A 144179-nucleotide genomic window follows, 5' to 3' on the forward strand; every position below is an offset into this window, starting at 1 on the left:
TACATGATGTATTTGTACAGCAATGAAATGATGACATGAACCTCTTGTTTGACACTAAATGAGGTACAGCACAGTCTCAGTCCTTGGAGAATATATTAGATGCATATTTGTGTGCTGCCCCTGGGCTTAATGGAGCTTGATGATAGTAATACTTCATCTCAAGGTGGACCTGCATTTTTCAGTTGGTACAAACAGACTCGCTGTGCAGTGTGACCTTCTCTATTAACGACAACACAGTATTAAACAAGAGCTTTTACACACACACACACACACACACGGAGGCTGGGTATACATCACTGAGCATTGTTTGCAGTGACATTACCGGCATGACTAATACAAATAAATTGAACACAGAGGATCTAGAAGAAGGGGAAACAGGTTATCTGTTTGCATCAGGAACAAGGAGGCATTTATAATGATACAATTCATTTCCAATGAGACATCACCAGTGATCAATACCCCTTATTCCCATGAACCCAACTGCCCATCCTTCACCCCAGACTCACCTCTTCTCCTCTCTCTGTAGAGGGTGATCGATGCATAACCGTTCTCATTAACTGTGACATTTTATGTATCTGGTGAGTGGAGCTGGATGTTTGAAAGTGAACAACCACTGTTACAGTCATAGGGAGGGGTTGTTGTTGTTGTTGTTGTTGTTGTTGTTGTTGTTGTTGTTGTTGTTTGATTTCATCTTTCTAAAAACATGGATGACTGCGGATCCACTTCCTCTGAATGTGATTGTTATGATGGAGGGATTCTGTAAAGGGAAACACAGTGATGAGACACACATTGAAAACATGAGATAGCAGTGAGTATCATCATTAAAAGTACTGATTATTAAAATCTCGATACAGATACGACATCAACTTTGACCGGACTCTTTTCTCTCTAACATCTCCTGTTCATTCCAACCGTTCACCTGTGTACACTGGTATAACATGAGCATCAACTCATTTACTGATCTCTACTCCAATAGCATTCATTCATTCATTTGCCATACTGCTTATCCTTTGAGGGTTGCAGCCAACCCCAGCTGACGAGGTGGCGTACACCTCACCAGTTAACCTAACCTGCATGTCTTTGGACTGTGGGAGGAAGCTGTAGTACCCAGAGGAAACCAGGCACTGCACCAGCACGCCCCCCTTATATTATTCCAGTGGCATATTTTCTTCATTTTGTAAGTCCTGTGACAATCTGAAATGATCTTAAAAGAACTTCTTCGATTACTTATGAATTTGCATTTTGATGCGCAAAATGCTCCTTCAGTTTCCTGCTTTACATCAAAGTAATCCCTACAATTTCATGTTCATTTAAAAGCATAATCCTATACTACATGTACCAAGATCACAGAGCAGCAAAATCTCAAGTCGATTGGGAAACACAGTACAGCACTAGCTTTACAGATAGACTTTGTGGTGGATGCGACCTTCCCAACAATTAGCAGGTGCTGGAAAATCGGTTGACATGTTTAATTGCAATGATATTGCGAGAGGAGGAAACCCAGGTTAATTTGCATAGCATTACTCAGTGGAAACACAGAACATTCACAAATGTGTTTGTCGAAAACGCTTCTATTTTGCACAAATCTGCAATGGAAACGCAGCTACTGTCACGTTGTTTTCATGTTAATTGATGCTCTGTCAGTGTAAAATATGGGTTGTAGATACTTCGAGGATATGTTCAGGCAGTTAGTTAAAGTTACAAGTTAATTAAATCTAGCTTGAGCTGAAGCAAAACCATGTAAATGCCTTGTTAAACATTTAGCTCAACAATGAGCAAATGATTTGTCCAGACAGACCAGGCACAAGTGTCTGCTGTCAGAGCCAGTTCTACTATCTGGAGCCAAGAAACATGATCAAGAAAAACAATATCAAAGATGCCTCAGTAAAATGTTTTACTGCCTGATGTGTCGCAGGTACGCTGAGGCTGCTCCATCAAACATCCCGGAGAGAAAAGAGCAGAGCAGCAGTTTAAGAGAGCTTTGAGACAGTCGTGGCGAGTCCCGGAGGACGATTCAAAGTCAGAGAGCAGCCACGGAGCTTGTTCATTAAAAGTGGGACTTTTTACAAGACCGCTCCTGGTACTTATCAACAGTAAAACATCCCGCTGGGTATGTGGCTTTTATAGGAGAGGAGACAGTTGTATATCACCTCCCTTTAAACTCAAGCTCAGGGACATGCCTTTGGAAAGACTGCGTGTCCTGGTGATTTGTGTCCCTCTCCGCTGTATTGACACCAAGTGTTTGTTTTTTTTGTTTCATGCGTCTTTGTTCTTGTATTACACAACAGGTTGACACAGACGCTGGAGACAGATCCATAAATATCCTCAGTGCTGTTCTCCACCTCAGCAAATAAAGCACCTCAGTGTACTGGTGTATGGAAGAGTGTGTATAAAATAAATGGCAAACGTCTGCCTCGTGACCCCCGTCTGTTTATCAACTGACCCCACAGACGATCCCAACCCCAGACGGTGACCGAAAAAGTCTATTTGCCCAACAGTCTGCACCCTGCAGAGTTCCTAACTGCACTATTACTGTGAAGTTGCATCAGGGAACGACTCTTTGATGCTCCAAGTGTTGTATCATTTTACCAGAGATGAGTATGACAGGTCAGAAGAAGGGGGAGGGGGGGCCACTGGTTTATATGTACCAAAGAAAAGTCTATCTATCTATCTATAGGTCTTCCTTTCGAGGTTCTCCGGGCACATTCAACGGGGAGGAGACCCCGGGGTAGACTGGGATTACATATCCCATCTAGCCTGGGAACGCCTCGGGATCCCCCAGGAGGAGCTGGAAAGTGTGGAGAGAGGGACGTCTGGAGTACACTGCTTAGGATGCTAAGTGGAAGAAATTGGATGGATGGTTGGATGGATGGATGGATGGTTGGATGGATGAATGGATGGATGAATGGATGGATGGATGGATGGATGGATGGATGAATGGATGGATGGATGGATGGATGGATGGATGGATGGATGGATGGATGAATGGATGGATGGATGGATGGATGGATGGATGGATGGATGGATGGATGGATGGATGGATGGATGGATCTGAAGAGATAAAATGGCAACAGATTCAGACAGATAAAAGATAGTTGGAGCCATAAAATAGCTTCAAAAAGTTGCAATAAACTATTTTGGCCAATAGGGGGCAGAAGAACACAGAAACGAGACCGTCTGCGCTGCGGAGTTGGTTATAACTCTCTGTGGGTTCCTCACTATGTGAACTATGTGAAATCTAAGTCCAGATCTAAATATCTGGATCTTTTTGAAGACAGAAACGGGCTAGCTCGTTAGTGAACACGTCTTTCTTTCCAGTGACGCACCATTGGTTTGTGTTACATGTAGTTTTCAGATTTAAACATCTATTGGAATTTCAAAATTGATTCAATTCAATTCGACTGAAGACACACCAATGAGATTGGTCGTTAGTGCGTCACCTTTGTTTGGACCAATCTGAGCTTCAGACCTTCAGACTGGGGACATTTATGGAAAGTGATGACATTTTGTTGGGTCCTTATTTCCTCAAAATACAGGGAAAGTTAATGGTTTATGTAAATCAGGATCCTCACAGTCATTAAAGTGCAAAATTGAGAGTGTGTGTCTTCGTTCTGACTGACAAAACAAAGCCAGCTGATTGTGTCAAGCCCCTCAGATGGTTGTCTGTATGCCTGATTGGTGTGTGTGTGTGTGTGTGTGTGTGTGTGTGTGTGTGTGTGTGTGTGTGTGTGTGTGTGTGTGTGTGTGTGTATTTCTCTACTTGTTTCTATTGGAAACACATGACTATATGCCAAAGTTTACTTAATGAAGAACAAAATAAATAAGAGTAAAGGCAGTTTTTGTGTGTGTGTCAACGTCAGCTGTCGGAGCAGCTGCCCCACCGTGATATAAAGAGTAATGCCACTGTTAGACCAACACACACACACACACACACACACAGACCCAGCCATCCATTTTAATTACAGCTCCATTGTTGTGGTGAAGGTTTGGGAATGAAGTGCTTGTGATCAACAGGTTTTTTTCACCGTGTCCTGCTCTTTCTTATTCTCTGCACGTCGCTGCAGGGTGAAGGTGTCACAAACGGATGATTAAAGTAGAACCACACTGATAAACTCACGCCTACATTTTCATTTATGTTTAAGTCAAAAGTGAATCGATTGAAAGTAGCTTGATTTGATAAACCTCTTTATCATTTATCACCTCTGGTCCCCATCATTCAGTATTGATCCTTTGGTATGAGCACCTGCCAATTTCACAGATTCCTGATGTCAACACATCTGTTGTTGAACCAGCTAGTTTAGCATAGAATTAACCCATTCACTGACAGTTTCAAAAGCCATATGGAGATGCTGAGTAAAACAATATAAATATTAAATTATTGTTATTTACAAATGAAATATAAACATGATATAGCAGAATTAGGTTGTTTTACCACTAATAATAATAAATAACATAATCTAAAAATAATTTTTAGGTACAGTGTAATCTTATAGTACTTTGTTGCTTTTCTCTGATGTGTATAAACATGTTTATTTAAATTTCATTTTAATCAACAATTACCAAATTACCACATTATTGTCTTTAAAAAACAAACAAATATGTATATATATATATATATATATATATATAAAACATAAGATAGAAAACTAAAACAGATATGAAACAGAAAGCTGCAAGCTGTATTGCAAGATAACGCAAAATTTACTGGGGGTAAAAAAAAAATCATCAAAGTTAGTTGGTTTCATCCTCTGGGGACAATAAATGTCTGTACTAATGTTCACAGCAATGCATCAAATAGATATTTAAGTCTGGACCAAAGTGGTGCCATCCATACAGCCATGCTGCTAAAACCACATTCCACTTCACACTGATGTGAAGGAGTTTTTCTCACTTCTAGTGTTCATCTTTTTGTGTAGGCCTCACTCACACTCTAAGAGTTCATGTCATAACAACCTTCACAATGTTAGACAATGGCTCACTATTTAGCCTCTATTTTGACTGTTGATGTCTAGATGGAGCAGTTTTTATCCCCTGTATCTAGGGAAACCAAGGTCTTATAAATAAGGATGCAGGGAAAAGCATAACTTTGAGAGACCTGCCCAAACACAGTTCTAGTGATGGATTAGCTAAGTGGGGGAAAGGAAAAGGCACATATAATATTAATTAGGTAAGAACATGTGACAGTGACCAGGCTTAAGTGACCAATAGAGTTTTCACACATAAAGGTTTAGACTATAGTTTAGCCTTATTCGGGTAAGGTACGGAGGAATGTTGCAACCATGTGATACTTAGGAATATCCTGTATACGCCCTGTCAGACAAGACATCGTCAGAAATGGGTGGGGCACTACTCTGATTCACATGCTGAAGTGTACGGCTCATCTCCTTGGGACCAAGCTTACAATAAATACTTGAGACATCTGAACTCCTGGTCATCGTCTTTTTCTCGAGTTCACACAATTTCCACCACAACTCGGTATTTCCATAGAAATTGTTTTGTTGAGTGATAGTAGGTGTTAAATTTTACATGTGTGACATATTCCTTCATCACCATGAACACACACACTAATTTATTTTGACTCAGATTTATGTCTACAATTGGAACCAATGGGCTTCAACCTTAAAGTGTTGAGAGACGAACTGACACATTATTTTTTGGTCTTTTCATTGGATTTTTTTGAAAGTAACAAAAATATAGTATGACACCAGCTTTATCCTTTATATGATTGACATGTTGGTGTAAACTGCTAATGATAAATATGTTATAGGATGAGATTATTTATTGAATGAAATTAAAATTGTATTCGCACTTCATAAATGCCAGTTGGAAATCACAACAAACATAAAGAAGAATTGAAAACATCATTGAACCAAAACATCAGACCCAATTTGCCAAAAGCATGGAGCTTGGCTTTTGACTCATCCGAAAACACTGTTTACAAAATTTAAGAATTTATAAAACCTTGATGTATTTTTTAAAGCTGGTGCAACAGGAGGTCGACAGACAAGAGATACCGCTGGACTTTAAGCGAGATGTTGCCAACGTGCTGCAGCTGAACATTCATCAGATCAGCTCTGTATCAGGCTGTGAGGTCTCCTGAGGCTCTGTATGAAATGTCAGTTAAATATCAGGAACATCAGTTCCCACTGACCATAATACTCCCTCAGAGCTCCGTCTCTCATATGAGCAGTAATGAAGCGCAGCAAACTGAGCAAGCAACAGCTGGCGTACAGATATTACGGCGATGGTTTTCCACCCCGGAGAGAAGAAACTGCTGGGCTGAGATATCAGACACCGACACAGCCGGAGAGTCTCTGCATTTTACGGTGAATTATCAGTGTTAAGAAAAGTCAGGGTTTAGCTCAGGAGCACACAGAGACACCAGTTTATGAGGAAGGTAAACAACTTCAGCACACATGCACACACACACGCACGCACATGCATGCACACACACACACGCACGCACATGCGTGCACACACACACACGCACACACACACACACACACACACACACACACACACACACACACATATCCATAAATGAGCTTCTACTGACATCTTATGGCAAATTCTCATCATCACACCAACCACTACAAAAAAACTGAAACGCAGACCAGCACTGTGTGTGTTCTGCTCCTCTATGTTTATTGGCCTAAAGTGCATCAAGATCTTAAAGGGCATATATTGTATAAAGGCAATCCTTGTGTGCATGTGTTGTTTGATTATAAAGCAGGTCTAGGTTCTATATTAATACTGTGAAAGTATTAATGCGCTCATTCCACAGAGAAATGCACACAGCCTGTATTCAGACACTGAGCCTTAAAACGAGCAGTCAGGACTTCTGGAACTTTGTGATGTCACAACAAAGGAGTCACCGCTCTCAGCATTTATTTATTTAGATAGATAGATAGATAGATAGATAGATAGATATATAGATAGATGGCATCTGTGTTCAGGGACTAGTCCAGTTTACTGTCCAGGTGCACACCTAGGTATTTATAAGTTTGCACCCCCTCAATGTCCTTCCCTTGAATGTTGACTGGCTGACGGGTGGGCCTAGACCTCTGAAAGTCCATGACCATCTCCTTGGTCTTGGAGGTTTTGTTGCTCCATTCACTGAAGGCCGTCATCAGATACTTCCTGCCCGTTCCTGATACGCACCACAATAGCTGTGTCATCCGAGTATTTGTGGATGTGGCAGGACTCAGAGTTGTATTTAAAGTCGGCCGTATACAGGTTGAACAGGAATGTAGCCAGAACAGTCCCCTGTGGCCCCCCAGTGCTGCTCTTCACTGTCCCTGAGACACAGTTACCCAGCCTGACGTACTGTGGTCATCTGGTCAGATAATCCACAATCCAGGATGTGAAGCAGGTTTTGATCACTCAGAAAACAGTCAGCCAATCAGAAGAAAGGCTCAGAACCATTGAGATGTTTGCTGGTATTTAAAAGCACAAATATATCTTCTTGGATCAACACTTCAAATAAAACACCAGAAATGTGTAAAATACGGGACCTTAAAGAATTATATAATTTTTGCTGTTATTTTAAGAAATAAAACTAATTGCCATGCATAAATGTTCCAACATTTTAAGACTTGCTCTCAACCTCCAAATGCATGAAAAGAGCTTCAGTGCTCTGGAGATCCAGTTAGGAGTGTGTGTTTAATCCACATGTGGTGCACTAGTGTGTGTTTACAGCAGCAGGATGGTGTGTGTGGGACTGAGTCACAATAAACTACAGTGTGTGTGTGTGTGTGTGTTCATGGTAATGATGGGACATGTCACCCAGTGCAATAGTGTGGCTCATTCTGGGGATGGGAATATTAGCTGGTTGGTCCACGACTTTGGCCCAGAGTGAAATATCTCAAAAGGCTTAAAAAGGCTACAACCTATTACCTGCAAAACAGGGGTCAAGAGGTCAGGGGACCAATGGGCCAGAGCTTTTGTTTAAAGTAACTGTTAACATTTATTGTTGTTAATCAAACAACCACAAAATGACCACAAAGATGCAAAAGATGATTATGAAGAGACTTTCAGTCTGAGGGTCTGAAAATGTTTACATGCTAACATGCTAAACTGAGACGGCTAACATGATGAATACACCTGATAAACATCAGCATGTGAGCATGTTAGCATGATGGTGTTAGCATTTAGCTCTATACCACTGTGCCTAAGTACAACCTAAACATCAGCTTCTCAGCACTGTCATGGTGAGCGCGTTAGCATGATGATGTTAGGCACAGCGGTGCATTGAGCTAAAGGCTAATTACAGCCTCACATAGGTGCTGCAGGCTGTGGATTCTTGTGGTTTTTGGAAACGATGGAGCTCTATGCCCCAGAGTAAGAAGATATCAGGCTTTCATAAACACACAATACTTGTTAGTGGGAAAGAAAAATATAGAATATCACCAAATATATCCTTTAATGAAATGAAAACAATGACAAAAGGTCACTTCAGTGCTGAAAAAATCCTGAACAAGGATCAAATTAAAAAATGTGTGTGTTTGCTTTTCTCCATATTAGAACACGTTATTATAACGGATACCAATCTACACTGGAAAACTGTTCCTGTTTTATGCAGACTACAAACTTTGCTTTAAATGGGTCTATAAAAAATGTCCTCCTGAATCTATAATGATATCTTGCTCTAGCTAAACTTACAGCTGCTCCAATTAAAACTCCAGTTAAAGCTAAAGTTAATCATGCTGTCCGTCATCAGTGAGGAAACTATAAAGTCATTACAACCATCACAGAAGGAGGTTGTTGGTCCTGAAGGTAGATGTAAGATGGAGATCACTTTGAAGCTGCTTGAGTATGAATTACATAGAGGAATCATTTATAGACGTCAGGCTTCTGTGTGCTCCGTGTGCTTTGAAAACTTTAACCAAATTAGTTAAAGTCAACAGTCAGTAGGCCTCTTCTTATCCTATTATGGTTGGGCCTTCTCCACTGGATATTTGGAATTTGAATATCCACACAAGCTTCACTTCATGTTATGTAATGCTGTTTGAAGGAAACTGCTGCGTACTGACTGTTCAGGACCTGCAGTGCTGTAGGCTACCGTATGCATCCTGGTCTCATAGCTGACACCAGATCTTCAGGCTTGTGATATCATTAAAGAAGTCAGGTCGACATCTGTAATTTGAAAGTTAAAAATGTAATCTGCAGCAGAAAACTCATTGTAAAAGGGAAAACATTTTAACCAAAAAGTTTGTGCATCCTATTCAATCAGTTCTCATTTGGCAAATATCAGATAAGAGATGTTCTGTTCCTGACTGATGAATTTTCAGCCTCTCAGTTCACCTCAGGTTCTGATATATTCAAGTCGGTCCTGCACACACAGCAGGTTTAAGATACACACACAGATGTACAAAGATTTTGTGCAATAGCTGGTAAATGTGTGTTTAGGTGTGCCCAAAACTTTTTAAATTCACAAAATAAAAAAAAGCTTGTTTTTAATGTCTGTTTGCTGTAGGGGGTGAATTTATTTCTTTCACTTCAACTGTAAAAGTGACATAAGAAAATTCACTCCACATTACAGTTACAGTGTGTACAGTATTCAGTTTGGACAGTAGCTTCCTCAGGTGTTAAGGTGAAACCTCACAGAGTCAGTGGAATCAGATTATAAATCTCCATCACATGCAGATCATTAAAGCGTTCAACATTTAAAAACTGCTCTTTTATTTTGATATATTTGCTCCTCTGTAAATCCCCTGAGTGTTGCAGAAATAATAATGAATCAGCTGCTCCTACTGCAGCTGTTTGACCAGCTCCTCGTCCTCAGAGTCTGAAGGTTTTTGTAGATTCAGCACTTTTTCTCTGCCGAGCTTTACCTTTGGTTTAAAGTCCACAGACAGCAGCTCCCTCTGGATCCTCAACTCTCTCTGCCTCCTCAACAGAGCCAGGATCTCCCTCCTCTGGTCGGCCATGGCCACGTACCGCTGTCTCTCCTCCTGTCTCTGCCGGAGAGCGTGGACACTCGGCGGCTCCAGGGCGGAGGCGTTAGGTCCAGCAGCAGCGGTGCTGCTGCGCTGCGGCCGGGACACTGGCAGCCTCTGTCGGATATCTGCCGACACCAGCCGGGACTCCAGCGGCGGCAGGAGGGATAGGGACCTCCACAGCTGCCTGGCATGGGACACGTCCTCCGGAGAAGAGCCGTCAAACACGGTGAAGAATTTATCAAACTCGTCCTGCTCACGAGGCTCAGGACTGGAAGACATTTGACTTTTAGGACATAAAACTGTTCACAATGACATTAGGAGTAGAGCAAATTAAGAACAAGTGATGTTTGCTGTGGTAACCATGGAAACGAGACTACTACGACAAGCGAGCAGGAACAAACCCTTCGCGTAATCCTTTCAAAATAAATGTAGATCCACGCATGAATTAAAATTAAGTTATATTTGGTGGAAGATGCCCTCACGAAAAATGTGTATTTAGTGAAAAGATACAAAAATATTTGAATATGTTTTCAGTATACACACCATCATTAAATAGCAAAAATAAAATACATTACTTTTTGATTTTAGTCTTTTTCTATCAAGCATTTACACTGAATACACAAGTTAACTTAAAGAGGTTTAACTTTAAAGAGCTCACACATCAAACAAAAATACATTTCAAAATAAAATAACAAAAAATTCAGTTCTGTTCTGGTCAAAGGGTGAGAGGGTTTATTCTTTACTTGTATATTTTTAGATGTGAGTGGTTTTTGCAGGGATACAACAAACTTCATTAAAGTCCTGCATTCAAAAAACAAAAAGTAAAAGCACAGCAACATGTACTCAAAGTATGAAAAGTAAAAGTTTTCATAATGAAACTGAATGGCTTTTATATCGGGGTGATGTTATTATATATTATATATTAAGATATTATTATAGATGCATTAATGTGTGTGAAGTATTTTCATGTTGCTGGTAAGTGTAGAACTAATCTTCTTTATATACAGTTTCTAAAAATATATAATATTTTATAAGATAAATATTTTGTATGTATCTTAAAATCTTAATCTGAAACTAACAGTAACCACAGGTGTCAGATAAATGTTGTGCAGTGAAAAGTACAATACTGTATAATCACACTCATTCAGTAAAAGTAAAGCCACTCTACACAACCTATTTGCTTATAATTCAAGGCTTTTAATTTGAAGGCAGATGAAGTGAACCTCTTGATTGTTCGCTTTTGAGCTGCTGCCAATTTTGGAAACGCGGGTTGCTCCACCCCCAGGTGTTGCAGGCCGCTTTAAATAGTTGTGGAGGAGGAGGAGGGAGGAAGACATCCTCATCATCACCATCATCATCATCAACATCATCATCACTTCACTTACCTGACATGATATTCTCGTTTCCCTGGAGTTGAGCCTCCATCCATCAGCACTGAAGATTGAAGCTCTGCACAGTGAGTATAAAGAATATTTTATTTGACTCCAAACGGCAGAAATTAAACTCAACAGCATTAATGCAACACATAAGTGGAGGCTTTTACTACTTCTATGGAAATTACCTGTTAAATTAACTATAAAGTTTAATAATGACATTTAAACCTGCAAGATAACAACTCTGCATGTTGAGGAAAAACTGAAAAGTAAATTGTTAAAAGCTAAAACTCACGTTTCTAAAACATTTCTTTAAACCAAAACCCGTTAAAAGCAAAATATTGTGTTAACATTTGCTGTTAAAGAAATGGAAGACAATTTAGCCAGTGATATTCAAAACTAACATTCTCTATGATCCAAAATCTATTGGCAAAAGCTTAAACCTGTGGAATGGTATTTTAATCTGTTCAGTGACTTATTTTCACTTTGAACATTACATTTCCCAGTAAATATGGCAGAAATCTCAATGGGAGATGGTATATGTTGATTCCTGATCACATACCTGCTCCGTTTTGCCTGTGAGCCGGCAGCCACACATGGATGCACCTTGTGACATGTCACCATTTTGGTGTAAACGGTAAGCTTGGCTGGACACATGAGCTGCACCTTATAAGGTAGTATGCCTGCTAAGTCCCTAGCATCCCTCTTTGGGCTACCAAGCTACCAGGAGCAAAGGGTTAGCCAAACATGGGCATTCCAGCATGGCAGCTCACTTGTTTGATTGCAGGGGTTATCTGTCTGCTGCTTTTCATGTTTTATTACCTGCTGTTCAATGGGAGGTCAAAGCAGCCTTGTGACCTGCATGAAGAGACAAGGATAAGTGAGTAAGTAGCTCCATGCAAACCTATGGAAATGTGCCGTTATCAGCAGTAGTCTGTCAGGCAAGTTCACTGAAAACAAATGTTAATGATCCGTCTCATTAAGATTCAAAGGCAGTTTGAGTCATAGAAGGAGGAAGAAAGGGAGAGAAAATATGAGCTAATGCGCCTTTTTTATTGATGCTGGTTTGTCCTCATCACCTCTGAGTTGTCTGTGTGATGAGGCGGAAAGAAAGAGGCTGCTTAAGTATCTGCAGTTAGAAACTTTACAGATCTTAGAGAATGTGGCTGATGTGTGTTTTCTCTGCTTGGTGCTGTTTTGTTTTTTTCACCCAAAACTGTCGGCTGATTTAAAATGTGATGTATTTGAGTGTTAAGCTCTTACATTGAGTATGTTTTTAAACGGTATATTTGATTGTTGCTTATTTATGCATGAATACTCAATATTACAGAGAAACACTGAGGAATCTGGGGTTACAGTTTGTAACTTACTTTGAGTTGAAAGATTGAGCCTGTTTCACCTCACAGCCTGTAGTCAGCATCGCTGATGGCTGTGGTCAGAAATGTGCTTCGTTGCACCTGTAACCACACCCAACAGTGATGTCACAGGTTCCTGGAGTGCACCTGTACATCACTGTAGCAAAGAAGGAAGTTGAATATCTGTAGGTCAGCAAAAATTTTCAGGGGGTGTTGAGTTACTCTGTCAGATTTGAAACCAAGTTTTCTTCTTTAATATGTGTCAAATATACTCATTTAAGAAAAGTTTTACAATATCACTGAATCTTTCTATACTATTTCAGACATCCCTAAAGTGGACCATACCATTTCTTAACCTTGATGTTAGTTGAATGTCTCGTCTGCCTGCCTCACTCCCATCAGTGGCTCGCGTCCTCTGTTCTAGTGGTAGCAGTAGCTAACTATCTAGCCTGTTTAATACACTTTACTTTCTTACCCTCAGAGTATCTGACTTAGACTGTGTCAAGTATCTACAGATGAACGGTAATGTTAGCTAGCTGAGCCTTGAGTTACAGTTTAGCTAACTAATGTTAGCTAGCTGAGACAATGGAGTATTAGTTGTTGTAGATATGTTTTGACATCAATGTAGAGTTTATTATTTCATGTTAATAGTCTTTTGTGTGTCTGTGGTGGTTTAATTAGTCTTTAATACTAGTCTTTAAACTAGTCTATAATAGACACCTCATTTGTTTTCTCTCAGAACTTCAGGAGTTTTACCTGGTTGGATAAATGAACAATATCAAAATCCATGTGTGCTGAACGCTAAATAGTTGTATTAGCAGTGGTGGAAAGTTCTTTAAAAAAATGCTAGTTGTAGTTGTCTGTGAGTATACACTACATGCACAGATTTACTATGCAACAGGTGATTCTGGAAGCTTTTCATATCATTTCCAGAGTGTCAACCCACTGGTCCTCATTTTCTGTCTTTACCTCAGCTGTCTGTAATATTTGCCTGCATTAATTCAACATGGAGCCTCACTAGCACATGTAGGAATAGGTTGTGTACAGTGTCAGGCTTTGGACGACTCAACTTGTGCTGTACTTCCTATTTTCAGTGTGTGTGATTTCTTCCCTGTGTGTTGTGTCAGCAGGCCGGAGGTCGAAAAGAGGTCAGAGGTCAACTTGACTCCCATCACCACACCAGAGGCTGAACCAGTCGACAGTGACGATTCGGACATCAGTTCAACCACCTCTGAACTACCACAGATCGACTCTGCCACCACTGCCTCCTGCGAAGCACAGATCCAACCAGCTCCTAACAGTGACATTTCCAACATGGCTGACCCGGCTGCTGAGGACCAGAAGTACCTGTTTCTGGAAAACGATTTTCGCAACAGTGGCGTGGCACAAGCCGACTGGGCAGCCAAGAAGATGGTGTGGGTCCCGTCAGAGAGGGAGGGCTTCGAGCAGGCCAGCATCAAGGAGGAGAAGGGTGATGAGGTAATGTACTCCTGATGATGTCATTGTTAGTGCAGGTACTTTTAAACAAGTATTTAACCATTTAATATCCAGAACAGAAGAAGCTCTCCTTAATTTCTTTATTCACTAACAGGAAAAATCACATGAGCACACAGATTATGAGCTTCTGCTAAACGGTTAATGTGTCCATTTACACTAAAAGTACACTTGACATTGTGAATGTCATCATACTGTATACTGCCGCTGTGCTGCAGGTGCTGGTGGAGCTCTCCAACGGTCACAAAGTGACGGTGAACAAGGACGACATCCAGAAGATGAACCCACCCAAGTTCAGCAAAGTGGAGGACATGGCCGCCCTCACCTTCCTCAACGAAGCCTCCGTCCTCCACAACCTGCGAGAGAGATACTTCTCCAGCCTGATCTATGTGAGACACTCACTCATACATACATGTCTGTGGGGACCATGATCCCCTAAAGCTAACATAAGTCTAAACCCAGAGAAGGACCACACAAAGGGGGACTTTTATTGGGGATCTGTGGCCTGTTTAGGTTCTAAATAGTCAAACTGTGTTTGACATTATTGACTTAAGGATCTCAACAAGGTCTGAGCAAGTAAAATAGACGGAAACACTTTATGCAAACAATGGGAGGAGGGAGTGGAGGTGTATACAAGTCGTCACTACCATATATGTGTTTAAAGTGAAATTATTTAAAAGCAAGTCAACATCAAACAGAACTGACTAAAAATGATGAATTGTCCTTTTCTATCCTTTGAACATAGAGCTACAGAAAAATCCAGTTAGTGGATTCCAGTCCGAACAAATGAACCGTCAATTCAATGTCAGCAGTTCAAATACAAAGTGAATATTTCATGGTCAGGAAGCATTTTTAAAAGTGCACATTGATCGACTTTGTGTGTTCCTGTCTAAAGGTCTGCCTACCATTGGTTCTGGATAACTCACATGTAAAATAATGAGAGTTAAAGTCAAAGTGACACTGTGATGACCTCAGTGCTCCTCCTTAACAAGAAGAGAACATTTCAAATTGTCTGTGGAAAAAGAAAAACCGCAGCACTTTTACATCAACATGTCAGACTTAATATAAGAACAACTCTACTAAAAAGAAGCTACTTGATCCGAGGTCAGCAGGCCAACTCCACGTTCAGGTGGAAGAGTCCTTGTTTTAAGGACTGTGTTCAGACTCTGCTCTCTACTTAGACTTAGGATGTACTTGGAGGATCAACAGCTTATGTTTGTATTTGTTCAGTCAGTCTTTCAAAGTCTAATAAGGTACAGGATGTAAAAATTAAAATCCAAGATTATGCATCTAATACAGACGGCCATGAAGATCACTGCAAGTTAAGACCTCCAGTCCCTCCAGTCCATATATGAGCAGACGGTCTCAGAGCAGCCAAAAAAAAAAAAAAATCTCATACCCTGAACTTTGGACATGAGCTGTAACTCTGTGGAGTCCCACACTCTAAAGTTAATATGTTTAATAAGCTAAATCTAGATTTTAAAATCCTCACTCTAAATATTCAGAGTCTCCAAGATGACATGAGAAATGATTAATCATAGATCAGAGTGTCATGTGTCTTTTTTTATTCATAGTGATTAATAAAGGCTAAATGTTTCAGTGCAGGGGAACTGACTGATGACCTGACAGCTATCGTCATGTCCACAGAGTCTCAGTGTTAGACAGACAGACAGTGTTTCAATTTCATTCTGAGCTGAGGATGAATCCATCATGTGTAGCCTAATATTTGAAGGACAGAGAGCACTGTCTGTGAGTGACTGAGTTAAAGTGATCTCAGTTTAATGGTCCCATATTGTATAAAGGTAGATGTCCATGTGTTGTTTGATTATAAAGCAGGTCTAGGTTCTATATTAATACTGTGGAAGTATCATAGCGCTCAGTCCACAGAGAGATGCACACAGCCTGTATTCAGACACTGAGCCTTAAAACCAGCCGTGAGGACTTCTGTAACTATGTGATGTCACAACAAAGCAGCCACCACCAGGATTTGGTTTTTAGTATTTACCTGTAATCTGCTATGTTTTTATTAGATCACCCAGAATCAGCAGTCATCAACAGTCAACCAATCAGAACCTTTACGGAAATGAAAACTCAGAGTTTTCACTAAACCTGCTGTGTCGAATTGGCCCCAGACTTATAGTAGAGAGAGAGGGTCAGAGCCAAACTGAGAGCAACCTGGCTTATACCAAATAGGTGAGACCACTGTAGCAGACCTGAGGTTATCTGGATGAACCTAGATTACAAGATGATGATCTCTCACACGTGAGGTTTGTGCTAGTGTTGGGATTCCTGGAAAATCATGTGATTTAGACAACAGCATTCCAGGAGACAACAGTGAATCTGTGAGGTTATAAAATCACCACTGTACAGCAGTGTATTTAACTCCAACAAACCAGATAGATCCTAACTGTTCTAACTTGGTGATGTAAAGCGATGTGGATTCTCAGTGTCCTCTATCGCCCTCCCACAGACGTACTCTGGTCTCTTTTGTGTGGTGGTGAATCCCTACAAGATGCTGCCCATCTACTCTGAGAAGATCATCGAGATGTACAAGGGCAAGAAACGCCACGAGGTGCCGCCGCACATCTACTCCATCACAGACAACGCCTACAGGAACATGATGCAAGGTAACCGCACACATACAAGTGTGTGCGTGCGTGTGTGTGTGTGTTGGTGTGTGTGCGTGTGTGTGTGTGTGCGTGTGTGTGTGTGTGTGCGTGTGTGTGTGTGTGTGTGTGTGTGCGTGTGTGTGTGTGTGCGTGTGTGTGCGTGTGTGTGTGTGTGTGTGTGTGTGTTGTGCCTGCATGTTGTCAATATCAGGCTGTTGACAGAGGTTTTTCACACCTGATTTCTTTATAGAATTAATTAATATTCATGTTTGTTATGGACAGTGGACAGTCAGTTCACCCAAATTAAAAGAAAGAGAAAAGATATTCCTGCACTTTTCTGTAGTGTTGTTTTGCCATGTAGATACCTCTGATTTTATTTGATCCATACTGGATCATGGAGCTGAATGAAATTTAATTTGTGCTGCTCACAGTATTGAAAAATGACATTTAAAACTTTTATACTTAATTCTTTCATTCCTTCCTTCATTCATTCATTCATTCATTCAGTCAGTCAGTCAACTTGTATATATTCATGGTAGTCCCATGACAGCAGCTGCACTCTCTCTTGTGTGGATGTCCTGTGAACACAGGACAATAAAACAAAATATTACTGTGCGAAAAACTTTTAGACAAACGCTCTGCAGATAAGAAATAAAGATAAATCGGTAAAAGGATAGAAACAAGCCTTGAATAACAAAATGGAATCAAGCCAAGTCCCATTTAACATATAAACTACAAATCAGAGTTAAAGATAAAATGGTAAAAGAAGATGAGTTTGGACTGAACCAGTAACACATCCATTTGAACAGAAAATGGGATAATGTTAATCTCCGGATCATAGGTGTCAAAGAACTGAGTTCCTGTCGGTTCCTGTTGCAGTTCATTCATGTGAGAGGAGCAGAACATTGAAAGGCCTTTCACCTTCAGCTCTGCTCTAAATCTGGGAACTTTCAGACTGTTGCAGTCAGAAGAGGTTGTAACATTTACAGACTGCTTCCTGCAAGAGATTTGCAGATAAATATTCATATAAAGAATGTGAGAGGAGTGGGGTCAACCTATGCTCCTGTGATGAACCTCAGAGCTTTATGATACACAACATCTAATGACTGACGAGTAGATGGGGGATCATTTAAATAAAATCAGCACAGTCCAGCACAGACAGGAGGGTCGACTGACTGAATATCTGTGCAGAGAGTTCAGCTTCTGTTTAAATGAAATAAAGGGTCCAGTCACGACATAATGTCCTGTTCACAACAGGCTCCTTGTGGCTCCTCTGGGTAATGTAGTTTAGTCACAGCGATCATGAACCCCCCCCCCAGCGAGCCTGCACTTCACGCGCAAGAGTAAATATCAAAGTGGTACTGGCCCTGACTGTAGGTCAGGTATTTGTATGTAATCTGGGTGAATTAATGAGATGTTGATTATATTCCACACAAACAAACGGTTGTGTTGTGCCGTTGCGTAAATCTGTGGCTCAGTTTTTAGGAAACATAAGAAATTCAGTGAAGGAGACGTGAACCTGTTTGTTCTTTTTTCTCCTTCTCCACCATGACCTCTACTGTTGCCTTTTTGTTATCATTCATTAGTTTTATCTTTAACTACACATATTTCATGTGTTTAATGTGCCCTGCTGCTGCTATTATACAAATCAGGAGGGAGAAACAGTGGCATTACAGCAAAATGTGCCAACAAAGCATAACTGGTCAAAGCTCAGAGTTTTCAGTGCTTTATGAAACAGCAAACACATTGTTACTAACTGAGAGTTAAGCGGCGGCCTCCTGACTGAAGCCTCGGAGCGTGTTCTCTGGAGGCTCCAGTGCTGACCTCAGGACACCTCCATACTTTCCATTCAGCTCCAAAATGGCCATACATGGAGCAGCAAGGCAAGATTACCGCGATGGAGCCCCTGCATCCACCTGCTATTTTTAGACGATATTAGCGATGGAGGCTAATCTCCCTTTAGAGCAAGATCTCCGATTCGTTTGCTCCGGTGTCAGAGGGAAGCGGCCGGCTCCGCCTCAGAGTTCATGTTTGGTCCGTTCAGCTTCAAGTAACGAGTTCAGCTCAGTCAACAGCTCACATTATTTCCCCTATTTTAACATCCCTCTTTCTACCACTCTCTCTCTCTCTCTCTCTCTCTCTCTCTCTCTCTCTGTCTTTCTCTCCACAGACCGTGAGGATCAGTCTATTCTCTGCACGTGAGTCAAACTTTCAATACTTAACCTTTTTCCATCACACTGCACATGCATGTGAGCACACACAAACATGTTTCCATCACTTCTGACTCACACTAAGCCTAACTCTAACTACCCCAGGCCTCATGCTAAGTATTAAATTGAATTGAATTAAACCTCAAAGCCTCTCTTCTGATTGGCTGACTGTTTCCTGAGTGATCTAATAAAAATATAGCAGATTTCAGGTAAAACACTCAGTAAAACCAAAATCCTGCAAGGTTGGATGGTGGACCCACGTGGGCGGGGCTTGGGGCATGGCTGAGAGCACTGACTGCTTTGTTGTGACATCACAAAGTTAATTTTAAGGCTCAGTTTCTGAATACAGGCTTTGTGCATTTCTCTGTGGACTGAGGCTTTGATACTTTCACAGTATTAATATAGAACCTAGACCTGATCTATAATCAAACAACACATCGACATCTACCTTTATACTATATGGGACCTTTAAGTACCAAGCATTAACACTTTAATGATCTACATTGTGGGGAATTTTTTTGAGTCTCCAAAATGAAATCATGAAAAATATGTGGCACTATGAATTATGTATCAATATATCTTTTTTTTTTTTTTTAATAATTGATTAATCAATATGTCTATACAGTGTCATGATTTCCTGAATCCCAAGCTTACACACTGAAAAAGAGTTCAGTTTCACAAAATACTCAGTTCACTATCACAGAAGAAAACCAGCAAATATTCACATCTCAGAAGCTGGGCCTGAAACTTTTGCTATTTTTGCTGAAAAAACGACTTAAATGATTAATTATTAGAATTCCAGCCTTTTCCACTCTACATGAACTGAATGTTGTCACAGAACAGCAGCTTCAGTTGAAACAAATAATCTGAACAAGTTAACAAGTTATTTTTCCCGTCCCATCTCCATTTCGAACACCCTCTCTTCTCTCCTCACCCCTTTCCTTCTCTCACCTTCCACTGTGTCACCCAGTGGTGAGTCTGGAGCAGGGAAGACCGAAAACACCAAGAAGGTGATTCAGTACCTGGCCGTCGTCGCCTCCTCACACAAGGGCAAAAAAGATGTCAACCCAGTGAGTAGAAACATCGTCAGCTTTCAGACACTTCACCGAGATGTATAAAGACAGACTGGATCCTCACAGTCACAGCTAAATATAAAAGAAAAAAAAGAAAACAGGATTACTAATTCCATAAAAATGGCATCTCGCTCTAAACGAAGTCTGCTACGAGCCTGTGATAATTCTACCGTTCATCCATGACTGTTTATATTTCAAATCTATAAATATTGGACTTTTGTTCTCTGTCAATTAATTAAATCTCTACATGTGAAAATAATGAAGAACAAATCACAATTACAGCTGAGCTGAACTTTACCATCACTCTTCAGGTCAGGTGCATGATGAGGAAGAAAACTAATATTGATTTTTAGCAAACAGATATATTACATGTGTGTCAAGCTCAGTTTGAACCTGTACATGCTTTACTGGAAAAATTTACTGAGGTTCTGTTTGACGCCGTAATAAATGCTTTTTCACTACGATGGGGGTAGAACAGTGACAGTGACATTTTGACGTTGAAAATAAAATTTGGCATTGAAAACAAAACCTGAACTGAAAAAGGAAACAATGGCATTGAAATAGTTGTATTGGCATTGGGATAAATAATGAGACTGAAAAACGTTTCACTGGAAAATAAAACAACGGCATTAAAAACAAACTACAATCTTACAATATTATTTGATTTGATTTTGATATTTTTTGTATTATGATGTATTTCAATGTCAATCTTCAGACTTTTTCTTCATGTCTGTCTTTTTTCAGTGACAGTTATTCTTTATGCTGTCACTATTTTTTCAGTGTTACCATTTTGGTTTAGACAGTGGGGGGGGGCCTTGAGGGGAAGGGAGCAGGGAGCGCTTCATTTATTTACACTCAGACGCCTGACAGCACCGCATGTCTGGGCAATGGTTTACACAAGTTCAACCTTTTTCCAATAAAACTTTTTCAGTGCCATTGTTTCCTTTTGTCAGGGTTTGTTTTCAATGCCAAATGTTATTTTCAATATCAAAATGTCAGTTCTAGCCCCATATTCCACATTTTAAAGTGAAATGAACTGTTATAGATTTTACTGTGCGACTCTCCAAGGTTGTGAAGAGCAACAAAAATGTATAAATATTAAAGCACACATTCTACTGTACGTGACAGGAATCAGTCGCTGCAGCTGTGGCCAAGGTGAGGACGGATTCTTGTTGTCTGTGCTTCTCTTGCTGCTGCTGCTGCTGCTGGTTTGTGACTGAAAAAATGAAGAATCATACATTACAAACTTGAAACATGCTGTTAATAGAGAAGAGCTTTCTTCATATCTTTCCCATAAATCCTCTGTAACACTGATTAAAAGTTCCAGCTGCTTTTTTCTGAGCTGCATTAAATCAAGCGATGAACTATCTGTGGTGGATTTGTTGCTTGACCTCTGACCCCGCTGTTCTGCTGTGTTTTCAGCTGTCATGTGGGTATTCAGATTTTTTTTTTTCGGGCTTTTTGTTCCTTTATTAATAGTGCAGTAGAGAGAGACAGGAAGTGGGGAGGCAGAGAGAGGGGGAATGACATGCAGGTAAGGGCTTGTCCGATGCGGGACTCGAACCGGGGCCGACTGCAACGAGGACTGTAGCCTCTGCACATGGGAAATGCTAAATGCAGCAGTTTAAAAAAAATTAAGACAAAACAGTTTGAGTGTTTACTGGGTTTGTAACCAGTTTGTGTTCCGGTTTCTTTTTCTGCAGCAACAGCAGCAGCAGGCAGGATCTCTGGCCTATGTGAGTATAAGATATACATATATACAAAAAAGATGGATGGATGGATGGATGGATAAACAGATGTATAACCTTGTTGTGGGTTGCAGGGGGAGCTTGAGAAGCAGCTGCTACAGGCCAATCCGATCCTGGAGGCATTTGGAAACGCCAAAACCATCAAGAACGACAACTCCTCACGATTTGTAGGCGTTTTAATCTCACAAAAAACATTTAGACTTTTAGTTTCCACTGTTATAAACTGTGTCACTGAGCTGTTGTTGTCATTCTCTGTCCACAGGGCAAGTTCATCAAGCTCAACTTTGATGTGACTGGCTACATTGTTGGAGCAAATATTGACACCTGTATCCTTTACGGAGATCAAATGTTGAACTCTGATATATAAAGTAAAAAAATATAATAAACTATATGTCCAGATAATATGACATCAAAAGACATTTTTGCTTGAAATAATGAAGTGAGAACAGACCTGGTTTTCTGCTTAACCCTCTCCTGACCTGCTCAGACCTCCTGGAGAAGTCTCGCTGTATTCGTCAGGCCAACACTGAGAGAGCTTTTCACATCTTCTACTACATGGTGGCAGGAGCCAAAGACAAGACAAGAGGTGAGCAGCTTAGATATCAACAAGAACAAACGTAAACACTGCTCTTTCTTTAAGATTTAATGAGCTTATCTAGTTTAACAAGGCAGTCAGACAGAGCTCAAATATTTAGAGATGATGTGTCTCTACCAGTCGCCACATGGCATCAACAGTAACTGTTTCTATGTCTAAAACTTTTAAATAAAGAAATATATAGAAACACAGTGTAAAAAAACTGTGTGTGTGTGTGTGTGTGTGTAGAGGAGCTGCTGCTGGAGGACTTCAACAGCTACCGTTTCCTGAGGGCGGGTCACGTGGAGATCCCTGGTCAGGAGGACGATGAGATGTTTGTTGAGACTCTGGAGGCCATGGAGATCATGGGCTTCACCGAGGAGGAGAGACTGGGTACACACCGCATCACAACACTTACCTTAACAACACTTAATGTTTACTTCCTACTTTCATCTTCCTCTTCCTCCTCCGCAGGGATGCTGAAGGTGGTGTCCACTGTGCTCCAGCTGGGCAACATCAAATTTGAGAAGGAGAGGAACAGCGAGCAGGCGACCATGCCCGACAACACCGGTAACCATTTTAAAACGCACAGAAACCATTCCTGTAAATTCACCTCCAGCTCACGTCATCTGACCACTTCTGTCTCATTTTAATCCCGTCCCATCAACCCCAGCTGCTCAGAAGGTGTGTCACCTGCAGGGCATCAATGTGACCGACTTCACCCGCGCCATCCTCACCCCCCGGATCAAAGTGGGCCGGGAGGTGGTGCAGAAGGCTCAGACCAAGCAGCAGGTAAAACCAAACCAAACCTCTAAACACAGAAAAATAAAAGCCATTGTAGAATATTTTAATCTGAAATGTTCTGAACCTAAAGAATTGGTTGGTATAATGTCGATCCCTTCTGCTGCACCACTTTCCAAAACTTCCCAGAATGAATCATAAGGCTTTAACCTGTCGCCCTCAATCTCTCCATCCTTTACCTCTATCCGCCTCCCCCTCACCCGACCTCCCCCCACAGGCTGATTTCGCAATAGAGGCTTTGGCTAAAGCCATGTATGAGCGTCTGTTTCGCTGGATCCTGGCGAGGGTCAACAAGACCCTGGACAAGAGTAAGAGACAGTCGTCCTCCTTCCTGGGCATCCTGGACATCGCTGGCTTTGAGATTTTTGAGGTGAGCATTTACTCAAAACAAACATTTAAATACTAGACTGTTAGTTTCATCATATCCATGTAATTTTCTACTCGCTGATTGTGCCTCTTCATCAGGACAACTCCTTCGAGCAGCTCTGCATCAACTACACCAACGAGCGTCTGCAGCAGCTCTTCAACCACACCATGTTCGTCCTGGAGCAGGAGGAGTACAAGAGGGAGGGCATCGAGTGGAACTTCATCGACTTTGGCCTGGACCTGCAGCCCTGCATCGAGCTCATCGAGAGGCCGGTCAGGACGGGCTGCAACCGCACATACAGCACATGACATGTTTTACTTAAACCAGGAGTTTGATAAATAGATTAATAGATTTTTGATCCAACATACCTAACATCTTGTATCGTAACAAGACCCAGAACCTGATGCTAACCTGTACCTCTGCTAGTATCTGTCTAAACATCCAAACCTGACTGTGCTCAACAAACTCAACCTGTCAAGGGGAAGAAATTGGTGCTCTTGGACTGACCAGAGTGAGGCGTGGGGGGTAATTGCAACAGGAAACAATGATAATATATGATCTCAGACGGAGTCCCTGTGTCCTTCTGTGTCCTGCAGAACAACCCTCCAGGTATCCTGGCCCTGCTGGACGAGGAGTGCTGGTTCCCCAAAGCCACCGATGTTTCCTTCGTGGACAAGCTGCTGAACACGCACACCGGTCACGTTAAGTTCTCCAAACCCAAACAACACAAAGATAAACTGATGTTCAGTGTTCTGCACTACGCTGGAAAGGTGAGGACAAAAATCACATCTACAAACCTACTACAAACACATCGTTGGTTTTGGTCTTTTCATGGCATTTGTCGACAATAAAAACTTTTCTTAAGCCATGTCCTGTAAATGTTTTACTAACTTTTTAGTCATTATGATCAACAGAAATATGACTTCTCTTATATTTCCAGGTCGACTATAATGCAGCTAACTGGCTGACAAAGAACATGGATCCTCTGAATGACAATGTGACGGCTCTGCTCAACAACTCCTCCAGCAACTTCATCCAGGACCTGTGGAAAGACGGTCAGTCCTCCGTGAGGGGGCAACATGTTCTCATTCACTTTGTTTTATCACAATGTTTCACCTCATATCTGAAGTCGGGATAATAACATGAGCTGTAAATCTCATTTGATGCACTTGGCAGCTGATCGAGTGGTGGGTCTGGAGACCATGACCAAGATGTCAGAGAGTTCGATGCCCACCTCCACAAAATCCAAGAAGGGCATGTTCCGCACTGTGGGCCAGCTGTACAAAGAGTCGCTGGGCAAACTGATGACCACGCTGCACAACACCCAGCCCAACTTTGTCCGCTGCATCATCCCCAACCACGAGAAGAGGGTATGTTGTTTTACTTAAGCCAAGCTGCGGTCTGTAGGTGACTTGTGTCTGTATGTACGGTGCACTCAGTGATTGTTGGTTTGCTGCAGTCTGGGAAGATGGACTCAAACCTGGTGCTGGAGCAGCTGAGGTGTAACGGGGTGCTGGAGGGCATTCGAATCTGCAGACAGGGATTCCCCAACCGCATCGTGTTCCAGGAGTTCAGACAGAGGTGAGCGGCCGTCTGAGGCTTTGTACTGTTATAGAGGACTCGATAATAGTATTCATATCTCTGTACTAATGTTTGCAGTGTCTGATTTCTTCCAGTAAATTATAATATCAGCATTATACTTATACTATGTGTCAGCCATGAATTTAGTTGCAGTGTTGCAGTTCCTGATTGGGACCACCAGGGGGCAGCAAACACACTGAACTCTCTCAAAGTAAAATGGACTTAATTGGCTGGAAGAACAAAGCATTTCATAGAAGACTATGACTATAAGTAAAGAATCAAATATTAGTCTACAATCAAGTCTGCTTGATCTGCCCATCCCAGAAAAATATTAAATCCTGATGTTACTATTATTTGTAATAATCACATTAGCGATTGCCGTGTTGTACTTATTGATATTATTATTATTAAACTTGGCAGGGGAGCCTCCAGATATCACGCCCCATTTGTCTGGAATAACTTGCAGAACAGACGGAAACTCGACACACTGATACCAGTCCAAACGTTTGATTACAAGTCTTACTGACTTAGAGTGTAATTGTTTTACTTAATCTATTTTCTAATGTGCAGTTATGAGCGTTAATGTCATCATCTTACTGTTTACCTGGTTGTGCATCTTAAAAAGCATTTAAAAATACACTCTGAACACATGTCCACCTGTTTATATGAACACATGTCTGAATGTATATTTAAATCACTGGAAAATTGTATTTCTGCAATTAATATTTCTTTCTGTTGTTTATTTATTTTATTTTTCTTTTCTCAATGTGACTTCCTGATTAAATAAAATATAGATTACACTTGTTGTGGTTACCATTAAGTAGGAGAGTTCAAGCTCTCAAAGTCTGGTATAAATCATAGTTGTAACTCTTTCTAATCATCCCAACTCACCATTTTGGTAGTTTAGTGTTATGGCTTGTGTTATAAAGTATGTTGCATGTTTGTGCGACTCTGTATTTGATGACACTGTTGTTGTGTTGTTTGTAGATATGAGATTCTGGCTGCCAACGCCATCCCTAAGGGCTTCATGGACGGGAAACAGGCGTGTTGTCTGATGGTGAGCTGGATGCAAGAACACTTCCTGTGTTACACATCACTGCTGATCCAGTTCACGATCCCAGTGGTGGTCAGACATGATCCAAATCAGACCTGCAGACATTTAGTCGTAGAGTGAAAGCTGAGAGGATGAATTTGAATTTAATATAAAGGTGGATCATGAGAATGGAATTGTAAAAAGCAGAGGTTTAACTCCACTGCTTCTTCCTCTCTCCCCCTCCCTTTCAGGTAAAGCACCTGGATCTGGACCCTAACCTGTACCGTATTGGTCAGAGTAAGATGTTCTTCAGGACGGGAGTTTTGGCTCAGCTGGAGGAGGAGAGAGACCTCAAACTCACCGTCGTCATCATCGCCTTCCAGGCACAAGCACGAGGCTTCCTGGCCCGCAAGTAAGAGGAACAGCTCGACTGATATTTGAACCACGTGATAGTGGTAAAATGACCTTTAATAATTTATACACACACATGAATATATACACACACTGACATCTGGATCTTCTTATTTGTGTGTTTTTAGAGCTTTCAGTAAACGTCAGCAGCAGCTGAGCGCCATGAAGGTCATCCAGAGAAACTGCGCCTGTTACCTGAAACTCAAGAACTGGCAGTGGTGGAGGCTTTTTACTAAGGTTACACACATTCACACACACACACACACACACACACACACACACTCACCAATGTGCAGTTTGTTAGAGTTACTGATGCTACATGTTACAAAGAGTTTCTTCATTTCTCACTCATCCGACGGTTCATTCTAGTTTTGGTGTGTAATGACTTTTACTCTGAAAATCTTTGTATTGAATATTCAAAAGAAACCAAATCTGAGTTGTGGATGTGTGATGTGTCTGTCCGTGGATCAGGTGAAGCCCCTGCTGCAGGTTACCAGACAAGAGGAGGAAATGGGTCAGAAGGAGGAGGAGCTAAAGGCGGCGAAAGAAGTGGCAGCAAAGACTGAGGCCGAGCTGAAGGAAGTCAGCCAGAGACACACCCAGGTGAGACACGTGCAGGTGTTCATCTTGTTTTCTATGCGAAAACATATTTCCAGAAATGACTAAAGTGTGGGTTTGTAGCTGATGGAGGAGCGAGCCCAGCTGGAGTCAAAGCTGCAGGCGGAGACGGAGCTGTGCGCTGAGGCCGAGGAGATGAGGGTGAGACTGGAGGCCAAGAAGCAGGAGCTGGAGGAGGTGCTGCACGAGATGGAGGCCCGGCTGGAGGAGGAGGAGGACCGCAGCAGCTCCCTGCAGCAGGAGAAGAAGGACATGGAGCAGCAGCTACAGGTGGACACTTCTTCCACGCGTCTCTTGTATTTGCTGACTTTTAGTGTTTAACCACAGACACGTTGTTTGTCTGCAGCTGATGGAGGCCCACATAGCGGAGGAGGAGGACGCTCGGCAGAAGCTGCAGCTGGAGAAAGGGGCTGTGGAGGGAAAAGTCAAGAAGCTGGAGGAGGACATCCTGCTGATGGAGGACCAGAACAACAAACTGCTGAAGGTCTGAAGGGGAGCAGGGTTGTGTACTGGTGTGGTTCAGTGTTTCATTCACAGTTTAAACTAAACTCACACCCTCTGATGTTTGTAGGAGCGAAAGCTTCTGGAGGAGAGGATGGCTGACATGAGCTCCAACCTGGCCGAGGAGGAGGAGAAGTCCAAGAACCTGACCAAACTCAAGGCCAAGCACGAGTCCATGATCTCTGACCTGGAGGGTCAGTCAGCAGATGTCTCACTCCTGTCTTTATTGGCCTCCCTTCAGTTTTACTATCTTCCATTCACCTGTGTTTAGATGCAGAAGAACACAGCTGATAAATCAAAAATGTACTATTCGGAACTCAAACTCCATACTATACATGTTAACAAAATACACATCATAAGATCTATAATAGAAAAGTTAAAGCGCTAGCCCAGGGTTGGAGCTAAATTTAAATAAATATTTTTTTAAAAATCTTTATCATTTAACAGCCTTCAAATTTACTGGGTTGTAAAAGTGGATATTAATATTAATTACAGGGAAACCAAATGAGCTTAATCCTTTGTTTTCCCAAAATGCCTCTATAAAAACTGAAGATAAGCTTTTGTTTGAAGGGGTTTGTTCTTTATATCCTTTTTGTTTGACGTTTCCAGTTCGCTTAAAGAAGGAAGAGAAGGGTCGTCAGGACATGGAGAAGGCCAAGAGGAAGGTGGAGGCGGAGCTGGCCGACCTCCAGGAGCAGCACGCCGACCTCCTGGCCCAGCTAGCTGAGCTGCGAGCCCAGCTAGCCGCCAAGGAAGACGAGCTCCAGGCCACGCAGGCCCGGTAAGAGGGGTCACACCCCACAACACAACACAGTGTTCTACAGTATCACAGGTGTCATGAAAGCTGTTTCACACTCAGAGACATTTCCACACAGACAAGAATGAAACTCCTGAAATTAGATGTTAAAAGTTTAGAAAATTTATTTGCACTTTTGTGTGTGTGTGTGTGTGTGTGTGTGTGTGTGTGTGTGTGTCCACAGCTTGGAGGAGGAGAGCAATCACCACGGGGCAGCGGTGAAGCGGATTCGGGAGTTGGAGGCTCTGCTCTCAGAGCTGCAGGAGGACTTGGAGGCAGAGAGGACGGCCAGGGGGAAGACTGAGGCGGCGCGCCGGGACCTTGGGGAGGAGCTGAACGCTCTGCGCACTGAGCTGGAGGACAGTCTGGACACCACCGCCGCGCAGCAGGAGCTTAGGTCTGTATGATCTATAAGTATCCTGACGTGACGTCTGATGGATCCGCACACCGATGATCATGTTCATTTTCAGTTGTAACGATGACACCACTGTATGTTTGAAAAAGAAAAGGAGAAACCCAACGGAGGAGGAATCCCTCTTTCAGCACAGACAAATACAGTAGATGTTATGTTATACTGTATGTAAATGATGTATATAAATGTACATAACACAGAAGACATTAAGACAAGATGAAGAAACAAAAGGCAGCGTAAAGACAAACTGTATAAACAGGCCTTAAAAGGAGAAGATAACACTCATTTTAGGCCACAAAAGCCTGTGGAAAAGGTCACAAAAAGTTTTTTTTTATTTTTAGTCAGGATTTTTCCTGACTAAAAATGGAAATGGAAAATTTAGAAATCATCTGGGAAAAACATTAATGCTTTTAGTCCTATTTAGACTTGGGTAGTGATTTTTAATTTCTCCATGTACCTACTATTTCTTTACCACTGTACTCTACAGCCTTTTGTGGCCAAAATGAGTATTGCAAAAATAAACACTGGATCCTGACAAAGAAAACTTAAATTATGACAAACTAGAAAGCAGATTCAAACAGAAAATTGTATTTGAAAGGTTCATCTTCTGTATTTTCCTCAGCTGTATAATATGAGGCCTAAAAGACAATAACGGAAAAAGCAGCGGTGTGACAGTTGCTCAATCTCTGCCTCCGAACTGGAGGTGACAGGTGGAAGGTTTTGGGTTTTTTTCTACGAATTTCTAAACAACATAACTTATTTCATTTGCAACCAATCTTAAATGATCTAGTCTGTGTTGAACAATAATAAAAACCGCCTGTTAATCGCACTATGCTTCTTTCTGAGAAGACGTATCATCTGCATAACAGCAGAGTTTGTAAGCTGATCGCCAAAATCTGTAAGTCATGTTACTGATGGATGTGTTGTGGTGATCCGATGTCTGTGTGTGTGTGTGTGTATGTTGTTGTTGGTGTATGTGGTCAACAGGGCAAAGCGTGAGCAGGAGGTGGCCATGTTGAAGAAAGCCATGGAAGATGAGGGGCGGAGCCACGAGGCTCAAATCCAGGATCTGAGACAGAAACACAGTCAGGCTGTGGAGGAGCTTAGTGAGCAGCTGGAGCAGGCCAAGAGGGTACACAACACACAACACACACACACACACACACACACACACACACACACACACACACACACACACACATTTTCTGCATCAAACTAAACGCCATCAAATATATATTTTTTTTAAAAGTGTGTCATTCTCAGCCCCCCTCAACCAATTCAATTCAATTGGTTGACTCTCTCATACACACCTGTATGTACAGGTGAGGGCTGGTCTGGAGAAAGCCAAGCAGGCTCTGGAGAAGGAGTCGGCAGATCTGAGCGCTGACCTGCGATCCCTGGCCAGCGCCAAACAGGACGTGGAGCACAAGAAGAAGAAGGTGGAGGGTCAGCTGAACGACCTGCACTCACGCTTCAACGAGAGCGAACGACAGAGGACTGAGCTGGGAGAGAAAGTCTCCAAGATGACTGTGAGTCCTCAAAATATGAATGCATTGATACTGTCAGATACTGTTTGTATGTTTATTAAATTACTCAATGATTTACAAAGGCAAAGCAAAAAGAACTGTGACATAAAGCACAGTTATACAGAATGTTTCCAAAAGGTGGAGACTTTAAGAGCAGCAAGATGCAGCATCAGGGTTGAAATGAAAGACAGTTGTCAGATGTTTGGAACTGCTGAATGGAGCCAGATCAACAACTAAAATAAATCATTGGAGGAAATCTGAGGCAACAGGGTCTAAAGAGAGTGAAGGATAAAACTGTACATCTTACCTCTGTCTGTCCCTTTCTCTGAATATTTCTTTCAATCCCTCTCCTTCTCTTTCTCTTTCTCTCTGCTAGCTGGAGCTGGACAGCGTGACGGGTCTGCTGAATGAGGCGGAGGGAAAGAACATCAAGCTGAGTAAAGACGTCTCCAGTCTGTCCTCTCAGCTCCAGGATGCACAGGTGAGAGACACAGTAAAGTTACACCAGTTTATTAACCTGAAGTGCAGTGGATTATACAGTTCCTCCACAGGAACATTAGTCGGGTGTGTAACTTACTTTACCAACCTTCTGAAGTCAGTCCGGATTTAATCTTATGGGTTTTGGTCCAGTAGTGTCAGGGTAAACAGGACTAGAGTCTACAGCCATGCTAGCAACTCTTCATAGATCATAAAAGTCAACAGGATTCATCCTCTGGAGACTATGAATGTCTGTAGAAACTCTCACTCCTTTTTGAGATATAAGTGTTGGACCAACCGACTGACATCTCCTCCCGTCTCCCCGTCCTCTTCCTCCAGGAGGTGCTGTCAGAGGAGACCCGTCAGAAGCTGAATGTGTCGGGACGTCTCCGTCAGATGGAGGAGGACAGGAACAGCCTGATGGAGCAGCTGGAGGAGGAGACTGAGGCCAAACAGGCCGTGGAGAGGCAGGTCTCCAGCCTCAACATGCAGGTCAGTAACTTCAGACAAGGCTTCAAATAAATCAGCGGTATCACAACTGTGTAGCCTATAACCTTTTGGGACGCCCTGTAGAAACATGACAAACTTTAAGCCCTCACTGTCTCACCCTCTGCCAGCTGTCGGACTACAAGAAGAAGCTGGACGAGACGTCGGGGGCAGTGGAGCTGCTGGAGGAGGGGAAGAAGCGCTTGCAGCGCGAGCTGGAGGCGGTCAACGGCGAGTACGAGGAGAAGGCCTCGGCCTGCGACAAGCTGGAGAAGAGCCGGAGCCGGATGCAGCAGGAGCTGGAGGACGTCCTCATGGACCTGGACAGCCAGAGGCAACTCGTCTCCAACCTGGAGAAGAAGCAGAAGAAGTTTGATCAGGTCTGACAGATCCAGGCATATTTTAGTGTGTGTTTGGCTCTGTGTGCTTTCTTACAGTTCTTACAGAAGCAACACTTAAAGTGGTGTAAGTGTCCATCATCCAATCCACTCCAGGATTTACAATGACAATTCCCACCATAAATGAAATTTGATTTAACCCACATAACTTCAGAGAAGTAATGGTAAAATAGTGTGATACTTTTCTTTCATATTAATTACTTTATGTGGCAGTAGAGCAATAATTCCTTTTACAGGTACGCTACAGTCCGTCTAAGTGTTACAGAAAGGTTTTTTGTCATAATTGTCTTGATATTAAAGTTAGATTGCCATGTGTTGATTGATTATAAAGCAGGTCTAGGTTCTTTATTAATACTGTGAAAGTATCAAAGCCTCAGTCCAGAGAAATGCACACAGCCTGTATTCTGAGCCTTAAAACCAGCCGTCAGGACGCCCACCTGGACCCACCATCCAACCTTGCAGTTTTTTCTGAAATCTGCTACATTTCTATTGGATCACTCAGAAAACAGTGAGCCAATCAGAAGAGTGATTTAGAGCCTCCTCTCCTCTGATTGGCTCACCGACCTGTTGTTACTAGAGCCCCAGAGAGAAGCCTGAGAGAGGAGATGTAAAACTACACTGAGATGGTTTTTGGTTCTTAAAACCACAAATATATCTTCTTATGATCACCACTTAAAACACAGGAGAAGAGGAAAATATGGGACTTTTAATTGTTTAGGGCTGCAGAGATGTCCTTTCAGCAGCACATGATCACCCTCATGTTTGTCAGCTGGTCAAACTGTCTTCAGACTGATGAGAGAGAAAGCCAATAAATAGATTTATTCCTGTCCAAGAGCCACCAGAGCTACAGCAGCTCCAATGGATTAAAGATACAACTGACATTATACAGAAAGTCTGAGACGTATAATTAACTCTAGAAGTTCTTCGCTCTGTTCATTCGACCTGCACTCTGTGATAACCCCGTGATCTCCTTCGTCTTCATGTTGGTCAGATGCTGGCAGAGGAGCGAGCCGTGTCCTGTAAGTTTGCAGAGGAACGTGATCGAGCGGAGGCGGAGGCGAGGGAGAAGGACACTCGAGTGTTAGCTCTGTCCAGAGCTCTGGAGGAGAACCAGGACGCCCTGGAGGAGGCGGAGAAGACCATGAAGGGCCTCCGAGCCGAGATGGAGGACCTCATCAGCTCCAAGGACGACGTGGGAAAGAGTGTAAGAAACAAATTACAAATAGAAACAAATGATTTCCTGTTATTAGAGAGGATGACATGATGATCTGATCTGATCCTGCCCCCATCCTCCGTCAGGTCCACGACCTGGAGAAAGCGAAGCGTGGCCTGGAGTCCATTGTGGAGGAGATGAGGACACAGATGGAGGAGCTGGAGGACGAGCTGCAGGTCGCTGAAGACGCCAAGTTGCGTCTGGAGGTCAACAGTCAGGCCCTGAAAGCTCAGCATGAGAGGGAGCTGCAGGCCCGCGACGAGATGGGCGAGGAGAAGAGGAAGCAGCTCCTCAAACAGGTGGAGTACAACCTACAGCTGCTACGCCTTTATCTTTAAGGTCTGATCATCTGCAGGAGGCGATGTTTGGTGTTCGTTTCCTCATCACCTTACTGCCTCCCGCTCCCACCCTGGTGTCACATCAGAAACTATGACTCAGGCCTCATGTGTTCACTAAATGACGAACTGTTCCGTCAGGTGCGTGAGCTGGAGGGGGAGCTGGAGGAGGAGAAGAAGCAGCGAGGTCAGGCGTCGGCCGGGAAGAAGAAGCTGGAGGGGGAGCTGAAGGACATGGAGGACCAGGTGGAGGCCACCAGCAGGGGGCGCGACGAGGCGGTTAAGCAGCTCCGCAAGATCCAGGTCAGTGTCTTTGACAATTTGTGTCTTTTTAGTTTTCATCAACTTTTAGTTGAAGTTGAGAGGAAATCGAAGCTGTAAAGCAGCTAAAGCTGGACTGATGTTCTTGGAAACTGATGATCAGCATCTTGTGTCAGGTGGAGGCATTGTCTCTTAAAGCCTTCTCCTTTATCTTCTTTGTCCAAATAAATAAATGTATATTAAAATGTGGCAAAGTGCCGCCCGTATTGTGAGTCATATACTGTTAAAAACCAGTTGTAACCCGGCATGACCCCTCCCCTCTCTGTTCCTCACAGGGCCAGGTGAAGGATCTGGGGAGGGACCTGGAGGACTCTCGTGCAGCCCAGAAGGAGGTGCTCGCTTCAGCCAGAGAGTCTGAGCGCAGAACCAAAGTCCTGGAGGCCGACATCGTCCAGCTGCACGAGGTGAGGTCATGTGGTGCATCGCAGCACTTCAGCTCCAGAGTTGTTTCCACATCAGTCATGACCATGTGTCGTGTGTGTTTCCTCTGTGATGCCTGAAATGGTCTCTCACTCAACTGCTCTGATAACTGTTCATCTGTTTCTTACCGTCTTTATTTCACTTTTAACTTCCTGTCTGTCTGTCCAGATGTTGGCAGCAGCTGAGAGAGCTCGTAAGCAGGCAGAGACAGAGAGAGACGAGCTGCACGAAGAACTGGCCAGTAACTCCTCTGGGAAGTAGGTGTCGTTCTGCACAAAGGAAGTTTCCATGTTATATGGATCATGAAATAACTCTGTAGAGGAGATTTGTCAGCTGGTGGAAGGAGGCGCGAGCTGATTCGTGACACAACAGTCATGGTTCAGAGCTTTTACTTTACAGCTCTGATGTGAATTAGTGGTTTAGTTGTTAAGATGACTTGTCTTGGATCAAAGTGTGTGAAGAGATTGATTTGGCCTGATGGTGGCGCTGGAAGAAAAGTCAGTGGAATCATCGTTTAGAGATCATGAACATCCACTGAAAAATCTATGAGCTCTAGACAGAAACTGATTGAAGAATGTAAGAAGAATAAATAAATAATTGTAATTTGTATTTTTATCTGGTTGTTATGATGTTGACAGAGTTCAGTTCAACATGTTTTTCTAATCAAACTGTAAAAACTCTTTAGAAGGAATTTACTTTTAATTTAACCAGTTTTCAATTTTTTCCTGCAGTAATATAAATTCTTCTGAGTGGAAAAGTCTATAAAAAGGACTTAATGGGCATGTTTACTTTCCAACCTTCCCTTTACCCCATCCTCCTCCTCCTCCTCCTCCTCCTCAGGTCACTGATGTCTGATGAAAAGCGTCGCCTGGACATTAAGATCAGTCAGCTGGAGGAGGAGCTGGAGGAGGAGCAGGCCAACGTGGAGAGCCTCAACGACCGGCTGAGGAAGAGCCAGCAGCTGGTAGGTCTCGGGTGGAGCAGAGAGGGTGAAGACCGGACCGGAGAAGTCTAAGTAAGTGGTGTTAAGAGTCTGGTTCTGGTGCTGTGCAGGTGGAGCAGCTGGGGGCGGAGCTGGCGGCGGAGAGGTCCTCCTCTCAGAGCAGGGAGGGGTCCAGGCAGCAGCTAGAGAGGCAGAACCGAGAGCTGAAGGCCAAGCTGCAGGAGATCGAGGGCCAGGGCCGCTCCAAGCTCAAGTCCTCCATTGCCGCCCTCGAGGGCAAGCTGAGAGAGGCTGAAGAGCAGCTGGAGATAGAGAGCAGGTAATGATGCATTATGGGAAACGGAGTTCAGTTCCAAAGGTTTCATTCCAACTCACAATGTGACAAGTATGAACACTGGCAGAATAAATTCAAGCAAACCAAACAAAAAGAAGAAAGTTTAGTATGAGAATATGAAAATGATCTTGCATTAGACTCAATATGATGATGATGATGATGATGATGATGATGATGATTACTGTGCAGAGAGCGCCAGGCCAACGCCAAGAATCTGCGTCAGAGAGAGAAGAAGCTGAAGGATTTGACGATCCAGATGGAGGATGAGAGGAAGCTGGCGCAGCAATACAAAGACCAGGTACCACTGCTGCGTTCAGGCACCCGCCAAAACATCGTTTATCACACGCTCAGTCATTCACCTGTAAATACAACGGCTCGTCCACTCTGTTTCCGCGCTGCACAGGCGGAGAAGGGCAACGTGCGGGTGAAGCAGCTGAAGCATCAGCTGGAGGAGGCGGAGGAGGAGGCGCAGCGCATGGCGGCCGCTCGCAGGAAACTGCAGAGGGAGCTGGACGAGGCGAGCGAGGCCAACGACGCCATGAACAGAGAGGTGTCATCGCTCAGGAGCAAACTGAGGTAACAGTGGTCAGACTGAGGGGAGACAGGTGGAGACAGGTGGAGCAGAGATGAAACAAATAGTCCATCAATTGAGGAGTTGGTCTCTTTAAACTATTTGACAACAATATTTATAATTGATTAATTGATTCAATTGTTTTAAAGCTCCGTATTTTCCTCTGCTCCTGTGTTTTATTTGAAATGTGGATTTATAAGAAGATATACATGTATTTGTGGTTTTAAGAACCAAAAACCATCTCAAGTGTAGTTTTCCACCTCCTCTCTCAGGCTTCTCTGTGGAGCTCTAATAACAACAGGTCAGTGAGCCAATCAGAAGAGAGGAGGCTCTGAGCCTCTCTTCTGATTGGCTGACTGTTTTCTCAGTGATCCAATAAAAATATAGCAGATTTCAAGTAAAAAACTCAGAGAGACTAAATCCTGCAAGGTTGGATGCTGGGTCCAGGTGGGCGGAGCTTGGGGCATGGCTGAGGGCGGTGACTGCTTTGTTGTGACATCACAAAGTTACAGAAGTCCTGACAGCTGGTTTTAAGGCTCAGTTTCTGAATACAGGCTGTGTGCATTTCTCTGTGGACTGAGGGTTTGATACTTTCACAGTATTAATATAGAACCTAGACCTGATCTATAATCAAACAACACATGGACAGAGACCTTTAGACTATATGGACCTTTACGAAAAACATGTGGTTCTAGTTTCTCAAACATGATCACTGAGCGTGTTAACAGGAGAAAACTGAATGGGACTTTTGTTTTGAACATTTTTCATATTTTTGGCAACTTATAAAATGATCAATAGTATGTGAGTTTTGTTTGGGAACAATACAAACAGTAGTGCTCCGTTACTAGCATGGCTAACAAGATTCATTCATGTAAACGTCAAGAAGATCAAACTGGATCAAAATTTAACATCTAATTCATCTTGTAATGTTATTTCACTAAATTCCAGCTTATTGTTGCTTGTTTCTCCAATATTCATAATTTTGGAGAATTTTTTTCTGCCTCTAAAAGGAAACATTAAAAAAAAAAAAAATTGACAAGAGTTCATCAAATTAACAAATACAGTTACAGTTAAATACATTTTATCTTCTTAAAAAAGTAAAGAAGTCTTTCTTAAAAAAAGTTTAACACATTGTCTCTTTTAGTTGGTGCTTTACTTTATCCACTGATTAATGTTCAAATTCAAAATCGAGATGTAGTTGAATTCTTTAAAAACATTTGTTTGGACAATAAAGGTATTTTGAATACTTTGAAAACAGGACAGTGAGGCAGAGTTTTTCCGCTCTTTGTTTTTGAAGTAAAATGTCAAAGTATTTTACACTGATAAAAATCCCACTCAGCCCTGATTCTTTGTACTTACACTGTTAAACTTGAAGATCATTTGTGATTTGAAATTTCCTTTTCCTCCTTTCATGTCTGGCTCCTGTTCCTCTCTTGTCCTCAGACATCTGTGATCTGTCCTCAGAGCTTCTTCCTCAACAGGCTTCTTACTTTGTCTCCTCATCACTGTCCTGATCCTGCAGTTTACACCTCAAACATTTCAGGGGCTTAATTTTTTACTTTTAATTTTTTTTTTTTTTTTAATTCTCGCTTCGCAACCAGCCACCAAGTTCTCTCTGCTCTGTCTTCTTCCTCTGTCCTTCACCTCCCTCTGACCCTCCTCTTCCTCCTCTTTCTCTTCCTCCTGATGTGTCGGGTGTTCCCAGGCGTGGTGGCGGGGAGGCGGTGTTCAGCAGCCCCAGTCCTCGGAGCAGCGGCGGCGGCAGCATCAGGAGCTTCGGGATGGGAGGGAGCATCGGCCGGAGGAGCACCCTCAAGGAGAACTCAGTGGAGCTGCAGGAGGAGGAGCCTCGGTCCCCGTCTCCTCCGCCCTGCACCCCCCCACTGGATGCCCACGAGGAGGACTACACCTGCTCCCCCGATGAGTAAAGGGACCACACTTGACATTATGATTAGAATTCACTCAAGTAAAGAAAACTGAAATATTTTTACACTTTAGATTTAAAAATTCAAGTGTCCTTTCACAATAAAAGCCTCAATGTTCCTGAAAACCAAAACACAAGAAACAAACAGTAAAGATTTATGATTTACACAAACAATCTGAGGGAAAGAGACACACGACAAAAACAATCTCACATCACAACAGCACTGAAGGAAACAACACAACATAGTGTAAAGATCTGGAGGCCAAACAAAGTTTCCCACTGTCTCTACCACAATAAAGCCAACATGTCATTGACCATACATGTTTATATTTTAGGATTTGATGTTTTTTGTCATATGAAGGTGAACTGAACTTCACACTGTCGCTCAGTTAAAACCAGAAGTTTGAACACCTGACTCTGGGAAATTCCACGTCTCCCATCTTTCTCACATTTTATTGACAAAATAATCAATCAGGTTTATAGCAATTGATGAGGATATATAAGAAAAAAATTAGCAAGTTTGAATCATGGACAATAATTTTAAAAAGTAATTTAAAATATTTTTTTTCTTTAGGTTTGATTGCTGATCCTTTGTTTTTTTTTGTTTTTTTTTAAATATGCACTTTCCTCTTAGTCAGTGGTTCTCAAAGTGGGGTCCAGGAACCTCCAGGGGTCCTTGAGGAGGTCCCCAGCAAAAAGGGGAATCCTTTATTTTCACCGTAATTGGGTCCATAAGTAACACAATGACAGAATATATATTTTTTATTTTTGGGTCTTGGGTTTCAAACACTGTCTGTTATAAAACATCTAAAATCAAAAATCTTCTCAGATGGGGTCTGTGGTCTAATTTGTGTCACAATATGTTCTTGAAGTGAAAAAACTTTGAGAACCACTGAACTAAGTAAATGTTGCTGTTAAATTTAAAACAGCTTTTTGGTCCTTTATTAATGAGCATGCTTCAAAATTAGGATTCATTTAAGTTTTTATGTGAAATTGCTCCAGTACCCATGAGCCTCAGTGGCTGTTGCTGTGCAAACGTTTTAAACCGATTCTAATTTCTATATTTATCAATGTCTACAGAGCTCAGTGACTTCTGGGATTTTAAGTTTCAAAACAAAAGGTCACGTTTCAGTTTCATACCTGTCCAAGTGGAAGAAACGACCAGGCCTCGCTTCGTTTTCCTTCACTAAACCTGTCGCTGATGAACCAAACTTTTCTCTGTCCCATGATTTCTTCCCTTCTCTTTGTAGCTCCATTAAGTAACGAATCACTCACCTGTGTTTTTATCTGCACTTCTCAGATATAAATAAATATATATGTTATACAAAACACAGTTCAGGAGAACCGTTTGAACCTGATCAGTGCAAATATTTTAGTCATGGTGACGGAAGAATGAAAAAAGAAATGTCAAACAACAGTTAAAACGTCACAAGTTAGTCCAATAGTGGATTTACCAGCATTTGTTATTACACAGACTGATTCAAAATTGTTTAACTTGATTTCGGGAAATAAACCTGTAATTGAATGAGCACAATAGAGCAGGTGTGAACACTGTAGATTTCAACTCCTCAAAGTTTACAAAGTAAAAAAAGAAAATTATCTCCAACGTAAAGAAAGTGATTCTGATTTGAAGTGAGGCCAAGAACTTGTCACTAATATTTTCAATGTTTGTGGATTAACATATTATTTATATGATTATATTTATTTATATTCCAGGTAGTTTATCTAATTCCCACACAAAAAGTCAGTCTCTTGTTTATGACCCATGACAGCTGAGCTGATTCAGATTCTGTTTAACTACTTTGTTTTTTTCCAGAAACCTCAAAGACTCTTTTAACCGTCTGGGTGAAAAAAATATTTCCTCTCCAGGGAGCCTGAAATGTCGTCTCTCTCTTATTTTGGACAATATGAGAAAAACATACACATTTTATTGTATAAAAATATAAGAGACATCATCATATAACTGAAAATACAATCTGACATTTTGATTCAGGTTGCTCATATTGTGCAGAGACACTGTCATTTCCATCTAAGTCTTTGTTGGGATTGCAAAATAAGAGTTGCAACCTAAACCCTTTAACCTGTCTCTTGTGCATTGGATGAAATATCTTTTCTTCTAAATTGTGTGAAGAGACTTTAAGGATTCTGGACATGTTATATCTGTTAAATTAATTTATTAACAGGTATTTATGTTTCTGAAAATCAGCTGCTCAGTTCTGTGTCACACCACCTGGAGCTGACTTTACTCTTCATGCACATCCTCAGAGGGTTTTAATATTTAGAGATAAGCTCTTAGTTTGGAAACTGAATGTAAAACTATATTTGTAAACCAACTGTTGTATATTCATTCCTGATTAGGCAGTGTGATTAAAACCTCACAGATTCACAATTATATAATTATAATGAAGGTGATTTGTACAACAGACTTTCTGCTTTCTGTGAACCAGTGCTATTAAAACTGCTACTAAACTCATCTGGTGTCTCACTTCTTCCAGTTTCAAGTAAAATCAGTGACATTTAATTTTCATTTCAAGTTTTATTGCTTTTTGAGAAGCATCATAAGCAGCACTGAAGGTAAAAACAACAAACAACAGAACAGGTCTGAGCACTTCATATATGAGTAAGTACTTTGAGATCACATAAGGCAAAAAAATAAAAATAAAAATATCCAACCATTTTCCACCTGTTTCCACACACTGACCTTTACTTTGAAGGTCCTGTCTGTTACACCTGAGCATCTACTTGTCAGTCAGTCCTGTCCACAGACTCAAGTAACTGAACCACAACCTACAGATATTCAACCTACATTAGTAACCCTACAGCAGAGGTACATTTTATATCACTATGAGTCAATCTATTACATACTTTTCTCTTTTTAACATAAAACACACGTAGCCTTCACTGAAGTTTCATATCTCCTCATTAACAGGAGTTTAGCAGTTTCACTCCTGGAAAGACAGATGCAGAGCTCTGCAGGGTCTCCGGTCTGAAGCGGAGCTCTGCAGAGTCTCCGGTCTGAAGCGGAGCTCTGCAGGGTCTCCGGTCTGAAGCGGAGCTCTGAAGTGAAGTGTGCCGGTTACAAATTTAATCATCGCTGTTGATCTTCTCCTGATAACATTTGAATTGTTTTTACTATGTGCACTGAGCATCATTTTACTTTTGGGATAAATTAAGCTTCATCTTGTCTCATTTTCAGGTTGTAGCTTGAGTGAACTGAACACCTGTGTAATTTAGGTACATTTAAATATCAGTTTGGACTCAGTATCCAAAAATACTCAATATCAAAAAACTCGGATCACGATTGGGGCCAAATAACCCAAATGACAACTTCACTGCAAACTGGGAAAAAGCTAAAATGTTGACAATCTGTAGTAAAAATCCTGTTTCCATCAGGCACATGGAAGAAAACATGAACCATACACAGTTATAAAAACATTAAATACGGCAGCTTTAAGATGCAGAACCACTGATGACCACCAGGTTCAGAAAATCTTTCAACAGTTTCTCTTTTGAAAGGCAAAATAAAGGTTTTCCACACAACATTATTCCCATAAATAACCAACTGAACGTTTGCCACAGAGATAAAAACAGTGTTCCATTAAAACATTAAGGCTTACAGAGAGGTACAGTTAGTCTCGGCCAATCACATTCAGCCACGGTGTTTATTACTTTCTTATCCCAGGTGAGCTCAACACGTCTTTTTCCCTTAGATCATATTAGAGTTTTCTTCCCTCGGAAGCTGCGAGCAGTGAATCCAGACTCCACACTTCAAATCAGAAATTTAGGTGACAACACAGATTCAGAGTCTGCGTTCTTCTGCAGCCTACGGTTTGGAAACTAATTAATCTGTAAAAAAAACATTTGATTTATAATGTTTCCTGTACTAAAACATTAGCTTAAAAAGAGACTGTCATTCTCTTTTTCAGTCACTCAAGGACTCCTCACACTTTGTTGTTGGTGGAGTTTCATCAGCAACTCATTCAACAAATGTGACTGTGGAGGCATAACAGCATAAATTATATGGACAAAAAGTTTTAAAGTATTTAAACGACATCTGACGTAGATAAAAGTGCCGCTCCAGTATTTATTTCTCAAACGCCCTCAAGGTTGTTCAGACTGAACGAAAAGCTCATTTGTTTGTTTGTTTTAGCAAACTGAGTCTAACAATGAACAGACAACAGGACCAGTGTGTGTGTGTGTGTGTGTGTGTGTGTGTGTGTGTGTGTGTGTGTGTGTGTGTGTGTGTGTGTGTGTTGTGATGCGATGCGATGCTACAGCTCAGCTAGGAAGTCTGGAGGAAAATAAAAGAAACAATCAGACTCACTGACCCCATTTACATGTAAGACGCCTTCAGACTGTGTGATAACAAAGATGGTACAGGTTTACTGTCGGTCACACTGTTTGGGCTTGTATTAAAATCCAACTGAGGCATGTCACATTGTGCACTGAATGCCTCTTGAATCGTAGCGCTGCGGTGTTCATAGAAAAAAAAAAAAAAAGGGCACATCATCACCTGCTCCACTCTCACGTTTTGAAAATGAAGCAAACCCATAAACAAGATTTGTCCACTGTCCACCAACAGTCTCTCCATTCAGAGGGCATGAGGGGTCACTGATGGTTTGATTAGTGTGAGAATTATGTGACCTTCACAGTCACCACATCTCAACCAAGCTGAACACCTATGGGAGATTTTACACTGACGTGTCAGACAGCGCTCTACACCACCATCATCAAAACGCCACACGAGGGGAATATGTGATGAATGGTGTTCATCCTCCAGTAGAGCTCGGAGAGTTGGAAAATCAATTCCAAAATACCCTGAAGCTGTTCTGGTGGCTCAGGGTGGAACAACACCTTACTGAGATACTTTATGTAGATTTTTCCTTTAATCCGTCACCTGTCTGTGTGTGTGGCTACGTGTAAACAAGAGTATTAAAATCTCATGTTTCTTTCCTCCATGACGGGGGGGGGGGCGCTAAGCAGCACAGATTTACGATGACAAACCATGTTCAGTTTGAGTGGATGGATCTTTGTCTCTTTGCCAAGAGCAAACCTGCATCTGTTTGAGTCTTTTCATCAACTCTGTTTGTCTGTGAAACTCACTTTGCATTCAGTCTGAACACACCTTCAGAGGGACACAAAAAAAGCGCAAAGTACTTGTCAAATCCAAACAGGTGACATGCAGCACCAGTCCAGTGAGTTAGTTCAAGCTAAGTGCGAGTGCTGAAAAGATCTGAGCTGGTCACAGAAATCCCAGAGTATCCACATTAACATATCCATCCATTTCATCACTGCAGCTTCCTATCAGAGCGGTCCATGTCCTGAAGAGACGGCAGGTGGTGTGAAACCACCTGCCTGATGTGCAAAACACAGTACCGTTAAATGTTTAAGAGGTCCGGGCCGGATGGACAGGAAGGGGCCGAGCAGCTCAGAGGATTAAAGATCGAGGAGGACGATGGTTTTGCCTTCACAGCAGCAGCTTGGGTCCCGCTCCGAAGTCTAACCTCTTCACCAGCCTGTGAAAACACACACACACACACACACACACACACACACACACACACACACACACACAAAAAAAATCAGAGAGCTGCTTCTTCTTCTATAACCAAAAATTGGTTATATAACATTAATATTACTTCACTAGTCTCAACATGAGAGATGCTCATTGTAAACCTGCTGCCCCGTGCAGGACTGACCACCTCACCCCTTGTTGCAGAGGCCGTTGGTAGGATGGGTCTCTGAGGAGATGTTCTGGCCTGGCGGCGCCCCCTGTCCGCCAGCGTGACCTCTGCGATGAGCTGCCTGCTCGTTGACGTAGTCTCGACACGATGCCAGTTTGGACTCCAGGTTCTACGAGTGATGAGGAAAGACAAAAAAATTTAAATTCTTGTGTAAATATATTCAGCTTCAGATCATTGATCGACCACAGCAACAACACTATGTTTAATGTTCAGAGATCGATGTGTCTGTTATGATGAGAGAAATTTAATCTGGAACAGGACCCCCTAAAAAAAAAGGGGGAAAAAATTGAAGTGTAAATGCATAAAACTTGAGGTTAAAATCTTTAGCAGCTGTGAGGACGCAAATACAATGATCATAGAAGTTTATTATTATTTGTGTGAGGCTGGTGTGAGCAGAGAGATCAATATGTGAAGAGTTTCCACACAAGAAAAACAGTCTTTCGAGACATTTACACATAAACTAGTTACAGTCTGTCTGGAACTGCTTGTAACTGTTTCAGTCATTTGTTTTTGGTCATAAACCAAAATAGTGGACAAATTTTGACCTGATGATGGTGCTACATGAAATCTTCTGAGGACCATGAATGTCTGTATAAAATGGCGATCCATCCAGTGGTTGTAGAGATGTTTGATCAAATACCAAAAATGTGACTTTTTCTTTAGTGACACCAACAGTCAGTCAGTGGATCATTAGAGTAAGTGGGTTCCATCCTCTGGTGAACATGAATGTCTTTGCAGTATTTCCTGGCAGCAGTTGTCTGGATTAAATCGGTGGATAAAACGACCAACGATCAACATCATTAGCCACTAACACGTCCGTTCAATTGGTTCTGTGTTTATGGGAGGGTTTTGATTGTTTGTTTTTTTTGTTTTGTGAATATTTGGTTTAAGTTTATTAGGTGTATGTTGTTTGAAATAGGTATTGAAATATAAATACAATGACAGTGGATGAAGTGCAGATGTTTCAACCCCTGAAAATCATTATCAGTGAATGTTTCCCTACAGTCTGGGCACAGACCAAGTTTGTCCACACTCAAAAATCTCTATAATTATTGACTGTGCTTTCTATGCTGGTTCTAAAAAAAAATAAAATCAGTTAATTCTTGAGCTCAGGGGAAGCAGCTGTTTGTGTGCTGTTTACTAAGCCACAGTGAGTGTAAGCAGAAGCACCCTGCAGCGTCACATGATGATAAGTTACCATTTGATAAAGAACACAGAGGGTGAACAGGTTGATTCGTTACCAGTCATTAAACATTCTTAACAGAAACCATAAGAGAGGTTCTTACCCCGACTTTCCTCAGCAGCTCTCCGACGATGTTCAAAGCAGAGATTCTGGCCGAGGTGGTGAGAGGAGTCCCTGAGAGGCTTTCAGCTGCAGAGACAAACCCACTGATGAGTCCAGAGTTCAGTTACAATGATGTAACACAGAGAACAAATTATAACCTGCAAATCCCCAGTGAGAAGAAGCTGAAACCAGAGTGTTTGAGACTTACACAATTACTCAAAAATTCTGTCGAACAACAAATTGATTACATGCAACTCCCGTGCCTTCATCTTTTCTATGAATATCAAATCATTAAATTATTTGATTAGAGCCTATCATAAAATTCACTGTCCTTAAGTTTGGATTTAAAAAAAACTGGAAGATAAAAATACAAACAGCAGCTCAGTTCTACTGTTTGTTGTTTCTTATGACACTTCGAGGGATGCTGGTTTATCTGCAGCACAATCAGCAGCTCTTTGACTTGTTCCCTTTGCTTTAGATCAGGGGATCCAAAGGCAAAAAAGTCATGTTGACAAAGGTCCCAGAATTATGTTCTTTCAACATTCAAGATCATCTGAATCTGAGCGCATGGAGGACGAGAAAATGAAAAATCATATCTGAGAGGCGAAGTGAATGTTTATGTATGAGTAGGTTTTATATTGGGTTTTTAGATTGAAGTATTTCACTAATACCAGGAGGCCAAAAATAAATTTCATGTACTGCTAAACGCTAAGAGGTCATGGTGACTGGTTACCTCAGGTTTAGATCTATATTTTATATTGTACATTATTATTGGGGCATGACAGAGAGTAATGAGGAGAAATGCAGCACAGACTGCAACAGGTTCAAGGTTACTATTGTAAAAAAAATGCTCAATTAAGATCTATATTATTATTATCATTACTAACCCTGAAGGGATAGAATTAAGGCTCGAAAAAGTAATTTTCAAAAGGCCACGTCCCTCACACCTTTGGTCTGACTGACTTGAAATTTACCACACAAGTACAGCTCAAAAAACACTTGGACTTGGATTATGGATGATGGACTTTTAACTAAGTTATGTAATTAGCTAGAATTGGGCTGTTTCTCTTTGTTGAGTGCAAAGGGGTTAGAACCTGCTTGCAGCTATAATTATTATTATTATTATTATGATTATGATTCAGTTTTATTGGCTGAGTCACAGGTGGTCCTTGCATCCTGAGAGCAAGTGATCAAGGACCAGTACCAGTCCACGGCTCAGAGGGTGAGTGTGAAGATTTTATTCTGGTGTAGTAACAAACGCACATGAAGCACAAACTGGTTTCTGATCAGCTGATGAACTGACCTCTGCTGATGGAGGGGGGCGGGGTGGTGAGAGACTCAGCGGGGGCTGGAGGTCTGGACGGTGTGGTGGTGGAGGGGATGGGCTGGTTAGTGGACGAAGACGTGGTTTTCTCCTCGTTTCTTTTATCTGGAGGGGTGAGAGGTGGGGTGGGCAGCCCAGCCGAGGAGGAGGAGGAAGATGATGAAGGGTCTTTGACGACACTGCTGAGGGACGGCTTCCTGTCCTGTACCTGCTGTTTCTGCTGCACCGCCAGTTCCTGCCTCAAGTCTAACACACACACACACACACACACACACACACACACACACACACACACACTGATCAGCTGTCAGACACAAAACTAAACATTCCGTCAGACGTACTCTCAGATGATAAAATGACATTACCTCTTCTTCTCCCTTTTTTCTGACACATTAATTTATATCTACTGAGCATAAACAGCTCCCTACGCTCTATTTTCTTTCTATTTTGTCTGAGTTACTTTATAAATATTATATATATATATATATATATATATATATATATATATATATATATATCATATTCTTCCCCTGGAAACTATGGTTACTCATCTTTGCCTTTAATAGGTCACTATATGCCTGTTTATCAGACTGTTTTCAATATAAAAAATAAAAAACAAAACCCAAACATTAAATCAGCTGATTGAACATAAAATATCCGCTACACAAACCCTAATTTTCAGGACTGGATCCAAGGTCCAAGTCCCTGCTTTAACTGGAGGAAGGAAATATACAGTGATCTAACCAAAGAAAGCAGGTATATTGTTGTACTGTTATTTTATTTTATATAGAACTATATTCAATGTAGTTTTAACTAATTATCATTACCATTGCATATTTTTACCTTTGCATCATTCTCCTTTTCCCCACTGCCCAGCAGAAAATAATTTTTGTTTCTTTGCTGCCATGAAAGTTTTTTTGTTGTTGATATTTTACTAATTACACTGTCTTATTTTATTCTGCAGGGTCAACCCAGTGAAGCCCAGGTGGCCAGTTCATCTTCAACAGACCCAGAGACGTCATCTCCTCCCCAGAAAAGAAATCACACCACACAGGAGGACATCGCCTCATACAAGGCCACAGGCTGCATCACTGTGGATGCAGCTGGCACGTGGTTACCTACATCTGTACCAAGTGAGAGAGTTTTCTCTACAGCAGGACAGTGTTACTGCAGATAGATCACACAGACTCTACCTCTGGCTTCGTCCTTCAGTCTCTGGACGGACTCTAAGAGATTTTCCTTCTCGTCCAGCTCGCTCTCTAGGAAGGCATTTCTCTCTATGACCTGGTTCATCCTTTGCTCAAAGTCCTCCAGTGACATGATGGTCGCCCTGAAACATACGACACAAACAAAGGGAAACATCAGTGGATGTGTGGATGACATTTTCATACATATGAGAGCTGCAGTCTGCATGTGTTTAATGCCTGATTTATCAAGGCTGCAGCTCATTTCACTGTCCGCTCCTGAACTGAGCCTCCACACACATTGTGCAGCTGAAGGAAAGTTCATAGGTGCAGTTCAGCTGTCGGATTTCTGAGCTAATACGCAAATACAAATCTAAATAGAATCTTTTTTCTTTTTATTAAAAACTGAAGCAAATCTAAATAAAATGTTATCTGAAAAAAGGAAAATTAGAGGCAAATCTAAATAAAAGCTCATTTTAAAAAAAATGAAGCTAATCTAATTAAATTCTTATTTAAAAAAGGCTCAAAATAAACACAAGCCACCACACATGGTGGAAAGAGATTGAGGAGTCGGGTCGAGCAGCAAAATGCATCAAATTTAAAAACACTTTAGTTAATCCGACACTCACGGTTTCTGTTTTCTTGTTACGAGGCAAAAGCCTTTATTTACCTCATCTGAATCTACAGTGAGCACATTTTTTATTTATGGCAGTAAATACTGATCCATGTTGATCTCTTATTCATAAACACTTGATTGTATAATTATCTCTCAGAGCACCGTCTGCAGTCTTGTTGGCTGTGCTACTTGTACTGTGAACAGGCAGACGATGGTGGAGCAGATAGTGTCCCTCACAGTTAGAAATTACACAGTAAAATCTGTTCAGGCTCTTCATCACGGCTCATTCCTCTTTTTTTTTTTTGTTTTACAATCATGACTAAATGTTGGTTCATCTTGTGAAAGCCACATGGTTTTTGTTCAGTACATAAGAGAGTTAATTTGTTTTAGTACAGCTACACAATCACTGGTTTTTCTTCAAGTTCTCTAATGTGTTCAGTGGCCTTCAACCACCTCTGACCTCTTGGTTCTCTCCAGGTCATCGTTGGCTTGCTCCAGTTCTCTGATGTATTTGTGAAGATGGTCTCTGATGGCCGTGGTCTCAGCCAGGTCCCCCTCCAGGCTGGAGATCTGCCGGCAGGCCTCAGAGTGCTGCGTCTCATACTTGTCCTGGCAGGAGGCCGGCAGCAGTGTCAGGGGAAGGAAAAAAAAAAAGGCACAATATGAAGTGTGGAGGACAGCAGAGGAGGGAGAAAGTCACTGAGTAAATACTGAGCTACTGAGCTGAAACTGCCCCCAAAAAAAAGGATACATTTCAACTTCAAAGCATAACTCCTAAATGTCCCAAAACAATTTGTTAAACCAAAGGTCACAGAACATGATCTTTGATTAACAGAAGCTGATGAAAGCTGTTATATTAGCTCCTCTAAAGACTTGATGTCTGGTCGCTCCTTCACAGAAACAAAATCCTCTGGTGGAGGACAACAGAGCAAGAACTGAAGACAAGGATTAATACTTGAGAGAGTCAATGTCATAAGCAGAAACTATGGAATTAATACCAATTTCTTTTAACAAAAGCTGGAGCTCTGCACATTTGTCTTACAGTGGTAAATATTCTTTGTACTGAGCTTAAAGGAGACACTGAGACTCACAGGAGCATCTATCACACAACACAACGCTGTTTCAAGCTACAGCATGTTTGAACTAAATACCATGAAGTTCCTGCATACTGGACATAAATGCTGTCTGAGATAAAACCCTTTCACTGCTCTGACAGGGAGTACAGGCCCTGCCAGCTCCAGCTGTGAGTTTCTCATTCACTTTTTACATGTATCTGAACTGAATTTTAACATTAAGTATTTTTTCTTCTAATTTTTAGAACAGGCCTCCGTTAGACCTGAAGCCAAAACTAATGAGTAACTATATAAAATCTATTTACTTCTACTGTTGTGGAATCACTGAGGGGCTGTTAGATCTCAAGTACCAGGCTGTGTTTACTTTGGCTAACATGCTCCTCTACACCAATACAATTATTATTACTCATCATTATTATTATTAACCTCCTAAGACCCGAACTCTTGCATGGCCTGCATTTTTAATTTCTCTTTGCTATTTAGGCTGATTGGGACCTGAGAAAAATGATGTCCACATATGAGGACATTAGTTTTAAATTTCTATTACTGAGTGGCAGTATAATATCCTCATATGTGGTCACCAGGCCCTTGTTGAGAAAAAGTTAGTATTGTGGTCTAGAGAACCCAAAATGTGAGGTCCACATATGTGGACGCCAGGTCCTAGGAGGTTAATACTACTACACACTCAGTTGCCAGTTAAACCAAGCCATAAATAGGTCAGTCTGACACGACACTCCTGCAATAAATCCTACCATTATGAAGGTAATTAGGCTTTTCTTGAAGGTGTTTTATTTTATTTAAATACATGTAGCCTCCAAAATGACCATACAGTTGAATCAAAATCAGTATGAAGAAAAGCTGGACTGTTGTATTAGACCACATTAGTTTTAGCTAAGTGTACCTAATAAACTGGCAAATGAGTGTTATTATCATGAATGTCATTGTCGTTATTTTTATAATCATTATTGGGAGACAACCTTCCAAGCTCCCGTTGAATCCGTTTATTTATTTTCCCAATTACCAACCTGAGGAGGGAATTCCTTCACTTTCCTTCTTTTTCAAACAACACTGGTACATATGTGCTGCACACTGTCAGTGTGAGGTAAATACTATGACTGAAGCCTTGTAATGTGTATTAAAAGGTCTCATATTTTACACTTTTCTTGTGTTTTATATGAAGTGTTGATCCATAAGAAGATATATTTGTGTTTCATCTCAATATAGTTTCCTCTCTCAGGCTTCTCTCTGGAGCTCCAGTAACAACAGGTCTTTTCTGAGTGATCAAATAAAATATAGCAGATTTCAGGAAAATCTTTCCTGCGTTCCTCCAAGGAATTTCATCTGGCGTTGCCATCCCTGCACACAAGACAATCTCAGTCCAGACCGTTCTGGTCTGTGATTCCCCCAGTGGTGGAACAAGCTTCCAAATCAGAGGAGGGGCATCCCTCTATCTTCAAGAATGTCCTGAAAAATCATCTCTTCCGTGATCACCTCCTTTCCGAAAACCGTAACATGTCTAACTAGCACTTACTATGTACTTTTACTGCACTTCCTTATACAATCTCCTTGCATTTATTGAATAGGTGTAGTGCTTAATACTTACACCAAAGTTCCTACTGAACTGAAGCTTACCGATATCCTTCACTTGTAAGTCACTTTAGATAAAAGCATCTGCTGAATGAGTAAATGTAAATGTAAACACTCAGAGAAACAAAATCCTGCAAGGTTGGATGGTGGGTCCAGGTGGGCGGAGCTTGGAGCGGTGACTGCTTTGTTATGACCTCACAAAGTTCCAGAAGTCCTGAGGGCTGGTTTTAAATTCTGAATACAGGCTGTGTGCATTTCTCTGTGGACTGAGGCTCTGATACTTTATTATTAGTATCAATATAGAACCTAGACCTGCTTTATAATCAAACAACACATATATAGGTTTGGAAACGGTTTCAGTGCTTCTAAATACCACACAAACTACTACAAAACATCTGCCTTGACACTGCCTTGAGAATAAACAAGGCTCCAGGAGTGGAACACGTAGCGATCAGTTCTTCTATCGCCACTAGATATTTTAGTTTTAAGTACATTTCTTTTAAGCTTTGTTTTTATGTTTTTTTTTTACTGAGCCACCGTCCTTCAAAATGCATCCATATTCTCAGAAGAAGGATAAACATTTTCTTCAAAGAGAAAATGGGGCGAGTGAACTGTGACATTACTGGAATGAGTCTTATGGGAAGTACTGCCATCCCCTCCAGACACGGACCAGGCAGGAGGCATCAGCTGCCTGTTTCCATCCTGAATCAGTCCTCTGTGACAGTGTGCATGTGTGTGTGTTCAGACAAGAGCGCCAATGAAGCCTATTCACCACAGGCAAACAGGAGCCATAAAATGCAACTGCTTTTAGCTGATTATTATGGAAATCCCCAGTCAAATCCACTTTAGTGAGCGTTCAGTTTGTCGAGTGTTATTCAAAATAACCTTTCAACCCTGGACAAGCCTGACACAGCAGCTTTATGTTTCAGTGTAGGCTACAAAAGCATGTTGAGACAGTGACTTGTATTACAGATGCTTCTCAAAGCCTTCAGGGAGGGTCAGGAGGACATATTACATGAGTAGTACATCTAGTAGTACACTGCTTTATTTACCAACTATTCAACCATCCACAGTTCAAGTGCCTCATCGTAGAGTTTAAACTTTCTCTGAATATTATTTCTAAACCACCTTCAAGGGTAGTGTCTTTGTTTTCAGTGCCTTGGTGTTAGTTTGTAAAGCTGGGACGTGGGATATTAACATTTTTGATAGTGTATGAAAAGTAATGTAAGAACTGATAACATCCTCTGTACCTTGTAGTTTTCCAGTTCCATGCGAAGGCGGTTGTTTGCAGATAGGAGCTCACGATTTCGCGCCTCACATTGTTTCAGCTCCGTCTCCAGCTCCCCCTCGTAGTCCCGGCTCATCTGCTGAAATTCCTGCAGCTCCTCCTGAGCTTCCTCCGCACTGAACACACACATACACAAAGAATTAATGTCATATGTTACATTATTTTGAACAGTAATTCAGTTTGTCTGATGGAATTTCAATTGTCTGGTTTTAAAAGAACACAGTTCTCAATTAAATCTGGGGTAGAACAAGACACGGTCTAAGAAGAAAGTTCTAGTTCTAAGTTCTATGTAAGAATTGTTCTAAACCAGACCCATTTGGACAAACAACTTAACCTTATCATTTTCCCACCAAACCACAAGAAGTTCTGGGCATTATGGATTAAACACAAAAGTCTAAACATCACAGAAATGTGTTTAATAGGAAAACCCTAAAGGTTCACAATAGTTTTTCTTGCAGGAGTGCCTACAGACTCACATTTCTACAAAGTGAACTGGAGAGCAATGAAAAGTCATTGATTATTTTTGAGAATTTACAACAGAGCCCATGAAATCATGAAAGATTCAATGTTATGCCCACTATTTATTATCTTGTTGTCACAAGATGTTAACTTGTTCAAACGAAATGTTAAATTATATAACAGGATTAAAAAAATATCATCTTTCAGGGCTTTAAGGGCTCAATATTTTATTCATGGAGGTTATTAAAACATTTTCTGATTGAGTGCCTGGAAGGTAAAGAACACACATACAGAAATATGGGAAATAAGGTCATCTAAACGATACAAAAACTTGGACTGTCCTCAAAGCAAGGACAACACTGCAGGCAAATTAACCAAAAAGTGTATTCTCATATCACAATGTAATTTAAATATATACCCCAGCTTTATTAAGTGTACACAGTTAAACACTATTTTTTTTTTTTTTTTTTAATTCTTTTTTACATTTTTTAAGCGAGAAACCACGAAAAGAAGAACTTAAAACATTTTCTCGTCTGTCAAAAACAACATGAACAGGGGGGACACACCTCTGTTGGTGCTTGGCAGCCTGCTCCTTCCAGTACTCCAGCTCCTCCTTCAGGGACCCAAACTCTGGAGGCTCTGGATCCCCCATCTCCAGGACAGGTGGAGAGCTGACTCTCCTGCCACACACCAACACTCGTCTGTGGTGCCAATAAAACAAGACATTTAGACAAGTTCCGGTGGAGGGAAATTCCGTTTAGAAAACGGACAATTTATTGTCATCATCACACCCATTAATGGAACATTATTATTTATTACAGGACATGATTTCAAACGATTGATTGTGATTTTCAGATCAATTCGGCAGGTGAGTGAACCAACAAATAACTAATCTGTTTCAGATAAAATCTCGGTTTCTAGAGTTTGGTTGTTACTGCCACCGCCGTGTAACATTGAGCTTAGTTAGGAAAGATAACGGGGAAATCAGAAGAATAATTAACAACCTACGATAAATAATATATCTTTGAATATCGAGTTTATGCCGAATTGAAGAATAGATCATAAGGATTCATAAAACATCTTTAACGTTAATCACATTCAATAAAATGCAACTCAAGCCACCCCTGAAGTAAATTAGTTTCAAGACTTAAATGGAGTCTGGCCACAACAAGCTAAACTAAAAACGGGAACCTAACGCAAAGATAACGGGGAACTTGTACCTTCATGCGGTTTATAAGAAAAACACCTGCTTTTAAAAACATTAGCTCCGATTATTAACTACAAAACTTTAACAACTCCGTATAAAAAGTTAGAAGAATTTTCTTGGCTTGTAATTGCAAATAAATTAGCCGGTTCAGCTAACGGAGTTTAGCGTTAACCGTTTAAATCCCAGCTCAGATGAATATACTACAGCTGTAACTTACGTTCAGCAGTTAGCGTCTTTCGACGCAATGTTAACCAATTTTTTCTTTCTCTAAATCCTCTTCATGTGCTGATACAACAACGACAAACTTTATCGGTTAAATTTATGGTCGAAACGGTGAAAGAAAACTGTTTAAAGACTTGCCGGAGTTGGACACCACAAAGTTGCTGCTGCCTTGAGAAGACGTTGAACAATACATGTTGCCGTTCATATTGTCCAGACCAATTCACCAATCTCGAGTCAGATGACAGCCGTGTTCGCTGTTGTTATTAGTCAATTGTCTGTCAATCAAATGTTGATAGGCGGGATCAGGATTATTGTCCAATCAGAGGAGTGATATCAGTGTCAGAGGAGTATCTGCATAATCTGCACAGTCTAGACGTTTTGATGGATTACCAGAGTGATGCCTTCGGGTGGTGTCGGAAACATCAGCAGCATGAGGGCTGGAAGGCTTTTATCGTGAGATCCAGAGATCGAGCAACCGGGCACAGGCCCAGTGGCTTGAGAGATGATTTTTGTTTTATTTTGAAAGAGTCACATAAAAACACAAAGTTGTCACAAATACATGCAAAACAATTCCAAAGAGACACAAAACAACCATAAAGAGATGGAAAACAATTACAGAGATGCAAGACGACCACACAGGCACAAAACAACCACAATTAGACACAAAACAACAACAAAAAGTCTCGAAATGACTTGCAAATAAAAAATGACCAAAGAGAAACACAAAGCAACAACAAAGAGTCTCGAAATTACTCTGATAAGATACAAAATGACCAAAGAAAAACACAAAACAACTACAAAGAGACACCAAGCAACAAATTTGTCCCCTTTCCTGCCATAAATGGGCCTCATCCACATCCATAAATATGACATTTTTTTTTCTTTCTGTGTTGTGTTCTGGGACTCCTGGGAAAACCCAATTATCAACACTAAATACTAATAGTAAAAAAAATAGTCTTCTGAGTTTTACACTCATCAAAATACCAATTTCTTTATATAAAGCAGGTTTGTTAATGTTGCAATGTAAACATAAAAGTAAACTGTAAAATTTCTGAATTATGTTGCCATTGCTGACATTATTCATTTTTAATTTATTGCAAAGAATTTAATTAAAAATAAACTTAAAACTTTTAGTGATGTTCAAAGAAATTAATATATTTTTATTCATGTCATCTTACATGCACTTCTATTTAGTTTTAAATACTTTTTCTCATAAGCAATGATCCATTCATAACAGTTAACTGAATAAAAACTATATCTCCATGTAAAAAAAGAACTAGACTTAGACTACAGTTGTATTTAAAGAAGGTCAGAAACAACACAAAAACTGCCCTGCGGTGCATGGATTAACATTCAAACAACAGACAAGAGCTTAAACAAAACCACTGTTTTATTCACACCAAGTTATTAACAGCAGAAAGGAAACAAACAGGATATACATTGCATTAACTCATCTCTAACATTTTATTCCTGTTTTCTATCCAATTCTTATTAATAATTATTCTCAGTTATTAGACCTGAATGCATGAAAGTGCACTGAATTTTAAGTGCTTTGCTCCTCCTGCTCTGCATCTAGCCTCTTACATCATGCATAGTATGGTGGTTATGTTTCAGAGGTTAAAGAGAGTGTGTTAAATGGCACCTGACTCTTTCCTTGGCTCTGATTGGGGAATTTCACTTCCTGTTGGAGGGGTCAGAGGTCGCATTGGGTCAACTCTGTCCTTTTCAGAGGGATTAACCGGGCCTATCCGATCCTGGTTAATCCACACGCACCATCATTAGAGCATAAAGCTGTAACACACACATACACACACACACACACACACACACACACACACACACACACACACACACACACACACACACACACACACATATCTGCAGGCACACACACATACACACACAAACTCCAATCCACTCTGTCCTTGCTTCATATCTGGGCTACATGTTTTCAGATAGTCTTGTCCACCCTAACAGCAGATTACAAACGTGTGTCTGCGACCTTTAGTGACATTAGAGGGAATTAGTAAAAGGAATAGTTGACTATTTTGAGAAATGTGTTTATTTGCCTTCTTTTCAAGAGTGTGTTCTCCTTCGGATTAATTGAATAACTTGAGGGCCTTTTAATAACTTTCCATCTAGCGCCATCATGAGCTCAAAATGTAATTTTCCTAATACTTTGGTTTGGGACCAAATACCAGCACACTAATGACATTTTCATCATCAACATGGTAAATACACCTGCAAGCATTTAGCTATATGCAGCAGTGTGCCTGAGTACTGCCTCACAGAGCTGCTGGCACACTCTTATTCAAATTGCCTGATTTCACTTGTCTCATTGTTTCCATCAGTCTTAATCTGCTCCAGGAGCTGGTTCAACAAATTACCAGTGCTTAAGGCTGGATTAACCTCTTAGGGGGGCAAAAATGTTGTCTTGGGTCCCTATTGACCTCCTCTATACGTGGCAGTTTCATTGGGAGTCAGTTTCATTGGACTAACAGTCTCATTGTTCATGGCTTAACGCTGACACAATTTCCCTTCAAATCCCATTAAAATTAGTGTCTTAACATCACATCTACTCAACAGAACAGGAGAGAGCTGTTTGATTCTGGTTTATTCATGTCAGGTTTACTGTCCGAACCCTTGTCAACTGGACACACAAGTGTTCACACAACAAAGAAGCATCCCATTTCTGAAAATATCACAGTACTAATGCAACAAAATAATTGAGATGGACTTTCATACTCTGTTCTGAACAATATTTAACATTCTTTGAGGTTTTAGCTTTGTTCCATACATGGACAAACAGAATTTCTATCTTGTTATCCAGTTAATCTACAGAAGGGTTGTGTCAAACTGCTAAATATGTGATCCTCCCTAAAGGTAAATCCATATATTTTATCCGTAAAAGTCAAATATTATGTACAATGCAGACAGAGTTTTTCGCTGCTGGAAATTACTGTAAGCAACAAAATATCCAAATGTCTTGGATAAATAGTAATACAAGTCACATATCTTGTATATATATATAGTCTATAACTTCACTAAAATATCATTAAAATCTAAATAAGAGTAAATGATGGGTCTGTTTTAGGTAACTGGATGTGATGCATGATAAGGTATCTGGGCTGATGGCAACCTATGGGATGTTTCAAGTAAGAGGACAGGATTGAGATAGTTTAGTTTCACAGGTCAAACTAGGACATACGACACAAGTGGGATGCACTGATACATATCCTTTTGTAATAATGAGCTCCTTTGACGGGTAGAAGGCTAATAAGCTTTGCATCACTGTTATCCTTAAGGTTAAAATTCAACATTTTGGGAAATATGTCTACTCACTTTCTTACTTACAGCTATATAAATAAAGTTGAGTCTAATTAGAGAAGAAGATCAATACCACTCTCATGTTTGTATGCTAAAATTGATCTACAGCTAGCCCGCAGGTGGTTAGCTTAGCCTAGCATAAAGACCGGAAGCTGGGGGTAAAAACGAAGTCCGCCTCCCAACTAAAGCTCAGTAATTATACAGTACCTCTTTTACCAAAATGTAGAAACTAATGCTAATTTACTGGAGCTAGCTGCTGAATAGGTGAATTTCATACTTTTTGACAGAGCCCCACTGTTTGCAGAGTTTATGCTAAAGTAAGCTAATTGCCTGCTGACTAACTTCATATTTAGCATACAATGGTATTGAACTAGCAGCAAGGAAGCAAACAGGATAATTTCCCAATAAATCAAACTATTCCTTTAACATCTGTACGTCTATTATATTGATATTATCAAAATTATTTGTCAGATTGTCATTACATTGCTAAGAATCTTCATTGTCCCCATAGGATGCTTCTATGGGAACAATAACTCTCAAAATTATTTGAGTGACTTCCTGACTTTTCTGCTAGCACCAGCATCACTTCCAATTTTCTCTATGTCAGTCGAAAACTAATGACCATGCTTCCATAATAACTCCTCTAACTATTCACAATGCCCTAAATGTTTTCTGACCTTTCCTCTAACGCCACCACCAGATATCTTTAAAATGTACTGGACAGATTACTGTAACATTCACTGAGCACATTCTTGCCTCCCACATAAAGAACCTGTTTGATTTTGGACACTTGATGAGCTTTCAGACCTCATACTGCTGAAGCCTATTGTGTAATGTAAGCTATCAGCCTGATACATCAGTGCATCCCAAGATAAATGCAGAAATTTAAAAATGTATGGTAATGTGTATATATATATATATATATATATATATGTGTATATATATATATCTCAGTGCATTAATTATTATTAGTGACCATCACCAGTCAGCCAAACACTGCCAGCCTGTAGAACAGTAGTCAGGGCAGTCTTGTCACCAAGAGAAGGCACGACTGGTGTAGAGCAGGAATATCGAGCCCTTAAATCTGATCTCAGGAGCTTTCCTGCGCTGTAGGCTCACATCAAACCAGTGCCACCAACACAACAACCAGCCACGGTCCCTCATCACAGCACAACTGCCCTTTAAAGTAAAAAGTCCTTAGGTCCAGGCAGGTGAGGCAAGATCATCTGCAACTGTAAACAATGTGTGTCAGCCTTTAGCACTTAGACCTCATATCCTATAACTGAATTTCACTTTGTTCATATTTTTGCCACACAAGTGGCAGGTCTTGACGATGACATTATTTCATCCTTCACTTTGTCCAGAGAACTAGTGGCCAGATTTTTAAAAAATATACTGTGGATAGTCATGATCCCCTGAGAAGGAATCTTAATAATTTTGGTGACCCTCTGCCTTTTACTCTAGGGCCTCCACAAGGGCAGAACCTCCACCTGTATACAGGAAATATCCAGGTCTATCTTGCTATCAATTTATTGAGCACCTTCAAGCTCCCCTGAGGATGAGCCCTTTTGATTTTATTGACCCAATGACTCTTTTTCCAGCACTGGTACTGCTCTATCAGTGGAGGAACTGTCTGTCAATTTGTTGCTCATTTCAACACCTTAGTATTGTGGACTGTACTGAACACTGCAGCCACTTTATCTGGCAGCTTGAACCCGCCACACTTGTATTTCCACCCTTGTTGCTTAGAAATTATGTTTTTCATAGAACTAATTTGTTTAGAAGAAAACCTAATTGCTGCCTGGATTACATTCATTGGCAAAGTTTTCGATAAACAAAGAGTTTGCATCCTGAGTCCTATGTGTGGTGAGGATCAGGGAAGAAATCACCTCGGTCAGGAAAGGATTGTGGTTTTGAATAATTATTCAAAAGGTTAACACATTCTGTCAAATGCTTCAAGTCAGCATTGACTTTTCCAATATTTAACCAAGACTGGGATCTTTCCCTGACTTTACCAAATGCCCCATTTAACATGTTGCTCTTAAATCCAGTATGAACACTTTGGGACTTTGCAAATGTGTTCAAGAGAAACATTTACTCCTAATTACAGTTTCCCTATTTGCCATTGCAGATTAGTATATAAGCAGTTTTTTAGGAGACAGGGTTTGTTGTCTTACTCTCATGTTGCTATGCCAGTGCTTAAAGGGGCAAAAGCAATTTAGTACTGTGCTTCCAGGACAGTAGTATTATTACTACAACATTGGCCTTCAAAAATTCACATCAAACTGAATGTACTCAGTCACACTTTTCTTATAAACCAGATGCTCTTCATCTCGTCAGCTCCCCACGCTGCTTCCATTTCATGGATGCTGGTTTAGCAAAAGTGAAAACGCTCTCTGTCCTCTTGTCGAAGCCCAAAGGCCTGGGTGACAGACGTAGTGTCCCCGTCCTCCTCCCTTCAGTTTTCCCTCTGAGCCTTTTGCCTTTTCCGGGCGAGCCGGGCCTCACGCATCTCCTCCAGAGTTTTACGGGGGTCCATGACGAAGGCCAGAGCCACGCCGGCAGTGCCATCGCCGTTCTGCCGAGAGAAGCACAGGAAGGTGGCCCAGAGGAAGGCGCAGCAGCCCATGAAGGCCGTTCGCATGTACAGCGGCATCAGGACAAAGTTCAGAAACTAGGAAAGGGGCGGCGAGATGAGAGGATGGAGAATAGGACAGAGAAATGGTCAGCAGACGTTATTCAGCAGGAACAGAATTCTCTTCCAATATCAACTTAGGATCTTTCAAAGTTAAGAAGTTCACTATTGTGGGCTCACTTATGCTTCCTTTATGTATGAAAATAGTTGAGCAGTACATCCACTAGAGGGAAGCTCAGAGTCATAAGTTTCCGACAACAACAAACATGGCGACAGTGGAGGAGGTCGTAATAGAGTGCTGCAGGAATGAGTCCTAAAACCCAGATATCAGTTGCATTTTTGCACTTCCGATTCGCTTGTCCTGAAGTCTACGGGATATTTAATCGGGTTTTTGGTTAGATGCTTGAAATGAGGTCTGTGGTTAACAGAAGCTCACAACATTTTCACGCTTTATTCTACGACATCTAAGACATCAGTAACTATCTCACTGATGCTTTTGAAGCATCTTAAAAAAGGTGGTTGCAAACAATTCGCTTTATGACGCTGCAGAGGTTGTCTGGGGAGTTAAAAGTCACCATGAGTAAATGCACTTTGACCATGAGTGATGCTGAGTGCAGAACTGGTCACCTGCTTCACAATGTGCATGCAGATTGCAGATCAACTCAACTTTGAAACTGAGTTGGTTATTAATCCATGATATTAGAGTAAACCTGTCAATGAAAATGTGTAATAGTGAACTCTGACATGAGGTCACTTTAAGAAAAAGAAAATGACCAATTACAGATTAACCTAGAAAATGCGCTCATTAGAGTGCACAGCTCCACCAAGGCCAATGCCAAACAACATACACCGGACTTCAGAAGAAAAAATTCAAATTTATAGTAAGTGATCCGGGTCTGCACCAAAATTTAATGGGTTCTTCCCTGATCCACGTCCCATCCCTCCACCAAGTTCAGTGCAAACTGGTTCAGTGACAAACACACAAACCAACAGACAGGGGTGATTACATAACCTTCTTGGGGGAGGTAATAAATAGTTTCCTTGACTCCCTTTATATGATTTACCTTGGCTGAGGGGGAGACACCAGACACTATCAAATGTGACATGTACTCAGATTTGTCACAGGTATTCAGGAAAACCGTACTCTTACATCAAGTATCAGCATCAAGCATTTTGTTCTTCTAACTACCATCATCTTCTTTTTTTTTTATTTACAACAAAAACCAAAAGACAGATATCAATGTCCACAAAACTATGAAATTGTGTTCAACTTTACCTGCATGAACGGCCAGTACATGAGTCCGGTCTGAAAGAGAAAACAGCACATAATGAGTGTTTTGAATGGCTCAACAGAATCTCTGTTTTGGATCATCAACGTTGAGCTTTTAGATGCAGTGAAGATAATTACAGTTTAGATTGGAAGTGTTGAGCTTGGGAACTTTCTTATCCATCTAAAGTCCTACGTCCTAAAGACTGTGTGCTGCTTCTTTAAATAAAGGAGTATGACACAATATCATAACTGCTTGATGCCAGACCTCCAGCCTCTCATTAGTTGTATTTCATGTGTTTTTACATTGGATTGATAACATTGATTGCTAAACATGATTTTATTTGTTTATTTGATAGGGACAATGCATGTTAATGAACATCAGTACAAAATACATGATGTAAACATGCTGGATTGTAGCAAACATGCTAATGGCATGCAGGTAACACAAAACAAATAACATTACAAGTCACAATACACCAGTACAAATATAAAATACACAAATAATAAGACAAATAACTGTTAATAATGATCATATTTCTCATGTCAGTATCAGTGAACTGTAGAGTCATCTGTCTTAACAATCATTTCATCTCCAATTCAGACTTCAGACTCATTTTACATTAAAAGAAAAGAGATGTTTGTTCTCAGTTTCCTTGTCAGAAATGAGTAAAGAGCATCTAAAAACAAGACAGGATAAAAGAAAATGGAAATACTTGAATCTGAAATGATATGCACCTGCAGTATTTGAGTAAATGTACTTTCAGCTAACAACGAAATTCTTGAAACAAGATGGATTGCAATGGTGATCTCCTTTTCCAGCCCTGTTCCTGTCAGATGGCTGTAGGTTTACCAGGATAATGAAGCATTACACCACAGTTAAAGCTTGCATGACACTGTTCTTTACACTTGGCAGGATTTCAACTCGCAAACGTCCTGAAACTCACTGACTTTTTTATCCTCTGGCACTAGTCACGACTGAATTACCCCGCTTGCTTCCGGGAGTCGTGCCCACTGCGCTAAAGCAGCAGTGTCACAATCTAGGTTAATCTGGCTGTTAGCTCGCAGCAGCAGCAGCAGCGGCGGCGGCAGCAGCAGAGGAAGGGAAGGTGACTTTCCTTCGCCTGAAGCAGCCGAGGCCTTCCTTACCTTCCAGGTGTTGAAGAACTTCTCCCTCCAGTCTTCAAAGATATCCTCTTTACCCTCCAGGAAGCTCACTCCTGCAGGACAGCGGAGACATTTACGCAGTTTGAGGGGCGATAAGCATTTGTGCGCCATTACGCACTAATTTAGAAACGTGTAATTACTCCTCACCTTGGCCCACATGATGTTTGACCGAGAGAGAACCTTAATAGGAAGCCTCATGAAGCCTCACTGCTGAGTTTAATGCCTTTATATCGCAGCCATATCTTAACCCTGTCCTTCTGTGCTGTGAAGGTTTATTAACGATTTTCTCGGGGCCATGAATCTCAACACAGAAACAGTGCCTTGCATTCACCAAACACTAAAGTGTGTGTGTGCGTGTGCGTGTGTGTGTGTGTGTGTGTGTGTGTTTGCGTTAGACGTGAAGTCAGACCATCTCACCTGTGTAGAAGACACTGGTGGCCAAAGGCGACGCGAAGCTTTGGTCCAGCAGGAGTTTGCGGAAAACCATCCCGGCAGACTTTCCAGGGAACCGCCTCTCCAGGGCTCGTAGCCAGAAGTAATTAAAGTTTCCATGGAAACTGATTGCCACGATGGCCACGTTGCGAGTGTGCTTCCAGTCCATGCGCTCCTTTTGAGCCATGAGCTGATGGACCAGGTCACCGCCGGCGAATAAGCACCCGTACAAAGTGACATTGGCCAGCCAGGGGAAACGTTTGGCGGCTTCTTTCAACACAGCTCTCCTCATTCTGGCACCGGGAGGAGAGGCCGCTGACAATAAGATGAATATGATGAACTGCCTCAAGTGGCTTCAATTCAACAATCAAGACGCAAGCATAGCGGTTAAATGACTTTGACTAGGCCCTGATGTCAACCGGATGGCGGACACGACACAATCCATCTGTAAGCGGTAATCAGGAGGGGATTAGACGTTTTCACCGGCAGCAGGAATAACACACATTATCAGTTCTCAGATGACTATTGAGTAAAGTGACACCGCCAAAAAAGTTTCCCAAACACTCTAATCGCCATATTTGCCTCCTGCGTAAAATCTGCCATAGCTCCAATTTGGCCACTTGGAGAGGGCTCCTCTAAAAGTATTCCGTCCTGGAGTCATGTGCGCAAAATGCATCCGATGATGATGTAGGTGTAAAAGACGGGGATAGGGTTGTGGAACGGGCTCCACTGGAACCTCAAACCGAATCTAGATCATTCTGTCTGCTCTGCGTCGGCGTGTCGCTCCCGGTGAATCAGGTGCCTCTCCGGCAAATCCTGCGGGTCAAGCGCTAATCTGAGGGATTGTCCCGGGCAACTCAGACGTGCCTCCGCGTCGAACTGCGTCACTGACATCAACAACGGCGGTTAGCTGCGCAGAGCTCGGTCCTAACGCGCTCTCAGCCAGTCCATGCACTGTCAGATCAGTGGCGCACAAACCCGCAGTGCGCGCAGTCAATGCTCCGTCTCTCTCATTCAACTTTGCTTTAACATACACAATATTCAAAGCAGTTGTGAACATTTACAATGTAAGAATAATAATTATAGTTCATAGTCATTTTGTGTCTACTTTTTATTTCAGTCTTCCCTTTTGAGCTTTATTATAAAAGAGATAATTTCCCCAGGAAGATTTAATGTGCGCCACGGGTCTGAATCAGCGCCTCATTCCCCTCTTCACAATCAAACAGGTCCGGACCACAAGGACCACATGGATTCACTGCTTCATATTTATAAACAGTTAAATAAAACTTCAATATAGGTCTACAATCCAACAACAAGAATATTTAAAGAGGCTAATCGATAATAGAGCATATTAATAGACAAAGCATGATGATCATCTGACATAGATAGATAGATAGATAGATAGATAGATAGATAGATAGATAGATAGATAGATAGATAGATAGATAGATAGATAGATAGATAGATAGATAGATAGATAGATAGATAGATAGATAGATAGATAGATAGATAGATAGATAGATAGATAGATAGATAGATAGATAGATAGATAGATAGATAGATAGATAGATACTTTATTTATCCCTTATGGGAAATTCATGACATAGTTGCCAACACGTCCAGAGAAGGGAGAAGGTGGAGAACCACAAAAACCACAGAGCTCCAACTGGTCTGGACCACTATCTTCAGCGCCCCTAGTGGTAGTGACCAGCGGTCTGTTTTAGCGACCACGGCAAGTGGACAGACAGACCCTTTTAAAGAACAGAAGATTTGTAGTTCTCATGAGAGATTATGGGACACTGGGTGTTAAAAAAATACGTAATTTATGTAATTTAGTTTGAATGTTAATGTTATTGTTGGATATATATATGTATGATTTTCCATCAGGTGGTCACTATAATAATAATTGTCATAGAGTGGCTATTGCACGCTATTAAAGTTGAAGGCCTATAGAGGGCGCCCCTGTATTTTGCATCTGGGGATTATAGGAGAGTCACACATGATGGTACTGACAGGTTGTGTCGTGTTAGGATGTTGCCATGATGGGTCCTGCAAATAAAGTCAGCGCCCTAAAGATATGTTCTACTTCTATTAATTGATATGCGACGATATCACAATAATGACGTAATCAAATCAGACCTTCACATTACTCCTCACAGGAGAGCAGATAAAGTCTGTCCAGAAAGTCTCCAGATATGTCACTACCTGCTTTTATGAAGAAAAGTAGCCACAGGGTTTTAAAAGTCACCTGATCTCGCGAGAAAGTCACAAAATTGCCAACGCTGCTCAGTAGGAAACCTCCAGCCCCTTTTTTTTTTTTATCAACCCAAAGAAACCACTCTGAACAGGAGAGGACCCCAAGACCTGGAAACTGTGTGGGAGCCAGGACTCCAATCAGTCTCTTTCTACACTCACTGTCAGACCCCTACTGGCCTTAATAAATCTGCATGACAAATTCAAATATGCAAACTGTAAATACAACAAGATAATGACAAGACAATTCTGTGACAAACATGACTGTTTTGCAAAATCTATTCACACCTTTCACTCCCCCAAAAACATGTTCTTAAACACGTTCAGACCAGACACAAGTTTACATTAGACTTTTGACAATTAGAATTAAATCTCAGTAATGTTTTATGAAAACATTTTTTATGAAACAGTGAAGGGTTAAGGTGTGTGGAGGGAAAGGTCACATGAAATACCTGCTAGAGCAACATTATAGAGAGATAACAATTTTATTTCCCTCTGTTTTATTGAGAACCATAGACCTGTGAATCAAAAAATAAGGGCCACCATGTTGTCAGGGGGTAAAAAGAGAATAATCTAAAGAATAAAAAATAGGACCTGTAAGATCATTACTTCTTTTAAAGTAACAAACTCTTATCTAAACTGTTTAACAGCTTTCTGCTGGAAATGAAAACTGCAACGTTGGTGTCCATAAAAAAAAAAAAGCTGTCAGAAGAGGAGATAGAATAAATTGCTTCCCCTTACATAAAGATAACCATAAAAGAGCAGGAGTGGACAGTAAGTACATTTACTTGAAACCTGTACTTAAGTATTTGGAAACTGACTTTTACTCCACTACGCTCAAAAGACAAATATTGTCAGCTACTTTTGACTCCACGTACTATGAAGTAGCCCTACTCTTACTTTGAAGCAGCTTTTAGTCAGCTGAATGAACTTTCTTCTATTATGGATCTATTATCTGAGGTCTGTGTTTGAAGGTTTAGAAATAAAGAAAGACTCATTCAGTTTGAAATGTTTGCTGTGTACCACGCCCAGACTTCATTACTAACCAAAAGAAATACAAGAAACTAAGGCTCCTTTTGTTGATTCAGTTATGTCCATGTCTACAGTCTTTGTGTCGTATTCTACAAGCTTTTATTCTCCAGATTCTACAGTCAGTTCAGTCATTAGGTTCTATAAATGTAGAACAACATAAGTATTTTAAAATCAAGTACTCCAGTACTTTAAATCAAGTAAAACAACTTTCACTTGTATTGGAGTAATATTTGACCAGGAGGATCTAAACCCTGACTAAAGTAATGGAGCTGTGTACTTTGTTCACCTCTGTAAAGGAGGATCTGAAGTTATCAACTGACTGTTGCAGTGGTGTCAGTGAGTTTCACTCCCAGAGTGTGAGATGTGTGAGTGTAGTGCCAGTGTGCTGTGCTGGTGTGTGGCCCTTATTACAGGAATCTATTGTTTGTGTGTAACAGTGTGTGATTGTGTGTGACTGGTGCTGATTTCAGACTGAACCTGTTCGTGTTTAATTCTGCTTCTAACCGTAAAACAAGATGATAGATCAATGAACATCACACTGCTTTTTCTGTTTCATTCATTCTGCTTGATTCCCTTCCTCTCCTCATGTTACTTTATTTTTATTTTGTTTTTCATTTCTTTCTGTCTTTCTTTCTCAATAATTTCTTGCCTTCATTTAACTTTTTTAACTTTTAAGTTCTCACCTCTTCTGTTTTCATTTTTGGACAGATTTGATTCGACCCATTTTAAAGTTAAAATGTGGCACAGCCATACTGTGGATTTCATGAGGTACCATTTCCAGATGTTCAAATGAATCAAGGTGACACTAAATTAACATGGGACAGGAGTAAGTTATATGGGAACATTGAGACCACTCTCATGGCCGTCTGTTAAACATGAAGCTACTGTTAAACATGATGCTAGTTAGCTTAACACAAAGACTTGGGGCCACTGTTGGAAACATAATTTCAACAGGGACAACAGCTACAACAACAAATCTAATAAAACAATGATGATGACAACAATAATCATTTTGGTGACCTTGATATAAAGGCTGGCCCTTGGTAAAGCGCTCTTCCTTCCCCTGTAACTTGGCTTCCCTCTTCTACAATGATAAATACCTCAGATTGAATTCATGTCATAGTATTGCTGTGTAAAAATTAATACATGCATCCCTTTAAGTCTTTCATATTTTATTTTTTTAATGTCTATTTTCTGTGCACTTATATTGTTGTAGTGAAGCTTCTACTTGTGTCTATCAAACCTAACAATCGCCTCACTGATCGGACCAAGTTCTGGTCCAGTCTGGCTCAGTTCATGTCGACTGTCTGCAGATAAAATCAGTGTGTGGTATCTTAAGACTCTAAGTCTTCAGATCCAGTCGCTGTAAGTCGTTCTCATGAAGAGTCTTTTACTAAACTAAACTGAGCCCTTTTAAAAGAAAGCTCAAAACTTATTTCTTCACCTTAACCATATGCACTGCTCAGCATTTCTTTTAAATGTCTTCTTATTTAATGATTAATTATTTCATTTATTATTATATCTCATTTTACATTAATGTTTTTAATGTTTTTTCATTTTAAATCAATGCTTTTACATGTTTTTGACCTCTTTCCATGTGAAGCACTTGGTGCATGTCATTTCTTTGTTGTAAAGCACTTTGTGCTACATTTCTGGTATAAACATGCTATACAAGTAAAGTAGTAAAGTTATTATTATTATTGTTATAATTATTATTATGATTATTGTTTATTTATTTTTTAATTTTTTTTACAAATATCTTAAACATTTTGTCATTTCACTGTGACGAGTATGGAAATGTGATTGACAGTTGGCCCGATCGCAGTTTCTCACGGGGAGGAGCGACAGCACATGAAGGACTTTGAACCCTTTTTTACAGTCTCAGCCTCCTTAATAAGTATAGACCTCTGAGTCTGGAGCGAGTTTAGTGCAGGCACGTGACTCCACTCGCTGATGTGGAGAAAGGAAAACGAAACCACACACACCTGGTGAAGTTGCTTTCTGAGAGGTGACTTTGTTCTTTCAATATATTCAGTGTTCTTTGACACAGCGTCCAATCTCCTTCTTTTCTATTTTATCTGAAGCCCCAGAGAGCAGCTGAAGACTTCACACCAAGGAGAGAAAATGTCTGGTGCAAGGTAAAGTTTGAATCTTTTAAACAGAATAAGAGAAGAACCGAGTAATAGAAAAGGGTCAAATAAGGTGAAAGGAGGATGCTTACTGAAATATAGATATTTGATCCCGATATAAAAGAAAAATATTTTAGACAACAAAATTCATATCTTGTTTGGAAAAGTCTGAAAAATTTATGCAAATTTGTACATCAGACCTTTGTCTTTTCTTCTTTCCTCTCCCAATAATCATCTTGTGACCCCTCACATTTATCTTGTGACCCTCTGGAGGGTCACAAGATCACAAACCTAAGATGGAGTCACAAAAGTTCTTTCAGTGAGAGTTACTGCACAATAACAGCTCAGTGGGTCGGACAACAAGGTTGTTGTTTTGTCTTACAGAAAGAAACTACGGGAGGCTTTGAGCCACTATGTCACAGACACCCTCATCTCCATCACCTTAGTGAGAGGATTCTGTGAGACGAGCTCTAAATGGGTGCTTGCAAGGGAGAGGGAATCCAAGATGATCAAGGACATCAAAGACAGGTTTGACAAAACTGACCTGAGCCTCAGCCACGTTACCAAGTCACAGGAGAAAGGTAAGGCCTTTCTGGAATACATGAGGGGCGTGGTGAACGGAAAACAAACCTGTGACGAGCTGGAGAAGGAGCTGGCTGCTGTGCTGGAGGACACTCTGAGAGGCCTGGAGAAGCTCGACTGCTTCCTGGATGCAGTGGAGAAGCTGGCGGTCACCTCACTTCATGTGTTCATGGAAAACCAGGTGTTAGTTCTACCTGAAGCGATCAGCCTTGAAAACATTCAGGCTGTCATCGCTGCTGCACGAGTAATCTGCCCCCTCCTCCTCGAGTTTAAAAGAGATGCACGAGTCTTCTTTGTTCCCAGACTCCAGAATGCGGAAGTGCTGTCGTATCAGTTGGACAGATACATACAGACCATCCAGATAATCTGTGAGCAGTTTGAGAAAAGGTAAACAGTCATTTCATGAACAAAATAAAATGCACATTTTGCATTAGAGGCATAATAAAGTGTAACTGTCCGTCACAGCTCCCTCTGGGACTTTCGCCTGAAGACTAGGAGAACTCTGGTTGAGGTCGATGAGGACTTGTCTGAAGATGAAACACAGAGGATGCTTTATCACATTAATCAGCTTGATGAAATAAGGTAAGCATCACCTCATGTTTTTTGGCCTCAAACATAGTTGTGCCCCGCCCAAAAAATTAAACAAAAAACTGCATTGATGTTGTGGCTTTTGCGTTCGTGTTGTGGCTGTTTGCTACATAGCAAGAAAAATAGACATGTTAAGTGCAAAGATTATTTACTTGTTTACTCCTTTACATTCCTACTCTGCATGAAGACTACAGTCCAAGCAATACTGCAATCCAGTCTCAGTCCCATCCTACATCAGATACTTTATCCAACTCCATGGCATTGGCATCTACCACCTGTCAAAATAATTACTGGATGGTTCTCCATGAAATATTATACAGATATCCATATCATCCCCAGAGGACGGATCCTGATTGCTTTGGTGATTCTTTGGAGATTTGGTGATGACTTTGGTGATCTCTGGACTTTTCATTAGTGGTTTTGAGGGAAATGTCTCAATAACTTTTAGATTGGATGGATTGCTGTAAAAAGTGTTACACACATTCATGTTCTCTTCGGGATGACTTGTAATTGTATTAAAATAATTATTTATTCTCACTTAATTTCCTCTTTTGTCTTTATCAGGATGAACCAGCACTTCCGGACAGTGTTCTTGTTTCGGGAGGAGTCATGTTCTGCCTTCATCAGTGAGTTCAACAAGCGACATCCCAGGATGCTGCAGTGTCTCAAAGACCTGGAGGACATTGCTGTTCAGCTTGACAAGATGAGTAAAGGGGCAAAGATCTCCAGTGTGGCTGGCAGCTCAGTGGGGGCAGTTGGAGGTGTGCTTTCCATTGTTGGGTTGGCGTTAATTCCTGTAACAGCAGGAGTGTCTCTAGCTCTGACCATGACAGGGGTAGGGCTGGGAATCACCAGCGGAGTTAACGGTATTGTCACCACAGCCACAGAGGTTGGAGTAAATGTTACACAAGAAAAGAAAGCCAGTGAAGTCTTCAAGGTCTTCAATGAGGATGTGCAGATTCTCCAGGATTGTCTGGAGGAGGTGACCAGTCAAACAGTCTCTAAAATTAAAGCAAGTGTGATTGATGTGGCTCAGGGAGTGGGCATTGTTTTCAGTAAAGTTTGTGCTGTTGGAAAAGGCATTGATTCACTTGTCGATGCTGCCTCTGCTGTTAAGGTGTTGCAAAGTGAAGAGGTGATTACAGGTGTTGGTAAGGTGGTGGCCCAGGAAGGTAAAGCATTACGCAATGTGCCCAGGGTGGCCTCAGACATCCCAGATATTGGTCAGGCAGCAGTCAAAGGGCCTCTCGCTCTATCCAATTCAGCCAGGGCAGGTTTCATCGGACTCAATGCTCTTTTCCTCGGCATGGACATCTTCTTCATCTGTAAAGACAGCATCAATCTGGCTAAAGGCAGTGAGACTAAAGTCTCAAAGTTCATCAGAGCCAGAGCTGCACTTTTGAGCTCAGAGATAGAGTCATGGAAGAAGATCCGCGACTCTTTGTGTCAAAGCCTCTTAACATCAGAGAGAAAACAAGGTACTCTGGAGACACCATTTTATCCATGAAGTAGATCTAGATCTACACACAGAGAAACGGATGTGAATATTTCATTTAATCAAGTGTAGCGTAGCACTCAGTAAACACATAGTACTGCATCTGTGGCAACTCTCTAATGTGCCTTTTTGCTTACTCTGATTAATTTGAACGAAGAAATTCAATCAAAAGCTGTAAATCACTGATTAGTATCAAACACAATTTAAATCTCTGCTTGACCAACTCTTAAAGGAGCTATTTGTAAGTTTTGCTGTTGCTATATAGCCAACATTAGCATTAACAGTTGTTTACTTACCAGTGTTGCAGAGCTTCAGCCATAGTTGAGTCTACAAGACCATAGATTATAATACATCCTCTGAGCAGTGAGTTCTTCAGGGCAGACTGGACACTCTAGTGACTCGGTATCAGAAAGTGACGAGACAGTCTGACCGGGCTGGGGCTAGCTGGTTAGCATGCTAACTTCAGTAGAGGAAAAGAAGTGATAGAAAAACAAGCAAAACAAGAGTTAACATCGGTGTTTCTTTCCACCTCTTGAGAAAGCTGTTGGTGAGTAAAGCAATAAAGGCAAACAGCCATTAATGCTAACGTTAGAAAAACGTACAAATATCTCCTTTAAAGTTTATTTCTCATAACAAACTGATTACTTGAGTTGGTTAACAATTACATGTGCAGTATGCTATTTCCTTAACTGAATTTCTTTTTATTTCTTTCTATTTTATTTCTTTTACTATGAATGTATTACATATGTCATTCAGTGATAAATTCTATGAAGAATATTTACCAGTAGGGTTGCAATCTGTCATAATGATGTCACAATGATGTTGTACGACACAAACACATTTACTGTCATAAAAATAAACTTCAATGTGTAGAATAGATTAAATAAGAATAATACATTATTTCTTGGATATTTCTTTTTTTTGTTTCATACAATGTGGACTTTTTTTGTTCATGGAGGCACCTGCTTCACCCAACTTTGCAATTGTTTTCTGTAAAGCTTTAAATGTCCCATATTTTACACATTTCCTGTGTTTTATTTGAAGTATTGATCCATAAGAAGATATTTGTGGTTTAAGAACCAAAACCCATCTCAATGTAGTTTTACATCTCCTCTCTCTCTAGCAATAGCAAGTTCAGAGCCTCAAGCACTGTGTGCTCTGAAGAATGTCCCTTTAAATTTCCCATAATGATAAAAAACAAAAAATGTTGTCACTTTTCTGTTGTGCAAGATTTTAAAATGATATAATGTTGTAATTATTATTGCCTTTGTTAATTTTCTACTTTGAAGACAGAGTGATTGGATTCATATAGAGAAGCTGCAGAGAGTGCACAAAGGGTGGGATACACTTTTAAGATCTGCGTTTTTGTGTGCAATGCACTTTTAAATCCCCAGCTCCCCCAGTCCACACTCCGACACAGCCCAGCCTTCCATCTACTGTATGATCATTTCACTGCCTGCACTCATTCACTGATTAAATGTGTGTCTTTCAGCACACTGTCTTAGATACAAAGGTGGAACCAGAATAATGCTCAAATAATGACATTAATTGATATGGAATGGGCAGGGAGTCATTGGTGGTTTTGATAATTAACTGATGTTTAAATTATATGACAAAAACAACCAAACAAATAAAAACCAGCTGCACCTCAAACAACTGACAGCGTCTCACAGCTCTGTGTTACACCCACTGTGGTGAGGTGAAAGGAAGTCCACAAAGTGCAGTGGTGTGTACAAACATGGTAATCCACAAACTCATTTCAGTAGCAGTACAACTGTCTGGGACTCACCAGTGTAGTCAGCAGTGCTGTCACCACAACTGCAGGGACTAGAGTAAAGCGTAAACATCAGAAGAAAGCCAGTGAGGTCTTCCAGAGCTTCATGGAGGACGTGCAGCGTCTCCAGGACTGTCTGCAGGAGGTGACCGGTCAACCTGTCTCCAGAATGGAAGCGAGTAAGATCGATGTGGCTCAGGGAATATCCAGAGTTCTGACTGATACTGGTGGTATAGGAACAAATACTGAAACCGGTGTTGAAGGTGGAGCATTAGATGCATGCGATGTGCCTCAGATGGCAGCAGCCAGGACTGGTTTGATCACAGTCAGTGCTTTTTTCCTCGGCTTCAACATCTTGTCCATCTGCAAAAACAGCCTCAGTCTGGCCAGAGCTGCAAAAGGTGAAGCTTCACAGTCCATCAGGGCCACAGCTAAACTGTGGCACTTAGAGATGGACTCATGGGAGAAGATCTGTGGATCCTTGTGTCGAAGCCTGTCAACATCAAAAAAATAAAAAAACAAAGCTATCCTGGATACGCCATTTTATCCAGAGAAGAAGGAAAACAAGAAAGATTGAGACACAGAATCAACAGCAAATGACATGAACGATAAAGAACAAGCATCAAAGATAAAGCACATGTGAAAAATAGACTAGAAAATGTAAAAGATAAACAAGAACATGTGAAAGATACAAGAACATGTCTGCTGATAAAAAGGAAAATATAATAAAGAAAAAAAAACTTGCATATAATAATTTTCAAAGTGACTGTGTGAGGTGTCTTGGTGAATTAAATCACTGTAATACTGAGACCAAGGATTTGTTTTTAAATTGATATGTCCACTTAGAATAAAACTGGTGTCTGTTTTGCACACGGGGCCTGTTTGGTGATTTCCTGGCACCAAAGACTGTGTTTACACTAAGGTGCGAGATCCTGACGATGCTGTTGCTGGACATGGCGACAGGTACATGGTTGTCCAGTTACATCATGTAACTAACTTCACCCTGGGCAAGTGTATAATCAGTAAGGACAACTGAAAACACTTAATTACACTTGCTCTTACTCAGTACAACAAAAGACTACCCAGCCGTGCGTGTGTATATGTGTGTGTCTTGTGATTTTACCATGTGAACAGCAATTTTTCCACCAATGTTGTTAGTGATGTACTAAACAGTACATCCCACACACAATGCTTGTGAAGGATGTGGTATGAGCACTCAGTGAACCACGGTTCAGCACTGAACATTTGGTATGACGCTTGACATTTCAGACTTTCACATTGTTCAAGAAGTAAATCAACTCCCAGCCAAACAATCAAACACTGTCTTGTATCTAAAGCTTACTGCTGGTGGCAGTGTGTACCCAGCAGGCAGTGCGTCGGACAAAGGCTACTGCCAGTTGCAAGCTAACAAACATTGACAAATAAAAGTTGCTGGAGCGCCTTGGCGGCTCACCTGGTAGAGCACGAACCACATAGGCTTTGGTCCTAACCCCAGCGGCCATAGGTTCAAGTCCGACCTTTGGCCCTTTGCTGCACGTCATCCCTGATTTCCTGTCTATTTGTTACTGTAGCATCAGAATAAATGCAAATGTGGCTGAGTCTCTGATGTTTCCTCAAAGGCAGTGGTTCCCAGCCTGAGGGCTGCCGGCCCCTGGTGGGCTGTCAAGGTATTGTAAGTGGACCAACAAATAATTTAGAAAAACAGTAAAATTATGGGGAAAAAAAGTAATTACATATACATATATACACATATATATCTAGATGTGGTTCTTTGTGACGTCTGAGATGTGTATCAATTGATAGCAGTTTCATCAGTTACTTCCCCTCTTAACTTCACATTGTTTCATTTGACGACTGTTTAAGGCCCAGAGAGATACAATTAGTTAATATTTAACAAAAAGCAGAAGTTACTGTTGTAGCTGCTCGAGGTGGAGCTGGTTTTAACTACTTCACATACTGTTAGTTTAGTCCAGTGGTTTCCAGCCTAGCTTGGTGATGACTTTACAAACCCTCTGTATAAAGACACTACTTGAACAAACTGTGTTACCCCCTCTGCTGCACCCTCTGCTGTTGCTGTCAGAATGGAGAGAAAAGACATGTGACAAATGGAGACAGATTGGTTGGTTCATCCTGAAACGAGATAATGAGCCACATGATGAAGACCACCAGAGTCTGCAGACCTGATCCTCATGGAACTGGTCTGGGATGAACTGGACTGAAGGTGAAAGTAAAGCAAAATACAAGTGGGAATTTCTGCAACTGTGTCGGGACTAATAAATGATTTCCACGAGTGAGTTCAGCTGCTGAGTCTCAAATTTAGTTCAACAAGATTAAAATCTTCTTTAAATCAATTGTTTTTGTTCTATGGTTTAATTTCAGAAACACTGAGACATAGAATTGTGTAATTAGACATCGTAGCTGTTGTAAACCTGTTGACTGGCAGTGTGTATTATACCATTTCACAGTTGGAGCATCATCCTGTTTTGAGCACATACAGACAGAACAGTACAACATCCTCTCCCTGACCTACCAGGACATGATTTCTGTAGGAAGTGTTTTTTCTTCTTGGGCTGTTTAAGTGTTGATGTGTTGGACAGAGTTAAAATCTTTTCTCTGTTGGTGTTGTTTCTCTTTAGGACCTGAAGGGAGCAGTAACTACGATCTGCAGGTTGCAGGGACAATCCTCAGTGAAGCAGTCAGCAGTTGAAGTTGTAGAAAAATCTATGTTTAAGTCCATGATAAAAGATTTAAAAACAAAGTAAGAGTTTCTGCCGCAGGAGAGGGGTCAGTGGAAACTTCTTGCACAAAAGGTAACGATTCATACCTGCTGCTCTGAGCAGAGACGTCAGGTTTAGTTTTATTTTTTCACTGCAGGTCAGATCGGTGACCAGATCTGGAGGAACATGTTTACTCCAGCTCAGAGTGAAAGAGTCGATCAGCTGCTTCAGGAGAAACTCTGGTCTGTCTCTGAAGTGCATCTGGGAATAAGCAGCTCTAATTCCTAGAAATCTAAAATTCACCGTATTCAGTGAACACTGTGTTTCTTGTTTTTACAACATCTACAGCTGCTGATGTGTAAACTGTTGTTATGTGTCATGAAGGTTATCCATTAAAATGCTTTCTGAATCTTCAGTATGAGGAAAAATGAAGATAAAACACTAATCAAAGCTGTTGGCCAATCTGTTGCATTTATTGAATGTCAAAAGGAATTAAATTGTGTTTCTAGTAGAACGGTGCAGGCCGCTTTGGTCACTGGAGCCGACTCCACACTTCAATTCTCTTCATCTAGAAAGAGGAGGAGAAAAACAATTAGCAGCGAACATAACAGGATTAATATGGAGATTGTTTGGTAAATTAGCCTGATGACTGAGGAAACCTGCTTCTAGGAACAGACCCTGAATTTATACTCAGACAATGATAATTTCAAGGAAGTCTGAAGAGCTCTGAAGGCAAACACTCGCCTGTATTCATCAACCTCTAACAACGCTTATCATTTGGAACATGTAAGTTGCCTAATGTTAGCCACTTAGCATGACCGCTCGCTCTCCGTGGCAACACGTTGTCCACGTTGGTGGTTCAGATACATTTGGAATCGTTCATTTTCACCAGTGTCGTTAGCGGGCGCTTGTAAAATGTGTATTTTAAAAGGCTCATTATTACAGGTTTGTTTTACTCTGTAATGTAGCACAGTGTTACCAATGTTACTGATTACATTCTCCCTCAGCCCTGAAGTCAAACCATTTTTCTGATGACCCCGAAAATATATATTTAAATTATTAAATTAATACCATAAACGTGTGACAAATACTACACTAATCACTAACTAATAGTCGACCAGGCAAATCTTAATTATATTAATTATCTCCAAAGGCAACAGCTGACTGTTTTTGGTTGACTTTGAACATCTCTTCAACACAAGACACGATGGATGATGGATCTTTGTAGGAATGCATCCAAAACATCCCTATGGCCCCGATCAGACAGCATGTGGTTTCTATAGTGAGAGGCGTCTTTTTGTTCAGTTGTTCTTTAAAGACAGGGAGTGTTTTGTGCGCCACCTTTCGTGCCCTGGCTGCCTCGCGTTTTTTGAATGCTCAGAGCAAAGTCAACAAGGAAAATCTTTGGTTGGGGCAGCTCTATTGTCTAAACACATTTACAGCAAAACCAGTTCTCTGTTTTTGTGATTAGGGAGAGAAATTGAGGCCGAGAGAAGCAGGGAGGGAGGCGGTCTCGTTCAACCTCCATTAGATTCACTGACCGACATCAGAGACGGGTGAAGACACCTGGGGCCGGGTTCACAAAGATATTTCAGACTGGTCTGTAGTGTTGGGCCAGTCTTCATTTTGCTCACAGATTAGTATAATGCAAATAAAACCGTTTCACAAAAAGAAAGAGACTGACTCATTTTAAGTTCATTTTAAACAATAAATGACCAGTGGCACCCAGCAACAAAAAAACAGGAAAACATGGCTTGTGGTTTGCTAACAGGAAGGGAAAGAGTTTTTAGAGACCGCAGTGATTTTTTTTTCCAATCAGATTTTTCATCAAATCATTACACTCTTCATACAGTCTTTAACTGTTGAACTCTCTGCTGGGGTAAGCTGGGGAGCTGAGCTGTTGGATGGGGTTCCTCAGTTGGCCATTTTTTATATATTGAAAAAAGTCTTAATTTACCCAGAATAAACTCTACCACAGTCCGGCTTAAGTTAGTCAAGAACTAAACTGCTCTGTGCAACATATGGATTCAGACTAAGTCTCTCTGAAGACTGACTGTTGTTCTATCTAAGACACAGTCAAAGTCTGTCTTTGTGAAACCGGCTCCTGGAGTCATGATGCTTTTAGCTCTAAAATAAACTTTTTTGTGCAAGTAGAAAAAAAAACTTGATTTCCTGGATGTAGAAGTTAGAGTAAAAGTAGCAGGAATCTCACCTTCTTCCTCCTCATCCTCTTCATCCTCCTCTTCCTCCTCCTCCTCATCAGAGCTGAAGGTGCCATCAGGCAGGCTGTACACCCGGATGACTTGCTGTTGACAGAAAACACACAGTGTCACCACGTCAGCTCCGACAGTTTACAGCTGCCTGTAGCTCCTGAACCGGATCTGCTCTCTCACCTTGTTGGGGTCCTTCAGGATCAGGTACTTGCCCTCATCCAGCTTGCGGCAGATGTCGATGACGCAGCGGAGGATTCCCCAGGCGTTCTCCATGCTCAGGTTGATCTGGCTGGCGAACTCGTTGGGTTTGAACTGCTGCGTGCCCAGGATGACGTGGCGAGCCGAGTCCTTCACGTGGTAACGAGACACGTACCTGAGGAACACAGAGATACGATGAACGGTGGATACAAACTTCTACGGCTCTGTTGGACTGTTTGTCCCTTCACAGGAAACAGAATCCACCCTTACAACAGGAAGAGCGTGTGTGTGCTTTATTCGTCCAATCAAATGGTCATTATTATTCAGGCAGAAAACGGAGACGTGCTGTTTCTGGACTGACAGACTTCTGCAGCTCTTTGACATCAAAACAAGTAGACAGTATAACAGGTCGCTCGTGTCTCTCTCACCCCAGTTTCAGGTATTCTGATCCCGCCAACATGGCGCAGCAGGTCCAGCGGGCCAGTTTGTAGCTGTTGTTCTTCAGCTCGGTGGCCAGGACGGCTCCCCTCTGAGAGTCCAGCTTCTGACGCCAGTCCACGCCGTTACAATACTGATGGTGACGCAGACAGACAGAAGCTTTATAACACAACAGCAACTGTTCAACTGATGCTGCAGGTAAAGGGTCTGCACAGGATTTCCCCACTTAATACAAAGACTTGATTCCCAACACAAGTTTAAATTAAACTTAATTTTAAAAAGAGAGACATCTCAGTTTCAGCTGGTCAAAGTTCTTTCATGTTCTACACTGAATAGTCATTTCACATCAGGGAGATTTTTACAGTTTGACAGGTTATGTGTCTTTTATTTTTCTAAAATATCTAGTTACTGGCCAGACATTTACTATGTGTCTGTATTTGGTTGTTAAGGGTCAAAAAAATCAAGAAATTCTTCTTGTGAAAAAAAAAACAGAACAAACCAAAAAAATATGGATCATTTAGCTTCACACTGGACCCTTGTGAGTTAGGTTCAGTTAGGATACCATCTACTTTACACATGACTGCAAAAATAAAAATGACAAATGACTGTTTTCCCAGCCTTGTAATAGTATGAAAAGTAGCTCATGACCGAAAAACATCAGCCGCCATTAAAACCACTAAACCTGCCCCCCCCCCCCCCCGCCTTCTCTTACCCTGGAGTCCCACTCGTTGAGGGTCTTGATGTTAACGAAGGAAACTTCTCCGTTGGCGCCGGTCATCACTCCGTCGTGTTCGCAGCGGACAATCAGATCGATGTCGTCCCCGAGCTTCCAGTGACGGTACCTGAAACACAAAGACGATACGTCAGCCTTTGGGGACCCAGTGTTGATTAACCTAACTCATCAAATTAAGTTAATTAGAGACATTGTTTGCCTATTCACCTATACTTCCCAGCATGCAGTGCATTAAGGTTAAGAGAAATCATTTCTCATATGAAATAAATGTGTCTAGAAGTCTAGACCGGTGGAGAACAGAGGATATAAAAGAATCAACTTGACAATTAACTAAACAACTCAGTTCAGTGTTTACCTGTAGGCCACAGACGCCACCTCGCTCTTGTCCATGTCCTCCTCCACAAACGGGTTGGAGGTAGGAAACTTGTAACGTTCCCCACCCTGAATAAAAGGAAACAAACACACACAAGTGAAACATTTCATTTTAGGACATTTTATAGATCTAGTTATGTCAAAGAGCCCAGACAGGAAAATAACTCATGTGTAACTCCTAACTGAGACAAATCAAGTTCTGCTGGAGGCACTAGATGACACCTCTGCAGGTCATAACAACAGAAACTGTGCCAAGCTTCACCAAGACTCATTTTCTACAAACAAAAGACACATTTTAAGAAGATGCTGTAAATCACATTAAATGTGACACATATGGGTTTTAAATTGTGTATGTTTTTACCATCCGTAAACACTGCTGGCTGAAGTTGTGGTTGATGTACGTGGCCTCCATCGCCAGGTTACGGGGAGAGTTGAAGGAGTTGCCCTCATCCTGTGGTGGCTCATTGGCCGTCTCACTCACAGTGAGCAAATCTGAGAGGAAGAGTTACAGATGTTGAGTTACATAGCAGCACAGCAGTTAAAAACTGTGAGTTAAACTGTGATAAAGTGGCCTCAGAAGGACAGGAACAAATCGGAATCATTCCCCATTCCCGTAACACTGACTCATCTGAAAAACTAGGGTCACGTCAGGATCCACTTTTCCTTTTTTCTCTTGCCAATGTTAAGCTACTGTGACTGCAACTCGGGTTCTCACATTAAAAGTTTTACAGAAAAAAAAGTCTTTTACTGTGAAAAACCATCAGGATGCATTGATGGTAGCTTAAGATTGATCAGAAGACACAGCAGGAATTAATTACAGTATGAAAAATGTACCTGAAATTTAATTTACCATATGAGCTGTTGTAGCAGGCTCCAGGTAATTTCACTTGATTCAGTGTTTTTTTGTTTTTGTTTTTTTTAATCTGCTGTTATTTGAGGTTTTATGGTTCGACCACCAAAGATTTCGGGAGCAGGTGTGAGCAGCTCTCACAAGGCCTCACCAAAGTCAGAGTTGTCTCTCTTGTCGAAGAACAGCTTGTTGCCCACTCTCTGCACGATGATGTCCCAGGAGTTGACTGAGCGTGTGCAGCACATCAGGGTCGCCAGGATGGCGTCAGTGGCAAACACGTTGCCCTGGGTCTTGGCCAGCTGGAGACGGAAAGAAACAAAGATTATTACAAGTGTCCAAACATTAGATGTCTGACTGGAGAGTTCAGAGCATCTTCTTTTAATTTAAAATTTTGGTCTCATGTCTGAATAAACACCTGGGTTATTTTTTCAATAAAAGTCATGACTACAATCTCACTGGTTGGAGCCAGTAGCATTTCCATATCACTGTCAACATGGAACAAGTCTGTTTTAGGCTGTCGATACTACTACCTTTTAGTTTTAAAACTCATCTCTTATGTTTACTCCAGAGGTCCACACTACTCCAGAATCTTTCAGAAACTCTGACGGACCTGTTTCAGTTTGAAACTCTGGGCTTGTGTTGTAGTCTGAACGGGCATGACTTGGACATCCACGGTCACTCCCTGATTGGCTCTTATCAGCCTCGACTACCAGTGGTGAATACAACATGATAATGAAATACAAGCATTACTGAACTTGTTGTCTTTGCTGGCAGCTGGCAGTTAAATTCTGTATTTTGACACTGCAGCTCTCTTTGCTGCTCCTCATTTATAGTATTTTCTGCCACTAATCAACTGCAGAGTAGACAATCTGCTTCCCGTTTACACCGGCTCGCACTTGCGAAGTGAATGTGAATATCGGGTCATGTGATATGTGTTTTCAGGTGTGTTAGTCTGGACAGCTGTTTTAAATTGAAAATGTATCAGTGTGGACGTAGCCTAAATGCAGTCATGTTGACACATCTTCACACAAGATTACAATGTGGTTTGCCCTCCTGAAGACGAGATAACCAGACAGCTCACACCGTAAGGTCATAGGTTACAGGTAACTTCCTGTACTGTCCCACGTGTTACATGCCGAATATCATGCATGTGGTGTGGCTCTTAACGGTCTTTGCATGTCTGAATAAAGCCATAAGGGACATTAACACACATCTGTCACTTCTCCATCAGCAGTGTCACATATTCCATGTCTGAAGCGGGCTCGTGTTGTGTTTACTGGAACAGCTGGTTATATAGAAAAAAACTTGAGACCTTGCGGATGACTGGATCATCAGTGGTAGTAACAGTGTGGAAGATCCTCTTGATGCTTTTCAGCTGCTTCTCATTGCGGGTGGTGATGCGGTCGAAAGCCTTGTCGTAGTACTCCAGGGCTCCGCAGCACTCGCTGGAGGAGGAAACGGGAAACAACAGCTCATCATCTTCTGTATCTCACCTCTGATACAAGTTGAATGAGTGACGACAGAGAGCAGGACGGTTTCACTTACATGTCAAGAGGGTCAGCCACCTCCATGTACCTCATCTTCATTAGTCTGGGGAAGTCCATCTCCTCCTTCACCTCCCAGTCGCTCCTCACCTCCACAGAGGAGTCTCTGGGCTTCAGCTGGGCCTGGAGGGAGGGAGGGGGTCGCACAGGTGGGACAAAGGTAAACATCCATGTTAGCAAAAACCCTAAGTAGGAAAATGAGCTGCTTCATGCAAACAAAACAGAATTTACTCACTGACAAAATACGTGTTTCTCACAACTTTTTATTTAAATTTTGGAATCCTGGGATAAGAAACAATTCATTTATGATACAGTATTATCTTTAAGATGCGTGTTTGTCTTGTGTAGCCAGTATAGGTGTGTCACAATTATTTTCATAATGGACTGACATGATTTCATTATTCATTAATTGCTTATAAAATGTCAGTGAAAACATCTGTTAGAATTTCTGCACAGTCTAAGGTGACATGTTTAAACGTAAAGATTTTTCCATCACATATCACATATATATTGAGCAGCTGCAACCAGCAAATGTTTGGCATTTATGTTATGTAAAATGACAAAAACAATGAATCAATTATCAGAAGTGACACTTCTTAATTTTCTGTTCAACGACTGATAAATACCTGGGATTTCTGGTCCCACTTCTGACGGACACCAAACTGCTTTTGGAACTTCTTCTGCAGACGCATGCGATCCCTGAAAAACACAAACACATTAACTGAAGTCTTTACAATCTGGCCTGCTGTGGGCAGAAAATGTGCAAATCTCATGCTCCCTCTCTTCTTGTGTGGAGCCCAGAAGATGACACATTTGGCAGAAATGAGCTGGAACAGGACTTTTCCTTCAGGCAGAGCTTTGACGGACTCTCACCTCTCCTTCTGCTTGGCGCTCTTCGGGAGCGTCTGCATGTTGAACTGGGTCATGTTCCTCCGGTCCTTATCCCTGCGCAGATTCCTCTGTTGAAACAAGAATCATCCTGTTAGAGGACTAGTTCAAATATAAAACAAAACCCTTGTATTGTAATAAACTGAAACATTTCAGGGTTTCTGCCTTAAATTTAGGACCCGACACAGAGAATTCAGTTCAAACCCGTTTCATGATCATACCGACCACAGAACGACAGAAAACCAGCAGAAACTATAAGGCTTTAAATAATTTAGTAAGTACATGAATTTATTCACCCATTGTCACATAACTAATTAAATTAACTTGACTAGGATGCAGATAAGCAGCAGTGTATTTAAGTGGTGACTTGAAATTCAAGACTTTTCAATTGCTAAACTAAATTCATTTCTTTGTGAGAACCGCAGACGCCCTGTGACGTTCAGCGTCTCTGTGGCTTTGGTCTGTTGTACCTGAGCAAATCTCATGCGGTTCCTCTGGTATGCCGTCTTCTGAGTCTTGGCGGTGTCCACCAGCTGGAAGCTCGTCTCGTCCTCCTCATGAAAGTAGGCGTACTGACTGCCGCCTCCGAACTGAGAGGAATACTTATCTAAAGGCAAAACATATACACAAGTAATGATGTTGAAGACATTCCAGAAACAGGAGTGAAAAGCATTTGTGTTTCAAGTTGGTTTTAAAATACAATGACTTAAACGTGAATAAATTAGTTTTGCATCGCCTGTCTAATCTGAAGTTTTATACCTCAGTCTGTTTATAAAATTTGATCTTTACGTGTTTCCCACATGTTGACAATTTATTTGTGTGGATTAATCGACTTCACAAACTACCGATGAGGAAGTTAGTGTGTCCAGACCTCTCAATCTATTTATATTTTCAACTCTATGCTACCACACAAACAACAAATTCTTGTTATCGGTTTTGCCTAGATTTGTTTTATTTCTTCGGTTTGCTCTGCATGGTTTGAACACTGTCTTGGGAATGTTTATTTTATTGCTTTTGTTTCTGTCAGTAATTTTAACCATCAGTTCACTTTCCACCACCAACACAGGCATTTTTAAAGAAGTGTTGACTAATGTACGCTGTCCTTACTAATAAATAAAATGTACATAAGAGGAACATCTTGAACAGCCTCTCACTCACTTGTGTATCTCTTGTCTTGATAAGTTGCTCCAGTCCAGTCAGCGACCTGACAAAAGACAACGCTCGTTAGGAAAACTGTGGAAAACAAACTCAGGACAACTTGGTTCAGCAGAAAACTGTAGAAGTATCTAATGTGAGAGAACAAACCTTTCCCAGACGGTCTCCTTTGCTGAAAGGCTGGTAGGGCATGTCTTTAAACTTCTCTGGGACTGCACATGGACCCCATCCGGACGGATTGTCCTGGATCACAGGGGCGTTGAACTTCGCCATCTCCTGAGGTCAAAGTGAAAATATGAAGAGTTTTTTTTTTAAGATGAGTTTAAACTGTAGAAGGTGGATTTATCTCACATATGCACAGGGTCTCAGGCAATGAGTAGCACTGATCTCTTCAGCAATGCACCACAATTAATAGGCACTGATCAGCTTGCGCAGTGGGCTAGTCATCACTGACCCGTGAAATTAATTACCAACTATTTTGATAATCAAATAATCAATTTAATCACTTTTCCAAGCCAAACATTTGCTGCTCCCAGCTTCTCACATGTCAAGATGCTGCTCTTGGTTGTACATGATAGTAAACTAAACATCCTTGAGTTCAAAACTGCTGGATGGACCAGCAGTTCAAAGAAGACATTTAAGTACTGGCTCACATCATTAATTAGTTCTTATTTATGGCCTTTAAAAGAACACACCCCAGCAGAGGAGACACCACTCCTTCACATCATGCTGAATTAACTAGAGGACACATTAATGTGTGACAACCTTAAACCAGTAAACACTAAGTATGTGAGTCCTTCAGAGAGCTTGGAAGAGGCCATACTATAAAGATTATTTCAAACAGCATCTTTACCGGCATCCTGACCTCAAAAGTATCTCGACTGGAACATAAAACTGACGAACTGCGCTCATTAGATTATGTTAAGGAAAGGAGAATTGCAATGTCTTCTGGATCACACTTCTGAATCGCGTTTTTTTTATTTTCTTCTGGCAGTGACTCAGTTAGCTAACGGTGGCTACAGCTAATGCTAGTCATCCTGCCAGGTGGCCGTGCTAGCAAGGCTAAGCTAACTGAGCGGTGTGCTGCTAACATCCTCACAGGACTCTCTAGTGTTTAACTCCACACACAACAAAAACACAACAGTTTTATACATCTGTACATGTTTTACTTTAGTCTCACCGTGAATGATGTGTCACCGTGCAGAGCTGTTTATTTCCGCCGGTTCTCACACGGTACGAAACCCAGACACAGCGCCGGAGCCAAAGGAAGTGGACGTCTGCCGTAAAGCAAGAGGAGGGTTGTTCCTGCCGTACCACAAGTGCAGCTGTCGTAATGTTAAAAGTATATACTAGTACTATTAGTACTATTAGTACTATTACTACTACCACTACTACTACTACTACTACTACTACTACTAGGCTACTACTACCACTGCTACTACTAATAATGATGATACCTCATTTTATGTTTTTGTATTACTGCATTGCTTTGTATTCATATCATAAATTTAAATAAGCAAGATAACTTGTAACTAAAGTTACACTCATAAGGTATTTTCATAACTAGAAGGCCTTGATTATGTTTTACCTCACAGCTATATTATAGAAATAAAATGATGTGAGCAAATATTCTTTTCTGGTCTTTCCTTGATTATTTAAAAATATTTTTCTCTTCATGTTACATTTGGAATAACAGAGACATTCCCTGCAAGAAGAGGTTTGAACATAAAATATCAGATTATTAAATTGTACAATTCAAATGGTTCAATTTTTGGAGGAATTTGCTATAGTTTTTGATGCAGTTTATTTTAGCGTATTAGCTTTTCACAGGAATACAGTAACTCTTCAGTTAGTTCGTCAGTCTGTTAGAATTAGTTGGCTACTAACTCAAATAAATATGAAAACAGAACCAGAGATGAGTATTTCAATAAAGATAACAAACAAAAATGATTCTGATGTTTTTTAAAAAGCAAAAAACAAAACAAAACAAAAAACGTTGTTTTGTTGGATTTTTCCCTGTGCACCTTACATTTGTCATGAGCATCTACATGAGGAAACGTTGCCCTGTTATGTTTTTTTTTTCACCATCGCCATTGTGATTACTCACTGTGACCACCAGGTGACAGGAATACACAAATTTTGTCAAAGCTAAATGGAGGCAAAAGCATTGAGAGAGAGGGGCTGCAGATAGATCAATAAACCACACATATTTTTTACTATTTTCTGTCAAGAATTTTACTTTTCTGCAGACAGAGATTACAGGCAGGTTTGTGTATTAGGGTGGGAGGTTATTAGGGCGCAATTTAATTGATAAACATGGCTGCTTAGTGCACTATCGACCTGTTTAAGCAGCAGTGAGTGCAAAATGTTCTGCCTGACTGTGCAGCCTTCAGATAAATCAGATAAATGAGTGTATTTTAAATGCTGTGAGTGTTTGCATCCTCTCTTTTCTTTTCCCTCTGCTTATTTCACACAGGACATATCAAGTCAGTGTTTTGAAAAAAACATAATTCAAGCTTCATTCATTATGAAGTGAATTTCAATTTGCCTTCTATGTTAAACAGATGATTAGACAGTGTATGTACTTTGTTCACATACACAGACAGTATAGTCAAAAGAGCTTTAGAAGTGTAAATCAAACTCACGTCACCTGTGTACATTTCCAGAATGATAACTAAGCATTACAACACACTGATCCTCTCTGCTGTCACTCATCAGGCCTCGAGTGTACTTTTTAAACTAACCCCTGGATCCAATTAAGATGTTATTCATGCACTGCAACGGTGGCTTTACAGCCATGAAGGTGTCTGTCTGTGTGACAGATGTCGATTACATATAGAGGAAATATTACACATGGGATTCACCACCAGCATTTGTACATGCTGCCCAGGGACCAGTCTGCTGATGAATGACGCTGCCATCTTTGAACAGCCGGTCTTTTCGACATCTACATCGACCTATGCATCAAAGACCTATACAAACCTTTAATCCTTACTTTATATATCAGCTGTAATCTCAGCAAGATATTGTGCCATATTACATGTTTTCTGTGTTGCCTCATAGCCTGGCAGCTGGGCTGTGAGTCATATCAAACATGCCCACTGTTGTCCTTCAGGGACTTTTGGAGCAGCACTGACAACAGATGGTAAAGTCAGTGTCTGCATAAGTCATATTCATTATGTTTGTTAATGGGGATAAGGCTGTGACTGATTATTTCTGTCGACTAAACCAAATGTTAGTTGCATTCTCACATTGACTTTAATGTGCACAAGTTAATAGTTGCAAGATTAATATAGTACAATTTTGATCTATTTTTTTTTACTTAATTTTACTAATTAACCTTTTGTCAGCAATTCCACCACTTTAGTCCAGACTGAAATAGCCTACCACAACAACTGTTGGGTCTATTACCATAAAAGTGTGTGCAGATGCTCATGGTCCCCAGAAGATGAATCCAACTGACTTTGGTGATCCCTGACTTTTCCTTCATCCCCATGATGTTCACCTTTGTGTTTTTGAGTGAAATGTTTGACTGCTTTCATACCGACACCCATGTCCCCCCCAGGTGTAATAACCTCCGTGATCCTCTGACCTGAAGGTGGCATCAGATGAAATGTCAAAGATTTGTCAGGAAACTATACTGCCTAACTCAGGATATTCTCATCAGCTTCAGCCGTGCTTTGTGTTTAGTGCTAATTAGCAAATATTAACAAGCTAATATGTTAAACAAAGATGGTGCATATGGCAAAGGTTATACCTGGCACACATCAGCATGTTATAATTGTCACTGGATGTGTTAGCATGCTGATGTTAGCATTTGAAGCAAAGCACTGTTATGCCTGAGTGCAGCCTCACGCAGCTGCTAGCATGGCTCTACTCTCTGGCCACGTTGTGGTGGTGTCCTATATTCGATGACGAGATAATTACACATTCACAACATTAGATACTGTTTTTGAATGGAGAGAGCACCAGTCTAACGGCCTTTTAAGAGTGTTGCATCATGGTTGTTTGTAGCCTTAATGTTGCTTAGCATTTGAGTGCTTTCAGTCTGTTTATAGTGATTATTTGTGAGTTAGTCAGACATAAAAGTTAGCCCAATTAAACCTGGAGGAGTTTCTAAAGGCTCATGTGATGTGTTTTACTGCCTCAGAGGAAATAAATTCATTACTAGTGCAGCGCCTCCTCATGTCTTTATACTGCAGAAATGAACCAGGGATAAAAACTGTCAGCAGCCAAAAATTACAGCTCTTACAGATGATGTTTGAAAAACTGATACACAAATCAAAATTCCCTGTGTTTCAAGTTTCACTTCTATGAGTGAAAACAAGGACTCCCGACAACCTTCCCAACAGGACGAGTGTAAAAATGTCTCCTATCTTCAAAAAGTATTTTTCTCAAAAACAGACACTGGGAAATGAGGGGTCAACTGATCAGAGTTGTCTTGTTTTTGACCATTGATATGACTTGTTGTTGGATCACACCGGAAGACTACCAGCTGCAAATCCTTTTTTTTCTTGTATACAGGCCTATAATGTGTTGTGATACATGCCTGATTTCCAGATACATATGAGGCTGAAGTCATCTGGAAAAGAACTCCCACACATGGTCACCAAGTTTATTAAAGAAGATCATCACACATAAAACTATGAATAGAATGGTTCAGTTATCACAGAAAATGATGATAAACATTCACAAATCCATTTAGAAATCACATAAAAAAAATACATTCCATACAACTCCAGAACTTGCCTGAGAATCATCATGTTTTTAAGTTTTCTCCAGTGTCAGAATAATCCATTGACAGTTGTCTGTACATCCATGGGTACACTGCAAATTGGAACTGCTAATAGCAAATTTGGCAAACTTCTAATGGTGCCTATTTGCCAGAATGAAAACAAATATAGGCTGAAATGATTCCATGGCAACATTACAACTACTTTTTGTTTACATCCCCTTGAGATCCCAAATTATGGGAACTGTACTCCCAACATTTGAAGCAAGATTTCCCCCATGTAACAGTGAGACAGGGAATAATAGCAGGAGTTGAAAAACCATTATCCTAAAACAACTTGTAAAAACCTGCATATATATATTGATGTTATTCTTGTGTTCCCATATTCAAATCCAGGATACTACAGATAACAGTTTGACTGTTTCATAAATCTGTTAAAACCATTTACGATTTATTTATTTATTTAATATCAATCATTATTTATGTTTCACTGCAGTTTTCTTTGGGCTTTGTGTTTCTTTAACACGTTTCTGAAAGTTAATTAGGTATCGGGAGAAAATTGCAGACACCTGTGCAAAACCATTTTGTTTCGCTGCTTCATGATTAGAGATGTTTGTTTCAATGAAAGCTTGTAGTATGATGAGTCCATGATGGTTTAGGCCAGATACAAAAAATACATTAAATCTCTTTCCTGCCGAGAGTTAGATGAGAAGACTGATAACTGATCTCTTGTCTGTGTGGTAAATATGAAGCTGCAGCTCTTCTAGCACGTTACTTCTCATGTTATTATGATGACACGTGGTTGTAAAGGGTTATGTGTGGATTAAACAAGATATCTGAGGTATTGGTGGGCTGATTTAGTTCCTTTTGGACAGAGCCAGGCTAGTTGTTTCCCATTGTTTCCAGTCTTTATGCTAAGCTATGCTAATCAGCTGTTGGCTGTATCTTGACTTTCACTGTTTAGACATGAGAGTGGTATCAAGTTCATAATTAACTAGATAGATAGTTGTCCAGCAGGACGCACATATGTGCAGTTATGATTTATAGTCCAGGTCATGAGCAATTAATGCTAAATACCTTTACCACCAGCTTAGATAGATAGATAGATAGATAGATAGATAGATAGATAGATAGATAGATAGATAGATAGATAGATAGATAGATAGATAGATAGATAGATAGATAGATAGAGTATCCGTCTAAAGTAAAGTAGGGAATAAAGTAAGACCTTTGCTGCAGCTGTAGCTGCTTCTCTGTCCTGCCAGAATGTTGTGGAGAGGATGGCTGGTATTATCCAAGATGGCCTCCATCTTACATTGCATGCGTCTCTCCACAGCAGTCCTGAGTGAGTCTAGACACAAACCCAACCTTTTTGACCAGCTTGTCCAGTCTCTTTGTGTTCATTTCTGACATGCTGCTGCCCCAGCAGACTGCAGCATAACAGAATACACAGGCCACCACTGACTGATAAAACATGTGCAGCATTTCACTGCAGATGTCAAAGGACCTGAGCTTCTTGAGGAAAAAGAGCCAGGACCAGTCCAGTTTACTGTCAAGGTGCACACCTAGGTATTTATAGGCATGTACCACCTCAATGTACCCACCGAATGTTGACTGGCTGAAGGGCGGGCCTAGACCTCCCAAAGTCGATGACCAGTTTCTCTGGATGAGCCAAGACTCAGAGTTGTATTTAAAGTCGGCCGTATGCAGGTTGAACAGGACAGGTCTGGTCAGGTAATCCACAATCTTACTCTTAGCAAGAAAGCAAATAAGTGTATTTCCCAAAATGTAGAACAAAACAAAAGCCACTAAAAGTTTCACTGAAATATATATTTTATTTCTTCACACTTCTGTCATATCTTTATACATATGACATTTTTGGCATAAAATATTGAAATTGCAGCAGCACTATTTGAAAAAAAAACAAAACGAACAACAACAACAACAACAACAATCCAGTGTGTATAATACACAAACTCACCAACCAACATCAAGTGGGATTATGTTGCACATTGTCCCCTAATGCTATGATTGACTGCAGATGATTTTCTGAAAAATGGTTGATTTTGGGTTGTACAGTGAATTCTCTGCTGCAGACACTTCAGCCTGAAGTTAAGGCTGTTTTTTGAAAACACAAAGTAATTAAGACTCCCACTCAGCATTACCCGCGGGATAGTTTTAAAGCTATTCATGCATCCTGATTACACTGCAGAAATAAACATGCATGGTTCTGTGTGCATACTCATTTTAAATGTGTTGTAGCTGCAGCAGAAGCTGCTTCACTGAGATATTTAAACCGACCCAAAAGGGACACATTAACATTTATTAGGATGGTGTGTGGACCTTGTTGTGTTCATCTTCTTGAGCTGATGACAGTGTTTGCTCTGGGTTTCTATAGCTGCTCCTGCCAAAAAAAAGTGAATAATAGGCTATTAGAGTTAACTTGAGTCTTGTCCATATTGCATGTGGGTGAAAGCCTGTGGGCAGAGAATCACACTGAGTCATAGCGATGCCACCAGCAGACTCATCAAATGACTATCATCTCTCCGTGTACAGTAAGCACAGGTGGGTTATCACTGCAGGGAGCTGGGGGATCACTCAGGCAGCTCAAACCGGCAATATTTATAGCCCAACACACACACACACATACACACACACACACACACACACACGGAAAATCACTAGTAAACAGAGAAGCAAACACACCGAGCTCTACTCACCCTGAACAAATCTCCGCTCTCATCAAACTGCAAGCCCCGGGGCCTGGCAAATAAAGTATCAGCCAGGCAAATCTCTTTTTAATGTGCCTTTAATGACGTTTTTATGCTCCTCAGTGGACCTTTGCAGAAGGGTGTGTGTGGGCGTGCGGGCTGAGGACCAGCCGAGAGCAGCAGCAGCAGCAACATTAATATCGAGCAGAGGCATCACTTCACTGTATTTACAGCCAGCTAAATATAACAAGCTGATACCAATGTGTGTGGTGTGTTAGCACTCATGAATGAACAGCGGGAAGGTGAGTTGAATGATGAATGATGGAGAGTTGTTGCCACGTTTACCTGCAAATTTATTTCAATGGTACTCAAAGTAAATTTACTGTAGTACTGTACAGAAGATAAAATGTGCCAAATGTTGTGAGGAAGCCCAGTGTTCATGTTAATGACATTTTGATCATTAGCCCCTACAGTCCGGCAGTGTTGTCATAAATCAACAAAGCCCTGTGACAGGAAGCATCACTCTCCAGCCCTGGCTTAATGCACCTCTAAGCTGCTGTTAAATCCTGCATCAACACAAGCAAAGAGCAGAGTGTCAGTGGGCTGACCTGACCTTATTCCAGGAAAACCGAAATCGATTTCGAATCAGTTGATGTTTACACACTAATAATTAAAAATCCAGCCTTGAATGGAGCTTTTCTTAACAGCAGGTCACGTAGCTTTTTTGAAAAACAACCTGATGTTATTGTTTATTTAGTATATGTTTTTATTAGTGGCCTTTAAAAGAAAATTATCCCATAAGCCCTGGATATTTGCAGGCTAATGACACATTCACGTCATGTGAGAGGGAAGCAAACTTGTTAAGGCTAAAAGACTATAAGGAGTGTAATTTGAACAAAGTACTAACAATGAGCGATTTTTATTTTACTGAAGTTGGACGTGTGAATGTTAAATATACTGTACTTGTTCACTATAGCACAACAGTATATCTATTAAATTACATTAAAGGTTTAATTACCTTTCACTACTGACTTTTGTAGCACTTCTACGAAAAGAAAAAAAAAGAAAATTTCCCAGTAGTAGTTACGGTTTGGATGTCGATGTGAATGTGGCGTAAACATCACGGCTTGACACAAGAAACGAGTCCACGAGCGAGTCGAGGGGCCAAGGTCAGTTCAGACATGTCTGTAGTAACAGCAGGACAGAGAGGACTGAACACTGAAGATTTTAGACATCAGAGATCACAACTAGAAAGTTGGAATTCTGCGTTTCTAAATTTTATGGATCTTGAGCAGCTCCCAAATTGTTGTTTAACTTTGTTGAAATCATGAAGGTTTCAATTTCTTATAGTAGCTGCTTCTGGACGGTGATTTGTTTCAGAACATGGAAAGTAAACCCCAGGAGCACACCTCATTTTAAAGAAAGACACATCAAGAAAAGCTAAATGAGAGTTATGGAGCCGAGAGGAGCAGAGGCTGGTCAGGTCATTTTACACTGAATCTGTAATAGGCAGTTTGATCTGATTACCAGTTGTCAATATCAGCTATCTCTTTATCTTGTTCCACTTGTTAGTGACCCCTCCCCTCTGGTACTCTGGTATAACAAACATTTCTCTACTTATCTCCCTTGACCTGTTTTACCAAAGAAAAGAACATGGTTGCAGTTTGGGTTTGTATGAGTGTAAGAGAGCAGGTAAGTCTACAGGCTCATCAGGTGGCCGTCCTGTGTTTCAGTGAGTTGCATCAATGACACAGAGAAGGCTCAATAATATTGAAACTGCAGCAGACACAAGGGATGTCAAGATCAAGAAGATTTGTAGTCATGTACAAATGAAGGTGATCTAGAAATCCACTGTGTGACTATTTGTCTACCTGATTTCTGTTCACATCCAACATATAAAGAGGTCACAAAAGACACAAGAGACATGTAAGGATGTTTGTTATTTCTCAGTGCTCGTTCTCCTTCTTCATCAAAACCTGGAGAGTACATTACCCACAATGCAACATGACAGCCAGCAGTTCATTCAGGCAGTCGGGTGCTAGAATTTATGTAAGTAGTCTTAACCACATGTTGCAAAGATGTAGTGGAATCCTTGAATATGTCTGATAAAGAATAACAATACACTGTGCGTGTTATTGTTTCAGGAATATGTGTCAGTTTCAATCTGTATCACAATGGAAACACTCTACTATACCACACACCACCACAAAGCCACTGTGATCCTAACACTGTAATTTATAGTCCGAGTTTGTTCTACTTGATAACTCACATTCCTGAATTAGTAAATCACCCAGTTTTCCACCTCCAGGTTCTTTTCTGATAACAAAATGGTAAAATGATTCTCTTTCAATATCAGTCATTGTTATACAAAATTTTTCCTCTAGAATTAGTGTTTAATCAACATTGGGCTGATTAAAGGAGCTATATGTAAGTTTTGCTTGTCATTAGCAGCTGTTATTGAGTAGTGGATGCTACAGTGACTCGGTATCCGAGAGTGACGAGACGGTCCAATTGAGCTGGGGCTAGCTGGTTAGCATGCTAACTTCAGTAAAAGAATTGAAATAATAGAAATACAAGCAGAACAAAGGGGTTTCTTTCCACCTCTGGAGACAGCTGTTGGTGAGTAAAGGAATGAAATTTGCTGCTGAACTCACAACGTTTCTTCTAGAGTGGTAAGTAAACCGCTGATAACGCTAATGTTGGTTATGTAGCAATAGCAAAACTTACAAATAGCTCCTTTTAAAATTACACTACGGTACAAGAAACATTTTTTTCTTTTAGAGTACAATAAAGAAAAAGGATTAAAACAATACTGCTGCCATTCCACATTTCCTGATCCATCCTGATGTAGAATCTGCAGGCAGCACACGTTAGTTTTTTTGTCTCAAGTCATCAAATGTGCAATAAAGCAGCTTTGAAATCTGAGCTTCTGTCCAACATTTTTGCGCTATACTTCAGGTTTTCAGGAAATACTGTGTTTTCCAACTAAATGTAAGAGAAAAATCAACTCCTTCACAAAGTCACAATTTCAGCTTCAACAAAGCTTCTGACAACACCCAGAGTCAGGGCCTCAGTGTAAGCTATATACATCAGCTAATATTCATATACAGTGCTTGTTAATAATCAACGAGAACATATGAAGGCCAACAAATCCTCTTAGAAATCATATTTATATATAGCAAATACAGTATGTTTTGAACTAAAAATAATCCTGCCCTGATTGTTATTTATCAACATAATGAGGAAACTTGAACATGAACATACCTGCAAAGTCGCAAAATATTAACATATTCATTCGTTTCATTTCCAATCTTTCACCGACCTTAAACCACATGTGAACCTGACATTTCCCTTAAACATAACTGGCAAAACAAATTAGTTGTATATAAACAGAATTTCTAGGACACAGGTGTTGCAGCCATGGGAGTTCCATTGAAAATAAAGGAATACACATGTACTCTTTAACTACTGTGAAGTGACATAAGCTTAAATACAGTAAAATCTGAGCAAATGATGGTCACATTATGGAATTAAAAGGTTTAAAATACAAAGATACATGTGATGACAGTAAAGAAAGGCACACAATTGTACATTCAACCATGCATATGTACACATTATACACATTATAAACATACATTCTGAATGTTGGTAAATCTTTACCGACTCCTTTGAGCCCATTGATCAAAAAAAGCAACTCTAAACCCTGTCTGGGTTTTTTCTAATGTTCATTAATGAGCTTTTTGCTTCATTACAAACAGCTCTGTGTTGTGGATTAGAGGCAGGCCACCCTGTGTTGTAATACTGAGTTCACTTCAAGTAACATAAGCTTCAAGACCTCATTGTACACTATAAATAACTTATCTCCAATGAGGTGCTCTGTTCCAGGTTTTCTTCTGGCAGAGTTTTGATGCTCCCATTTTTGGCTCCATTGAGAAGCAATGGGACAGTCAGCATGGACCCATTCACGGGATCTTTCCCCTTCGCGTCCCCAGCTTTGTCCTTCTTGTCCGGGGACGACAGCTCTGTTGCTCCCGGTGTCGCTCCTTTCTCTGAGAACAGCGGCTGCGAGCTTTGTGGCTGGAAGCTGCTGTTTCCATTCTGGGCGATTCTGTAGATCTCAGTCATTTCTGAGACGTCCTCCTCATCTTCCTCCTCTACGTCCCTGATCGCCCGTCTCAGGCTCTCCCTGGGCATGAGCGCCCTCCTCCCTTCCTCCTCCTGTTGTTGGCGCTCCATGGGCTCGTGGTTCTCCACCTTCCTCGTGGAGCGGCAGAGCGCTTTCCGGAAACCCCTCTTGAAGTTGTCTGACAGGAAGCCGTAGACGATGGGGTTGGCGCAGCTGTTGGCGTAACCGAGCACTACGACAAAATAGTAAAGGCCCTGGTACTCTGGGGGCAGGGACACCAGCAGGTTGATGATATTGAGGGCGTAGAAGGGCAGCCAGCAGAAGACAAACACGGCAACGACAATCACAACCATGCGCGTCACTTTCCGCTCCGACTTCCTGCGCTTGGTGGAGGTGGCGTGGACTTTCTTACCCGAGCTGCGGATCTTGACAACAATGAGCAGGTAACAGAGGCAGATGATGAGAAGAGGGCAGAAGAATCCAACAGTGGAAGTGTAGATGATGAAGGCCGCTCTCCAGATATTTGCCGGCTGAGGCCAGGCGATGTTGCAGGTGCCTCCTGCCTTCTGGATGTTGGCAAAGATGACCACAGGCAGAACGACAAGAAACGACAGCGCCCACACGGTGCCGTTCACCACCTTGGCCACCTGAGGGCGCCGCCACTTTGAAGAACGAATAGGGTGAACGACAGCGAGGTAGCGATCGATGCTCATCACCGTCAGGCAGAAGATGCTGGTGAACTGGTTGATGGAGTCGACGGTCATGACCAGGCGGCACATGAAGGAGCCGAAGGGCCACGACTGCAGGGTGTTCTGCACCGCCAGGAAGGGCAGGCTGAGCATGAAGAGCTCGTCGGCGATGGCCAAGTTGAGGATGTAAATGTTGGTGACCGACTCTATCTTCGAGTAGTGCAGCACAATGTGAACCACTAATGTGTTTCCACCCAAGCCGATGATACAGACAATGATGTATATGAGTGGGATGAGGACGCCCGCCACACTGGGACCTGTAGAGATGTCTTGAGCGGTGGAGTTGGTGGAGTTCAGCAGCGTCTCGTTCAGATCGCTGCCGTTGAACATGAGCAGAAACGGGGGGAGACCGGGCAAGGGGCTAGCGTAGCTTCTGTTCTCCCACATCTCATCCATCATCTCCAGCCCGGGAAGCGAGACTTCACCCATCGATGTGCTAATCCTGACGCTTTGTCCTTCTGCCGTCTCAGCTCCCTCCCATCTGTTCTGTTCTGCTGGAAGAAAGAAATCAGTCAGCAACTGAGCAGCGGACGTGTTTCTACCTTTGTTTCGTCACTGAGGAGAATCAAATGAACAGAGATAAAAAATAAACATGTCTTTGTTTAGAAAGTGATTTTCACACATCAGCTTTGAAAACCATCAGCAGACATGTTGACGGCATTCTGCTAAAAGATTCCAGATGTTTGTGTCACTATAAATGTACTCAGTGTTTTTTGCTGATATGCTTTTGTTTTAAAAGAGATTTTGGTCCTTCAGTGACAAATTGCACTGAAATGACAGACAAGACACACAAGACATTGATTTTTAAAACATTTCCATAAAAAGATTTCCTTAATCATAAATTATTTAAAATTTGCCAAAAGAAACAGACAACCCAGAAGGGAGAGGTGAAACTACAATTTCTAAAAACACAATTTAAGCGGTCAAAATCAATAAAATATTCTTAAGCAGTCTATTTCCTCCCCTTCTTTCGTAATTATAGAATCATTTTTCATAAATTTTAATGGCCATTTTTACTCTTACACCTGATTTGTCTTTGAGTTTAAGTTTATTGTTGTTGTTTAACTTTTATTGCCGAACTGTTGCATTTTAAAATAAAATAGTTGTCAAACAGTAATTCATCAACACAGAATGTACAACGGTCATTTCTTTAAGAGAAAAAAACATGCATTTCTGCAGAAGTCAGTATCTATAAATGTATTTTCTAATCTGGAGTCACTTTGTTAAAAATGTTTATTTTATTTATTGACTATATTATTTTACTGTCAGTCCAGATGATGCAGTCTAGAGTCTGACTTTACAATGCATTTGCATTTTTAAACTAACCTGTTTGCTGCAGGAGTTGCATTTACTTGTTTTCACTTCCTAAGTCAATATTATATATATTTATACATTTATATATGTACACAGGCAGATTATTAGGAACATACAGCTAAAACAAAGTCAGTCCAATACAACAGTCCTGCAATAAATCCTCCTCAATGAAGGTTATAATGTTCACTTTGTGTTGAAACTGTTTCAGAGACGTGTTGAATCATTATGAAGGACTTAAGTCTATGGTGCTGTTGAACTTTAGTGTATTATACAAACAGGTATAGCAAGTATAACTGTTGATGAAATGTTATTGTTCTCTCCATAATAATGGTAGCATAAAAAAACAGACATACTATGTAATTTTCTATTGTTGCTTTTACTGATAACTGACATAAATTTGTATATTGGTTGCTGTTCTTAAAAGAATATTAACTGTGAATATAAATAGAAATAAATATAAAATAAAGGTTTTCAGCAGTTGATTTGTGTCTGCAGGTATTTCATTCAGACTCCATACAGTCCCAATAACCTTCACTAGTCAAGTGGAACAGCCTGCCCCCACATCCCTGGTGGAAATATACTCAGTACACTGCAGGATTTTGATAACAGTCAAACGGAAAAGACATTACATTTATTTTTTTCCCAGTGCACTCCCTTTTCCCCCAAACATTTGAAGTGTAAGGCTGGTGGTAAAGGTATTAAGCATTAAAGGCAGTGCCTCATGACCTGGACTGTGAATCTAAACTGCATGTACTGTATGTGCAAACTGCTGGACAATTTGATGAATAAAGTATCTATCTATCTATCTATCTATCTATCTATCTATCTATCTATCTATCTATCTATCTATCTATCTTGCAGTACTGGTCATGAGGGTAATGACGTTGGAACGAGAAGAAAACATATGTGTAATACATACATTTGTAATGAGCATTAAAATCAGCATTTTGTGGCATTGCAAAGGAAATAGTCTGTGATGTCAGTCTGGCTCTGAGAAATGAGACAAAGCACTTCTGTACAATGCTGCAGTGTGTGATGCTGTTGACTGTCAACATGTTTACAATGAAGAAAACACAGTTAGCTGGCAGAGATAACACTCAGAGGACGAGTGGCAGCAAAAAGAAAAACACAGGATACAGATAAGATGATGAAGAGCGAATAGAATCAAGGGGGATATGAATGATGAGTCAGACAGGAAACAATTAAAGCCGGTGTGAGGATGGATGTTTGCAGATAGATTGATTTGACCACGGCAGCTATGTTTGGTCCTGTATTGATAAGGCAGACAAATTAAACAGAGTGTGTTCCCACACATGGGCGATGCTGGTAATTGACATTCAGAAACTCAGCAGCACTCTGGTTAACATGACCTGGGAACACACAGGGAGGATGCTGTGGAGGTGAGACTGCGTGTGGTTTCAGGAGGCTCGCATCTAGCAAACATCTGTACTGAAGCAACAGCTGACACACTCACCCACACATTCATGATCACAGAAAGAAAAGAGAATGAAAAGAATGAGCCTTGTTTCAGGTTAATATTAGCCACAGTAGCAGTGCGGTGACAGGGATGGCAATGACTGCTTCGGTCCAGAGTGTAATACTTTGATCAGTTGTCATTAAATGTGTTACAGACATTCATGGTCCTCAGAGGGTGAATCTTGATGACTTTACCTGCAAAATTAATGACATTCCCATCAGCATGAGCTATACTTATTTGCAAATGTTAGTTCTGTCAATCTGAGCATGATATCATGTAGCTCAATGCACTGCTGTGTCTTTATAATTATTATTAATCAGTAGATATGAGTATAGTGTTGCCAGACACGTGTTGCCAGACACCCCCCACTGGGGTGCTTTTTCTGTGATTGGGCGGGTAATAACTTGGACTGATGTGAGACACACATTTTTAGATTCAGTGTGACTTACACTTTCCGAGGATATCATTATCTCCGATATCCATTGTGAATAAATGTCCAAAAATCCACCTAGAAATCATAGAAAAAAGCCATTGCTTATAGCTCCAGAACATAACTGGGAATCATCATGTTTTAAAGTTTTCTTCAGTCTCAGAATAATCCAGTGGCAGTTGTCTGTACATCCATAGGTACATTGCAAACAGGAACTGCTAATAGCTAATTTAGCATACTTCTAATGGTGCCAGTTTGCCAAAAATGAAAACAAATGAAATGATTCCATGGCAACATTAAAGCTAGTTTTTATTTACATCACCCAAAATAATGAATCCATAGTTGTGAGTACAACCAATGGCACATAGCAAACAAGAACTTTTAACAGCAAATTAGTTAATTTGCTTTAATATAAAGAAATACATGCTAAACTGAATCAATAGGAACATCATTACTTGCAAAAGTGAAGACCATCTTTCATATATTGAATGGTGAATTTATAGTTGTGGGTAATGTTGGTCTCTTTTTGGGCTTTTACGTTGAAATTTGTGGAATCACCTACAATATTGCTGCTTTGCTGCTATTTAACCATGCTAAGATTATCTCTCATACAGCAATTTTTTTTTATCAAAATATGTCTGTCAGTTAGTCAGTTATTTATTTGCACTAATTCTCATAATAATATTAAAGGTCATTGTTTTGCATAGTTTTAGCATTTTTTTTCCACTGATGTTGTTTTTTCATGCCATTGACATCACGGACAGTTTGTCTTGCACTGGTTGTGTGTTCTTTTTTATGTATTTGTGTGTTTTTTTTTTTTTTTAAGTCTACACTAGTTGCCCTTTAAATTTCCCCCTGGGGACAATTAAAGTTTCTTGAATTGAACTGAAACACCTACAATATTTGTAAGTGTCTTAGCTTAGCATAAAGACTGGAGACTTTTTGTGTTTCCGATGTTTTTGTTGTGTTTTCTGTTTGGTATTGTCCCATGTTATACCTATTGGTGGCGTCCATCTTCTCATCTAAATGCACTACGAAAGTGTATATGTTTATTTCCCAAACTGTTCCTTTGCATTTTTTTCCACTTGTGGTGCAGATGGAGTCATTTCCACAAACATTTCCAGGGTGCTACACTAAAACTGTGGAGAAATATCCATGAAACATATAGTAACAGTATATTTGTGTGCAGTGATGATGCACAGTGAAATTACACAGCCATAAAGATAAAGCTTGTTGCTTCATTTCACTCTTCATTAACTACACAGCTGTCCTATATGGTTTTCAATCTCATAAAAAAAAAAACATCATGAGCACCATTTCAAAAGAAAGTCATGTCAGAAAAACATCTCCTTCTTTAAAATAAGACTTGACAAAATGTCTGATGTTGCTTTCAGAAAATCAACAGTGAGAACAGCACAGATGTGACCTGAGCTCATTGTAAGAGTTCATCAAACAAACTGAATGAAAGGTTATTGTCACCTCAATGGCGACAGCTGCACAGTCTATCAAAAAAGGCATTCAGTCTCTCTGCCTTCCTCAAGTTCAATTTAAAAGACACACAAGGAGAAATAAAAGCCAACCTGAAACAGCAAAAGGAAAAACAACAAATGTATTGTTTGTTTTCTATGAGATCCGAGTAGTTTCTCTGATTTCAGCACATTGCCACATTCATCATTTTTCAATATCTTCAATTCCTTGTGATTACGGACGTTTCACATTGCATTTTCCAATTACCAGCACCATAGAAACCAGACAAAGAGAGAAGCTGGAGATCTGTGTCATAAATCAAACGGAACCAAATAAATGGCAGAAAAACAAGAACAGATTTTTCTCTTCTCATCTCGTGTCAAAGTGTTTCGAAGAGAAGAAGAGGAAAAACACAGACTTCTCTCCTTCTTCTTGGAGATGACCAAGACATACAATAAAATAGTCTCGAGCAGCTTCATGTTGTTGATGGACTCTGAGTACACTGAGCTGATATCGTCCTGTAATTAAACACCAGTTACTGACCGGAGGGCAACAGTAATCAGCAGAAGTTTCTCTTTCTATCACAGCTACAATCTATAAGACTACCATTAAATGTTATTAGTGATGCTCCTTTGCATTGATTAGTGATTCAAATACAATTTTCTCCTGTCGTTAGGTGCTGTTGAGTCATTCTGCCTTATAGGACAATGAAGGTTTTTCTAATACATGTCCCTCTTGTCTCCTTTCCTGTTAGGATATAACAGCTCAGGCCGTAGCTGATTATCAATATCCAATTGAAGATAAACCTTTTTAATATTGCTAAACTGTCTTGCCTCCATATTCATATCCATTAGGGAAGTCCAACTGTTTAAAAGACAAAAAGAACACAGTTTCCCCATTTACACTTTATGCATCTTAGGCAGATCAGATATCAACATATCTATCCATCCATCCATCCATTCCCAGGCCAGATGTGTCTACCCCAGGGTCTTCTACCAGTTTGACATTCCCAGAAAACCTCCAATGGGAACGTGTCCAGGAGGTATCCTGATCAGATGCCCGAACCACCTCAACTGGCTCCCTTCAACATGAAGGAGCAGCAATTCTACTCCTAGCTCCCTCTAGATGTCTGAGCTCCTTACTCTCATTCCAGCTGCTGTATTTGTGAACTTCTTCATGAAATTCTTTCGGTGACTACCCAAAGGTCATGACCACTGTTATTGACTGGTAAATCAAAAGCATTGTCTTTGGGCTAGGGTTGCCATCCATTCACATAGAAGGTGGCAACCCTACTTCCGGCTCACCTCCCTCTTCACCTCAACGGTTCGGTTCAACTCCTTTAATACTGCTGACACTGCGCCAATCCGCCTGTCCATATCAAGCTCCATTTTACCCTCACCTGTGGATATGACACAGAGATATTAAAAAAACTATGTGTAAATGAATCCAAGAAGCATTCAAGATGTTTTGAAATCTGATTGTTTACCCCAATACAGGAGGAGGTTTGAGACTCATTTCTAGCCAGATGTTGAAAAGGTGTAAATGCAGTCGTAATCTTTCGCCCACCCATAGTCTAACTACATCAGTGATATATAAGTAAAAACATCACCCTGAACCCTGGGAACCTTTGTTAAACTATTTCACAAATAAAACGATTTACCTATTTATTGAGAATACAAGATTAATTGATAATTATTGCAGCCCAAGTAAAAAGCAGAAAAATTAATATTAACTTCAAAGATTAGCAGCCTCATCTTAAAATGAATTTCTTTCAATGCCAGACCTTGACTGTCATGCAGCTGGGACATCATATTTCTTTGAACTGTGATGCCTTAGAGAAATGAATTCATCAAGCTCAAATGCCTTCAAGTCTTTCTAATATCTGCATTGCATTTGTCACATTTCATTCCCCCTCATTAATCATCACACCAGCCACCTCAGGACCATCAGCCCTTTCAGACGTGTCTGAAAGAGGAAATCCATTCAGTTTGTAAATTGAGGTTGTGATCTGCTGCCGGTGTCACGCGGGAGCCAAACGTCTCCTCATCTGTCTTTTTCTTTTCTTTAAATGAAATGAGGGGAGGCAGCTTGTTTCTGTACAGAGCAATCAGTGACATAATCTCACATCTGAATCCTTCCAATCAGAGGGATCAATGGCTCTTACTGTAAAACCAGAGGCAGCCACTGTGAAGAAATAGGACACCCACAGGGTTTTTGCAGGTTTCAATTAGTTACCTGTTTTAAGACTCTTATGAATCCTATTTAATAAATGAAACATTTACTTACTTTAACAACCAGGCTTTAATGAAACATGATCTATATTTGAATTGTTCGATGTCCAATGTTGTTGGTTAGTTGGTCTGGACTGTTCCAAGACCAGGGGATGGAATGACCCATTGATTAAGGATGGGAATTTGACTCCATACTGGTCACCCTCACACAAACCACCAGACCACTGAATTTGTCATGTAACTCTATTTGTAACGGGATCCAGATAGTGACCAATATAAATCAGGCCACTATGTTCATCTGTGAGGAAAATTATGCAAATTAGAAAAGACAAAAATTTGGAACTGATCAACAAATATGAAAAAAAATACATTCAAATATAAACATATATTTGAAACTATTTTAGCAATTACATGTTATTACAGGAGAAAGTGGAGGCTACATGTTGATTATACAGTCATATCAGAAACCCCATGTGGGCTATAATGATATGTCAATAAGTTAACAGAACATGACATGAAAGGCAGTAGTTCTTCACTTTTCAGAAAATGATCTGAAATCAAACATTCTGTTATTGATGTCCTTTATCAAAGGCAAACTCACTGTTTAAAGATAGCTCTGACAATGTGGACACACGTGTGTGTGAGCCGCAGCGGTTCAGAGACGCAGCTATCACACACAGGTGAAGTAGGTGTGGCCCGGGTGTGAGGGTCACACCTGAGATTAGCCGACTCATTCCTGCTTGCTATATTATTGTTGGTCAAGATGACTGTTCAAGCCAAAACGACCCAGGCCACCAGGAAATGTCCCACTGCTCCTGACTGACTTACTGTTGACAATAGAAAAACATGTTTTATTCCAATGTAAGAAAAAAAATTTTGATTTAAGATTTTGTGCCAGGCTTAAATTTCAGTACTATTATGTGTCTGGATGGCAGGAGGATGGAAGATAGAATGAATGACAATATATAATCAGCATTCAGTACAAGTCTGAGGCTGAGAAGATATTGTCTAAAGACCACTGGGGCAGACTGTCATCTAGACATGGCTTTAGTTGTAGAAGAGATATGTGCATAGAAAACGGTATCATCTGCATAAAAATGGACATTGCAATTTTTTGTTGTAATAATTGTAAACTACACTGGACCAAGCAAGGAACTTGTGGTACAGCTTTGGCTTTTAAAAGGAGGCTTTAAGCTTTCAATGATTTACAGACATCTGTGATATCTGAATTAAAAGCCTGTTTTCTAAATTGTCGTGGATAGCAAAATGTTGCCAGAGTAGGTGGCACTTCGCTCATTCAATCAACACTGGACTAATCAAACAGATTGAGCAGTAGCACCAGCAGCAGGAGCAGCAGCAGTTTCTTAACCAGAAGTGCCGTCATGTGGCTGCAGCAATCAGAGAAGGTGAAAGCTGCCTTATCTGACACAGACAGGGCGTGACTGTGGTTTGTGGTTTCTTGGAAGTGACGAGACACAACTTAGAACTGCTATGAGTGGGAAGAAAATTTTTTCACACTGTGTTCTGATCTTACTTCAATAATTATGCAAACACCATAATGGTTTACTGTTTAAACAAAACCATTCACAACCTCCAGTCTTAATCTGCTTTATTCTGTCCTGGTAATAAAGGTCTTTGAACTGCCGTTGAAGATTGGATTCACCTAAAAATGATGAAGAAAAAAAAAAAATCATATATACTCGGAATTATACTATATATATATATATATATATATATATATATATATATAAAGATATATAGATATATTGTTTTTTCCTCATGTATTTATGCTACTGACAAAATTCCTCATAATTCAAAATTTCCCCTAAAAACCCAACAAATCAAATTTATATTGTAGCAATTCTTTTATCATCTATTTAGAGTTGTCTCCAATTCTCTACAATATGAAAAGTTATTGATAAGCTAAATAAATGTTAGGAATTAGTTGTTTTCCTAGACATTATTTGTTGATAAAGAAAATAACATACACAACTGCACTACAATAAACCAGAAACTCATATATACTGTATTAACTCCTCTGTACTGAATATTATCACCCATGTTGTATCAAGGGCTTTTTTTCCTGGCTCTACTGTGTTCACACTGGGAGTAACTAAAAAATCGGCACAAGTCAAATATCAGTCATTGACTATTCAAACTGAAAAGGTCTATCCCAATTTATTTCCTCATTAATATTATTTTCAAGCACTGTATTTATATGCTGTCGGCACATGGATTTGAACCGTTTCTGAAGTGTCAATCTGAAGCTTTGAACTACAGGTGTGGTGTACAAGTGTAGGAAGGCACAACAAATGTAAGTAAGCCCTTTATCTGAAGCAATCAACTCTTATCCTTAAAGCAGACAGAGGCTTCTCTGAGTTTCATAAACACGGTTTCTGCACTGTTTTCACTTACTAGAATGAAAACAGAAGAACTAGAATGTCTCTCAATGTGTAACATTTTTTAAAAAAGGCATCACGATTTATACAGCTACTGGCGAATGTTCTTTGTATTCACACAGCTGTAGTGTCAGGTTGTTTCTGCACCTTTTTCTTTCCACTTCTCCAATTTTTGCTATTTTTAGCAGCCCCATGAGCTGAGGCTTCAAGTCCAACTAAAACTCACATTTTTACCTATAATTTCATTTATTATGACTGTTTTGAAATGTTGGAACCATAAAGCTTCTTTCACTGCATTTTGCTTGTTTTTTCCATTTAATGTTAATCACTTAACCACTGAGCCAGTCACCTTTCTTTGCAACATAAATTAAATTGTAAAACTTCATATTTAGCCCAAGCTAAATGGTTGACATCACACTATAATGTATCCAGAAACAAGTGTTTATAACTGTATTTGTCAGCAGCTATAAGAGGATGCAGATGTTTAAAATATTTAATTTCCAGTCATAACCACCCACACTCCAGGGATTTATTCAAGGCTAGAGTACTAAGTAGGTGACTGCTCAAGTGCCCCTGACCCCCAGGAGCACCAAAAGCCCCAGGCTTTCTCCATATCATTTAAATTTGCATCTCGAAAGTAGAATATCAACTTGTCACATCCTCTTTCATCCATCTTGTCACCCTGTCTAGTTTTAAGACCTTCACTGTTTTACTTTGTTTGTTGTTAAGTTGTGTTTTACCGAATTACTTCCATGTGTCGTGTCATTAACAAACAGAAAACCTCAGGAAAGGTCATATTAATCAGTCCAATCTGTAACTGCAACCAAGTTACTGCCATCATCAAGAGGTCTGACAATTATTTTATTGAATAACTTGATGAATTGATTCAGTTCATAAAGTGTCAGAATATAGTGAAAAAATGCCCATCATGCTAATCAGAGCTTTAAGATGTTGAGAATTTTGGCTTTTTTTTTTTTTTTACCTGAAACGATTAATCAATTATCACAATTGTTGGCAATTCATTTTATGCCAAAAATTGATAAATAGAAATAATTTAAAAAATGCGGAATAAAAGGAGAAATGATGAAAATGCATTAATGTGGCTTTTACTTCATTACATGACTTCAAATAAGGACCAAGTTTAAAAGATTTGCTCCTAACAGGCATGTTCATCAGCCATGACGGAAACACTGGAGTAGAAAACAAATTTACCTTTATCAAATTCACAGCTACAGCAGGCTTCAATTTGCATCCAGGAAAATTATATTAGAGTAATGTAATAATGTAACATGTAAATATAATGTGTGGCTTGTGTTCTTTCCTCTTTAATTAGACAAAAAGATAAAGGATGTCAACACCATTTTCCCCAAATGCCAAATGTTTCCATGTTGCCTATGAATGTAAGTAGGGTGTTACCACTAAGGTTAACTATTACTGCCCGTGATAATGGAGATGCCTCTTTGTCAGCACAGGGTTGCATTGTAGAAATATATTCACATGTACCACCAGTCAACAACAACCTGATCTTGTTTATAAGCTGAAACATAAAGGCAGGTGAGAGAATGTGTGAATCTCACACGGGCTTGACTGCAGATCACAGCTGAAATGCCATCATCTTAGCTGTCACACCACTGAGCTGAGCTGAGCTGAGCTGAGCTGAGTTGAGCATCCATCATAAAGGTCAGAGTCTGTGACAGCCACAGAGCTTGAAAGGCTCAGAGTATTTCAGGGAGGAGCTTCGTCATCCTGATGCAATCCAGCATTCGGGAAGCAACCCCTGCATTCAGGTGCATAGAGTTTACGCAGATAACAGAGGTTTGGTGTCGGGAGTGTGTGTGTGGAATGGAGGTGAAACGTAACAAGTAATAATTATTATCTTTTTTTAATGCCACTTTATACTTCAAGTGTTTCCCCTACAGTCACTCAGCAGCACCGCGCCGCCGCTAAAATTTCACATGATCATTAATATCAACGGGCTACTAATGGTTGTGTCATCGTCTAGTGCATCAAAGCCTCCCGGACCCTCTCCTCATTCTTCAAAGGACATCTACATAAAAGGTAACGTTAGAGTAGCGTAGCTCCTTTAGGGAACAGGGCAGTGCGTAACAAGCGAGCAGCAAAGAAGTGACAGTGAAGCGGTGGATGCAAGAGTAGAGGAAAAAGTCAGCAGTAAGTTGTCAATATGGCAGTAAATGTACAGTATGAGCTGCAGTGTCAATAAAAATCCTGGTTGCATGTTGCCTAAGTGCTAAAGTGTGTTGCAGAAAAAAAAGACTGTTAGTGCAGGTGGTAAATGAACATTTCAGTTTTTGATATTCATTTCTACAGATAAATGTCAAAAGCTGAAAATTAAGACACAAACGAGAAACATGAATAGTCTTATCTATAATGATTCTAAAGTAATTTAATTTGAAACCGTTCTGACTCGCATGACGTCACATCCTCACAAGAGCTCCGCTGCTGAAAAAGATTCTAGGGGAAACACTGACCTCTAATAGTCCACTACACCTCAGATGGAAATATTGTAATTTTTACTGCACTACATTTACATAACAGCTTTAATTGCAAGTTAGTTTGCAGGTTCAGATTTTGCATTTTTTAAACCACAACTCTACTGTTTTGATTCTCTACACTCTGCTTGAGTGCATATACCATTTTAAATGTGTACATATAAGAAATCTGAGTTGGTGTGTTGATAAACCAAAATCAAATACATGACAGCGTACATGAGGTATATGATTTTAACGTCCACTGACACTTCACTGAACAGACAAAAGCATCAGATCTGTGTGGAGGAGACTTCAACTATCCTCAAATTAGGGCATGAAACAAACAGAAATGTGATATTCCCACCATGTTTTCAACATGTTTTTCTTTTGTTTGAGGTTTTACTGGAGCTCTTTTAATTCAAAATCATCTCGTTCACCCTCTTCTGCGACAGTTTCAGCACCACCAGCTGTTTACCACGATGAACCAACAATGAATATCACATTCATTTGTTTCACTGTCCTCTACCTGCTCAGCAGCAAACAGCAGACAGACTCAGTCAGAGAGAAGCTGGTGAACACAGTGGAGCATTTAGCAGCTAAAGAGCCAGATATTTCCCTCAGGAGCTGGTGGAGACCAAACACAGAGCTAAAAGAGAGGGAACACTGGACTTTAGACTCATGGGCACAAACACGACTACAGAGAAAAGATTATGTTGCTCTATAACTGGTAAATACAAATTAAAAGGTGATGATATGTCAGTGTTGTGTTCACAGCAAGCAGAAACGGGCTGAAAGATGAAGTGTCAAAAACTTCAGGTCCTCTAATGACTACTATAGTCCTGCTCTAAAAGCGAGTAAGCAGAAACAGACATGTTTACAGCCTGGTACAAAAAACTGTTTTGGCCTCTATAGCTAATTTCTACTCTATGACAACTGTTTATATAACTCACCTGTTTACATTTTATTAAGGCTTCAAGTTATATATAATTAAGGGCGTAGTCTCTTTGAGTGACAGATGGATGAGCGTATGCTTGCCACAAACCATCATGCACAAAGTCTCTAGCTGGAGGTTAGGGGCAGAGTCAGGCACTGCCAAGATGGCGACGGCAGAGCAGCTCACAGAGGCTACTTCCACCTTTATGTAGAATCTATGGTTCACAGCTTGTTTCTGCTGCCCCCAAGTGGCCAAAAAATTATTCTCTCATCTAATTAATCTTGGCCTTACAGTCAGAAGACTGTTTACAGAGAATAAAATTATCTAACAAAAACTGATGTTGTAAAAATGCAGGATGGACAAAGACAGGATTTTAAAAATTGATGGGAACATGTGGAAATGACGTCTTTGCTTTACAATCCTTATCACAGTTTTATGTTTGCTGTGACGCAGAAAAGGTAGAGTGGACACTGTCTATGTCATGAAAGGTCAAAGTTTGGTCCTACTTCACAAAGCCAGTCCCTGTGGACTGATTGAGTGCTCATTACTGAAAGGACCCAGCAGTGGGAACACAGGTCAGGGTCATGGTTAAGGACACTGGCAGAGCTGTTTGAATAGTATATTTGCTTAGTGTTCTTTTGTTATTTTCCCCTCTTGAAAGCCGAGAGTGAAATGTGCTGCAGCGGTTAACTAAACAGTCCTGAGCAGACGTGAGTGCAGGAGAATGGAAAGTTATTATTATGGTTTACAACTGAGAATGATGATGTAGATAGTGCAATAAACAAGCTATTTACCACTTGAATTAGAAGCAGCCTTTATGTTCGCCTTGAAATTAAAATCAGTGTGTTTAAACGTAGATGAGATGCTTAGTGTTTTACCGTTGGACCAATATTCACGACTCCTTATTGGCTGACTGTTGTCCTTCATTTTGTTTATCAACTACACTTCAAACATTATATGAGCCAGCAGGTTAATTAATGTTTTAATCTGTGTCAAAGGTAGATTAATCTGGAAGTAACCATAGCGACAATACATAATTATATGATAATTAAAGCGGTCTTTGCTTTGTTCTTTGGTTGGAAGCAATGCAAGTGAAGAAATGTCTGTGATGTCCAGAGGTAGAGAACTGGACTTTATTAGGAGACACCACTTTACTTCCACCTTTGGGTGCTGACCAGTCTTGTTTTGGTGTTCCTGATTTATATGTACTGGAAGTTCGTGGCCTCAATATACACAGAGAAGTCCAGACCTCTAAATGTATCAGTATTTTGAGTTTTTGATTATTTAGAGGTGTGCATCTTTCAGACCACAAGAGTGCACAGGACACACTAACACAACGTCCGAGTGTTGAGTGAAAATGAATCAATATGCTTCATTATTCTCAGATGATAACTCATGAAATCAAGAAGAGTTTTTACTAAACTAATATGATAATATATTGTTAATGCTGCAAGTGTATTTTTTATAAAACCCTGTATCTATGTTGTATTTACAGTAGCAAAAGAAAGACACTAACAGGTACTGGTTGGCAGGCAGCAGGAATCAGGAGTAGTATCCACAGGCTAACAAGCACTGGGTGCTACGTACAAGAGCAACGATGGAACATACTGTATTACTCTGCAGATCAGCTGTTTGAGTCAGAAAGAGCTAAGCGTATGTGCGCTAGTGCATAGGAATACAGCAGTTCAATGGCCAGAAACTTTAGTTCAGAAGGAAAGGGGAGAAAATATTCAAAATAAACCGTACACTTAAGCTGATATTAGGTTTTTTCTCTGGGCATGTTTTTAAAGTGGCTAAAACATGTTTTTTGGATGACCCCGTCCACAGCAGCTCATCACTCAGCTTCTGTGAGGGTGCTCCTGGTGCTTCTATGCTGCGACTATAGATATGTACTGTACCTCAAACAACCCCACGACCAATTACTTGAACCATCACTTCAACAAAGAATTTATTTTAACACAAACCGTGATCTTTCCCTAAACCTAATCCTCGCCTCAGCATATCTCCTGGTGCTGATTCAGGAAACGCTCCTCTGGCTCAGTGTTGGGACAAATGATCCATGTGATCATTTAGGTTGAAAGACTCGTTCCAACAGTTGATGGTCGTCTTTGTTAATGTGGAAGTTAAATTCAAAGCACAAGTCTGAAACTAGTTGAGACAGGCTTTGGGAAATAATAACATTAATGTTACACCTCTGTCCGACCTCCACAGTCTGGATTTGCAAGAGCTATGTCGAATAACGTTATATAAAACGAGCAGGAATGGCTTGGTAGCTTATGATTTAAATTATCAAACTCCATCATTTATAGTCACCGTGATCATAAGAAATGCATCAATAAGAGTAAAGCATGTTATGGTCGTTTGTTGGCATGCTGCTGATTGAACACAGAACACATTGAGTACACTGAAAAGTTCAAGTTTGTTAAATTATAACCTTTGTTTTTATATATTATTAACATGAAAAAAGATTCTACAGGGTCTCAACAAATGAAGCAGCTTGTTTACTCCCACCTACAACCTGAATTTATCTACTGTTTTAAACAAGCAGTGTCACTACTCCTTTAAATGTTTTCACTGACGTCACAGATGGGAGTCCTTAAACATTTCCACAGCGCTACATTCAAACTGATGGACAGAAACAACAAAGAAACATATAATAATATTATATTTGACGTGTACGGTGACACAAATCACAGACTTGTCGTTACATTGCACTCTTCATTAACTGCACAGCTGCACCATACAGGATCTACATAAAAGACTCATTTCAAAGAAAGTCGTGACAGAAATGTTTCTTTATCTGAAATGGGAGACTTAAAAACTGATGTACGAGACTGTTAATGTTTAGATTCTTATCCAACACAATGCCATCATCTGATTGGTCCAAAATTTGTTACATGTGCATACAAATGACATGAAAGCTGACTGTAGTACTTTTGACGGGGCTGTGGTTGCTGTGGAAACACATATCACAAAATTACAACATGCTGGAGGAACTTTTGGTGAAACAAACTACAATCACCTCCTCATGGTTGTTTCCTCCACCAACCAGTTACAGCGTGAGTGTTTCTGCAGAACATTATGATGTCACAGTGAGGTTGACCTTTGACTTTTCTTGGATATAAAATGCCATCACATGGGGCGTCATGTGGCGTAGTGGTCGAAGCAGGCGCCCCATGTGTAGAGGCTACAGTCCTCGCTGCAGTTGGCCCCGGTTCGAGTCCCGCATCGGACGGCCTTTGCTGCATGTCATTCCCCCTCTCTCTGTCTCTCTCTACTATCCTGTCCAATAAAGGCACAAAAAGCCCAAAAAATATATACTTTAAAAAAAAAATTAAAAAAATGACATCACATTTTATCCTTAAAGAAATTTGAGTTAAACTGTGTCATAATTTGTGTATAAATTCATGTGTTATGGCTTTTGTGAGGTCATAGAGACCTTTGACCAGAAAATTCTAATCAGTTCATACTTGAGTCTAAGTGAATATTTGTGTCAAGTTCAAAGAAAATCACTCAGGCGTTACTGAGATATTGTGTTCACCGTGAGGTCACCGTGACCTTGACCTTTGACCCTCAAAATCTAAACAGCTCATCCTTGAGTCTAAATGAATGTTTGTCTGCTGAGGATTACAGGTGCCCCCAAATCTCATGCAGCTATTATTCAGATAGAATCAGCGGGTCATGAATAAATCAGCGTGTTGATCGATGAATATTTAACGACAACGCTGGTAACTGCTTTAACCTCCTCTCCTCCAGACTCAGCAGGAGGCCTGTCGTTCTGAGGGGGCTGCGGCTTTTCTGAGGCTCAAGAGGAGTGATGAAGGCTGCTCCTCGGGGTTCGGTGAGTCACAGCGACTTAATAAACCCAGTGAATTCACACACAGCCTACCATCCAGTTCTAGCTTGAGCTTTGCTGACCTTTTTCTGTTTTGTCCAGGCAGATGCCAAAGAACAAAAAAACATCAGAGCAAGATGGAAAAGGCCTGAGCGCCTGCATCATTCTTTGGTCTTTTTCCAGCTACAATTTCAAGAGCAGATGGAAAACAAAAGCATCTTTCGGAGATGCACCTACGTACGTAATGTGAAGGCAATTTAATACGTCAATCTCTCAGTCGTCTCTCTATCATCAGTCTGCGTAAGTGCCTGAGTTACTTTTGCCTAAAGGACCATCTTTCATCTTGGCACAAGTCTGAATTGAAAGCCATCAGATTGAAGTGAAGGCTGCAACATGAAAAGAATGAGGTCTGTTCGTCTAATTAACAGAGATGTTATAACTACGAAAATAAATCAGTTAAATAAACTGCAACACTTTGAATGAGCCTGCTGCCACATACTTTTATAGATGTAATGATTAGTCGATTAAAGGTCCCATTTAGTATAAAGGTAGATGTCAATGTGTTGTTTGATTATAAAGAAGGTCTGATTCTATATTAAAACTGTGGAAGTATCAAAGCCTCAGTCCACAGAGAAATGCACACAGCCTGTATTCAGGAACTGAGCCTTAAAACCAGCTGTCAGGACTTCTGTAACTTTGTGATGTCACAACAAAACAGTCACCTTCTCAGCCATGCCACAAACCCCGCCCACATGGACGCACCATTCAACCTTGCAGGATTTTTTCACTACTTTCTGACATTTTAATGACACTCTGAATAAATGGTCCCAAGAAAGCTGATTTATGGACAAACTACAAACAACAAATATAATATTTCAACTTTACGCCTTTGCCCACTTTTGGATTAGCAAGGAGTTAGGTGGAGGCAGACACTGCCAAGATGGCGACAGCGAAGCAGCTCACCTTGAGCAGCTCACTCTGCTCTTCAGAAACCGATGGGTGACGTCAGAGGCTTTGAATTTCTACATCTAAAAAAAACTGATTAAGCTAAGCTAATTAGCCTTTTAAACCTCAAAGTGTTTCTCTTATTCACTTTCTGCCTTTATAAAGCACAGGTTTGCACTTTTCAAAAGCAACTGAAAACATAATGGCAGAAAACGAAGAAATACAATATAAGATTTAAACAGAAATCGGTTAGTTTGAACTGATTTTACAGTGAACAGTGAAAAAGGGAGGTTTGTGTTCCATGAAAAGGCCTAACTGAAAAAACACTTTTATTTTGTAAAAATATTTCAGCCACATTTTGGAAAAAGAAAACCTATATACATCCCTTAAGCTAAAATCAGTATTATCATAACCACCGGCTTCCTCTCAATAAGTATTAATATTTGTGTTGTACTTGAACACTGTGACCAGTTTAGTTCTAATTAATTTGTCATTGTTCATTTGCACACGTGGACTATAAGCCACAGTGACTGGTTCTGAGAAGTTTATCATGATTTTTTACAGTCACTTCAGCTTTTGAGATAAAACATGTTTTTGTTGGGGGTTTTTTCCTGGAAGAAAAAAATGTCCCTTATGTGTTTACTCACTGTGTGAGTGTGATTACCAGCTGACATGATTTGTTCGGTTCAGCTCAGAGGAGCAAAACAACATCATGTCTTCTCAATGTGGAACTACTTCTGCTGTATTTTATTTTTGTTTTGCATTTGTCAAAAGGAGGGTGAAAAGACAGGATACGAAAGCAAACAATTCAAATATGATTGAATATGTGATCCTGGAAGATGAAATTATAATGCATTCACACACTAACCATCTGTCCATCCAACAACACACACTCAGAGTCACCACAGGGGGAAGTTAATCAGTTCAGTATGTGCACAGTGTAATTTCTGCTTTTTGCAAGGTCAAAAATACAAAGAATAAGAGAAATCTCATATTGTAGTGCTCCCCCACCGCTGATCAACCACCAACCTATACCCATGTCGGGTAATGGCAAATTCACAGGGTAACAACAGAACGATGCGACTATGGATAAAAGTCAACCCTATGTTGAACCTTAGACTGTAAATAAAAATGGACGTAGCCTCCGTGACGTCACACACAGGTTTCTGAAGAGACCTCGGCTGAGCTGCTCCTCTGTCACCATCTTGACAGTGTCTGATTCCACCTAATGCCGGGAACACATTGCCTGCATTGCGCGTACGTGGCGGCTGACGTAGCTGAACTGCCGCGGAGAAGCACAGGTGTGTTTTCACACCGGCTGCGTATCTGATGCTGCAGCTCTATCTCTCTACACAGAGTTTGCAGGCTACTAGAATGTCGAATTTCTTTTCATTATAAATTAATTTCTTACATATCTTTGACAGAAAACTTCACTAAAATGCCACTGTCTCCACATGCAGCTGCTAAAGTCTGTATCATATTCAGATTCAGCCTAGAAATTGAAACTAAAGACAGTTTTATGTCATGTTGCTGGTTTGATGACAATATGACAGAAAGAGGTCTTTTCTCTGTCTGTTAGGTGAGGTGAGAGAAGCGCATCTCACATGTGGGTCACGCAGGCAGTGAGTCCGCTCTAACCTGTTAACATGTGCGCCGAAATGAAAACCAAGATGTCCCGCAGCCACGTCGCATCCCGAGTGTTCCTGTCCTAACTCCCAGCTAATCCATAAATGGTCAAAGATGTGGGTCGTGTGTGGAGCTGAGACTTCAAGTGTATGCCACTTTGAGGCAAGCATACACTCGCCAACCTGTCACCCAAAGTGACACTCCCTCAGTTATACAGAACTTTAAGCCTTAATAAAATGTAAACAGATGAGTTATGTAAAAATCCCCCCCCCCCCGTATAGTTTTCATGAAGGAGGAAATTAGCTCTAGAGACCAAAACTGTTTGCGTACCAGACTGTAAATGTTTATTTCTGCTGTAAAGTTAGACATTGTAACATGGGAGTCTATGGGGGTTGACTCACTGTTGGAGTCAGACTCTAGTGGTCGTCAGAGGAACTACAGTTTTTGACAATTCAGTGTTTGGCTTCATTTTTCAGCCGTGGCTGATTGGGTTGAAACAGATTCAGTTACCAAGATGCTGGAGTAATAGTGAGGTTTCAATTACAAAAAACAGGTTGGGAAAAATCTGGTAAATTAGCTTACTGATTTTTTACAGAACAAAACAATTAATTGAGTAATCAAGAAAATATCTAGCAGGTTAATTGATAATCAAAAAATTGTATTGTTGCATATGTAAGATGTAACCCCTTTACATGTGTCAGTCTAAGATCATGTTCCTTTAGTATCATGTTGGCCATGTCAACTCACTTTTCTTTGCCTGAAAATAACACTAAAATATAGTATCCTCCTTTTCCTATAAAAAAGGAAAAAAAGATACTAAATCATTTTCTGCTCATATAAATCAACCACATGCTTTCCACGATACATAATTATTTAACATCTCAATTTATTATAATATATGCATGCCCACACACACACACACACACACACACACACACACACACAGATTAGGTTACCGTGCCAATTTCTTAAATATGTTTGACAGTGGAGTGAAATTTCTTCATATGGAAATATGCATTAGTCTAACAACCTCAGATATGCATGTTTCGTCTGCAATTTCCCTTTGCAACCTACCTATCTATTTAGACTTACTTTTACGTTCTCTTGTTTCTCTGTTCATTAAAAGGTTTATCAAGAGACTAATGGGCTTTGTGTTCAAATAAATGTCTTTCAATTTAGACTAATAATCTGCCACCAACGTGTTTATAAATTGTAACTAAGAGTTTCCTTATTGGTTACCGCAATAAATTATTTATTAATGCTGATTAATGCAATGAGACGTAATATGACACCAAAGAGACACAAAACGACCATAAGGAGAAAACACAACCACAAAAAGATGCATGCTGACTAAAACTGATGCAAGATGATCACAAAAAGATGCAACACAACTTAAAGAGACAAAATGAGAGGCAAAATGACTATAAAGAGACAGAACAACCACAAAGAGATGCAGACTGACTAAAACAGATGCATAATGGCTACAAAAAGATGCAACATGACCACAAAGATGCAAAAGAGCAAAAATGAGACACAAAATGACTATAAACAGATGCCAAAAAAAAAACAACAACCCTGAGACAGAAAACAACTAAAAAGAGACACAACTCAACCACAAAGAGATGCAGAATGACCACAAGGATGCAAAATGACTGAAGGAAGGTGCAAAATGATTAACAGGAGGCAAAACCACTTCGAAGACAAAGCCCACAGAGACACAACGCGACTAAACAGAGAACACAACCACAAAGAGACACAAAACTACAGAGACGCAAAGTGACTCAAACAGATGCAAAACAACCACAGAGATGCAAAACGTCCATAAGACGACATTTGTTTACTACACTGAATAAATAAAGTGACTTCAGGGTTCTGCACCCCCCCACCCCCCCACCCCCTGTCCTAAAGTTTCCAAACCCGCCCCTGGTTGTAGTCCACACTGAGGGATGTTGTTTCCATCGTTGGTTTTGTTGTTGTCAAAAACAATCTACACACTCTCTCTGAGCACAGGTGAGGTGAGAGACAACAACATCACTCACTGAACTGTCTCAGTTATTTTCAGTTAAAGTCTAACGGGTTAAATTCAACATAAACATGACTGAAATACTACAGATGGATCTTTACTCTTCACAACTTACCTTGCTGCTGACACTCTCAAACCGCGGTCTTCCCCAACCTCGTTCTCCTCTTGATTTTTGGATTTATTGGTGAAACAACGCGAGAAGCGCAACTCGACACCTCATCTATTCCCTGCCAGGATGTGTTTTAATCTTCATCCTTCGCCGTCAAACTGTCCGCTCCGTCAGTGTCTGTCAGTGAGTTACTGCCTCAGTCTGTTCCCTGAGCAACTGATGCACCGAGAGCCTCCAGCTCCGCGTTATAACTGTAGCGCAGGTCGCTCAGTCTCTTGCCTGTAACTAGGTAACAGCTCTGCCTGCTGCAGGGAGTCAAGTAGGAGGTGTCAAAATCCTATGGTGTGTGTGTGTGTGTGTGTGTGTGTGTGTGTGTGGTGGGGTAAGGGGGGTGGGGTGGGATCGGAGTAGGGTGTTCAGTCAGATTGGACCACTATTTATGGAGAAATAAGTAAATAAAAGAAGAAACTATGCATTTTTATTCGAGGTAGGCTATTCATTCAAAACTACTCTTGTCATTTTTTCTTTTAAAAAATGTCAAGTCGGGCTAATTTCAGTGATTTGCCAGAGGTGGCCCCAACGTTTACTTTGGACAGCACCAGGAGAAAAAACTTTAAGAAACAAAGTGAAACAGTCCTTCACTAAAACTGTGTCGGAATTCAGGGGCTGCATCCTTCAGGGGCCACATCCTTCAGGGGCCACATCCTTCAGGGGCCACATCCTTCAGGGGCCACATCCTTCAGGGGCCGCATCCTTCAGGGGCCGCATCCTTCAGGGGCCGCATCCTTCAGGAGCTGCATTGGAAGACCGACTGTACCACACCGCACAACTACAGCTGAAATATTTCAGCTTGTTGGAGGACTGCTCAGAAGAACTGAGGTTCAATTTGTAAATTTAGCATCACAGCATCACAAGAGGAAGACCAGAGGATGGGAACAATAGGAACAGGATACGCATAAAAAAACATTAGGTATTTTCAAGATGGCTTGGAAATCTACACCTACAACCCATCTGCAGCAGAGATGAAGGTAATGGAACTATACCTGCCAAGTGATTGGACTCTGCTTTGTGATTGGACTGTCATTGTCCAATCAGATTCAGGTGTCACAACTTGCTACTCTCTATCCTGGGAGTTGTATGTACGAGGCTATATAGTGAGCACATCTGTAAAATCAAAAAACAGTTTCGGAAACTACTACCCCAACCCATTTTTTCCCTTTCAGGACAAGCGCAATGAATTAATTTTACTTATTGACAAAGTCAAATGTAAATTATGCAGGAAAGTCAGATTATAGATTATAATACAGTGCTCCATCCTCAAAGCATCTGGTGCGGGGGGTTGGGGGGGTGCGGGGGGTTCTTTTTAGTTTATTTTCTATTTCTATTTCAAACCTTTCATCTAGATTTTTTCTAAACATTTTTCTAATCATCTTTTTCCCCCGAAAACTTGCCTCTTGGGAGGTGTTTATAAAGACGATAAAAAAAACTTTAAAGATGATACTGGCAAAAAAAAAAAAAAAAGTTCACTTGCCTTTCAGGGCTTCTGTAGTTTGTAACAAAAAAAACAAAATAAAATACATATGAAATGTATGTATATGACTACATTTTAATGTATGTGTAACCGTGGGAAACAACAGGGAAATGCCTTGTTGCCTTGTGTTTGGCCACTTCCTGTTGACCCTCCATTGGTATGGGGAAGGGAGAAATGTAGATTAGAAAATGAGCGATGTTTGAAACCCTTGAGGCCACTGTACTGTTTATGATACGCTCACAAACTGAGATCTGCATGTTGGAGTTACTTTCTAAAATGCTAATCAAGTTCCATTAGGAAGGTCCTGAAGCTGCCAGGATTCTCTGCAAAGTAAACATGAGGATGAGGGTCAGCAGGTCTACATGAGAGCTGTTCTCCCTTGTTTCCCTCACAGAGAAATAAATATTGCCGCCCTCAGCTTCTATCAGGACATCTCACTGCGATCAATCCTGACATTACATACTGACATTATACATGAAATATCTTTCACCTGAATGAGTCATCATGTACATGTGCAATTAGTACTCCCATTCAGTGATGCTGCACTCGTGACGGTGCAACCAATACACAGGATTATGTAAAACCAGTTTCAGAAACAACATGAAGCTTTACATTGACCCAAGGCTGCAGATTATGTTTACTGTTTATTATAAGCACCATATAGCTTCTCTGTTTTTATTCGTTTCCTTTTTAACTTTAGCTTTATTTATATTGTTATTAATGTGTTATTATTATTAATATTTTTTATTCATTTGACCTTTTTTTCCCACTTCTATGGGTGCTTTGTGTTTATCTAGAATGTAAGCTGCTAGAGCATTCAGTTTCTCTTATCTTAAAATTCCCCAAATTTTATATTATTTCTTCTGCCACCATCTATGGGATGATGAGATAACAAAAAACAAAACAGAGTAATCCCTATTGAATGAGTGTTGAATTAATGCTTGACATATTAAAATTTGTGAACAACAGTTTCAACAACAACAGTTTTTTTTAATTAGGCAGAAAATATGACAAAAAACAAGACAAAGAATTAATAAGTTTGTACAGTGACTGTAGATAAACTCCTCTAAACATCTAGTAAATTAAAAGACACTGTTTAAAGTATTGTAAATCACAATCTATACATTAAAACTGTACATGAAAACTTGTATTTAAATGAAACAAAATTAAAGGCTTTTTTATTCTAATCAGGACTCAAAGTGCCTTGGATGTTTTTCCTTCCTGTTTACAATTGTTTGTGTTGACATTACACAGCTTGTCAAACTTCGATGAGACATTTGGTATTAATTTCTATGAGAACTCTCTTGATTGCTGCCATCACTGTTTAATACAAATTCTACAATAATTTATTTTTAAATTTTTCAGTAACAACTTGGAATGCAAAATCCCAGCATTGCTTATTGCACTTATGAGCAAACCAAGTTTCTTGGTGAAAGCCAGGTTCAAACTGGCTTCATTATTGGCTCCAGTCATTTTATAATAGTCATTTGACTGATAACAAAATATTGATACAAAAAGGACACAGTCTTCTATAGCAGTATAACTGTAACCTGCTCTTTTTTATAAATAAATGAGTTGCAACATGAATCTTTTATGAACTACTCTACTAATATTTAACCGTCTGGGCAGTTACAGTTGACTAATGTATGTAAACTTGTCACTGTATAGATACAGATGCTACATATTCTTACAAAATTTGAAACTTGTGCAATATATATATATATATATATATATATATACACACAAGTTGATCTTACTTCTACGAACCCAACTGCCTTGAAAAAGCTAAGTAACCATTCTTATATGTTGACTTCATATCTACAGGGAGTGAAACATCTCTTGTATTAGTGTTTCTGCTTAATTCTGACATTAAGGAACCAAATGCAAAAGGTTTCTATACAAGCTGCCATCAGGATAAGCCTTCTAAATCCAATAATCTTATGTCCTCATGCAATATTCCTACCCTACTCTGATTTTTAAAAATTTGGTATGATATCACACGTGCAACAAATATTCATGAGATCGCTGAATTGCTTTTAGCTGGTGACAAATGTTTTATTGTAAATGTTTTCATGTGTGTGTGTGTGTGTGTGGGGTGGGGGTGGGGTATTTTACAGCCCCTCATATACAGAGACAGCAGCTCTGTTGCCAAAGCTTTGGCTCATTGGTGTCTTGGGTCTCGTGAAGCAGATTTCTCGTTAACATTTCTCTTTCAGATGTATGGATTGAGCATGAGTGGTGTAACAGATCAATAGATCGTAATGTGACACATCATTATCACTTCTCCAGTGCTTTCACAAACCAACCCTTCTCTGCTATAAAGAGCATTATTCTGCCTCTGAGGCGACAAAGGAGGCCCTCACTGTCATTGAAATGGTCATGACAACAGTGATGATCACTCCACTGCAACAGTCTGTGTATGTGTGTGTGTGTGTGTGTGTGTGTGGTCTATCAGATGAACATTCATTCCACATCTCACATGAAATACACACTACAACACAACTTTATTATTATTGTGTAGCATCGCATTCCAACGCACGTATGTTTTATCCCCTCCAAAAATTATAAGTGAATATTAGTGCTTTAAACTAAGCATGATTAATCACCTTTTTTTTATCTATTGACAGCATCACTAAAAAGACCTTTTTCACAACAGACATTTTAACTTTGCATAGCAGGAAAATCACAGGTGAAACATGTCACTAAGCCACGAGCAAGCCAGCGTGCACAAAACCAGGAATGGTGGAATGCTGTTGTTTTTTAATGTTATTCATTTGCTCTGTGCATTTCCTGCTATGACAAGTCGAAATGTCAACAACTTCTCCAACCTGAACAACCACACACCACGAATGACCCATAGGAGTGTCTCCTGATATAGCACCCCTACAGCAGCAGGCTTAACGGACCTTGGTTGTCATAGTTACAATAATAAACACACAGATTGTACTGAGAGCGGCATACCTACTTTTGCCGCCATGGTTACTATAATAACGGTCATGGCTTGGTTATGTTCAGGAATACATGGTGACTGTCACGCCCCGTCTGGATAGTTAAGTTACCTTTTTGTTTCTCCTAGTGTTCTTTGTCTCGTACTTCCTGTTTTATTTTGATACTCACCTCTTGTCTCGTTTCAGGTCCTTTACTTCCTGCCCTGTGTCTTTACCTGCCCTGCCCTAATGTGTTGCACCTGTGTCTCACTGTCTCCCCTCCTCCTGAGTATATACTCTTAGTGTCCCCTTCCTTCTGTGCCAGCTCGTCTTGTTCCCTCCTTGTTCCAGCATTTTTCCTTGTGAGTTTCTTAGAGCCAATAGTTTCCTGACCTGTTTTGACCTTTTGCCTGCTGATTTGGACACTGTTGCCCTTCTGACTGATCACATGTGTACTGACCTCGTTCTGATTAAAAGGACTGATTTTTGAACTGAGCCCGTGACTGCGTTTGAGTCCAAGCCTGTGGTTCAGCATTGACAGTGACTTGGGTCAAAATAAGTACTTCCTCAACATTAGGCAATCTTTGTTGTCATGGTTACAATAATAACATGGTAAATTTTGTCGAACGCTCGTTGATGATAGAAACAACATAAACAGTTACTTTCACATGGGAATCGAACACCGCTCTCCTGTGTCATATTCATCCATCCACCACAACTTCCTCCTGACGTGGACTTTGTCTCTCTTTATACTCTATGTCATCGACACTTTTCCCTTTGCACCTCTCATAATTACTACGACCACTAGATGTCGCCTAGCAACAATAAAAATAACTATGGGTCATAATAACCTGCTGCACAGACGACCTATAAGCTCATTTTTTAACAGGAGGACAGTCTCCAAAATGTTTACTGTGACACAGATCTATAGACAACTGTTTTCCATATTAACCTTATTAGGTGATAATATGTCAGTTTTGTGTTCACAGCTTGTTTGAATCACATGGTTTTCACTGGTTTTCATCTTTTAGCAATCTGCACTCAAACTGCAGCACCATGCAACAGCTACAAGACACTGATTAAAATGAATGCAGACTGGATGTTCTCTGTGTAGATTACACAGCTCTGAGGTCTGCTGAAGGATTTTCATTCTAAATGGAAATAATTGGAAACCAGATCCAAAAACACATCCAAAATCCATCCCAAATGTTATAGCACAATTTGAATATAAATGAGAAATCTCCCTCAAACAACAGTCTCTCTTGCTGCTGGAATATTTACTGTGTTTTGTGTTGGTTTGCTTGACATTAGATTTTGTAAATATATAAATATTTCCAAGTGAGAAAGTCATTTTTATTCAGTTCTGTGTCCTAACCCTTTTCCAATTTTTTTTAAAACTTTCATAGCATTTATTTAAAAATCATCAACAAAAAGTATGAATTGCAATTTTAAGAGGGTGCAATAACCTCAGGTTCTTGTACACCATAAAGTCAAAACGTCTCTGTGACAGGTGCGTAGGATCCAAGACAAGAAAAGAAAACCAGAAAATCACAAACACGCCTCCAGGGGGACTCGCTTTATTAAAATTAGGTTTCAGTCCTCAGACACATCAGGTTGACCTTCACCATCTTGATATGACCCTGTCTCCTTAAAATTCTAGGTACCACTTCACAATAAGACTACACTCATAAAGGATGTATAAGTGGTTTATAATTAGATTATTAATTCATTTGTTAACACTTTTATAAATCATAAAAAAGAGTCTTATAGTAACATATTAATAAACGATCATGTGTTTCACACTTTACATTAAGGCTCATTTGACCAGTTAACTCACTTGTGATATTAATGAGTAATAAGCATTAACTTGATCTTGCCAAATAGTGAGGCTGCATCAGTGTATGAAAACTGTGTTATAACTTATAATTGTTGGAACAGAGTACCTGTATTTTTAAAACGATATACACATATCTTTTGCACATCTAAAACTGACATTTATGGGGTTATGCTAGCTTGTGCCGCTACAGTGACTTTGTGTTTATACAGCTGATTGCCCTCGAGGATGTTTCCCCACTGTTAATCCTATTTGTACAAGCTAATTCAGCATCTTTCAGTTTTGATTGATTGATTGATTATTTGTCTTGTATAACGCTGCATGAAGACGAGAGCCCCGAGATCCATTTACTAATTGAATCTCACAAGTTTGACACTGAGAGAAGACAACCTGCTGATTTGGATGTCCCCTTATAGCGAGGTCTGAGTACACCGCCCTGAAGCTGAAGGGGTTTCAATGTCTTGTTCCAGCAGGTGGTGGAGGAAGTATTCACATGCTTTGCTTCTGTAAAAATACCAGTACAATACTTTAAGAACACTCCACTACAAGTAAAAGACCTGCATTTAAAATCAACTTGGGTAAAAGTCCAGAAGTATTATCAACTAAATACACTCAAAGTATCATAGTAGAAGTAATCATTTTGCAGTGTGGATGACATTAGATTGTTAGAATCGATGCATCAGAGTATAATTTGACTGTTGTAGCTGCTCGAGGTGGAGCTAGTGTTAGGTATTTTAGTCCAGTGGTGCCCAACCTATAGGTCGGGGCCCCTCTGAGGGGCCACACGAGCAGCCAAAAGTGCTTCACTTTTTAATTGGACCTTTTTCACACATTTAGATTTATAATTTACAGGCAAATTTCATATAACGAGACCATTTGCATTATTTTGACGTAATTAACAAATAAAGCATGGATATTATTTTTTATCGTTAACACTTACGTTAATTTTAAAATGTAATAATAGAATTGTCTTTTTCTTGAGTTACTGTTCTGCTGGTCTGGGCAATACCTGCTCTTCAAGGTAACAGACTTCGAGTCGTGTTAAATATCTTCAGCTCGGCCCTGGACTGTTTGAAGTGTCAGCAAAAACAGTTTCTTTTGCCTATAGTTAATATTAGATTGTTAGCAAATAACTCTTTAGTGTTTATTTGTGGTTAATTAGTTATTGTCTTAATGGTTTGGCCAGGCAGTGCATATGATCTGCCTCATGTCTCAGTCACTCAGGTCAGTTTTGATTCATCCAGGTCTGTTGCAGGTTCATTTGCTGTATGTTGAGTTTTTTTTTGTTGACCTCTTTCAGGGCCCAAGTTAGTTGATATGTATCCTTCCTTTGTATTTTCTCACTTTGCAGGTAAATAAAAACAATAAAAACTCACCTTTTTGGGAGACGAAAGGAAAAAAAAAAGTTCTGATAAACAAATTTTTCTGAAATATTGGATCATTTTATCCCATGGTGCCTCAAACAGTTATTTAAATGAAACCTTCTGAGAAGTGTAGAGGGAAAATGTCTTCGGTGTAACTGACAAACGACGCATGGTGCCAACTGGACACTACGTTTTAATCACAAGCCAAAAACAGTGGGAAACACTAGAGTAATCTTCAACAGTGCATTGTATTTTATAAACTTATCAAATGTATTTTAATGTAAAATCTTAATCTGAAAAGTATCTAGTAGCTGTTCGATAAATGTAGTGGAGCAAAGAATGAATGTGGAAGTGCAAACTTTACTGTGAAGCACTTACCTTATTAAACCTTCTACATTTGCTTTTGCTTCAGTTTGAAAGTTTGTGTAAAAGATTAAAAAACTGTCCAAAGATTTTTGAGGTCTTGAGGCGCAGAGAGAAAGCAGGGATCTCATTAAGAGGATCCTCTTCTTGTCTTGCCGCTACGTTCGCCCACACCTCATCATTCACCGCTGACTCATCAAGGTCCTGCAGAGCAAGCGGCCAAGAGTCAAAGAGCCTCTCCCACTCTGAGACGTGATGCTTTTTTTTTGCAGGGAGAGTCTCACGGGAGTCCTTCTCAACTGGCATTAAATCTAATAATCCCCCTCATACACTCAGTATGCATATCATTTTATCTTATTTTTTTTTTAAAGCATGTCAATTTAATTACACAAACATTACATCTGGTAACAAATCTCACCTCCTCAGTTGCAGGCTGAAAAGACATTCACAGGATGTTTTAATTTGACAGGTTCTTTGACTTTTTTTTGTGGAGCCACTGTCATTTCTTTTTTCTGTCCTGTAGAGAACCAGTCTGCGATTCACAGCGAAGTTATTTGTAACGACGGCGGCAGGCAGGAAGGAATGTGTGCGAGCTGAGCATGACCTATTAGACGCCGCAGGGGTCTCAGTACTGCACCCACTCTACACATGGGTGGTAAATTATATGATAAAGAGAGCGTAATACTAAAGCCACACACATGATATCTACTAAAGGTTGAAACATAAGATGGATAATCTTGATTTGACCTTGTTGGGCCACTTATATTTAGAAGCAACCGATATCAGGGTCTTGAGTGGTCTCTGTTTGCCCAGTCTCACCAAAGCTGTAGGTGACAGGTGCTGGTGATATGAACATGACGCCAGTTTAATCCAGATAAAAGATGAATACAAATACTGTACAATATCATTTTGGGTTCAAAGAGAGGAAGATAGAACCCAGTGTTGGCATAATGCATTTTTGTTTGGTGGTTTGTGTAGAACAAGTGGCTCGCAAGCCACCAGTAGCTCACCCCGTTTTAGAGTAGCTCACCCAAAGGGTCAGAGGATATAGTCTCTACATGGATGCAGAGTACAGACTTTAAGCAACACAACTTCATTCAGTAAATCTACTCCAAATGCAACAAAATCAAACACAGACCCCCACCCACCCTTCATCTTATTCATCTGATTTGGTTTGGAGAACAGTAAGAGTGTTTTCATACGAAATGTGAATAAATATGATCACTAACACTGATCACTAAGACATGAGGAGCTCTCAGCCCCTTTTATCTTGGCAAAGTAGCTCTCAGAGTAGACCATTGTAGACCATGAAGACCATTTGACTACTTTACGTATGGAAATGAGCTCAGAAAAAGGTCATGTTTATTTGTCAGTGTTAGACCACTTGCCTATGAAGGTTCTGCAAAATAGGAGACTGACCATCAACAGTTATGTGTTTGCATGTAGCAGGTCAATATTGACATCGACATAATGATTTTCTATTCCAAATGGGTAAAATCTTATTTCATTTTCAGTGCTCAGCGATTCGCTCAGCGCCTCCTAGGCCCAGTCTCGCTCTGTCTTTCAAACACAGTGAAAACAAGACCTGTCTGTCACAGCCGGACTGACCATCAGGAGCACCAAGAGAAATCCTGCTGTAACCTAATGTATGGTAGTATGAAATAACAACCCCTTCACCAGCAGGCCCGGTTCTAGACTGCTTTGACTGGGGGGGCATAAAGAGATGTTGACTGGTCACTAACTGACTTCAAGACTCATTACTGGGATCCTCTATGAGTGTTCTTTAGGACTGTAGCTGTAACATGCACTGTTTTATTTGATCTAAAACTAAAGCCATAGATTCTAATAATACATAAGCCCATAATGTATTTAATATTACTTCATTTAAACTGAAGTTAGATAACACTAACACACACGCAGCTAACTGCTACATCTTCAAGGTGATTGAAAATAATTGACAATAAATAATCCTAAAAACTGCAATTTGCAAGTAGCCGAATAAATCTGTCAGATCTAGAGATCAAATTACGTGGATAATCCGATTCTAAAACCAGGCTATTCTCATCACAGTCAAGTCACTGAGCGTAGGCAAAGTAGGCTGGTAACAGGAGTAGTGATGAAGTCGAATGATAGCGAAGCAACTGCTCTCCAGACCAACCAGTCAGATGTAAATGAACTCTGATTATTTGAATGTGGCGTGTTTATGATTGGTCAAATCAACAATGAGAAAAAACAACTTTTCAGTTCATTTTTGAATTTTTGGGATGAAGCGTGACGATTGGGTGAAGCAGTCCAAGCATTTGGTGGGGCATTGCCCCCTCGAGTCCAGGAGCCACAGCTAGAAATATCTAACCTAGAATCTAATTCTGTGGGAAACACTCTTTTGTTTTAGCTTATTAATCATAGTACATTAATGCATATAAAAAAAAAAAATCCTTTGCCACCTCTGGGCTACACCAGTTAAAAATTCCTAGAACAATTCATTTGCAATTTTTCCTCTTCCTCCCCCTCAAAGAGACATCAGATCTTCTGCTGCCAGGAAACAGCCGTCCGGTGGCACTATTCTCAAAATATTTCATTCATTTCTTTAGTCCTTTAAAACATTTTTATTGCCTGCATGTTAGCTCGTTCGTACTTAGACCAAGTGTTTGGGCTGGAGGAATTGTAAATAATACGATTGACAATTATATTATTCTGTTCACTTGTCATTTCAAGGACTGTAATAACTAAATAATCAAGGGCTTTTGAAAAATGTGACTTTTAAAGTTCCTCTCCAGACATGTTTAAAAGTCTGTAAAAATCCTCTGCTTTGGTTCCTATTTTGTTTAACATGGTTTTCATCTGTTTTTATTAGACTGTTAGACTCAAGGTGGAAACACTCAGTTATGGTGTTGATGAATATTTCACTCAAGTTTCATATGGACATATTAACAAGGTTAAACACTTGTCAATACATCTTAAGAATTGATCAGTTTTAACGCTTCCTTTTCTCTATCTTTCCCTCTTAGATTCCACTTATTTCCCCAACTAAGGTCTCTCTTCTCTGTCTGTGTATCTCGCTCACTGATTCTACTCTCAATAATTGGTTGAGCTGCATCATATGACCAGTGCCTTGTTATAATTCTCAATAATTTATACCTTATAGGTCCAGGTCTGGAGAGTAGTGGTCCACCTATTAGTGACCATAGCACTACGTCTGTCAGTCATATCACAAATCACAGGTCCTGCAACACTCTCACACATGAAAATAAACCCGAGGCTGCATCTTGTGTGTTTGTGTATTGAGGTGTGGTGGCTGCTTACGCTGAGCGCTTATCACTTGCTCCTCTAAATAAAAAAAGTTTCCCATGCTCCCTTTATGTGCTCTGACGGGAACCAGCTGCTACTCCGATTAGATAAGTACTCTTTTCAGACTGTCATCTTCACAGTGCCGCCTCTCAGTTTCATTTAATTCCTAGTTTTAGTTTTTTCTTTGGACAGAACCTTTGCTCCTTTGGCATCTCGGAGGGTTTAAAATATCAAAAACACAGATGAAGTTCAATAGATTAAAAAATAAGATCTGATCTGTATCTGCTAATTGAATCTTGGCATGTATCTTCACATCTATCTGTGTCTTTAGTATCTGTTGATTTAGAGCATGAAAGCGGATATACATGCTCCGTATCGCACTTCACTACATTTTTTATATGTTTGGATGATCGGATGTTTTTAAAGATGCCCATTAATCAGTATTTTCACATGTGCAAACCCATTAAAAGATAACCACTTACTCAATAATTGAAACATTCCCGCAACAGCGATCAGCAGCATTCCTCTCTTCAGTTTCTTTACAAATTAGCCTGTGAATTGCTTTATAAATGAGATGCTATTTGTTTGCTTGCATGTTTTGCTCAGATATGGAGAAGCTTTCTCATTTGCTGCCAGCATTGAAGGGGCATGAAACTCTCTGCGGACCCCAGACCCTTTTTGTTCAGTCTTGTAGAGTGTGTGTTTAGAGCCAGGCGTGTGCATTAATGTGCTCTCCCTTTGATGCAGAGATGATTATGTGTGTTTATCTGTCATTCACCATGAGGGATTGCATCACCTTCATCTCAACCCAAACTCGCTTGCATTGAGAAAAAAGCTTTGAGAGACATGATCTTCTCTTTGTGGCCCTGCTGTTGTGCTGCTGGTTGCCATGACTGGTTAGCGATGCAAAAGATGGAGTGATTACCCGTCCCTGACCTACAAGTAAGCAGACGTACATTTACCCCATGAAAAGTGACATAAAGTGAAATCGGTGCATAATATAAATGAAAGATCTCATATAGTATAAAGGTAGATGTCTATGTATTGTTTGAATATAAAATAGGTCTAGGTACTGTGGAAGTATCAAAGCGCTCAGTCCACAGAGAAATGCACACAGCCTATATCAAGAAACTGAGCCTTAAAATGAACTGTCAGGACTTCTGTGACTTTGTGATGTCACAACAGAGCAGTCACCTTTCTCAGCCATGCTCCAAATCCTGCCCACCTGGACCCACCATCCAACCTTGCAGGTATCTCTGAGTGTTTACCTGAAATCTGCTAATTTTGTATTGGAAACAGAAAACATTTAGCCAATGCAGGACTCTTACTTGTAATGGAGTATTTCTGCACTGTGGTATTTTTACTTAAGACCCCCTCGGATGAAAATCTAGTGTTTAACCTTGTTAACATGTTCATATGATGTTTTTATATATTACAGACATATGATGAGAGAAATAATCATCAACACCATGACTGAGTGTTTCCACCTTGAACTGCAGTGAAACAATAACAGTCTCATAAAAACAGATTCAGGATTTCATAAATAACAAACCTAAGGAACCAAATGTCACCTTGTGGGGAGCCAGAGGTTGCGTTAGCACAACCGCTAACACTGTATCAGCCACTGCCAGTTACAAGCTAACAAACCACATAAACAAATAAAAGATGCTAACTACGCTAACTGTTCTGATCCGTCTGCTAGTCTTTGGTTCTGGTCTCATACCATTCTGTGTTCTGCTCTGTGAGTTCAGCTCCATGCTAAAACCTCACATGTACTATGTATTTTCAGACTATAGGAAAGGTTTTGTTTTCACTCAGAACTGCAGCACTTTGATAGCGGATCCACACACTTGAGGGTCCTTCTTCTTCGCTTATGTTTGGTGCAAAACCACAGTGATGTTTCAGTGACGAACAAGAAAAGAATACATTAGTCTAATGATGTTTAATAGTGTTATGGCTTTGATGTGTGTGTGTGTGTGTTCGAGAGAGAGAGTGAGATGAGAGCAGAGAGTGAGTGTGTAAGAGCATGAACTCGCTGATCCTGGGTGGCTGTCCTTCCATCTGTCACTCAGCCACAGTTGTGTCTTTAGCATTCTGCAGAGAACTCGCTGTTTTCTTACTGAAATGAGTTTGAGCTCAGTCACATCCACACTCAGAGTAAAAACTAACAGAGGGACATGTCTCTATTGGATTTCAATGCTGAAACTAAGACATGTTAAAGAAAGATTACAGCTGTTTCCTGTCAACAGTTTACAGAAAAGGGAGAGAGAGTCAAACAGCTGGTAACTCCATATGAGAAGGCATCGTTTTTTAATATGGTAGAATAATTTGCTTGATAGAAAGCAATCAATGGACTATCCCTTTACCCATATATGTAATATGATACTCTGAATTTACATATATTAAATATACGTACATATCAACTAAAAACATATGTGTAAAAAATGATATATAAAAATATTTTAAAAATTGGAACAATTTCACATAATGGCATATATGTATAACCCATACAAATACGTATGTTTATATATGTATGCTTATATTTTTGACATGTTATGTAAAGATATATCCATACAAAGCCTCAAAATTAAATAAGAAATTAATAAGAAAATATATATAAGTACATAGAATTTTTAAATGCATGTTGCTTTAATAAACTTGTATATATAAATTAAATATATTGTTGGCATAATATATGCTCGAAACATGTTACACCATATAAAAATTTATCAGACATTTATAATATGTACATATCCAAATTTTACTATGGGTTTTTCATATGTTATAAACTTATATTCCAGAGGATGTATATATGTGATAATAATATGTCCCCTTATAGGTGACATATCTGTCATATATTACATTTCTGTATGCGTAAGCTAAACTAACCTAAACTACCCTCCATGCATTTCTTCGATATTGTCAAACTGTGCATGGCGAAGGACACAGAACTTAGAAATGTTGTCACCGTTTGAAGACTGAAAGGAGATATTTTTATCATCATTGTCAAGTGGTGAATCATATTTAAGCTCAAACGAATGAGTCACATGCTCCTGATATATGGCTATACATGGTTAAAAATCCACATAGAAAACACATCGTGGTTTAAGTGAGAGCATGATTGTTCGCATTTCGCGATAAACATTTTACGCCCAACAACAGCAGCTCAGGTGCTCACTCCACCTACAACGTCTTTAGAAGGACAAGACTCAGAAGAAGAGTCCTTGTGTGGCTTTGAAAGATGCCTGAAGATCTTGACATAGTTAACCAACCCTGAAGATACAGAAACTATGCACAAATAAAACTTAATGATGCAGCAAACAGTCATGAGTGAGGAGCTGTTTCAAGGCATTCAAAAGTGTTTTAAAGCCTCTAACAGAACAGAAGCTGCATAGTGAAAACCAGGGAGCACAAATGTGTCACGTTTATTTTTAAGTGCCGTGAAACCTTGAGGTAATGAAAGCCTCCACTAAACAACATTCATTAGGGCTCATCTCTCTTTGAGGGCCTGATGAATAAACTGCATTGAATCAACACTTTGCTCTTTCAGATGATGTGTCCATGACTGTCTCAAAGGTACATTTTTTTTGCTTTTTTTTGTTTCTACTACCAAAAAGAAGTCAGACTATTCTGTAGAGTAGAGTTAATTTCATTGGTTGAATTAAGTGTCAGTAGCTGGGGCCACAGAATCATTGCCATTTTTCTGACTGTGATGATGGAAGCAAAGAGGAGAAACTGTTTTCAAGATATTAATCAAATATAGGGATGGCAGTGTTGGTCCAGACTGAAATACCTCAACAATTAGTAAACTGTGTCCCAATTCAGGGGTTGCATCCTTCAGGGGACATGGTCTACAAACGCAGTCATAGAACGTGAAGGCCAAACCGAAATGACACGGTCTAGCATTCGGAGGATTTCTGCTTTCCGTCACTAGCTGTGCCCGGCCTTAACACTGCGTCGCAGAGCAGCACACCTGTTGCCACACAAAACAAAAACTACAGGTATTTAAGCTCCTTTTTAACAGTTGTACCGTTAGCTGTTGAACTCAGCTGAAACCCAGTACCTACATATGCAAGTGTAATCCTAAGGCTCTCTGTCAGCGGTTTTTGTTGCCATATTATATTCATTACCAGCACTCAATGAATCTTGGGATAGGTTAGGCCATGAAGGATCCACCTGTCGGAGCCGTCTTTGTCCAGGAAAAGAAGGCCGCATCCCCTTTGACCTTGGGCAGTCTTCAAATGTAGCTTTCGAAGGATGCGACCCCTCAATTTGGACACAGCTGTGGTCTTTGTGACTTTTCCTCTTGATCTTGACTGGACTTTCGCACTCAAAGTAACTAGTGTGAGTATGGAAGTACACGATTTGAGACACAGCACAAGTTTTCAGCCAATCAGAGAGCAACATCTGTCTCTGTCATCAATTCAACATGATTACTCTTCTTAATGTTCACCGATTAGGGCTGACTAGAGTCCACAACGACTGATGGTTAACCACAGAGGCCCAGTGATGGCCCATTGTTGGCTCATATGTCAGCCCGGTGTCTCAGGGTCTTTGTAGTCAGCCTTGGTGGCTGCAGCTTATCCAGACAACCTCAGCACCAACCAGGCTTCCTTTGGATTTTACTGCCAAGGGAGGGAGGGAGCAGCAAGTGATATGACCATTATGTCTCTTTAGAAAGCATTAAGTGATTTGCCAGATGTTGTGTCAGTGCTGTGCCTGCTTTTTACCCTTCTGGGGGCTTTTGATTAGCATAATTATTATCCAATCATAGCTATTTCAGTTACATACTTTCAGATCTACAGTGCCAATATTATGCAGCAAAATGTAGTAATATTTACAACATGGTGCACCTAAAAAGTGCGACCATACACCTTCATGCAATTAATCATACATAACACATAGCCTTTACCCATGGCACTGATCACACTTAGCACTGTGGAGCAAACACAAGCGCTCCCCTGGGAGGGAGCTGCTGTGGTTGCTCATCTCAAACAATCAGCAGACTAACTGAAACCATCAGCAAACTATTCCCACTGTATTCACCTTATAAGACTTTTCTCTACATGCTGCTCAGAAATATCAGAAGTGAAATAAGAGTGATGAAGATTAAGTTCAGAGGTCTTTGATTGACAAGAATCTCCTGTGTTAAACTGAGATCTGACCTGTGACCTGAGTGGGATTGGATCCACATTTTACTCAGTGTAATCGAGTCACGTAGGTTCTTGTTTTTATTGCTGGGGTCTGCGTCAATGTGTCAGTACCTAAGTGGGCCCAAATGGACCAGAGCATTGCAGCATCATGTCCTTCCATATTGATGTTTTTTTCTTCACCACAGCTGCTTATTAACTGATGAATTAATTGATAGCACATCATGCTGCTGCTGCCGGTGTTTGTGCTCTCTCTCTGTTCGGGTCTGTTTGGGTCTACTGTATTCTGGATCGGGTCTAATTATCCTCAGACCAGGTTTGGGTCTGTTGATCTCTTGAAGACCTGCATCATGTGTGTGTGTGTGTATGTATGTGTAGTTGAATGATGTATGCATGACAACATGATCCTTACACATGAATCCTGTCACCTCTGCACAGTGCCCACGTTCCCCTGCTGTAAATAGATCGGTGTTTGGTACCTGAAGGTTTCTAATCTGACAAAGATGCAATTTGCATTATTGATATCGAGTTACTATGGCAACTGAATAAATCACCAGTGTCAGAGTGTTACAAACCAAAGTTTCACAGGAGAAAATGTGTCAGGCGCTGGCATGTGGGGCTGAGAAAGGGGAGGCAGGTTGCTATTGTCGGAGCCTAATGAGAAATCAAAACACTCAGTGCACATTTTTGTGCAAGTGGGGAGATTCTAAATGGTGCAAATTGGGATGGATGGCACCTCAATAATTACCAATCTGAAGGACAATCTTCCCTTTCCTTTGTCATGCTTTGTACACCTGCGATTTATGCAGCGGGCTCACACTTTAATGCTTACTCCTTGTGACTTGCTGCTGCTGCTGTGTGAGACTGTCAATGCAACAGCTGCTGAAGCCCACTTTGGAGGCAATTACGTCCACTTTGACTGATGTGAGGCTCGTAGAGAGCACAGCTGCAGACTAATCAACCTGAGCGTCTCAAACATCTCCTGTGAGAGCTTCCGACGCAGGCCACCATCCTCACGAAAGATGGCTTCATGTGGATGCTGATGTCACGGACAGGTTATGAAGCAAAGACATGTTAAAGGCTCCCACACCCTCATAGGAGCAAATACCCAGACTGAAAGTGCAGTCCAAGTTTTGGGTGTCTCTGTTATTTTTGGGTCTCATTGCAGTCAGTTTGTGGTTGTGTTGTGTCTGTTTGCAGTCGATTTATGTCTCTTTGGTTGTTTTGCATCTCTTCTTGAACACTTTTTGTCTCTTTAGTGGTTGATTTGTGTGTCTTTGGTTATGTTGTACCTCGTTTGGTCACTCTCTGCCTCTTTGTAGTTGATTTGTGTGTCTTTGTGGTTGTTTTGCATGTTTTTGAGCTCTTTTTGCATCTCTTTGACGTGTTTTTTTCTCTTTGCAGTCGATTTGTATCTCCTGGGTTACATTGAATCTCCTTTTGGTCACTTTCTGTGTCTTTGTGGTTGATTTGTGTGTCTTTGAGGTGTTTTTGCATCTCATTTTGTGTCTGGTTGTATGTCCTTGGTTGATTTGTTTCTCTTTGTTTGTCACTGTTTGTGGTCATTTGTGTCTCTTTGCTGTTAATTTGCATCAGTTTGTGGTTCTTTGACTGTCTTATACAGAGCCACTTCATACAGAGGCTCTGGCCCCGGTACACCTTGACCTCTTGAACCTCTCTGCCTGTACCCATTAGCCCCATATAAGTAATTAATTTGTGATCAACATTCTAGCAAGCCTGTCTCATCACAAACTATCCTCCTATATATAGAACTGTGTGAACAATTCATTCCTCATTATGGACACAATGATAGACGCCATTACAGGAGGATGAAAGCACTCCAGACAAGAAAGGCTGCAGCTGGAAGATTACCTCGTGTAATAATAAACACTCCTGATGATTGGCAGCGGGAGGAACGGGTCCAATTTGATAAGAGTGAACTCAGAACAATCGAGCTGAGGACGCACTGTCAGGCTTATTTGTGCTGGCTGCTTTTTTTTAAGTGTGGACTGACATAGTTTGTGAAGAGAGTCTCATTTTATCTCAGTCTGAGCTGCGGCAACACAAAAGTAAATTCGATGATTAACTAACTAACTTAGACACTGTTGTTCTCAGCTGCTAAAACTTAGAAATAAAATATGTATTAATATTACTCAAATATTGTCTTTGACTGTCTTTGTGGGCAGGATAAATGTTTTCCCACGCACAGAAATGATACTGTTATGCTAGTAAAAAGGTAAATGTGAATTTCACAACACGTTCATAAATGAACAGTCTTAACAGCTGCAGTGCAGTTTAAATAGCATGAATGCATTAATGTATATGAAAATGAAGATGCCACTTAAAACCAAACCTTTCATTCTTCAATCAAGGATTTATTGTGAAATGAAACTAAGATTTGCACCGAGTGACAATTGTTTCTCTTATGTTTCACAATAAGCTCACATCCTGTTGAAAGTGCAAATCTGCTTTAAAATACACACTGATCCTGACTCAGGAAGTTTAAAATATATCTGACCGATCACACACAACTAACCCACACGCACGCATTTGATGACTGACTTGCATAGTCAAGAATATAAAAATAATTTCCTAACCAGCTGATTTTTTTTGACACAGGGTCAAATTATTCAAAGCTGGTAACATATTTATACAATTTGTGGTTATTACTCCAAAGGTAATGATATGGAGTGAGTTAGATCAGCTGATGAATGGAGTTAAATAAAGGTTGAAGACAACATGTTAGATTAACCAGTCATCAGCTGTGTCTGAAATCACTCATTCACAGCCGCCTATATAACAGACTCACAAGCGTACAAACACTAATCATCGTGATTTTGTTCTATCACTGACAACTGCTGAGTCGCACGTTCATTTACTGTAAATCAAAGAAATTATGAAATAGCAATCAAATTCATTGTGCGATTGTTATCACAAAGCAGTGTAGTGTACGTGCTGAGCCGTTGGACCATAGAGTTTTTGTTAAGATGTGAAACACTGTGGATAAATGTACACACACTGAATTCAGACACTTAAATACAATTACTGTAAATGTACAAATGTTGAAAATGTGTGCACTATAAATAGGGAGTGATTTTGAGCATTGTGTTAGAAAATATTTTTCTCATGGGCATTTTTGCTTCCTTTTTTTGTGGGCAGTGTTTTCATTTCCCCTTTATAACGCTTTCTTTAAAGTGCTGTGTTGAGATTTATTTATGCACACTGTACTTTATCAGTTATAAACTGTCCTGCTACTTTTAGGAAATTACTGAGCGTTCATTCCTACAAATATATACTAATATTACCACGATTTGTTTTTAAAGGGTCAGTATCAACACTGTCTGAGGTGTTAGGATATATAAAACCCCACTAGGTGGGGCCTCATATTTAGAAATGTTTTGTTCAGGTTTTGTTTCCTTCCTGCTGAAGAAGAAGAAATGTCAGCCAGCCAACAGACAGCATGGTAACCTCATCCCTGTGTCAGTGGTACAGTACCCAAGTACAAATTTGAATATATTTGTACTATTTTTTTACTTTATACTCAACTACTTCAAAGCCAAGTATTGTACTTTTTACTTTCCATACTATACACACACATATGATCAGTTTGTAAAATATAATATAGTGTTATAAATAAAACTGCCCAACACTATATGAAGTAGTGAAAACTAGCTCCAACTCAACCAATTACACGATGACTATGCTGCTTACATGTAAAACATCTGTAATAATCAGTGGCAGACCATAACTGAGAATGAGGTGCTTCTACTCCACCACATTTCAGAGGGAAATATTGTAGTTTTTAACTCAACTATCTTTCTACTGATGTAGTGACTAAGATGTTTGCACACAAATCATATGAAGTGCTTATAAAATTTGATGCTTTGTTACAGAGTAAATTACCCATATGCATGTTCAGGTAGAGCTGAAATGATGTGACAAACATTTTGTTTCACATGTACAAATGTGACAGTTTTGATGCTTTTACTTTGAATAATTAGAATAATTTTGAACTTTGGACTATAAAAGCATTGTGACGGTGTCATTGAGCTCTGGGTAATTGTGACAGTAGTTCTCACTATTTCCTGAATTTTTACAAACCAAACAATCAATTAGTTAATCCAGTAAATAATTAACAATGAAAACAATGAAAACAAGAATGGCATTCAGTAGAGCATGTACCTCCACCAAGACCAAACAATCTTACACGTGTGTGAAGATTCTCCGTCTTCCAGGTCATGGTTCTCCGATAAAAGTTGAATCGAGGGCAGCTGGACTTTGTTGATACTTGAAGACGTTGCATCTTCAAACTGACAGCATCATTATACAATTGATACAACTTTACAGTTGTTGAGGTGTGTTTTATGTGTGTTGTGTAGTGTGCCATGAGTGTAAAAAACAAATTACCAAACCACTGCACTTTATTTTTCAGTGACATTAGTATGGCTCCATTTATGTTTCCTTTTTTTGTCAAGTTTATTCCATTACTATACTTTTTATTCAGTTGTTTTTTGTAAGGCACTTTGTAATGTGAGTATGACATGAGTAACAGTTGTGGCTTTTTGAGAACTAGTATTAGAAATAATAGGTGTACTGTGGTGTAATAATAGTAGCAGCTGTGCAGGGTATGAATGAGATGTGTGTTTCGTAAAGAAATGTGTTTACGCACAGTCCACATGTCAACATTTCTGCCATGCACGTCATCTGAAATGTTGTAAGAGGGGCTGTTGAGTGAGCTCGGAGTCTTGTCAGTGTCACATCTCTCAGAATGGCAGCGCCGGCCCTTTTTTCACTCTGACACTCTGTTTCCTGTGCAGACGTTCAGTCGCTCTACACCATCAACAATATGGCCATATGCAGAAAAGACAGCTTCCTTTGGGGGAAAGGTACGTTTTTATTGTTATTATCTGTATTGTTGTTATTATTGTTATTATCTATATTACTATTATATTATTATACTTAATAAGCTGTTTCTCAAACACAAATACCAAGGTTGTTGGATGATTTAGAGATGTTTTAAGTCATACCATTTGTCTGTACAACTCAATAAAATGCTGCTAATTTAGATTTTGTGGGTGACAAACTGTTCAGTGATATTGACTAAAGCATCTGCTTGTAAATTTTTTTTTATGTTATTCACCCTTTGAACCATTTGAGACCTAAACAACCAACAACCAAATCTAAATTTCACTATTATGCTGCAAATATTCGTCCTGGACAAAACCATCCACAAATAATCACAATAATAACAAGTCATATTTAAAAACGTTTGATGAACTTTTATACAAGTGGTTTTATAGGCTAACCTTCTGAATTACTTTAAGTGGATGAGCATTGAGTAACATGGAATTTAATCACATTTATGTCACTTCGGCACAGTGGATGACATCATGCTAATAACTGATATTATATATAAATCCTCATTTATTTTATATACACACAATATTTGAACTGCATAAGCAACTCTGCAAACATAAATTCTGACAGGATTAATCAGACTGTTGGCAAATCAATCATTCATTAGAAGAGGAAGAGATAGCTCTTTCAAGCGTTTTTTCCTTCTTTCGTTCATTGACGACTTCTCTAACCAGTGAAGTATAAAGTTGTGATGCATTCTGGTCTGTGTGAGTAAGCGTAAGTGTGAATGAGGTTGTTGTGTCCACACTGTTTGAATGTACTGACTGCTACATCAAGTATATGCCACCATCCTGAACTGTCCCAGTGTTGATGCTTTTTATTGCCTCACAGCCCCACCGAAAATCACGCAGGCGGAGAGAAGGCCGAGTGAAACCATCAAGATTCACAAGTTTGAGCTGCTGGATGACATCCAGGTACTATAATGAGTATATTTTTTTTTCCAAGGTCTTACATTAGAGTACATCATTATTCTTTTCCATGCACCCACTCCTGGCAGCCTCAGCAGAGTTTTTCACAGCACACAAAGGCATTTCATTCACCAAGCTCTAATAGAGATATGAAGGTTATTTTATTAACAGTAGGGGACGAATGGCCACGGTCACATAGCCTACAATTGAGTGTAAGGGTGTCTGTGACGTAACACCAAACCTTGTTCCCAAGCTAACATCACAGTTCTCATTCTCAACTTCCTCTCACAGAAGCTGAGGCTGGAGATCAATCACATCATGCCAGAAATCCACAGCTCTGAACAGAAGGAGCAGAAGTGAGTATAAGGAAATTTTTAGAGCACCTCTTCAATGAGTCAGCAGCCTCTTCCTCTTACTTAAGTGACATTTTGATGCAGTTTGGAGTCCCACACACCATAATGCTCAACTTCCCAAAGTCGTGCAAGCAGTTTTGTTGCAATGTTTCGGAACATTGTCCTTTTAGCATTTCGTCCTTAGACCTGTTACTAAAATTAGTTATACACTTGACCTTTTAAAAAAAATGCTTCACATATAGCAGTGGTAAAAATTACTTTTAGCTAACTGTTTCAACCAGTACCAAACTGTTTTAACTGTTAGCCTACTATTTCTACGCTTAATACATCACTTATATTTCAACTTTTAATACTTTAAGCTAACTATTTCAACTGTTAACACTTTTAGCTAACTATTTAAACTGTTAATACTTTAAGCTAACTATTTCAACTGTTAATACTTTAAGCTAACTATTTAAACTGTTAATACTTTAAGCTAACTATTTCAACTGTTAACACTTTTAGCTAACTATTTCAACTGTTAATACTTTAAGCTAACTATTTCAACTGTTAATATTTTTAGCTTAGTAACTATTGTTAATACATTACCTTTAACTAACTATTTCACCTGCTAATACTTTTAGCTAACTACTAATACATTCATTTTAGCTATGAACTGTACTTATAACTGTTTCAGCTGTTTATACATAATCTATAGCTATAGTGGTTTCAACCATACACACAGAAACCTAGATACCATGTCCAGTGATTGGACCTATGGTGGTCAAGTTAACGAATACAGAGATCCAGACTTCACTACATTACTAACTATATAAACTGCTAACAGCTTTAGTTGTTTATCAGTGTTATTCAGTATATCTAGGTTTATGGTCTGGCTATGCTGGCCTGTGCTGTGAAGCTCTAGGCGTACCAAACACATTTACTGTGACAGAACAAATTTAGACAGAATGGTGTTGCGACATTTTGAGAGTGATGTGCATGTGGCTGTCTGCATATTTGGACTTCCTGTTGCTTTTGCTGTTGCTTTCAGACAGAGATAATGATATGTGAGTGACACTTCACTCTTCTAAATGTTTTGCTGGCATCATAACCACAGTTTCTCGGTATTGCTGCCCCCACCAAATCAAAAAAACCTCCAACACCCACCACTTGATAAAATACACCCTTAGTAATTTAGAAAATATGCTACTAAACTACTACTCACAGATTAATGGAGGGTTAATTGATGACCATTTTGATAGTTGTTTAATAATGTATTTGGTCATCTTTATCAAGTCAAAATACCAAATCGTTTCTGATTTACACTTCTGAAATATGAGAATTAGAAGTTTCTCTGAATACCATCACATTAACAATTAAATAACTTGTGTTTTAAACTACTGGCCAAGTGAAATGATTCATTTGATTATGATTATATGATATATATATAATTATATGAATTTGATTAACATTTGAAGGTTTTGAGTTTGATGTTTCTTTATTATTTCATGCCATGCATATAAATATATTAATAATATAATATAGTAGTTTATAATGAAAGGTTTTTTGTCTTTTGTTGCAGTAAAAAGGTTGTGAAGAACAGAAGATTCTTACGTGGGAAAAAGAAATTCAACATGGACCCCAAAATGGTGAGTTTTTATATAAATATATACAATATACACACATATATTTATGTTTATAAACAGGAAAAGCGGATTTAATGGTTATGGATTTGACTTATTTCTTTCTATGAAGGTCTTACGTGTTGCTCTAGTGTCTTTAAACTGCAGTGGTTTGAAACTTTTTGACACAACCACTATTTGTCATTTGATGTTTCAACACAGCTCAATATAACCTGTGCTGCATGTTGAATAGTGTGTGTTTGTAGCCTCACTTGACCATCAGACTAAATATTTCATTTGGTCACCCGTATGCATTTAGACAGAGTACACAGAACATTCGCAGCGGTCTCTCTAAGTGTGTAACACCATCTTTAGTTCTGACAGGTCACATGCCATTTAATTCAACAGCTCATACGGAAACACTATTATTATTCTGGTTACCCTGAGCCACAGTAAAGGTACATGAAGTGAAATTACACTTTCACTCTTCAGCTCCACTTCATCTGAAGGTTGAGAGCAAGATGACAGCAAGACAACTCCACAGACAGCTGATGTGTGTTGAACATTGTGTGTGTGTGTGATGTGCAGAAGTGCAAACAGTGCACAGTGCACAGGCGCAGAGGATGAGCAATAGCGAGAAAACCCACATCCTGTTCCCTGAAGTGGGGCAGAAGCTCCAGTTCACCACAACGACCTCTATCTGTCTGCATCTCCGGTAAAAAAAAAAACCAAACTCTGAGTCCCTCAGCCTGTGCCCTGGTCTGTGCTCAGACCGGAGGACTTGTGCAAGTGGGCGGAAGAGAAGCTTTAAGACTTCTTAAGGGGGGTTAAGGGTGCCTTTAAGTGGAATTGATTTGAAGAGGCACTCAGCAGGAGTACGCACTCAGAATAAAGGGTCATATTTTGATGTTTTGGCTCTGAACACCCATTGAGATTGAGAGTTAACAGCATGCAATATTCATTCAACCTTTCTTATCTCCTGCTCTGGTGATTAATGGCAGCAGTGACTCTGAAGGAGAATAATAAAACTTTCCCGTCGTGTGATATGACTAATGAAGATTTTGATTTAAACACAATTTCCTGCCCTGGAAGCTGAAAGACACAAATTAAACATCTGAAGATTTAACTTTAAAGATTCTTCTCTAATACAGTCTGAACAACCATTCGACTTGACATGAAGTATATAAAGTTTTTGTGTGTAAGCATGGACATTGCTGATTTGCATGCCCCTGATTTCCAAATGCTCTTCATACAAATCTGACTTCCTGCAGGGCGTCCATTACCTGGTTGAAAACGACCTGCTGGAATGGCGAGCAGAGTCAGTGGCCGAGTTTCTTTACAAAGAGGAGGGACTGAACAAGACCGCCATTGGAAATTTTCTGGGAGAGAGGTACAACATTGACACAACTGATCTGGAAATATCATTGAGCACTTTTACTGGAGTACAGAACTACGGTTCAGTATCGATGTGCTCGTTCTTTATCTGGGTATTTTCATTATATGCTACTTTATACTTCAGCTCCCACTACATTTCTTTACATCGCATTACATCCATCTGACATTGATACTGCGCTGATGACTTTACGCACACAGCATACCAGCAGCTTATTAAATGAGTTGTTGAGGATTAAACCACCCAACAATAAACAAAGAAGTTAAAAGTATAGCGCCTCTCTGGGGCACCTACAGCATTAAAATGCTGCTTACACATGAATTCATCAGTAATAATAACTCAATAATAAAATGCATAGTAACATACCACTCAGAGGAGGCTTTTTTTTTTAAACACAGTTAGTACTTTTAATTTTAATACTTGGTATATTTAGCTATTTCTTTAACTTACCAACATTTATAATGTCATTTTTACTGAGTAGAAACACACAGTCGTGCTTCATAGTCTTTATTCAAACAACTGAGTGGGGAACGTCTTCACTTAAGTTTTAAATGTTAATAAGCAGTTCAGAAATGGATTTTGGTCCAGATGTCCAGATGATGATTATTTCCTATTTTCTTTTAACACAGGGAGGAGATTTATCTGAAGATACTGAAAGCCTTCGTGGACTTGCATGAATTCTCAGACCTGAATCTGGTGCAGGCGCTGAGGTTTGCTTTAAAGATAAATAACTCAAATAAATAAATAAAGTCTGTGAGAAATGTTGCAGCAGTTTTCTGACGATGTGGAAATCGTCCTTCTTCTGTGTGCATGTGTGTGTTTTTTCTTACACCCCTCCTCCTCCTTTTCTCACAGGCAGTTCCTCTGGAGCTTTCGTCTCCCGGGAGAAGCTCAGAAGATTGACAGGATGATGGAGGCGTTTGCAACTCGCTACTGTGACTGTAACCCAGGGGTCTTCGAGTCCACAGGTACGAAGACAGTAGGCTTCGTCTCACCTGATTGATGATGATAGGAGACAAGTCATCTTTCACAGATTGTTCAATAGAAGAGTTTTTCCTCAGGCAGCATTCACACAAACGGCTGCAGTTTTGAATGTATGCAGCTGAAGCAGTGATAACAATGCAAGGCTGAAGGAAACACTGTGGTTTTCTGTCTTCTGTGTGTGTGCAATAGACACCTGCTACATCCTGTCTTTTGCCATCATCATGCTCAACACGAGTCTCCACAACCCCAACGTGAAAGACAAACCCAGTCTGCAGCGATTCTTCTCTATGAACAGTGGCATCAACAACGGGAAAGACCTGCCCACCGAGCTGCTCACGGTCAGCGG

At 40.2% G+C, this 144179-nt stretch overlaps 8 protein-coding genes across 9 annotated transcripts in view; 3 read left to right on the plus strand and 5 right to left on the minus strand.

Annotated features, from left to right (window-relative positions):
• Window positions 1–6885: 6885 nt before the first annotated feature.
• Window positions 6886–10410, minus strand: hoatz (HOATZ cilia and flagella associated protein). The gene is made up of 2 exons (XM_056401847.1): window positions 9834–10410; window positions 6886–9135 (listed from the first exon to the last, which is right to left on the minus strand). Exons 1-2 carry the CDS (start codon window positions 10218–10220, stop codon window positions 9124–9126), a joined length of 399 nt encoding a protein of 132 aa, XP_056257822.1. The 5' UTR covers window positions 10221–10410; the 3' UTR covers window positions 6886–9123.
• Window positions 10411–11291: 881 nt separating this feature from the next.
• Window positions 11292–40318, plus strand: LOC130185682 (myosin-11-like). Its single transcript, XM_056402275.1, has 44 exons — window positions 11292–11397; window positions 13800–14148; window positions 14382–14552; window positions 16634–16790; window positions 18943–18970; window positions 19953–20052; window positions 21184–21210; window positions 21759–21791; window positions 21878–21970; window positions 22066–22129; window positions 22291–22389; window positions 22627–22770; window positions 22852–22947; window positions 23051–23169; window positions 23396–23548; window positions 23644–23817; window positions 24142–24315; window positions 24486–24600; window positions 24722–24915; window positions 25005–25126; window positions 26114–26183; window positions 26411–26571; window positions 26699–26807; window positions 27042–27173; window positions 27252–27458; window positions 27535–27672; window positions 27760–27883; window positions 28299–28470; window positions 28670–28882; window positions 29885–30029; window positions 30220–30426; window positions 30800–30904; window positions 31240–31392; window positions 31518–31766; window positions 32776–32988; window positions 33084–33296; window positions 33474–33635; window positions 33929–34057; window positions 34242–34330; window positions 34914–35037; window positions 35127–35335; window positions 35540–35648; window positions 35754–35926; window positions 37627–40318. The coding sequence occupies exons 2-44, from the start codon at window positions 13984–13986 to the stop codon at window positions 37847–37849; spliced, it is 6057 nt and encodes a 2018-aa protein (XP_056258250.1). The 5' UTR covers window positions 11292–11397; window positions 13800–13983; the 3' UTR covers window positions 37850–40318.
• Window positions 40319–40361: 43 nt separating this feature from the next.
• Window positions 40362–53100, minus strand: LOC130185762 (nuclear distribution protein nudE homolog 1-B-like). The gene is made up of 8 exons (XM_056402397.1): window positions 52972–53100; window positions 51909–52062; window positions 48459–48607; window positions 47392–47528; window positions 46178–46444; window positions 44876–44961; window positions 43553–43698; window positions 40362–43361 (listed from the first exon to the last, which is right to left on the minus strand). Exons 1-8 carry the CDS (start codon window positions 53055–53057, stop codon window positions 43313–43315), a joined length of 1074 nt encoding a protein of 357 aa, XP_056258372.1. The 5' UTR covers window positions 53058–53100; the 3' UTR covers window positions 40362–43312.
• Window positions 53101–59192: 6092 nt separating this feature from the next.
• On the minus strand, window positions 59193–63222 carry mpv17l (MPV17 mitochondrial membrane protein like). The gene is made up of 4 exons (XM_056401995.1): window positions 62648–63222; window positions 62213–62283; window positions 61073–61102; window positions 59193–59835 (listed from the first exon to the last, which is right to left on the minus strand). The coding sequence occupies exons 1-4, from the start codon at window positions 62952–62954 to the stop codon at window positions 59620–59622; spliced, it is 624 nt and encodes a 207-aa protein (XP_056257970.1). The 5' UTR covers window positions 62955–63222; the 3' UTR covers window positions 59193–59619.
• A 4632-nt stretch (window positions 63223–67854) lies between these two features.
• On the plus strand, window positions 67855–72592 carry LOC130184633 (uncharacterized). Its single transcript, XM_056400623.1, has 5 exons — window positions 67855–67935; window positions 68032–68085; window positions 68461–69045; window positions 69124–69240; window positions 69811–72592. Exons 1-5 carry the CDS (start codon window positions 67901–67903, stop codon window positions 70751–70753), a joined length of 1734 nt encoding a protein of 577 aa, XP_056256598.1. The 5' UTR covers window positions 67855–67900; the 3' UTR covers window positions 70754–72592.
• A 3092-nt stretch (window positions 72593–75684) lies between these two features.
• On the minus strand, window positions 75685–84925 carry eif3d (eukaryotic translation initiation factor 3, subunit D). Its single transcript, XM_056402377.1, has 16 exons — window positions 84804–84925; window positions 83774–83899; window positions 83627–83672; window positions 82939–83075; window positions 82454–82539; window positions 82207–82279; window positions 81582–81703; window positions 81349–81481; window positions 80188–80335; window positions 79548–79678; window positions 79170–79255; window positions 78794–78923; window positions 78072–78214; window positions 77626–77818; window positions 77445–77538; window positions 75685–75800 (listed from the first exon to the last, which is right to left on the minus strand). Exons 2-16 carry the CDS (start codon window positions 83894–83896, stop codon window positions 75787–75789), a joined length of 1659 nt encoding a protein of 552 aa, XP_056258352.1. The 5' UTR covers window positions 83897–83899; window positions 84804–84925; the 3' UTR covers window positions 75685–75786.
• Window positions 84926–92988: 8063 nt separating this feature from the next.
• Window positions 92989–117495, minus strand: sstr3 (somatostatin receptor 3). Of its 2 annotated transcripts, none has more exons than XM_056402511.1 (2): window positions 117227–117495; window positions 92989–96432 (listed from the first exon to the last, which is right to left on the minus strand). In XM_056402511.1, the coding sequence occupies exon 2, from the start codon at window positions 96368–96370 to the stop codon at window positions 94913–94915; it is 1458 nt and encodes a 485-aa protein (XP_056258486.1). In that variant the 5' UTR covers window positions 96371–96432; window positions 117227–117495; the 3' UTR covers window positions 92989–94912. The 2 variants fall into 2 exon arrangements, with proteins under 2 accessions (XP_056258486.1, XP_056258487.1); XM_056402512.1 differs by having other exon boundaries at window positions 92989–96435.
• A 20926-nt stretch (window positions 117496–138421) lies between these two features.
• Window positions 138422–144179, plus strand: part of LOC130185872 (cytohesin-2-like) — an 8853-nt gene continuing 3095 nt past the window's right edge. Inside the window, exons 1-8 of the mRNA XM_056402598.1 lie at window positions 138422–138563; window positions 139426–139508; window positions 139794–139858; window positions 141417–141483; window positions 142728–142846; window positions 143479–143559; window positions 143705–143817; window positions 144023–144171. Coding sequence (XP_056258573.1) covers window positions 138524–138563; window positions 139426–139508; window positions 139794–139858; window positions 141417–141483; window positions 142728–142846; window positions 143479–143559; window positions 143705–143817; window positions 144023–144171 — 717 coding nt within the window. The 5' untranslated portion in view covers window positions 138422–138523. The remainder of the gene's footprint in view (window positions 138564–139425; window positions 139509–139793; window positions 139859–141416; window positions 141484–142727; window positions 142847–143478; window positions 143560–143704; window positions 143818–144022; window positions 144172–144179) is intronic.

Source organism: Seriola aureovittata, chromosome 17, assembly GCF_021018895.1.
Source record: "Seriola aureovittata isolate HTS-2021-v1 ecotype China chromosome 17, ASM2101889v1, whole genome shotgun sequence".
In the NCBI taxonomy this organism is placed as follows: domain Eukaryota; kingdom Metazoa; phylum Chordata; class Actinopteri; order Carangiformes; family Carangidae; genus Seriola; species Seriola aureovittata.

Excerpts from the sequence above, each read along its gene's own strand:
- hoatz (XM_056401847.1), bottom strand. The coding sequence starts at position 10,220 with ATGTCTTCCAGTCCTGAGCCTCGTGAGCAGGACGAGTTTGATAAATTC.
- LOC130185682 (XM_056402275.1), top strand. The coding sequence starts at position 13,984 with ATGGCTGACCCGGCTGCTGAGGACCAGAAGTACCTGTTTCTGGAAAAC. Across the intron at positions 20,053-21,183 it reads GCAAAAAAGATGTCAACCCA|GAATCAGTCGCTGCAGCTGT; the intron begins GTGAGTAGAAAC and ends TGTACGTGACAG. Across the intron at positions 27,174-27,251 it reads TCAGCCAGAGACACACCCAG|CTGATGGAGGAGCGAGCCCA; the intron begins GTGAGACACGTG and ends GTGGGTTTGTAG.
- LOC130185762 (XM_056402397.1), bottom strand. The coding sequence starts at position 53,057 with ATGGGGGATCCAGAGCCTCCAGAGTTTGGGTCCCTGAAGGAGGAGCTG. Across the intron at positions 52,063-52,971 it reads GCTGCCAAGCACCAACAGAG|TGCGGAGGAAGCTCAGGAGG; the intron begins GTGTGTCCCCCC and ends GTGTGTGTTCAG. Across the intron at positions 48,608-51,908 it reads TGGAACTGGAAAACTACAAG|GACAAGTATGAGACGCAGCA; the intron begins GTACAGAGGATG and ends GCCTCCTGCCAG.
- mpv17l (XM_056401995.1), bottom strand. The coding sequence starts at position 62,954 with ATGAGGAGAGCTGTGTTGAAAGAAGCCGCCAAACGTTTCCCCTGGCTG. Across the intron at positions 61,103-62,212 it reads AGTTCTTCAACACCTGGAAG|ACCGGACTCATGTACTGGCC; the intron begins GTAAGGAAGGCC and ends TTTCTCTTTCAG. Across the intron at positions 59,836-61,072 it reads TGTACTGGCCGTTCATGCAG|TTTCTGAACTTTGTCCTGAT; the intron begins GTAAAGTTGAAC and ends CCCCTTTCCTAG.
- LOC130184633 (XM_056400623.1), top strand. The coding sequence starts at position 67,901 with ATGTGGAGAAAGGAAAACGAAACCACACACACCTG. Across the intron at positions 68,086-68,460 it reads GAGAAAATGTCTGGTGCAAG|AAAGAAACTACGGGAGGCTT; the intron begins GTAAAGTTTGAA and ends TTTGTCTTACAG. Across the intron at positions 69,046-69,123 it reads TGTGAGCAGTTTGAGAAAAG|CTCCCTCTGGGACTTTCGCC; the intron begins GTAAACAGTCAT and ends TGTCCGTCACAG.
- eif3d (XM_056402377.1), bottom strand. The coding sequence starts at position 83,896 with ATGGCGAAGTTCAACGCCCCTGTGATCCAGGACAATCCGTCCGGATGG. Across the intron at positions 81,704-82,206 it reads AGTGGGACCAGAAATCCCAG|GCCCAGCTGAAGCCCAGAGA; the intron begins GTATTTATCAGT and ends CCCTCCCTCCAG. Across the intron at positions 77,539-77,625 it reads TCCTGAAGGACCCCAACAAG|CAAGTCATCCGGGTGTACAG; the intron begins GTGAGAGAGCAG and ends TTCTGTCAACAG.
- sstr3 (XM_056402511.1), bottom strand. The coding sequence starts at position 96,370 with ATGGGTGAAGTCTCGCTTCCCGGGCTGGAGATGATGGATGAGATGTGG.